The following is a 144,179-nucleotide window of genomic DNA, read 5'->3' on the forward strand; positions in this document are numbered from 1 at the left end:
TGGAGATGGTGCAGTATACAAACCTAAGGTTTAGTTTAGTTTAGTTTAGAACAGAAACTGGAATAGGAGGAGAGCAGAGTGCGAGAGATCAAGCAAGTCATCCAAGATCAAGATATTACTGATCCCCCCCCCCCCTTTTATTCACTTTTCCGTCTCCCAAGGTTTGAAAATTTAAAAGATTTCATCGGCGCCTTCTGTCCTTTCAAGCGGCGTTATGGGACAAGGATCTGAATCATTTAATGATGTCTTCTGACACTTACCAACAATTTAGGTGTGTTTTAACAACATATCTTTTTATTAAATCTTTTGGAAATTAGGTAATCTTGCTTACTGTACTCACGTTGTACACTCTTTTGTGAACCGCATAGAACTTAACGGCTTTGCGGTATAAAAGTGAGTTTTGTGTTATGTTAGAGCTGACCATCTGTTCAGCCTGTAGAATTTGAGCTCCAGGCACTTTCGTGTAGGGTCCTCCATAGTACATAAGTATCTCCTTGCACACTGTGCTTGCTTTCCTTCCAAAAGTGGTGTCTCCCTTTCATATTAATCAACTTCTCGCCACCTGCCTTTCCACAAGGGTCCAGGAAGTGGACAGATTCTTTGTTAGGAGAACAATAAATTGGGTGTCTGCAGAGTGCTGATTAAGTATCTGGTGGTGTCTAGCAAGCTGAGGAAGTCTGACCATGCTATGGGAGATGGCGTCTAAAGCACCGATTGCACTCTGGATTAAGATGGCTATTAAGGTGGAGCTCTTGGGTTGCAGGCCCGTACAACATCCTTGCCAGAGACCTGGGCTTTCCCTCCAGAAGACAGTTACTGTGCAACAATGTTGGTCTTCTCTTCACTCCTTTGTGGGCTACAGATGATAGCTCTTCGACAAAGTTTAGTTTATTATTTTGTTTATTAAAATTTGATATATTGCCCTTCAGGCAAAAATCAGACCATGCAAAGAAAGGAACTCCAATTAATAAAAAAGAAAAGGTTACAAAAAAAAAGCACATTGTCTATTCTCTACAACCAGATCCTGCTCTGCTGCAATGGGTGGAAATTTGGAAAGAAATGTGTTTTAGTAGAGTTTCAAAGTGCAGGAGGTTTTCCCTTTCTCCTGCCCAAATGGATGAGCTTTGGCACATCCCATTGGTGTGGTCTGGTCTAGCTGGGTGATAAGGAAGGTGAAATTTATTCTTACCTCATAGTAATATAGTAACATAGTAGATGACGGCAGATAAAGACCCGAATGGTCCATCCAGTCTGCCCAACCTGATTCAATTTAAATTATTATTATTATTTTTTTTTTTTTCTTCTTAGCTATTTCTGGGCAAGAATCCAAAGCTTTACCCGGTACTGTGCTTGGGTTCCAACTGCCGAAATCTCTGTTAAGACTTACTCCAGCCCATCTACACCCTCCCAGCCATTGAAGCCCTCCCCTGCCCATCCTCCACCAAACGGCCATACACAGACACAGACCGTGCAAGTCTGCCCAGTAACTGGCCTAGTTCAATATTTAATATTATTTTCTGATTCTAAATCTTCTGTGTTCATCCCAAGCTTCTTTGAACTCAGTCACAGTTTTACTCTCCACTACCTCTCTCGGGAGTGCATTCCAGGCATCCACTACCCTCTCCGTAAAGTAGAATTTCCTAACATTGCCCCTGAATCTACCACCCCTCAACCTCAAATTATGTCCTCTGGTTTTACCATTTTCCTTTCTCTGGAAAAGATTTTGTTCTACGTTAATACCCTTCAAGTATTTGAACGTCTGAATCATATCTCCCCTGTCTCTCCTTTCCTCTAGGGTATACATATTCAGGGCTTCCAGTCTCTCCTCATACGTCTTCTGGCGCAAGCCTCCTATCATTTTCGTCGCCCTCCTCTGGACCGCCTCAAGTCTTCTTACGTCTTTCGGCAGATACGGTCTCCAAAACTGAACACAATACTCCAAGTGGGGCCTCACCAAGACCTGTACAGGGGCATCAACACCTTCTTCCTTCTACTGACTACGCCTCTCTTTATACAGCCCAGCATCCTTCTGGCAGCAGCCACTGCCTTGTCACACTGTTTTTTCACCTTTAGATCTTCGGACACTATCACCCCAAGGTCCCTCTCCCCGTCCGTGCATATCAGCTTCTCTCCTCCCAGCATATACAGTTCCTTCCTATTATTAATCCCCAAATGCATTACTCTGCATTTCTTTGCATTGAATTTTAGTTGCCAGGCATTAGACCATTCCTCTAACTTTTGCAGATCCTTTTTCATATTTTCCACTCCCTCTTTGGTGTCTACTCTGTTAGAGGGAGTGGAAAATATGAAAAAGGATATGCAAAAGTTAGAGGAATGGTCTAATGCCTGGCAACTAAAATTCAATTTCCTTTCCTTGAGTCCTGCTAGACCAGTCCAGCTTTCCACCCGAAGACTAAATATCTCTATATTCCACGGTGGCAGGTCCGTTCTATGTTCTCTTAAAATCTCTATATAGTGACCATGAAGAGAATGGAAGTATAATTGACTCTGCTGAGTCTATGGTTTCCTGGTGAGGCTTCAGAGGACCATTCAGGATCTTGGTTGGGTTTAGGCTATTTTAGAATTATACTTAGTAGCCCTGGACCTTGTCTGTTTCCTCTACTTCCATCTGGAGGGTGTGGGATCTAATCCATTGGTGTGGACTAGTCTATTGAGACTCAAGGAAAGGAAATTTAGCAGGAAAGAATAAATTTCACCTTTACCTACTTGTGGCATCGGAGTACTGCAGGGGCCTATTAAATGCCTGTAGGAACTGTGCTGGTGTCATAAGCTCTTGGGATTTGCAAAAGTAGCGGATGACATCCTCCCGCACAAGAAGGTCTGGGATAAGTGCGTGTAGATTCTCTCCAGTGCCTTGCCTCCCTATCTGTGGAGAAGAGAGAGCCATACAGTACATGATTATAGTTCCAGTGTATGCAATCACATGTTAGCCTGCTTCTATGCATAGGGACCCTATAGCTCTTTCTACCATAGTGCTAAGTGGTAGGACCTATACTGCTTATTTCCTTCCATTTTTTTATTGCATTTTTTTCTGTCCTCTAATGTTTTTAGTTTACCATCTTCAATAGATTATATCTAAGGAGAAGATAATATTTATTACTCAATAAAAACTTACTCCTAGAATGTACTGATTTGGTGAATGCTGGATAAAATGGTGCAATAGCCATGCTATAAACAGAAATAAAATGGAAACATTGATAATATCTTTTTAGTAGACTGACAATACATTTTTAAGTTAGCTTTCAAAATTGGAAAGGGAAACTTATTTGTCTAACTTAGATCTTCTTCCTTTACCCTCCTAAGGGCTTCCATCACACTGGATGAGGTCTCTTGGGCCATTCAGCAAAGTCCACGTGACAAGGCCCCTGGCCTGAATGGGTATAGAGGGGAATTTTACAAAATATTGAAGACTGAAATTGTAGTCCCACTAACATCTAAGGCAGACATGGGCAACTCTGGTCCTCGAGGGCCGGAATCCAATAGGGTTTTCAGCATTTCCCCAATGAATATGCATGAGATCTATTTGCATGCATTGCTTTCAATGCAAATTCATTGGGGAAATGCTGAAAACCCGATTGGATTCCAGCCCTCGAGGACCGGAGTTGCCCACCCCTAATCTAGGGTCTAGGACAATTCATCAGCACCTGACTTTATCAATCATAGTTTGCTTCTATAACTGAACTAGTCCATTTTCCTATAGGAAATTAAAAAGAGAATTTAAGGGTTGAGTGTTAGGAAAGTGCATGAAAAGTGTAAATCTGAGTTCATGGGACAAACATTTCAATGAAGCTGACTGAATATTCAGAAATTATTAGCAAATGAGGTAACAAAACAGACCACCTGACCAAGCTTCAACCATGATGATTTCATAAGGCCAACTTGCCTATAGTAAGGTAGCCTCAAAGCATAAGAAATAAAATAAAGCAGAAAATAAAGGAATGTTTAAGATTAAAGGAGGAGGATATAGAATGAAAATGATGATTTTAAGGTGGCCAAACAGATTGAAAAGGTGACGCCGAAAGCTAGAAGGATGCACAGGAAGAGGTATGGCTAGTAGGAAAAAGGAGGTATAAGACTCTGGTGAGGCCTCATTCGGAATATTGTGTACAATTCTGAAGATGCACCTTCAAAAAGATATAAAAATGATGGAGTCGGTCCAGAGGAAGGCTAATAAAATGGTGTGTGGTCTTCGTGATAAGGCGTATGGGGGCAGACTTAAAGATCTCAATATGTAGGAGAGGGGAGATATGGTAGAAATGTTTAAATACCTATGTGAATTAAAAGGAAACTCTGGAATGAGAGGGCATAGGATGAAGTTAAGAGGTGATATAGGCTCAGGAGTAATCTAAGGGAATAGTTTCCCGGTAGAGGTGGTGGAAACCAAGACTGTCTGAATTCAGGAAAGTGTAGGACAGGCACGTGGAATCTCTTAGGGAAAGGAGGAAATAATGGATGCTACAGATGGACAGACTGGATGGGCCATTTGGCCTTTATCTGCCCTCATGTTTCTATGTCAGCAGAAATCTTCCAATTCAAACAAAATATCGGGGAATATATTCTTTAACTTGGCATTCAAAAATAACTATTAATCAGAAAAATGCTTTAGCATAAATAGAATTTAAAAAAAAACATCCAACTTAACACAGTCGAAAGTGTGATCCAAAAGATCGAAAATGTGCTCAGCACCCCCACACACGGTCGCCTTAAGTAGACGACTAATGAGTCCCACAGCAACAAACCTCCAAATGCGCTTCAAATAGTAATGTAATGTCATTTATTTCTTATATACCGCTAAACTCCGTTAGGATTCTAAGCGGTTTACAGAAAAATAGACAATAGGGTGCATTAAAATTATAAGTAAAATAGGTACTTAGAAATTCCCTTACTGTCCCGAAGGCTCACAATTTAACTAAAGTTCCTGGAAAAATGACAATTAGTAGAGTAATGAAGAAATAAAATAGAGAATAGATGAAAAAATAAGAAAATAAACATTCTAGTAAGACTACAATGATCTAAAAAACTTTGAAAGGTTGAAAAAAGAGGGGAGATAAGAATAGATGCAGAGGGAGAACCGTTGAAGCAATAGAATTCTGGGGAAATTTAAATGAAATTTGAATGATAAAATAAAACAAAATAAGTGGTAAAACAATAAGTGAGATTAAAAAATATATCATAAACTAAAAAGAATTGAAAATAAAATCAAAACAGTCAAAACTGAAGTCCAGCTTGAACGGGCTCCCGAGCCGACCGTTGGTCCGATGGCCGGACTGCAGCCCTCCTCCGTCGGCTCTCCCCTGCTGGAATGAGGGAGGAGCGAAGACAGAGTCGAGTGCCTCGCTGGAACGGGCCCCCAAGCCGACCGTTGGTCCGATGGCCGGACTGCAGCCCTCCTCCGTCGGCTCTCCCCTGATGGAATGGGGGAGGAGCGAAGACAGAGTCGAGTGCCCCGCTGGAACGGGCCCCCGAGCCAACCGTTAAACTCTATTTATCCATGCCAATAATCTGGAAAGTTTTCAAGGAGTAAATGAAAAATCACTGGCAGGCTTGTTGCTAATAAGCTATATAAGGATAAATAGAGTTTAAATGGTTATACTGCTTAAATGGAATGTTACTATTTGAAGCGCATTTGGAGGTTTGTTGCTGTGGGATTCATTGGTGTGTGGGGGTGCTGAGCACATTTTAGATCTTTTGGATCACACTTTCGACTGTGTTAAGTTGGATGTTTTTTTTAATTCTATTTATGCTAAAGCATTTTTCTGATTAATAGCAGAAATCGGTGGTCATTATCAATGCTTTGCTATGCTGGCATTTGTCCGTGCGCCTCACCTTCGGCATCTTTGATAAGTAAATTGCCATTTTGAGCATCAGTATGAGACATTCACTGAGGACGGTCTCCAACGGTTGCTCATGTGTCGTGTCCTCCAGATACTTCATTGGAACGTCTATAATTCGGAACGACCACTGCGAGAAGAGTCTGTTGGGGATGTTGTGTGAAATCACAAGAATCTTTACATTCTGTAGTATGGAACTGCATGAGAGAAAGGCCAGCCATTAGAGATGTCGCAGACTCTTATCAGGGTCTCCCCCACTCTCCTAAGCTGCTCCTGGCCTCATCACGATTAATAACCATTCTATGACAGTTATAATAAATTAAGTAGGTCAGAAATCATGACAAATGTTCCAGAATAGGTTAATTTAGTCTCTGAACAACTTCACTTCTCTCTTGAAAAACCGTCCCTTACAGATTATTATATATCTCCCCTTGAACCTCCCACCCCTGACATATCTTTACAATTCTCTCTGGCTGCAACCTGATCCAGAGTCTGTTTCCATGTGGGCAGGGTTGCAAGAAGTGCCTTGTGTCACTGCTGCTGCTAGCACCTTCTAAAGAGAGAGGGGGGATGCTGGACCCCAGGGAGGCAGTGACCGAGGGAGGGGAGCAGGTGAGTGGGTGAAAGAGGGTGCTCACTCAGCATGCAAAATTACAAAACACTCTCTGAGCCAGTGAACTAGGCTTTTGGCACCTGGAACCTCACTTTGTCCAAAGTAGGCACAAACCTTTACCACTGACCTGGGGCTTTCAGTCGGCATCTGGGCAAGATCTTTCAAAACCAAGTACAGGTTGTCACTGGTAGACTGAATATGAGAAATCAGATACAAGTTTAGATAGTAAATACAGAACACAGTTGTCTTTTTGCCTTTCAGGACCTTTGAAAACTGCTTAATCGGTATTGCTGAGGCCAGCCTGATGGGTTTCAGGATGGTGGAGGGCAGGAGTCATGGTCCTAAGTGACACTTTGTGGCCAGAGCGGGATTCCAGAAGGAGCCCAGACCTCTGGCTCAGTACCATCACTGCAATGACCAGTGAAGGCATATTTGGAGATAAGAACATACAAATTGCCATACTGGAACAGATCGAAGGTCCATCAAGCCCAGTATCCTTTTTCTAACAGTGGCCAACCCAGGTCCCAAGAACCTGGCAGAAACCCAGAGCTGAGATTGTGATGTCACAATGCCTCATTCCACCAATGGCTCGATTGTCCTAGACTTGGCGAACATAAGAGCTGTTGTACTGGGACAGACCGACGGTCCATTAACCCCAGTATCTGGTTTCCACAATGGCCAACCCAGGTCCCAAGTACCTAGCTAGATCCCAAGTAGTAAAACAGATTTTACGCTGCTTTTTCCTCAGAATAAGCAGTGGATTTCCCCAATAATAATGGGCTTCTCTTTTAGGAGATTAGCCAAACTTTTTTTAAACCCCACTAAGCTAATTGATTTCACCACAATCTCTGGCAACAAATTCCAGAGTTTAATTACATGTTATGTGAAGAAATATTTCCCCTAGTCCTAGATCATGCATGCTGTTATATTTCTCTATCACCTTCCTTACAACTTAAATGGTTTATAAAGCACCATAAATACCTGAAGAACAGAAATGCTCAATACAGTAACTATTACAGAAATCACTGCCTCATTTTCTGACCTGGACTTGAAGATTTGTATTAATCACAAATTAATCTAATTAAAAATGGCTCACACCCACCTCTAGGACATGAATGATGCAGCTCTGATACAGAAGCAGAAGTCCCGAAATAGAATCTCCTAGGTGGGACTTCGGGAAATTAGAAATCAGCTTTTCGTAGTAAACTTTATCAAGAAAATAAAGATAGTACAGACTTAAATATCATTTCTTTAAACGCATGGGGATGGTTGACAGTAGCTTTCCTGTCTGAATTCTGGGGTTCATATGACAGTGTTCGAGCCTCCAAAGGACACATGCTAGGTCAGGGCTGGATTTAGGTACGACACAAACCAGTGGTATAGCCAGACAGCTCATTTTGGGCAGGCCTGAGCCCAAGGTGAGTGGGCACAAAATTCTTACCTCTTATATTTCCTTGACCAAAGCCAAAATGTAAATACTTGAGCTGGTGGGGATCCCAAAACCTCCTCCTACAGCAGCCGCCAAGTTTTCTCAACTTGGTGGTATCCTGAGCTGATGCCCCTGCAGGACCCCTCCCTCCCCCCTCCCCACACATGCTCAGATTTCACACTTGTGCAAAAACTGCGTGTGCATGGGGGTACCCTAGCTAGCAACAGTGGTGGTTCATGACTACTGCCACTGGCTGGTGAAGTGGGAAAATATTTTGGCTGCTGTTGGAGGAGGTCTTCAGCTGGTGAGGCTTCAATTTGGGGTGGGCTGCTGCGTTTAGGGACTCGCACTTCACTAGCGTGGAAAACAATTCAACCTAATGTTTACTTCCTACTTAATTGAGGGGGGCCTCTTTAATGTTACAGCTTAGGGGCCAAGATAGGCATAAATTCAGCCCTTTAGCAGTTCTGATGTGGACTTCCAACCACAAGTATTGGTACAGTGGTACATGCATTCCTTACAAATTTTTCCCTGTCCCGTTCCTGCAAGCTCTGCCTTAACCGCACAAGCCTCGAACGCTTCTGATTTTAAAGTGTTTGAGGCTTGTGCAGATGAGGCAGAGCTTGCAGGAAGGGGGCAGGGACAGGAAAAAAACTTGCGGGGATGGGGAAAAATGTATTCCTGTGTCATTCTCTAGCACGTACGTATCTTCCGTCAGAGTGTCAGGCTATTACTATTAATGGTGTGCTGCATTTCTTTCCCTTCGCCCTCTCAACATGGTCCAGCATTTCTCCCTTCCCTTCCCCGCAAAGTTTTGCAATTGCCTTTAGTCTTCTCCCTGCAGCCTGTCGCACCCTTTCTGATGCAGCATCCTCTTTTCTGGATGAATGGACAGTACAGAGCAAAAGCCCCCGTACAGGCTGCCTATGAATGCCACTGCTACTGAAAGAGGGAGGAAATTGCGTGGGCTTTGCGGGCTGGGAAGGGAGAGTCAAGGGCTTGTAAGAAATGCACCAGTGCAAATGGAACTTTTGGGGAGCATTATGGGCCCATCTAGAATTTTTGATGGGACAGATCGCTGCCGACGACCCCAGAGGTGGGTCTTTTGTACCATAGCGATGATCTTACGCTCCACGAGCCACCAGAAACCAGATGCATGGGCTCTTATGGATCTGTGTTCCAAGCTGGAGCTAAAGTGATTGATACATTCTCTTGGATCCTTAAGGATACGAGTCTGTAGTGCACTTTTTAATTCCCTCAGCTCTGGATACAAAGGAACTAACCCGAGGGTTAATTTTTGGGGAGTGGTGGAGACAGAATGGGATTATTTTTGGAAAATGGAGGGCTTTTGCTCTGGGCTAGGGTAGGAGATTCACCCCTCGTTATAACTTCTGGCTACACCACTGTAGCAGTAGTGTATGCCCCCTCCCTCATGCATTAATCTTGGGGCCTCTTGTGTAGGATAACAGTCCCTTTCATTTTTGAGGCAACGTTAAACCAACAATTCATTTTACTTGCTAAATTCCACTATAAGATGATTTCCCCTCTCCCTTGAAGTAGGAAAGACCTGTACTCAGACTATAGGAATGAGGTAATAAGGTCCACACTGACCCACCGCTGCAGGCATCAAAGCTAACTCCAACCTATACCAATCTGTCTTGCCAGAGCAGCATACTGCAACTGGCTTCTGCTTGTTTTACAGCAGTTGGTAGAGCAGTGGACTATGCTTTTCTTGGTTCACCTCCTGCTTGAGTTTACCATGCATCTTAAAGATAAACTGTACATTCATTTCATGCACAATGGGTCAGCTCTAGCAAGAGTTTGAAGGCATCACATGTGCACTTCTCAAGTAACCCATTGCCCCCAGGTACATTAGATAGATTGTGAGTCCACTGGGACGAATAGGAAACATGTTTGAAGTACCTGTATGTAAACTGCTTTGAGTGTGGTTGTGAAACTACAAGTCCCAATCCCTTTCTCTGTTCTGCCTAAAAGTTCAGAAACATTCCTCTTGGTTCTAAAAGTGTACATCAAAACAATCCTAGAATGCTCTTGTAAGATCTGAGCTGTTTGCTCAGTTTTCACTTAATATAAGCCCAGCCTCATCATTCAGCTGTAGCCTTGATAAGCTAAAAACTCAACTACAGATTTATAGATTTGTCTATATCTCTCTCTCTAACTTGTTAGACTTCAGGATCAAGGCATGTGGCTGCCAATGAATTTCTAATGTTTAAGAATATTATGCAGGAACCCAAGGGGGGAACATTACAACATGAGAACATTTAACTGATTTTTTTCAATTGCATTTAAAGAGAAATGTTTTGCACATTGAATTAAGTAATTTTTTCTGACACTTTGGTCACCAATAGCACACAGAGAGTTTAACAGAGTGATGCTGAAGTTGTGGATAAGGCTATGCTGAAAAGGTCTGACTATTACATATAAAAAAATTGCAATATACTTTTTATCTTATCATCGCAGAAAGTGCTATTAAGACTTTAGCCCAGCGCTGCTCTGGGCTTATACTGAGTGAATAAGAAACCATCTGACCCAGACTCAGTCAAAGTGTTTCGGTTAACATTGGGGGTGTTCAACTAGCCACAGTGCTAGCTCCTATGTCTACAGTTTCCAGAAAACAGAGGGCGCCATACCTGTCACATCTGTCAAACTTTTCTGCGTTGGTGAAATACTGGCAACATAAAACAATCGGTGCAGAACACATTTCTAACCAGAACAGAAAAAAAAGAAGGAAACATGAACCTCTGGTACAGGTTATCTGTATTCACAGAAAGCCTTATCACAAGTGCACTTTGGTATAAGACTAGCCATCTTGGGTCAGAGCAATGATCCATCTAGACCAGTGGCCAATCCAGTTCACAAGTGCCTGGCAGAATCCCAAAGAGTAGCAACATTCAGGGATCCCTAAGAACCTAAGAATAGCCTTACTGGGTCAGCCCAGTAGCCCGTTCTCACAGTGGCCAATCCAGGTCCCAAGTACCTGGCCAAAACCCAAGGAGTAGCAACATTCCATGCAAGCAGAGGCTTCCCCCTAACAGACTATGGACTTTTCCTCCAGGAACTTGTCTAAACCTTTCTTAAAACCAGTTATGCTATCCGCTCTGCCTCTTACCACATCCTCTGGCAACGTGTGCCAGAGCTTAACTATTCTCTGAGAGAAAAAATATTTCTTCCTCTTGGTTTTAAAAGTATTTCCCTGTAACTTCATCGAGTGTCCCCTAATCTTTGTAATTTTTGCCGGAGTAAAAATTCCATCCACTTGTACCCGTTCTACTCCAGTCAGGATTTTGTAGACTTCAATCCTATCTCCCATCAGCCATCTCTTTTCCAAGCTGAAGAGCCCTAACCGTTTGTCTTTCCTCATACAACAGGAGTTCCATCCCCTTTACCATCTTTGTTGCTCTTCTTTGAACCTTTTCTAGTGACACTATATCTTTGTTGAGATAAGGAGACTGGAATTGAACTCAATACTCCAGATGAGGTTGCACCATGGAGCGATACAGTAGCATTATAACATTCTTAGTCTTGTTAACCATCCCTTTTTTAATAATTCCTAGCATCCTGTTTGCTTTTTTGGCCGCCGCCGCACATTAGCAACATTCCAGAATCTCAAACAGTAAGCGAGATTCTGGAACCCTAAAGAGCGGCAACATCCTATGTGGAATCACCAAAGAGTAGCAACATTCCGTGCTAGCAATCTCAGGGTAAGCAGCGGCTTCCCCCATGTCTATCTCAATAGCAGACTATGGACTTTTCCTGCAGGAACTTGTGCAAATCTTAAATCCAGCGACACTAAATGCTGTTACTGCGTCCTCTTGCAAGGAGTGCTAGAGCTTAAATTATTCTTTGAGTGAAAAAATATTTCCTCCTATTGGTTTCAAGTAATTTCATTGTCCCCCATTTTTTGTATGTACAGTACTTCATATTTATTAAAATTTGATGCAAACGCTTATCTTCTCTCATTCGTCTCTTTTCCAAGCAGAAGAGCCACAAACTCTTTAGCCTTTCCTCATATGAGGGGAGTTCCACCCCCTGTATCATTTGGGGGGCTTTACTAATTCTATTTTTTTTTTTTTTGAGATGGGCTGTTGTGGTTGGTAACATGGAATCTTGTTCCTCTTTGGGATTCTAGCAGATACTTGTGATCTGGTTTGGCCACTGTTGGACGTAAGAGACTGGGATAGATGGACCATTGGTCAGATCAGTATGGCCATTCTTTTGCAAGAAAGCAAGAAGGCAAGCGCTATGTAAGATGCAAGAAAGGCAGATAAGATAGAGATGTTGAAATATCTCGGTGGTGAATCTGTTCTGGTCTGAAGGGGCATAGCAGGGGTGGGCTCGGCACACCCAGTGTGATTTCAGGCCCCTGACCCAGAAGCCTTCCCTCTGATGCGTTGGCATTTTGTGTCAGAGCAAAGGCTTCTGGGTCAGGAACCACTGCAGGACTGGAGGGAGGGGCCGAGAGAGAGAGACATCTGCCCACTTTGGGCTCAGACCCGGCCAATACTGGCTGTCTGGCTACATGACTGGATTGGATGAAGGAAAGGAGCAATGGACAGGGTCCCCTTCCTGGTCCCCGCAGCATCCACCCTTCCCTCTCGCCACCTCTAGCGCCGTCCCTGCATCTCCCTCCCTCCCCCTCTCCCTTCCCTTTGAGCAGCTTGTTCGCGCAGTCGCGTGCGTGTGTGGGCGGAAGTTGCGTCAGAGGAGAAGCTTCTGCCCACGCACGCACGCGCCGGCGGCTTTCAATAAGCTACTCAAAGCTTAAAACGCGCCGCGAAGGGAAGGAGGAGGGAGGGGGCAGCGCGCGTGCCCTCCCTTAACTGCGGGGACAAGGTCGTTCAGCGCTCCACGGGGCGGTGGATGGCCTTGTCCCCCCCCCCCCAGACGTCCGGATTTACACGCTCATGTCCTCCTCTTTGGGTTTTGAAACCCATTGAGCTGGGGCCCTATGCGCATGCGCAGATGCCTTCCCGCCACGGGCCACCCAGCCCCGCCTCTATTTCCCTGGCCTCAGGGGGCTGCGGAGGACATGAAGCCCCGCCCTACGTCCGCGTCGCCTCGGCCCCGCCCCCCGCGCAGGCGCACTGCCGCACCCGGTGCTGTCCTCGCCAGCAGTCCTCGTTCGCCTGCATCATGTTGATGCGGTTGAAGCTGGGCTTCGCCTGCAGCTCCGACGCCTTCGACTCGGGCTTCCCGCCCAGGGTGGTGCCAGGCCCGGCCATGACCGACTCCGTCCCTGGCGGACTCACGACTGCTCTGCAGAGCCGCTGAGCCTGTTCCCATGGCAACCAGCGTCATCATCACTGCCGTGGACGGGGGGGGGGGAGACGTTATCACTGCCGTGAACACAGACATTATCACTGCCCTGAGCATAGACACGGGGGGGGGGGCGGAACATTATCACTGCCGTGAACACAGAGACAGAAAGAGACGTTATCACTGCCGTGAACACAGACACTAGGAGGGACGCTATCACTGCCCTAAACACAGACATTATCACTGCCCTGAGCATAGACACGGGGGGGGGGGGGACATTATCACTGCCGTGAATACAGATAAAAAGAGACGTTATCACTGCTGTGAACACAGACACTAGGAGGGACGTTATCACTGCCGTGAACACAGACATTATCACTGCCCTGAGCATAGACACGGGGGGGGGGGGACATTATCACTGCCGTGAATACAGATAAAAAGAGACGTTATCACTGCTGTGAACACAGACACTAGGAGGGACGTTATCACTGCTGTGAACACAGACATTATCACTGCCCTGAGCATAGACACGGAGGGGGGGGGGGAAACATTATCACTGCCCTGAGCATAGACACGGAGGGAGGGGGGGGGAAACATTATCACTGCCGTGGACGGGGGTGGGGAGACGTTATCACTGCTGTGAACGCAGACATTATCACTGCCCTGAACAGAGACTGGGAGAGACGTTATCACTGCCCTCGAGATTGAGAGAGACATTATCACTGCCCCAGCACAGAGGTAGGGAAGTGGAGAGACATTATCATTGCCCTGAACACTGAGACAAGGGAAGAAATGTTATCACTGTCCTGAACACAGAGCAAAGGAGCCTGGAAGAGACATTATTAGGGTTACTATAAGGCTCCAGAAAAAGGAGAACAGATTGAGGGGACACTCGATGAAGTTACAGGGAAATACTTTTAAAACCAATAAGAGGAAATATTTTTTCCTTCAGGCTTAGATGCACTAATGAGGATCGCTAAGACCATGTGGGTCACTCCAATCAATTTTTGGCTGATTCAAAAAGAGGTATTGATGCACTAAAAAGTTAACATGCAAATGATTCACACGGATGTTCATTGTAATCCCGACTCTGCCGTCCAATTGATCGCTGTGAGAATGACTCTCACCCATGTGCAGAGCCGGCAGGGGAAGCAGCCTCCTGCCACTCAGCTGTTCGGGACAGCAAACCTTGTTTTAATGAGCACTGATGCTGTGCATGTTACACACACACACAATATCTGCTGCATTAAGAAAAAAAATTCTTCCTCCCCCTCCCCAATGACCCCTGACGAATTCGACACTAGGAATCCCTCCCCCCATGCGAGAAAAAAAATGGCAAGGATGGCCACTTCCTCCTGCCATGCCGACCACCCCACTACCGCGGAAACAAAATGGCAGGAGGGATGCCCACTCCTTCCTAACAGCAAAGTCCCTCCCCTGCGCCAGATTCCCCCCCTGAAAAAAAAAAGGCAGGAGGGATGCTTACTCCTTCCTGCCACCAGAGGTCCCCTGAAACCCCCACCCCCATGAACCCCTTCCCTGTACCTTTTCAGAGAAGTTGGAGCTGGAAGGAAGCTCAGTCCTTCCTGGGCTACAAAGGGAGGAATTTAAGGCCCTGATTGACTTGAGCTAATGATATTCTGGCAGCTCCTCTGAATGATGTATTTAACAGATCTCTGGTGATTTCATGAGATGTGGGGAGAGTGTGGTGCAGTGGTTACTACAGCCTCAGCACCCTAAGGTTGTGGGTTCAAACCCTGGGCACCAAATCACTTAAACCCCTCCCCCATTTCCCCAGAGTGTGAGCCCACCAGGACAGATGAGTACCTGAATATACACCACTTAGGTAATAAGTGGTATATAAAACCTAAAAATAAATATTTCTTCATAAAAACAGTAACAGAAAAGAGTTGGGAAACTGTAAGACTTACCTCAGTGGTTGGAAAAGTCCTGGAAAGCCCACCAAAGAAAAGAATAGTGAACTTTCTAGAAACAAGTGATTTTCATTTCTATCCCACTTTTGTCAAGGGTGGGAAACAATCCAACCTGCAATATTTGCATCACAGGAAGATCATGCCAAGCTATTCTAGTTTCTTCAGATGAGCGATCAGAGAACTAGATCATAATTAACCAGACTGGAACAAAAAAGCACTCACTTATTCTTCCACATTGCCATCTTGAAATAGTTGATGGCAAAGATCAAAACTCTAGCTCTTGACTCCTGGATACAAGTCCTTTCTGCCTCAATGCTGGTCCTAGATGTGATGCAGGGTGCATCTGGGTCTCGAGAGAGATATTTTGATGTACCTGGCTTGAGGAACGGTCCAAAATGTGGCAGTTAAGATTTAATGCTATGAAATGCGAGATCTTGCATTTGGGCTGCAAACCCCCAAGGAATGGGACAGTTTTGTGCATGAAATAGGAGCGGGACTCGGGTGTGATACTATTCGATGGTCTAAAGGTGCCGCACTTTTGCTGCCCCCCCCTCTGAACTCCAAACCTTCTGGAAAGGGCAGTGATCAGATGGGAAGACCTATTGAGGGGGTCACAGTGCCAGTGATGAAGATGGTGTGGGTGTGATGAGAAAGTGATTAAGAGAAGGCGGGGAGGGGTAATGAGTGAAAGGGCCATGGGGGAAAGAATGAACGGAGAAAGTGAGTGAAGGAGGAGATTGGAGAAAGTGCAGAGAGGGAGAGGAGTGTAGGTTGGCATGGAATGAGGAGACTGGAGGCATCTGGTGGAGCTTAGGCCTCAGGGAAGCCTTAAGGTAGATTTGGAGAAAAATCCCTGGAAGCCACAGGCAGTGGGAGAGATGGATGAGCCTCTGGGGTCATGGCCTGAACCTTATTTTGAGAGCTTGGGGAAGGGAATTGGCTCATTTAGTCCCTCCATCCAAAAAGAAGTTCTACTATCCCTGGTGAAAATTATCTTCTTTTTTTTTTTTAATGGGATACTGGTCTCGCTGGAACTTTGGTCTGACCCTTGATGGCAGTTTTCATATGTTTATGTCAGAGTGGATCCTGGATCTCACGTTTCCTGCTCCATGAGTTCTCCTTTCTTCTTCTGTCATTCTTTTTCCCCATCCCTCCTTCTTCTGTGCTTTGTCTCTCCTCCTCCCTGAGATCCTTTGTCCGTCTTTTTCTCTCCCCCATCCACCATCTATTTAATTCTCTGTCCTTCTCTCTTCCCAGTCTCCCAGCACTGATCACTAAGACCGAGTTTCTCGAAACAGGTACCCAAGCTCAGTGAATAACACCATTTAAACAAGAGTTTCAAGGGGCCCACCCTTAGGCACACCCAATGACACCATAGGGTGGCTAATGCTGGAAGTGGCATTAGGTGCCATAAAGGGTTTATGGAGATGCAATTCACATGAAAGGCAGGCACTGGAAATGTAGGCTGGAAAACCCTTCGCCAGAAGCACAATTCTCTTAACTAGTGCCGTTGTGTGGTTGATACGCAATCAGCAGCCACAGATAACGCCGGTTAGAGAATCTGGGTCTAAAAGCCTTGTCTGCCACTCCACCAAAAGAACTAAATATGTAAACCAGGTAGACAGGAAATGTCAGAAAGAGCTTTATTTTGACAAAGCAAAACACAGATCGATGCTTCTTAATATGCAAATCAATTCAATGTGCCATACATTTGCTGCAGAATCCTGAGAAATCTGCCACTGGGCCAATCAGAGCCTTAGGCACCTTCCCGGAACATCTGGGGAGGGGCCTGAGGCTCTGATTGGCCCATGGGAGGGTCCTTAAACAACTTGGGCCAATCAGAGCCTCAGGCTCCTCCCCAAGATGCACCGGGGAGGGGAAGGCTCATTTTTGATGATGCAGGACTTCTGGGAGGAGGGTGTCCATGTCCTTCCATGTATCAATTTGGAGGTAAGGGGGAGGGGGGGAGGAGAGGTGTTTTATGGCAGGGGGAGCACTTACCTGCAGGGGAGTGTGGGCATCTCTTCCGCTGCAGAAGGGGGTTGCATGGCCAGCATTTTTTGGCAATAGGAAAGTGTGGACATCTCTCCCGCTGTGGGGGAGGGAGGGGTGTTTGCCTCCGCTGCATGGGAGTGGTGTTGTGATGCAGCGAGAGAATGGGCATCTCTTTCGCTGCATCAAACAAAGGCTTTCTAGCAGTCTCTGACACTGATCGGCACCCTTGGACCAGTTGCTTATTTTTGTCATCAAAAGCCATCGCTGTTTTTAGAAAATGACTCAGCATTTTTAAAGAATCCACCGGAGGGTTTGTTTCAATGTTAAAGAGCCCATTTGCATGTCATTGTTGGAGACTTCTAGAAAGCTCGCTATTGACAGAGATAATCCGCCGCTAAAATGCGTACAGGCTAAACCGTCGGTAAACAGTTTAGCGATGGCGTTAAAGTTTTGAGAATCTGGCCCTCAGTGTCTGTGGAAAGGTGGACAGGAATTCATGCAGCATAAAAATGTAACCCCAGCATAATAAAGAGCTTTATGTGATCAGACCAGTGAGTGTACAACTCTGAACTCCCACTCACTGTCCGATACCTTTACCCATCATATCATTCCTTCAGCTAGAAATTCTTCAACCCTGAGATGTCCTGTCTGTCTGTCCAAATTAGGTTGTTAGCTCTTCTGAGCAGGGACCGTCTATTGAAAAATGTACAGTGTTGCATACACCTTTCGGCACTATAGAAATAATAAATAGCAATGTTTGGGCCCTCCTGGTTTCATCTGCTTTCCTTCAGTTGATGGACATATACTCTTGGCAGGGTTAGCAGACCTTTACCTTCATTAGAGATTCTCTGTCCCTCAAACTTTATAATATACTTGATGCATTGAAACGACAACACTGTAGATCTTGTATACTGCACAGTACAATAAATTTCCTTTTCTGGAATTCTGTAAAGGGATGCGGTCTTTTCCCTTCTACGCAAAGTATCCCCAGAGGAAGATGCCACCACAGATGCACACGACCAGATTCACATCCAGAAGATGCTTTACAAAGGAATTTTCGTGAAGCAAAACTTCAACAGGCTCCTGCTCGACTGGGGCCTCATCATTCTGGCCATCCTGAGAAGTCTCCATCCCACAGAGCCAGTAAATAGTTTTCTTCAGCCTGGATTGAGCAGGAGTTGTGTTACCTGAAATGTATTAGCAGGAGAAAAAATTAAAACGAAAGAAGCTCACAAATCAAACTTCTTTGGCGAGCTTCTATAAAAATGTTTTCTAGCCCTGCCTTTGAAATTATGTTCAAATTAAGTCTGTTTCAGAAATAAGTGATTTACTCTGTGGACAAGGAGAGGAAAGGGGTTCCTGGGCTCTTATGTGCTACATATGTAACTGTTCCCCCTCCCCAAATGTTTAAAGAAACCCTATTTCCTAACCATGGCCAAAGTTCATTTTGCCGTCAGCAGAGGCTGAGGGAAGAAGGAACTGTAGGCATTGCCGGGGCTACCCAGAGCCTTTTCCTCCTCAATTCCTCCATGGCCAGTTAGTGGTTAAACTGCGGTGAGAAGCTCTTCCCACTCTGTCGCTTCTAGTGTTGTATTTCTCTGTGCACCGATGGTACCACAGCTCTGCAGACCCAGAATATTGGAGAGTTATGGTCTGTGGTACCTGCTCATAGCTCGCTCTGGGGTAAAAATGCAAAGGCTTAAGCCACGGAAGTTTGTAATCCATAAGGGGTAGATTATTAACCAACCAGTCCACAGTCTGCTACTGAGACAGACAAGGGGGATGCCACTGCTTGCCCTGGATCCGTAGCATGGATTCCAAAGTCTTGCTACTCTTTGGGGATTCTGCATGGAATGTTGCTCCTATTTAGGGTTCTGGAATCTTGCTACTCTTTGGGGATTCTTTTAATTGGGGTTCCAGAATCTTGCTACTCTTTGGGGATTCTGCATGGAATGTTGCTCCTATTTGGGGTTCCGGAATCTTGCTACTCTTTGGGGGATTCTGCATGAAATGTTGCTCCTATTTAGGGTTCTGGAATCTTGCTACTCTTTGGGGATTCTTCTAATTGGGGTTCCAGAATCTTGTTACTCTTTGGGGATTCTGCATGGAATGTTGCTCCTATTTGGGGTTCCAGAATCTTGCAACTCTTTGGGGATTCTGCATGGAATGTTGCTCTTATTTGGGGTTCCAGAATCTTGCTATCTTTGAGATTCTGCATGGAATCTTGATACTCTTTGGGGGTTCTAGAATCTTATGTTTCTCTTTTGGATTCTGGAATGCTGCTACTCTTTGGGTTTTGGTCAGGTACTAGTGACCTGGATTGGCCACCGTGAGAACGGGCTACTGATGGACCATTGGTCTGACTCAGTAAGGCTACTCTTAGGTTCTTATGTACTTTTGGTCACTTAGAAAAGAAGTGATGCTCTGAAGAGTTTGCAAACTGAGGCCTGAATTCTCTAAACCAGAGGTGTCCAACCTGCAGCCCAGTGAAGTATTTTGTGCGGCCCTGGTCGAGGGCGATGCAGCGTTTTCCTCTGCTGCCCCCGGGTGTTTACCATCTTGCCGGCTCCCTCCTCTGTCTTGCTGCAGTGTTTGCGCAGCCCCAGAAACATTTTTTTTCGGCCAATGCGGCCCAGGGAAGCCAAAAGATTGGACACTCCTGCTTTAAACTGTGCCATAATGTAGGCGTAATGACCGCATTGTTTAAAAGTGATTTTAAAAAAGGGGCCTGGAGGTGCCTGCCATAAAGGACACCCTAATCACGTCTAGAAGGACACTTTAATGGCAGGGTGACCTTAGACGCCATTTGGTGTCTCTGTAGACACGATTCTCGTCAAAGGTAGGCACAACCTTGACATGAGCTGCGATTCTGCGAACAACTTGATTGACATGCAATCAGAGGCATCTCACCAATTTTGGCGCTATGTGCAGAATCTGGCCCTAAGAACTCAAATTGCTGAAACCTTTGTGCATGTCTAGACAGGCCATTTGTGCCCTAATTGAAGGCATCATTTTGAAACAGCTACTTTGAGGCAGCTACGAGTGACACCTTGTGTTGGAAAATCAGGTTGAAAAGCATGTGCAGGTCTTCTAATTTTTTTATACTCCGCCAAGGACGCTGAGGTCACAGAATTGTTGGTTGTTAGACACAACAAAGGGAATATTTAAGAACCAAGAATTCATGTTTTTCTATAGCTGGATCATATATGTGGAATGCATTGACTGGTACCTTACGGTATTGTAAAAATCGAATGCAGTTTAGAAAGCAGCTTAAGAGCCATCTGTTTGTGTAGGCTTTTTAATGCTAATTTCCTACTTTTTAAACTTAATATTCTATCATCCGAATGTCATCTTTTGCAGCTAATTAGACCTGCTTTGCTTTATTGTGAAGTAATGGTAGTGGATGAATGGCTGAGAGTTAATCTATAGGTTCAGATGATATAATGATGTAACTCTTCCTCTCTCTGGTTACTCTGTCCTAAATTTTCTCTTCATTTTGTCTTTTCCTTTCACTGGAGTTCCTTTCTACCCTAACCCTTGTTAACCGTGTCGAGTTTTGCGAATGTAGAGATGATGCGGTATACAAACCCAAGGTTTAGTTTAGTTTAGTTTAATTTTATGATTTTTAAACTAAACTGAAGGGGATAGACTTAGTAGATAAGGACAGGTTGTTCACCCTCTCCAAGGTAAGGAGAACGAGAGGGCACTCTCTAAAGTTGAAAGGGGACAGATTCCGTACAAATGTAAGGAAGTTCTTCTTCACCCAGAGAGTAGTAGAAAACTGGAACGCTCTTACGGAATCTGTCATAGGGGAAAACACCCTCCAGGGATTCAAGACAAAGTAGATAAAAGACAGGTTGTTCACCCTCTCCAAGGTAGAGAGAACGAGAGGGCACTCCCTAAAGTTGAAAGGGGAAAGATTCCATACGAACATAAGACCCAGAGAGTGGTAGAAAACTGGAACGCTCTTCTGGAATCTGTCATAGGGGAAACACCATCCAGGGATTGAAGTCAAAGTTAGACAAGATCCTGCTGAACAAGGACATACGCTGATAGGGCTAGTCTCGGTTAGGGCGCTGGTCTTAGACCAGAGGGCCACCGCGTGAGCGGACTGCTGGGCGTGATGGACCACTGGTCTGACCCAGCAGCGGCAATTCGTATGTTCTTAGTTTTATAGACCCGGGTCATCAACCAAATGGAGCTCGACAGTAAGTGGTAACATAATACTTTAAGAGAACAGAATATCTAAATTAACAAAATGTGTATGTGACTTCTTAAGATTTTTAAACCTGAATTGTGTTTGTGATGCTGTGAGCCGCTTTGGATAAAGGTGGATTAGAAATGTTTTAAATAAAATAATTGAATAACTTCTTATTTCTCAAAGCAAAGTCTCAGGATATTTTCTGCATACGCAGGATTTCAACAAGCCATAATCCCACAGGGTCCTACTTGGTTCAGAAGAAGCATTCATGTCCACTGTAGCAGGCGGCCTCTCAGCTCCTTCGTAGTCAGGGACAGAGGTGGCTGGAGTTGTTGCTTTTTCAGGTGTCTTGATATCCAAATCCCAACGTGTGAACCACGTAAGACGGCTTACCTTGAAGAGGAGTACATAGGAGGTTTGGTTCGCAAGCAGTTGAGGCGCTGTGTCACAAGAGACGGACAGAATTTCCCACCACCTTGAAACAGTCCTTCCCTCTAACAGAACAGAAGCCAAGTTTATAGACTTAGGGCCTCTTCTATCAAATCACGATAGCAGTTTTTAGAACGGGGAGCTGCACTGAATGGCCCGCGCTACCCCCAGCATTGGGAGCAGCGCGGGCCATTCAGTGCGCCTCCCCGCGCTAAAAACTGCTATTGCGGTTTGATAGAAGAGGCCCTAAAAGTTGTTACTCTTTAAAAGAGCTACAATTGAGACGCACAAGAGCACAAAAATAATTGCCCCCACAGGTGAATCAAAAAGAATATCTAAACCAAATGGTCAGAATCAAAAACAGAACCAAATAATTGAAACCTGTAGAATGTAACATTTAACCTCTGTGTATATCTGCTGACTGCGGATGAGACTAAAAAAAATTGTTTTAGAAATTAAAATCATAGTAAAGCATTAAAGAGGGCTTCAATGGCTGGGAGGGTGTAGATGGGCTGGAGTAAGTCTTAACAGAGATTTCGGCAGTAGGAACCCAAGCACAGCACCGGGTAAAGCTTTGGATTCTTGCCCAGAAATAGCTAAGAAGAAACAATTTAAATTGAATCAGGTTGGGCAGACTGGATGGACCATTCGGGTCTTTATCTGCCGTCATCTACTATGTTACTATGAAAATTTTCTGGTTCATAATCTTCTGATATCTGCCAAAGGATGAGAGACTGTGATGTTTGGAAGATCTTACAAAATGTCATGTTTTCAATTAGGTATTGTAAGTAAAATGTAGAAAATGTGTATAGGGTTATGGAAATTGGGTGAATGCTGAATACAGGCAGTCCCCGGGTTAAGAACGAGTTACGCTTTTAAAGCTGTTCTTAAGTCAGAACTTGTAGATTTTAAGATTCTGCTCCCAGCTGACACAAGGGCCAACTGTCCCTACCAGTGTTCCCTCCAAGGTACAGCACACACAACCACACACTGTTCTTAATGTGGCTCAGTGATATCAAATGAAGCCGCGACTGCTATCTTAAGTACGAGTCTGTAACTCGGGGACTGCCACTGTGAATTGTGGATCAAGGGGTTAGAAGTCGGATGTTGTCCTGCTGGGCTCCTGTCAAAGATAATATCCATACAATACTGGAGATGGTGGACGATAAGTTGCACTAAAAGACTGCCACTGCTATAGAACCATGGGAGAAAGAGATGAATATTCAGCTGGAAGGGAGCAGAGACTGAGCTGTCTAACACATGAACAGGGACCTTGGCGGTTGCGCCTCTGACTACCACTACTACGGGGTCTTGAGCATCCAGATGACTGTGTTTGTTGTAGGTTTTGCAGTTTAAATACTCAGATTTATTTCAAAACAATTTTTAGGGTTCATACAGTGTATCTAGATTTTCAGAAAGATTTTGATAAAGTTCTTCACGAGAGGCTCCTGAGAAAATTAAAGTGGCATGGGATATAAAACAGAGGGTAGGGTTAAATGGTCATTTTTCTCAATGGAGGAGAGTAAACAGTGGAGTGCCGCAGGGGTCTGTACTGGGACCGGTGCTATTTAACTTATTTATAAATGATCTGGAAATTGGAACGACGAGTGAGGTGATTAAATTTGCAGATGACACTAAACTGTTCAAAGTTGTTGAAACACATGTGGATTGTGAAAAATTGCAGGTGGACCTTAGGAAACTGGAAGACTGGATGTACAAATAGCAGATGAAATTTAATGTGGACAAATGCAAAGTGATGCACATTGGGAAGAATAACCTGAATCACAGTTACTGGATGCACCTTGGGATCTGGGTGTCTATCATCATAGACAATACAATGAAACCTTCTGCCCAATGTGCGGCGCCCAAAAAAGCAAATAGGATGCTAGGAATTATTTAAAAAGGGAACTCCTGAGTATGAGACAAGAAGTAAAAACGCTGGGGACAACCTTTTGTTAAGTTACCCCTGTAAATGTCTGATCAAGTATGCTGGGACAAAATATGTTTTCTTTACTCCCGACCAGCTTAGAGTCTTTTTAGATACCAAGAATCTAATCCAGAATGTATAAAGCTAGTATAAAGGGTTTTTGATGGTGTATTTGTAACCCGTTAAGCATATTACCTGTATTAATATTTAATTTAAGATCTCCTTATCTTTCTTTGCTTCCTACAAATTTGTGGTCTGAGGAAGAGATAATTGGTTTTTTCTTTAAGGAAATTTCCTTTTTTTATTTTCAGTGTTAAATACCTTATTCTCTGTATTTCTTGAACAAGTAGGCTTGTAAATTTGTTGAAAAGCAATAAATAAATAAGAAGGGATGGTTAACAAAACTAAGAATGTTATATTGCCTCTGTTTCTCTCCATGGTGTGACCTCATCTGGAGTATTGCGTTCAGTTCTGGTCTCCTTATCTCAAGAAAGATATAGCGGCACTAGAAAAGGTTTAAAGAAGAACGACCAAGATGATAAAGTGGATGGAACTCCTCTCGTTTGAGGGAAGAATTAAAATGGTTAGGGCTCTTCAGCTTGGAAAAGAGCTGGCTGAGGGGAGATATGACTGAAGTCTACAAAATCCTGAGTGGAGTAGAATGGGTACAAGTGGATCGATTTTTCACTCCGTCAAAAATTACAAAGACTAGGGGACACTCGATGAAGTTACAGGGAAATACAATATTTTTTCACTCAGAGAATAGTTAAGCCTGAAACATGTTGCCAGAGGATGTGGTAAGAGCGGATAGCGTAGCTGGTTTTAAGAAAGGTTTGGACAAGTTCCTGGAGGAAAAGTCCATAGTCTGTTATTGAGAAAGACATGGGGACAGCCACTGCTTGCCCTGGATCGGTAGCATGGAATGTTGTTACTCCTTGGGTTTTGGCCAGAACTAGGAACCTGGATTGACCACTGTGAGAACAAGCTACTGGGTTGGACCCTTGGTCTGACCTAGTAAGTCTATTCTTATGTTCTTATTTCTGAGTCAAAACAGATATGCTGTGGAGTGTAGAGTGTTCTAGTTTCATCCTTGCTATCAAGTTTTGATTTTTACTAGCTGGTTTTGAATGCAGTTTCTTTCCTGACTTTCTGTGCTTGAGTAAGGATGCAATGACTAGTTCCTGGGGAAGGAGATGGTCCCTGACTCTTTGTGCCTGGATAATGGCGATATGTCTCGTACATTTGCAAAGAAAGGGATCCTGGGGAAATGTCTAGTATACCCATTAAGTCTGACCCCGATTCCTGATGCTGACTGCCTTGGATATGTAGCTGCTCTGCTGAGGTTCACATGCAATGCCATGGTGGATGTACGGTGGGTTAGATGTGACACAATGCATTGGGTCCATTTATCTAGGCTCTTCCCGTCCTGTTCATCACATACTCACCCTTGTCCATGTGATGACTTACCATTTCCTGGGAGGGAGGCTCAGTGAGCAGGCTGACAGTCACCACCACAATGAGTGTGAATAGTGTCAGAATCATTGCAAAGTACAGATAGTGCACATATTTCAGCACTGCTGGTCGGTTGTCTACCTCGTCACACTGAGGGGCCACGTAAACAAAGTCCAGCACCATTCGACACACCCCCACAGCTAGTCCAGTGATCAGGCCCCAGAATGCACCCTGCCAAAAAAAAAGGTCAGCCTTAGTGAGACCCACCAGGAATTATATTTGCACCTATCGGTCGTAGAGGACTTTAGAAGATGTCCCCAGGAGAGCAGCAGAGACAAAAGCAACACACAGAGGTCCCACTTTAAAACAATTTATTTATTTAGTCTAATTTGCAGCCTGTCCTCCTAGAAGAGCCCAGACCGGGTTGCAAGAAGTTTACATACACAGTAGACGGTTTGGCAAAAAGGTTACAACTTCACATACAGCGGATATACAGAAGAACAGATTGAAAAGATGAAGAGCAGTAGTAGAAATTCCTATGGTCATGTTTTGGGTACTGAGCACGGTCGCATGGCCAACAAGGATGTAAATTCACACATAAGCTATTCAGAGCAGCAGATGAAAGGGAAGAATTGTGGCAGAGGGATTTGTGCTGTCATCCAGTTTGGTATAAGAAGTGTTTGAATTGTACATAGTCCATGGGGCCTGAGGGTCCTGGAGACCATCTCTCTCAATCTGGCCACAGAGGAGTGGAAAGTCAGAAATGTCTCTGGCCTAATGATGGCAGGGTGATATTAAGCTCAATTCATATTGCTTCGGTTTAAGAACATAAGAACATAAGCAGTGCCTCCACTGGGTCAGACCAGAGGTCCATCGTGCCCAGCAGTCCGCACACGCGGTGGCCCAACAGGTCCAGGACCTGGACTGTAATCCTCTATCTATAACCCTCTATCCCCTTTTCCAACAGGAAATTGTCCAATCCTTTCTTGAACCCCAGTACCGTACTCTGCCCTATTACGTCCTCTGGAAGCGCATTCCAGGTGCCCACCACACGTTGGGTAAAGAAGAACTTCCTAGCATTCGTTCTGAATCTGTCCCCTTTCAACTTTTCCGAGTGCCCTCTTGTTCTTTTATTATTCAAAAGTTTGAAGAATCTGTCCCTCTCCACTCTCTCTATGCCCTTCATGATCTTGTAAGTCTCTATCATATCCCCTCTAAGTCTCCTCTTCTCCAGGGAAAAGAGACCCAGTTTTTCTAACCTCTCAGCGTATGAAAGGTTTTCTATCCCTTTTATTAGGTTTCTCATTAATAATAATGATCCTTTTTTGTATGCTGCAACAACCAACAAGCTCAGAGTGGTTTACAATTATAATAGGCCAGTATAACATTGGGAATATCTAATCTCAGAAAAACATTACAAAGACAACCTAAGAATAGCCTTACTGCATCAGACCAATGGTCCATCAAGCCCAGTAGCCCGTTCTCATGGTGGCCAATCCAGGTCACTAGTACCTGGCCAAAACCCAAGGAGTAGCAATATTCCAGCAACTCAAAGAGTAGCAAGATTCCGGAACCTCAAATAGGAGCAACATTCCATGCAGAATCCCCAAAGAGTATCAACATTCCATGCTACCGATCCAAGGCAAGCAGTGGCTTCCCCCATGTCTTTCTCAATAACAGACTATGGACTTTTCCTCCAGGAACTTGTCCAAACCTTTCTTATAACCAGCTACGCTATCCGCTCTTACCACAACCTCTGGCAGAGCTTAACTATTCTCTGAGTGAAAAAATATTTCCTTCTAATGGTTTTATCTTCATCAAATGTCCCCTAGTCTTTGTAATTTTTGATGGAGTAAAAAAATCGATCCATTTGTACACCTTCTACACCACTCAGGAGAGTGTAACAACAGTACAGAAACAATGATCCAATAATTCCCTCCAAAATTGCACCGCTTGATCTTTCGCTGTCTCACCAAATAAAAAAAAGATTTTACCTTTTCATTTGTTCGCTTCCAGAAGCAGCCACAGATGAAGACCACGGCCACGGGAGGTTGCAGGTAGGAGCTGATGGACTGGATGTAAATGAAGAGCTGCCCACCCTGGCTGGACTGTACGAGTGGGATCCACAGAATGGACACGACCACTAATACCAGCACGAAAACCCTGCCAGGAAGAGAGAAGGACATGATATGGTGGACAGCCAGGGAATGGAAGATGCAACCCACAACACCACTTCAACCATCCCAGGGTCTCGGTTCAACCCATGGTTCTCACACAATATTTGCGACCATGGGCAGCTCCTGAGCTGTAGCATAGCAGATAGTATACCATATTTTTCGCTCCATAAGATAAACTTTCCCCCACCAAAAAAAAAGTGAGTGGAAAAAGGGGTGCATCCTATGAAACGAATACTCCAATCCCCCCCCCTCGTTACCTTATTTAGATCGCCGCCCACCCCTTGCTCGCCACTGCTGCTGCTGCTGGTTGCTCCTGCCGCCGAAAGTACACCACCGGCTCAAAAGCCTTACCTCTGATGTCAGAATTGACGTCGGGGGTAAGGCTTCTGGGCCAGTAGCCTGCAATCGCTGCACCTGCCTGGCCTTTCCCAGCAATTTCTTCCATTCTGGTGCCACACTGCTGAGCCAGGAGTCCCCCTCCCCCCCCTCGCTGCTGCTTTGTCGACGTGTCCTCACAGCAGCAGCAGCGGAAGGTAATTAAATCCAGTGGGCGGGCAGGCTTGGGGGGGCGAAAGAGGACAGAGGCTGGAAGGCAGTGAGGGGAACACAGGGAGGGAGGAAGGGACAATTGTTGGGCCTGAGGAAGGAAAGAAAGAAATCACCAGACAATGGGGGGGGGAGGAAGAGGACAAAGGCTGGAAGGCATTGAGGACCTGAGTTTGGGGAGAGGGGAAGAGGACAAAGGCTGGAAGGCAGTGAGGGGAACAGGAGGGAGGGAGGAAGGGACAATTGTTGGGCCTGAGGAAGGAAAGAAAGAAAGAAAGAAATCACCAGACAATAAAGGTAGGAAAAATGATTTTATTTTCAATTTAGTGATCAAAATGTGTCCATTCTGAGAATTTATATCTGCTGTCTATATTTAAAACGTTCTGAAAAGAAATAAACTCTACTTTTCAAAAACTTCCTGAAATCGACTTAATACCGCAAGCACCTTCCCATTTTCCTGAAGCAACCTGATCTACTCTTTATCTCCCCTGGAAATTGCTAGATATCATCTTTTGTAATCTGCCTTGAACTGCAAGGTAACGGCGGAATAGAAATCACTAATGTAATGTAAAGCAATATTTGTCTATTTTTCTATAGTTGTTACTGAGGTGACATTGCATATTTTAAAAAGTCATCTGCCTTGACATCTGTGCCCTGTCCCTGCCTATTCTGTGCCAGCCTACCACTAGACCACCAGAGAGGGGATAGGTAGAGAGCCTGGCATGGAGGGGGAACAGGGTGCAGAGCTTGGCAAGGAGTGTGGGGTTGGGTGCAGAGCCTGGCAGGGAGAATTTGGTTCAGAATGGGTTTTTTTCTTGTTTTTCTCATCTAAATCTAGGGTGCGTCTTATGGTCAGGTGCGACTTATGGAGTGAAAAATACGGTATGTAGGATCGCTTGTCTGCTGCATACTCTAGGTTTCTTCAGATCAAGTTACCCGAATTTGATCTTGGTTTCTGAATCAATCAATGGGTCTAACTAATGGGCAGACTGGATGGACCGTTCAGGTCTTTATCAGCTGTCATTTACTACATTACAAATGTCTGCGTTACCTATGGTAGGACACTTTCTGAGCCTCAGGGGCTCACTTTCAAACAATAAAAATGTCCTAAGAGTGGCATAAATTGGCATTTGGAAGTCCTAATCACCAGGACGTCCAAGTGCCGATTTTTGTCTTACGAGGCATACGAGCTGCTGTTCATCTAAAACTCAAGGGGTATATGGTGGAAGCGTGATATGGGCTTAGACTTGGACGTCATTTGGCGATAATCGAACCTTCCCAAGATGTTCTGGACGGAACTTTGATGTCCAGACCTAGACCTGTTTTAAAAGTATCTAAGTGCCCAAAATGTACCCAAAGTGACCAGATGACAACTGGAGGGATTAAGTAATGACTCCCCTCCCAAACCCACAGTGGTCACAAACCCTCTCCCATCCCACAAAAATCTGAATGAAACAGTACATACTTGTCTCTAGAACAGCAGCATCTGGTATAGGAACTCCTAGTAGATCATGACATAGGTGTCTTAAGTAGCCTGGTGGGTGGGCTAGTGAGCCATAGAGAGGAGGGTCCAGGCCTACGACATTTATTGTGGAACGTGTGAGGCTACCCAAATCCTATTATAGTGCCATAGAAGTGCCACCTGCTTCCATAAAGTCTTTTGGGGTGGTAGACAGGTGGGTATAGTAGGTTTTGGGGGAGTGTTGGAGGGGGTTCTGGTGAGATGTATCTCCTGCACCCTTTATGCAAAGTTCACGGCAGTGCTCTGTTGGGATGTCTGAATGGCTAGTCCGTTACAATGCTGGCCCCTCCCTTCCATGTCCAAATGGTCTGGATTTGGACGTTCTTGTAGTCAAAAATGATCAAAAAACTTAGGCATCCTAAGGTTGGCCAAGACATCTAAGTAGGCGAATTTCAGAAAAAAAGATTTGGACATCTAGCTGTTTCGAAAATGGATGTTTCTCCGCTCCTGACTTTGAACATTTTGCGGGAAACGCCCTCTCAGCCTATCCAACCACCATTGAGTAATATCAGATCATTATAATATGTTTCCTGATATTTATGCTGCAGGTAAGCCAGGGGTGACTGTAGACTTGCTCTTAAAGGGCTTTGCTGCCAGGACATCTTTACTCATCTGAACCAGTGAAGCAAGGATAGGAGTCATCTGAAAGAAGTGTCTTTGGAACGCTGCGCATGTTATAAGTTAAGGTGTGCTGTGAAGAAGTCCTCTGGGTATAAGTTCTCACCTGCCCACAATCATGAGCTCCCACTCCAAGGAGCGAGGCCGAAAGTGACGCCACAGATCGATGGTGAAGATGGTGCTTGCACTGTTAAAGATGGAAGTCAGTGAGGACATAAGTGCTGCAATCATTACTGACATCATAAGCCCTCTTAAGCCTGAAAGCAAAGGTAAATGGATGTTTGAAAAGATTAACGCCTCTGAGGCAACAGATAACTCATCCTGGAACTTTCTTCTGTTATAATAGAGTCAACTCACTAGAGCCTTTCTGCGTTCTTGGCATTCGTCTGTCTGTACCATGATTGTTGAGCTTCCTGGACTGGAGGAGTGGCCTAGTGGTAGGGTTGCCAGATTTTACTATAGTAAAATCCGGACCCCCTAGGCTCGGCCCCCAGGTCCACCCAGTTGCACCCATCCCTGCCCTGTTACGCCCCAGTCCCACCCCAGCTTTGTCCCCCCACTGTCTGCTCTCGTCGGGCAGATTTCCTCCTGCCCGACGTGATTTACAGAGGGTTTGTCAAATCGCGGACAAAGTGCCGGGTTTTGAAAAGACGTCCAGACCCCCGTACATGTCCTCCTTTTAAAATCTGGACGTCTGGTGACCCTACCTAGTGGTTAGGACTGCAGCCTCAGCATGCTGAGGTTGTAGGTTCAGATCCTGTGCTGTTCCTTGTGACCCTGGGCAAATCGCTTCATACTCCATTTCCCAGGGATGTTAGTCAGATTGGAGTCCAGCGGGACAGATTGGGAGAAAGTAAAACTGCTTAAGCGGTGTACGAGTAGAAATGCTAAAATAAACAAAGGTTAAGGGGTTACTATCCAACCAGTGGGCATGGGCTGTGTTAACCCTGGCATTGAATATCCAAGTTAGTGTGGCAAATCAGAAGTTAACCAGGCACTGGCCAATATTGATACTGGTGCCCAGTTAACCTGGTGCGTCCTATCTTTATCCACTCACTGAACATCTGCGCTAAGCAGGTCTGTGTTGGCTCCGCCTTCAAACCACCCCCTAACCTAGCTTTGGTTAGGATTACCAGAAGTCTGGATTTCCACGGACATGTCCTTCTGGAGTCGGATGGCTTTTCAAAACCTGGCCAAAAAGCCTCCTCAAATCGCGTCCAGCAGGGAGGAAGTCCGCGCATGTGCGGATGCCAAGCGATGACATCACGTGCGCTGACAAAAGCAGGCAACAGGGGGCGGGAATAGGGTGTGGATGGGCGGGGGTGGGTCTAGGTGTCAAGAGGGGATATTCTGCTTAATAGCATGGCTAGCTCAGTGAAGTTTAACCAGGCAGGAGCCTCCCATGCCTGCTTAAACCCTTTTGAATATCGACTCCTGACTTGTGTGGCTGCTGTTTCTAAGTTACGTCAGTGAAATAAGGGAAATTATCCCTTTGCTCATCTTCAAAACAACTGATTCCAAATCAATTTAAGCTGTTTTTCCCCCCAAATCCAAGAGGTGTAAAATCTACTAAACAGTTCAATGCAGAATTTTTTAGCAAACAGCGAAATCATGGAATCTGCTTTGATTCAGATTATGCTCTTTTTAAAAGAGCCATAAAATCTGTTTTGTTCTGAAACCACACTATCATGTTAATTTACTGGGATTCTCTACTCGTCTCCTACACGTAATTGTTCCTAGCTTTCTTTGTGTAATCCACTGTGAGCAGAAGAGACGAACGCATGTCAGAAATGGATGGGTTTTATCAATCATAAGAACATAAGCAGTGCCTCCGCCGGGTCAGACCATTGGTCCATCCTGCCCGGCAGTCCGCTCCCGCGGCGGCCCAAACAGGTCACGACCTGTCTGAATCACCAGAAGGGGCCCCCTTGGTTTCCCATTGAGTCCTATCTTCCCATCGAAGTCCTAACCCTCCAGTCTTGCACATGCACAACCTGGTTGGGTTTCTATACTTATTTCCTGGTTAGCTTTCTATACCTGTGTTACATCCCAGAACCTCTCTCAGTATCCCACGATCCCTTTATCCCTCAGGAATCCGTCCAATCCCTGTTTGAATCCCTGTACCATACTCTGCCTGATCACTTCCTCCGGTAGCGCATTCCAAGTGTCCACGGCCCTTTGGGTGAAAAAAAACTTCCTTGCATTTGTTTTGAACCTATCTCCCTTCAGTTTCTCCGAATGCCCCCTTGTACTTGTTGTCCCCTTCAGTCTGAAGAATCTGTCCCTATCCACCCTCTCTATGCCCCTCATATATCATATCGCTTAACAGACGATCTCTACTTCAGGAAGTAGGTGAACGCTTGCTGGGAAACATTTTCATGCGCAGGGTCTCATGCATATGGAGTTTTACGCACTTGGAAGGTCATTTTGCTATAAGGTGCCTGATTAAAGCACTTTGTACAGGGCCTCTCTTTTTATAGGCGTTTAAGTGTCTTTATACCGCAACTGACAGGCAGCCTAAAGCAGTGGTCTCAAACTCGCGGCCCGCCAGGTACTATTTGGAGGCCCTTGATATGTTAATTACAAAGTAAAATAAAACAGTTTCTTGATCTTATGTCTCTTTAGCTATAAATGACAATTTTATTATTAAGACTTAGCTAAAAGGAAAGATTTATAAACTATAAAGAATTTTACCTCATGCAAAATTGTCATTTCTTTAATAAGACATTAACTACTTTTTCTGAGGCTCTCCAAGTACCTACAAATCCAAAATGTGGCCTTGCAAAGGCTTTGAGTTGGAGACCACTAGCCTAAAGCATGTACATTCTCTATCCAGGTACTTCTGAGCTCTGCCAAAGCTCCAACCCTGTGTGCTCACACTGACAGTATCCACACGGCCCTGTTTTATAAGAAGCCATCTATGTACATAGGTGGTCACACTCCCATGTAAATGATGAAAATGCCCTAAAGGGGGTGTGCTTTTTACCACTTAGGGTACACCTCGCCCCCTTATAGAAAGGCTTAAGTGTTTGACAGGTATAAATACTGTACTACGGTAGTAACAACATCTTAGACTTGGAGGACAGATTTTGCAGAATAGTAGGCTATAATGCAGAGGTAGGCAACGTCAATCCTCAACGGCCGCAAGTCAGTTGGGGTTTGAAGATTTCCCTCAGGAATATGCGTGAGGTCTATCTGCATGCACTGCCTTCATTGTATGCAAATAGATCTCATGCATATTCATTGGGGAAATATTGAAAACCGGACTGGATTGCAGTCCTCGTTCCTCACCCCTGTAGGTATCTCCCATGTTCAGCTCAGGTATACAGTAGGTTTTTGATTGGCTGGATGCTTTCCTATTTGGTCATACATTGGGATTTTATTGGCTGGATTTGTTCTACTTGGTCAAGCACTGGATTATGATTGGCTGGATGCTTTCCTATTTGGTCATACATTGGGATTTGATTGGCTGGATTTGTTTTACTTGGTCAAACACTGGATTATGATTGGCTGCATTTGTTCTACTTGGTCAAACACTGGATTATGATTGGCTGGATGCTTTCCTATTTGGTCATACATTGGGATTTGATTGACTGGATTTGTTCTACTTGGTCAAACACTGGATTATGATTGGCTGGATGCTTTCCTAAGTGGTCATACATTGGGATTTGATTGGCTGGGTATTTTGCCGCTTGGGTTATTGAATATTTAAATATTGTTTGTTAAGTATGTCTTTTAGTCCGCTCGGATGTAAAATATTGTTAAGTATTGTATTGTCCCCCAAATACTGTAATTTTTTAAAATGTTCATCGCTTAGAAATATGATTAAGCGATTAATCAAAAATTTTATTAAACTTGAAACTTGAATATTATTACCTGTAGGTAGGATCTCGATAACCAGCTTTGGGTAAGCAATATCAGAGCATCCTGAGGGGTTGCCACAGATGCTTCTACAGCTTTCTCGATCAGCACAGGCAACCAGATCTAAAGCAAGTAAGAAATGCAGAAACAGTCCAGTGTCAAAGAGAGGAACGAAAAGAGAAAGCAATAAATTCTTTACGCAAAAGTTCACATAACAAAATAAAGAGCGCTGGAAGTGGATCATTTTCACACAGATGCCTTTTGCCCTTTTTTTCAACTCAACAGAAAGTTAGAAAGAGGTTGAAAATGTCTGTCTGAGGGCAAAATAACAGGACAGGACCTGATTTGACATGGTAAAAACCCAAAGACACATCAAGTTTGAAAATGAACCCAATCAGCCCAGGTTTCTAGAGAAATAAAAGTCCTCCAAAATGTCCCAAAGCAACACAAAAACGCTGATACATCAAACATAGAAGAGGCCTCTCCTGGTCACAAACACACACACAGCCAAGAGAGCTAAATGCACAGGCAGACCTGGAGGGTCCTCTGGAAACGGTTACTGTTACCTGGGAAGAGAACTCGGCTGATCATGCCTGGAAGGACCATGATGAAGAGAGGCAGAACTTTCAAATAGGCAGCCAGCAGTGAGCCTCCCTTAGCATGGGAGAGGTTTTTAGCGGACAAAGACCTCTGAACGATCACCTGTAAAGAAGCAAAAAGAAAACCCCCAGGGATGACTGGACAGAGGGTGTGTTTCATAAAGCTGAGCTTGAAAAATCTAAACACAATGTTTAGAGAGTGAAGCAAGGAGGACACAAGAGTGCAGGAAACTAGGGGAGCTTCTGAGTCTCCGCAGGATAACCGCCCCACACACACACACACACGACCAGCCTTATGGCTCAGAGCTGTGAAAGTGCTGCAATGAGGTCAGCAGGATTCCCCAGATCCTGCCAGTAAAGAAGTAAAGCAGGAAACAGGGAGACCACAGCTGTGAGGCTGGTGGATTTTCCAGACCCTGCTGGTCCAAGATGCAAGGTGAACCCAGGAGAAAAGTAGTGAAGTTGGCAGTGGAAACTTGGCAGCAGAGTGTGTCCTGCTGCATGAAAATCTTCCTGTACATTAATTGCATGGAGATATTTAAATGTCTCTCTTTCCTTTAAAGTATACATAGTAAGGTCTCTAAGGCTGTCCCCATAAGATTTTGGACAAAAGCATCACGGAAATATGGTGGAATGAGGAAAACGTCTGGCACACTGTGCTACCGGGATACAAGCTATACCGCAGAGACAGAGTAGGTCAAAAAGGTGGGGGTATTGCCCTATACATCAAAAAGGGCATTGAGTCTACTGGAGAGAACACGCTGGAAATAAAAAATAAGGTAGAGTCTCTAAGGGCCAAAATTCCAGGAATAAATGGAACGGAAACGAAGATCGGCATCTACTACCAACCCCCAGGGTAGTCTGAAGAAACTGATGGAGAAATGACAGACGAGATTAAATGCAACTTCAAGGGAGGCAACGCAGTTATCATGGGCGACTTCAATTATCTGGGGATAGACTGGAACCTAGGCACCTCCGGCTGCAGTAGGGAGACCAAGTTCCTGGATGCTGTAGGCGATTTCTTCCTGGAACAACTCATCAAGGAAAATAGGAGAGGAAATGCAATTCTGAACTTAATTCTAAATGGACTACGAGGACCGGCGCAAAGCGTAGAAGTAGAAGGGACGCTGATCACAATATGATCTGCTTCAACCTGGACACAGGGGCAAAACATCGATCCAGAACGACGGCCAAGGCACTGAACTTCCGAAAAGGAAATTATGAAGCGATGAGACTCATGGTGGGGAAGAAGATTAAGAAGAGGATAAGCACTCTAAAATCGCTAAAGCAAGCATGGTCTCTTTTTAAGGACACAGTCACCGAAGCACAAAATCTATATATACCACATATCGTCAAGGGATCCAAGAGGAAAAAGAACAAGAAACTGGCGTGGCTCACTGTAGCGGTGAAGGAAATGATCAGAGACAAGAAGACTTTGTTTAAGGAATGGAAAAGGTAAAAACTGGAAAAAGCACAAACAACATCAAAGCAGGTGCCATAAAGCAGTAAGAGGGACCAAAAGAGACTATGAGGAAAAAAATAGCCAAGGAGGCAAAAAACTTCAAGCCATTCTTTCGCTATATTAAGGGGAAACGACCCGCGAAGGAAGTGGTGGGGCTGTTGGATGACTATGGAATAAAGTGAGTGCTAAAGGAGGACAAAGCCATTGCCGATAAACTAAACACATTTTATGCGTCTGTATTAACCGAAGAGGATATACGCAACATACCGGAAGCCGATAGGTTATACGCAGGAAACGAAGATGAGAAACTGACAGGGTTGACGGTCAGTCTATTAGAAGTATGCAGGCAGATTGATAGGCTTAAAATTGATAAATCCCCAGGACCGGATGGCATCCATCTGAGGGTAATCAAGGAACTGAAAGGGGCTATAGCTGAACTGCTACAACTAATAGTCCATCTGTCGATCAAATCAGGAAGGATTCCGGAAGACTGGAAAGTGGCGATTGTTACGCTGATCTTCAAGAAAGGTTTGAGGGGAGAAGCGGGAAACTACAGACCGGTGAGTCTGACCTCAGTACCAGGAAAGATGGTAGAGGCGCTGATAAAAAACCGCATCATTGATCACCTAGATGGACACAATCTGATAAGGACCAGCCAGCACGGCTTCAGCAAAGGAAGATCTTGATTGACGAACTTGCTGCACTTCTTTGAAAGAGTAAACAGGCAGAGAGACAAGGGTGACCCGGACGACATTGTATATCTGGAATTTCAGAAAGTGTTCGACAAGGTCCAGCATGAACAACTACTTTGAAAAATTGCGAGCCATGGAATCGAGGGTGAAATATTTACGTGGATTAAAAACTGGCTGGCGGACAGGAAACAGAGAGTGAGGGTAAATGGACAATACTCGGACTGGAAAAGTGTCACGAGTGGAGTGCTACAGGGTTTGGTGCTTGGATTCGTACTTGTCAACATATTTATAAACGACCTGGAAATTGGTACGATGAGCAAGGTGATTAAATTTGCAGACTATACAAAGTTATTCAGAGTAGTGAAGACATAGAAGGATTGTGAAGACCTGCAATGTGACATAAACACGCTTGAGAAATGAGCCGCGACATGACAAATGAGGTTTAACGTGGATAAGTGTAAGGTGATGTATGTCAGTAAGAAAAATCTTATACATGAATACAGGATATCCGGTGCAGTACTTGGAGAGACACCCCCCCCCCCAGGAAAAAGACTTGGGAGTACTAGTCAACAAGTCAATGAAGCCATCTGCGCAATGCGCTGCAGTGACAAAAAGGGCGAACAGAATGCTGGGAATGATTAAATAGGGGATCTCAAACAGATCAGAGAAGGTTATCATGCCCCTGTAATGGCCATGGTATGCCCCATCTGGAATATTGTGTCCAGCACTGGTCGCCGTACATGAAGAAGGACATGGTACTACTCGAAAAGGTCTAGAGAAGAGCGACTAAAATGGTTCATGGACTGGAGGAGTTGCCGTACAGTGAGAGATTAGAGAAACTGGGCCTCTTCTCCCTTGAAAAGAGGAGACTGAGAGGAGACATGATCAAAACATTCAAGGTACTGAAGGGAATAGACTTAGTAGATAAAGACAGGTTGTTCACCCTCTCCAAGGTAGAGAGAACGAGAGGGCACTCTCTAAAGTTAAAAGGGGATAGATTGTGTACAAACATAAGGAAGTTCTTCTTCACCCAGAGAGTGGTAGAAAACTAGAATGCTCTTCCGCAGGCTGTTATAGGGGAAAACACCCTCCAGGAATTCAAGACAAAGTTGGACAAGTTCCTGCTGAACCAGAACGTATACAGGTAAGGCTAGTTTCATTTAGGGCGCTGGTTTTTGACCTAAGAATCACCGCAGGAGCGGACTACTGGGTGCAATGGACCACTAGTCTGACCCAGTGGAGGCAACTTCTTATGTTCTCTTATGTTCTTCACCCAGAAAGTGGTAGAAAACTGGAATACTCTTCCGGATGCTGTTATAGGGGAAAACACTCTCCAAGGATTCAAGACAAAGTTAGACAGGTTCCTGCTGAACCAGAACGTACGCAGGTAAGGCTAGAGTCAGGGCACTGGTCTTTGACCTAAGGGCCGCCGCGTGAGCGAACTGCTGGTCACGATGGACCACTGGTCTGACCCAGCAGCGGCAATTCTTATGTTATTAACCAACTTTGTAGTAGCCCTCTGGACCAACTCCATCCTATTTTTATCTTTTTTAAGGTGGGGTCTCCAAAATTGCAGACAGTATTCCAAATGGAGCCTCACTACCGGGGGCAAAGGATGAAGTTAAGAGGTGATAGGCTCAGGAGTAATGTAAGAATAGTCTCTCACTGGAGGTGGTGGAGATGAAGACTGTATCTGAATGCAAGATAATGTGGGACAGGCATGTGGGATCTGTTAGGGAAAAGAGAAGATAATGGATGGTGGGGAAGGGCAGACTGGATGGGCCATTTGGCCTTTATCTGCCTTCAGGTTTCTATGACCTCACAATGCAGGTGTAAAGAGCCTTAGCCTATAGGAAGAGGAGATGCAAATGTTAAGAGCCTTAGCCAATAGGGAGAGGAGGAGAGAGTGGATGCTGCAGATGGGCCATTTGGCCTTTATCTGTCATCAGGTTTCTATGACCTCACAATGCAGGTGTAAAGAGCCTTAGCCTATAGGAAGAGGAAATGCAAATGTTAAGAGCCTTAGCCAATAGGGAGAGGAGGAGAGAGTGGATGCTGCGGATGGGCCATTTGGCCTTTATCTGCCATCATGTTTCTATGACCTCACAATGCAGGTGTAAAGAGCCTTAGCCTATAGGAAGAGGAGATGCAAATGTTAAGAGCCTTAGCCAATAGGGAGAGGAGGAGATGGTGGATGCTGTGGATGCTGCCATCATGTTTCTATGTTTCTACTTGGAGGATATAGACATTTTTTATTGAAAAGAACTTGTCAAACAGGAGGAAAAGAGCGTGAGCATCAATGTTTATCTTATGCAATACTAAGGAACTAATTTCTCATGGCAAAAAAAACCTCCTGTGTAATCTAAAAAACAATTCACATATTCACTTAGCAGGCTGAGTGTAGCTATATAAATAAGCAAAGCACTTAACTTAATGTCCCAACTAGAGGACCCATTTTGCGATTTGCAGTGCTAAGAGAAGAAAGATGGATAGTCGGAATTGTGGCAACAATGCGAATCCCCTGAAGAAGCAAATCGCAAAACGGGCCTCCGGTTGGGACATTAAGTTAAGTGCTTTGCTTATTTATATAGCTACACTCAAGAAATCCCTGAAAAAGTCTTAACACTATGAGAACCTTCCTTCCTCCCTCCCATCTTCTTCCTAACCCCCCCTCCCCCCCAAATCAACCTGATCTACTCTTTAGTCGCTCTGAAAATGACCAGAGATCTTCTTTTGTAACTCACCTTCTATAACTCTTTTGTAATCCGCTTTGAACCATAAGGTAATGGCGGAATAGAAATCTCTAATGAAATGAGAAATTAGTCCCTTAGTATTGCATAAGATAAACATTGATGCTCACGCTCTTTTCCTCCTGCTTGACAAGTTCTTTTCAATAAGAACGTGTATATCCTTACCACCATTTTTGATTTAGATTTTCTCTAATTGAGATTACTGGAGGAGCCATAGCTGGTGCCAGAGTGCCAGAAATCTGTACTCCTCCCATCGCTTTGCTTCCTCTCTGCCAGCTCATCCCATGTTTTAAACATGCTTGTGTTATGTTAACACAGCAGAGGCAGAGCTGCAGGGGGCAGGGAGGGAAGCAAAAAGCGGATGCTTGGGAAAGGAAGAGAGGAGAGACATGAGGCAGATACTGGGATGGAGGAGAAAGGGTGAGGCAGATGCTGGGGGGATGGAGGCTGCAGGGGCTGGTCCTGGGGGAGGAAGGGGACAGATGTTGGGAGAGAGGGGATGCACGGGAAGATGGGGGAGGGAGCGAAGAGGAGAGGCAAGGGAAGTGGATGCATTGCTTAGGGGGTCTTTTACTAAGGCATGCTAGCCAAGTTAGCGTGAGTTAAATGCTAATGTGCCCATTATATTCTTTGGACGCATTAGCATTTAGCACGTGCTAAATCGGCTAGCGTGAATAGCTAATACAAGGAAGTAAGAAAAATGGAGCCAGGGACTGGAGAAGCAGAAGTTAAATTAGCAGCAGTGAAGCCAGGATCTGAAAAGGTAAATATCATTGTGTTGTTCTTTCCTTTGCCAAGGCAAACACTCAGATCCGTGCAGCCCTCGGCACCTGCTGGGTTCCAGTAGCAATGCAAGCAGTGAGGCAACGCTAAGTACCTGATCTGTACACCAGTACCAAAGAGAAGGAATGGACATTCCAACCAAGATTCCTGGCCAAGGAAGATCAGATGTCACAGGATCCCGGAAAATGTGGAAGGCGTCTGCTCTGGGTAAACCACAACTGTTGTTTCCAGTATAACTGCTGGGAATGGCACTGAAGTACTTCACCTCCAAAGCATCTAAACCACCAACTTCCACAAAACCTAAGGACATAAACAGGAAGTAGCTATCAGAAGTCAAGAATGAAACAGGAATGGCTGCAATACAGTGGTGCGGTTATAGTATGGACTTGGTGACACGGAGGCAGCATTTGCATTTGAGAGAGATTTTTCTAGTTCACAGTCCCCAATTGGAGGAGCAATGATATCACTGCGCTAATAAATATTGGTAATTTGGAGGGAAATGTGTCTTTTACCCTCTTGCTATTTCAGGTCTTTATCTCTCCATTATACCTCAGATAACTTCCTTCTTCCTGGTTTGACTATAGCAAAATTCTTCTATTATTTGGTAACACTGTGCCTAAGAGAGACCTTGAAGATCTCAAGGTCACCAAACAGGGTGATAAGTGGTGGCTAGAGCTGGAGGGCGACATCTCAACCTCAGAGGAAAGGTGTGAATGCCACTGGAATTTAAACAGAGAAATTCAAATTAAAAAAAGACACACGAGTAGCAGCTCGTTGGTTAGAGCATCATATTGGCAACCAGGGAAGCCCAGTTCAAATGTCACCGCTGTTTTTTGTGATCTTTGCTGAGTCTCTTCACCCTTTACTGCCTCAAATAGAAAATCAGATTATAAGCTCCAGAGACAGGGAAATACCTGTGATTCACCTTGGTGCAAACTAAATATAAATCATATAAAAATACACTTTGCTAACAAAATAGTGCAGAGTTCATGCAATGAGAATTGATCCAAGGGACTTATAGGGAAGAGATTTATAATGACATCCAAATATATTAGAGATAGAAATAATGTATACGTATGACAAGAAGTAAAAACCAGCATGTGCCTGGAAAGAGCGAGATTCAGGTGAAACAAAAAATATTTCTTGAAAGAACGGTTATGAATTTCCTGCACAACAGCTGATTAATGCAAAGCCATATAGGAATTTAGGAAGGGTGAGAGGAGCACAGACGGGAGAAAAGTGGGAAAAGCAGGGGAACAGGTGAGGTCTGCAGCACTGTGACAGGCAGTGTCGGAAGACTGAGTGGGCCTTATACGCATTACAGGTCATTAGAGTAGAGTTACCATATGGCTCCAGAAAAGGAGGATGGATTGAGACATCTGGGTTTTACTTTCACTGAAAGCACTCTTCCTTTTTCTGCAGCCATAGAGTCAGTAGTTGGTGGCTCTTGTTGGGGACCCTGAGCCTCCAGCAACCCTGGTAGGAGACTGGCAGTGAGGGTTGAGTACTTACTGAAACCCATGAGGATCAGGGCGCCAATGATCATAATCACGGTCTGCAGAGCATCTGTGTATATCACCGCTGCAAGCCCCCCTAAAAGAGAGAGAGAGAGAACAGCCCATCACACTGCCCACTCCTCTGGCACACCCTCCCCCACCATCATGACCTCTATTCACTCCCTAACCGTTCTGCCTGTTGCGTGATATCAGTTTGGTAAAGGAATATACCTGTCCCCTCCCTCAATGTGCACATGTGACTAGATGCTACCTGATGCCACAAATCAGGCAGCTTCCATGGAGGCCAGGCCAGGCCTTCAGAGGAGAGTGGAAAATACCCAGTCCTTGAGTTTACTCTCAGCTACAGGGAGCCTCAAAGTAGAAGAAACTTTCCCTCTTCAAGGTACAGCCAGCGAAGCATGTTACATGTGAAAAGCACAAAACATGGTCATTAACTTTGGTGCTAACTAGGCCAGAGGTAATAGAGTTAAGGACACGTCATGTTGCAGTGGCCTCTCAGACATCGATTCTTTGCTTTTAATGACGTTACAGATAAAAGATATATTTAAAATGATTTCAAGTTTTTATTAATGCTTGATAAATCGCTTATTTAATTTCCTAAGCGATGTACAATTCAAATTAAAAAGTGGGCAGTGAATACAATAACATCAATTAAAACTTACTAAGTGAGACACACATGAGTCGTGAGGGGAAGGAGGAGAATGTGAAAAACACAGAAGGGGTAAAATTTAAAATATTGCGCCAAAACATTAAAAATTCTAAATCGGTGGGTCATAGATTAAATGCATCTTTCAAAAGGTAGGTTTTTCAAATTTCCTTTTCGTCTCTTATGTATTGAGGTATAGAATTCCACAGAAGAGGGGCTGTAACCGAGAACATGTCCTGGCTTCTGCTTCCTATTATTTTCAAGGATGGAACTGTTAACAGGTTATTAGAGAATAGCATTGTTTTTGTTTTTTTGATGTTTAAGGCTAATTTGTTAGAGTCTAGTTTATTGAGTCTAGTTTATTATTAACTGCCTGGATTTCATCTGTGTTTCCCGGGTCTATAGGGTGCAGTAACTGGATGTCATCAACATATGCAAAGGCTGTAAATCCAATGGATTGACACAGGTTTAAAAGTGGGGACAAAAAGATGTTGAGTAGGAGAGGCGACAGAATGGAACCTTGTGGAATACCATAGGTTGATGAGAAAGGTTTAGATTGCTCGTTGTTAAAGTTGACTATTGAGGAGCAATTAGAAAAAAAAGAATCGAACCATTTCAGAACTTGATCGTTAATACCGAAAGATTCCAGTCGTTCTAATAGTAAGACATGATCGATAGTGTCGAAAGCCGCAGACAGGTCTAGTGAAAAAAGAACTACTGATTTGTGGTGATCTAAGATATTGATCTAATGGATATTGTTTATCATTCCAATCAGTGAGAGTTCTGTGTTGTGGAATATCCGGAAACCTGTTTGGTTCGGATGAAGTGCGTTTGAAGCTTCAATAAAGTCTGAAAGTTGGTTAAAGACCAATCTTTCGGTTATTTTCGCGAGAAAAGGAATGTTAGCTATGGGACGGTAATTAGAAATTTCTTCCGGGCTGGTTTTGTGGTCTTTCAGTATAGGTGTAATGGTAGCAATTTTCCATGGATGCGGGACATATGCAGTAGTTAAACTTTTTTGAACAAGTGAGTGAATAAATGGACCAAAGCAGGAAAAAAATTTTTGCAGATAAATCGGAGGTATAATTTCTGATCACGTGCCTCTTGGGTTAATTTTCTGAATGGTGAGTTGGATATCTTTTATAGTGGGTATCTTAAATTTAGTACATTTAGGCCCTGATTCTCCAAAAGTGCGTCCCGATTTTAGGCAGCTGTAGGCGTCCTACAGCTGTCTAATCAGCCAATCGGGATGCACGTTTAAAAAAAAAAAAATGCTCCCCAGGCAGGCCTGAAGGTGCCTCCGGGAGCCTAGGGAGACCCGCAAGATGACCTAAGCTCGTCTAAGGGCCTTAGGCGGGCCTTAGGCTGAACCTAGGCGGCCATATTCGTCTCCCTAGTAGAAGAGAAGCTTAAAATGTAGGCCAGCAAAATGCTGGTCTACATTGTAAGTAGACGCGGCCGCTATACTTATCGTGGCAAGGGATCTCTCTGCCGCTAAGTCTGCCTTAGATTAAGTAGGGATGGGCGGACCCGCTATGCCTAAGGCCTGATTGGTCCAGGCTTCTAGAGCCTGGGCCAATCAGGCCTTAGGCTTCGGCGGGATGGGCCGGGAAGGGGCGGGCCCGCCTCATTTCGACGAGGCTTGCCTGCCGGCTGGACGTGCAAGACCCATCTCGCCGTAAGAACAGGTTTGGTGGAGTGGAGGTTTGGGGGTTGTTAGCGCGGGGGGGGTGCGTCTTCGGGAAGGAGGGATTGGGCACCTTCCTGCCAGCGATCGATATTGTCGGGGGGGGGGAGATCGGTAATGTCGGGGGGGGCAGTCAGTAGTGTCGGGGGGGCGGTCGGTAGTGTCGGGGGGGGGGTGCGTCTTCGGGCAGGAGGGTTTGGGCACCCTCCTGCCAGCGATCGGTCAGGGGGCCACGGCCCGCTATACTTATAGCGGCAGAGAGATCCCTTGCCACGATAAGTGTAGCGGGCCGTGTCTAATCTAACCCAATTCTCTAACCCGCGTCTTCGGGGTTTAGTTTAGGCCGATTCTGAATAGGACGCCTCTCCCGGGCGTCCTATACAGAATCAGGGCCTAGGTGTCTTGCGGGCCTCACCTTCAATATAGGCCGCCTGCCTGGGGAGCATTTTTTTTAAAAAACGTGCATCCCGATTGGCTGATTAGACAGCTGTAGGACGCCTACAGCTGCCTAAAATCGGGACGCACTTTTGGAGAATCAGGGCCTTAGAGGTTAAAATAGATTATTTCTGTGCTGATGATTTTAGATCTGTTTTACAGACTTTATTAATTTCAGGGCTGGAGTGGAGAACTGCAACTCATGGTATCGAGGATTACCAAGACGGTCCAGACGGCCTTACAGACGGTCCAGATGTGGCTGCACATCTGTGGTTGGGGTCTTCTCATTCTGAGCACTTCTCTCCTCACCTGGCTGCATTGCATTGGCTTCCAGTAGTTTGTCAAGTTTGTCAAGTTTATTAAAAATTTGTTTGACCGCTTAATCCAATTTCTAAGCGGTTAACATAATAAAATTACACAAAAACAGATTAAACATATTAAAACAGGGAAGACAAATGACTTACACAAACATACGGCAACAAAAGGACAGATGGGGAAGAACTACAATAAATATAGGATAGATAAGTCATAAAGGCTAAAACAGTAGGTTGGGTAAAAAATTGTCGAAAAAGGAAAAAAAAAAAGATAGAAAGAGGCCATTTAACAAAAAGCTTCTCGGAATAGAAATGTTTTTAGTTTTATTTTAAATTGTTTTATATCTAATTCATTACGGAGATATATAGGCATTAAATTCCAAAGTGAAGGGGCAGTGACAGCAAAGTTGTTGGTGCGTAAAGTATTTATTGATTTTAATGATGGTATAACTAAAAGATTTTGAGAAGTGGAACGAAGGGATTTTGTTGTTAGATACGGGATTAAAAGACTGTTAATAAAATCAGGTTGGTTATTCATTTAAGTTGTAAATGTTAAAAATAAAATTTTATAATTAATTCTGTATTCGATTGGCAGCCAATGAGCGTCGACTAAAAGAGGGGTGACGTGATCATATTTCTTTGCCCCGCTAATGATCTTAATAGCGGTATTTTGGATGGGGAAATGGATATGAATGTATAGACCAATGCAATTGTTAAGATCTGTTGCATTTCCCATCTAGTCAAGATTTTTAATTGGCAGAAATGAATACCTGCAGTTTTTCGGTGGCTGGTTTGGTACAATGGAATTTGTTGGTGCAGGAGTTGAAGATGATGGACCCTGACAGTGAAAGATGGGTTGTTTAACAGGTATTTGCAGGTACGTAGCTACTGTATGTCAGAGAATACGGCATCCGTGAAATATAGGGTGAGAAATGTGTGTTGTCTGATGTGTTATTGTAATGGGCTGCGATTATGTATGTGTGGCGGATGGAGAAGGCCACCCATTTTTTTTATAGATAAAGAAATACCTGCAACGGTGTAGATAGCTGTGATAAGAAGCAAACCACTGACAGCGACGTACAGGTTCCACTGCAAAGCTTGCTGGATAAACAGGGCTCCGGCATACATATCCACCTGTGTAGAAAGGATTAGAGTCAGGAGCAGAGAAGAGAACGCGTGTAGTAAAATTTTAAAACCTAGTATCAGTGGGAATTGGAGTTAGTACTGGGGTTGGACTTGGACAGTAGAAAACCAGAGGAACTGGAGCTGGAGTCAAAGATTTGGTGTACCAACTCCACATCCCTGAGCTTAGTATTTGGGGTCCTTCACCCATTGGCACCCACAGATCTGGCTCCTATGAATGCCTCAAAATATGAAAAAGAGAATTGTAATTATGGGCTTATTCATATGCTCACCCCAGAAGAAATGTAGATGGTTAAAGATTCCCCCAGGGTGTCTGCCTCCTTTGCCAGCCCTGGGTGGGAAAGAGTGGCATCTGAAAGCTCCAGGAAATACAATTATGTGTCTTATTTAACCGAAATGAAGGAGTGTCCCTCCAAATGCAAGATGGTTGGATTCCACATGCCTGGGTAGGGGCAGATTCTCTGGTGTTTTGGAGCAATACAGATGTTGTGGCCACATTCCTGAGTAAGAAATTAATGGATCCTAAAACTCATTCAGAGCCGCAGTGAACTCGAGGTTAATTATCTGCAGAGAAAACACATTTCAGACAGAGAAACTGGGAAACAGAACACGTCCAGCTGTTCATGAAGAGGTTTAGAAAGTTACTCATTCAAGATTTAAAGACTGAGTTCAGTGAAAGGAGAAGCCGAAATCTCTGAAAGATGGAGTTTGATGTTCCAGGTTAGTTGCTTCTGTCTGCTTTACCTAACTTAACATCATACTTATAAACCGCATAAGCGTAAGTTCAATGCGGTGAAGAAAAGATGAAAATAACATAACCTAAGGATGATTTCAATGAGTTCGCTAAATACCTGTCCCTCTTTCTGGAGGAGGGCAAAGGGGTACCAGTGTTTTGATGAAAATGTAAAGCTTCCTGGACTTGGTTTCAGTACAGTTTATGATCATTTCACTGACAAAAGCCTGAAATACATTTCACAGCAGCCAATAAACACATAAGCACCCTCTCTAGTCATTTTCAGCAGCACTTTGTATATAACGCCACTGAAAATGTTATAAACTGCCCTGGTACTGTCAATTTAGGCCAACAAAAAGCCAGCCTGAATTGAGGAATTGACTAAACACCCCACGACATCCATTGGCTTTGTTGGTTATTTATCTCTAAGAACTCATATCAGAAATGCAAGTGGTGGATAATTCAGGGAACGTGTTGATGCCATGATGGTTCTCTTTAATTTGTGGTCGTTATCCCAGGATATGGCCATGAGCACATTATTCATTATTCAATTTTTTCTTTAAAATATCCATTGATATATTCATTTTCAAGTGCTGGTATATTTGTTTAAAAAGGCATTTTTTCTTAGTTGAATGTTACTTCAGCTCTCCAGACCACCCAGGTCCCTGAAGAAGAGACCTCACTACTTTTCAAACCCTGCTGAGTCCAATCAAGGTCTGGGGGTGGCCAGTCCATGGAACATGGACCTGCTAGGTCCGAAGAAAAAAACAAAACAAAAAGGTGATAGCTTTTTAGTGGATTGCATCATCTTATTTTGGGGGGGGGGGGGTTGTTTTGTTGTTATCTCTATAAATTATCTTTTCTCTCAGGCTTGGAGAGGCTAATTTGCTGTCGGGAGTGTCTAGCACCACTTACGGATATCTTTGTGAATATGTAGATAAAAAGATACAGCACGGTCAGGAAGACCCCTATTCTCTTTCCTCCAAAGCGTTTCTTCAGGTACTCAGGCATGGTGGTTACCTGTAGGAAAATACAATCCCAGTTTATCAGAGCTCTCGCGTGGTCTGGTTTGATGGTCATTAGACACAAACAAATTTCAAAAAGTTTCAGCACTTTCATTTTTTAAACACTATTTATTAAAGATCTCAAAAACAAAGTAGATCACTTTCCCACATAATCACCCTGTTTTGCAATACATTTTTCCCAGCGTCCTACTAACTTCTTAATATCATCAGAAAAGAATGTTTTTGGTTGAGCACAAAAATATGAAAATGTGGAAACTTTATGAAGATCCCCGATACATCCGAGACCTTAAGTAACATAGTAAATGACGGCAGACCTGAACAGTCCATCCAGTCAGCCCATAAGTTATACCCATTAAAAAATACATAATTAGATTAACTTGTCTCTTTTTTGATATTTCTGGGCCATAGACTGTAAAGTCTGGTATTGACCTAGGTTCCAAATGCTGAAGTTGGCGTCCAAGCTCACTACAACCTATCCAACTATCCCGTTGTTTTCAGAACATCTACTGTAAAGCCTGACCAGTAACATCCTCCTGTTCCATATTAGTGGAGTTCACATTGATGCCCCCCAGCCCATCTTCCACCCAAAAATAAGTGCCCAGTCCCCAAAAGTAAGTGGCAAAACTCTTGGACAAGCATGGTGTGAGGTACTAAGAAAGCAGAAGACAGATTCTGTACCCCGTGATGTACAAACAGGATGTGAACTTTTCATAAAATCCACAGAAAAATTCCTCAGCTTCTGTGCTACCAAAAGTTTAAGCACAAATAGCAACAAAAGTATTTGAAATCCCTTTTAATACCTCAAGTACAGGCACCAACATTTCAAAATGATTGGAGGTCCCAGACCCAAGGCAAATTACCCCTCCCTTGCTCAGTATTTGGGGTCCTTCACCTATTGGCACCCAAAGACCTGGCTCCTATGAGTGCCTCAAGAGTCAAAATATGAAAAAGAGAATTGTGATTATGGGCTTATTCATATGCTCACCCCAGAAGAAATGTATATGGGTAGAAAGAGCCATCCCAAGATCAGAACGCAGAACATCCCCTGTGGAGGAAACCAGAAGGAAGCAGTGAGCAGGCTGTTGAATGAACGTCAAGGCAATCCTCTTCACTGTGTTACGAAAGGGGGCTTCCCTTCATTTAGTATAAGTCATATATCATTACACTTCATCGTTTTAGAATTAGCGTACATGCGAAGGATGTGAGAGATGACTGGGCTAATTCTATCAGGCAAATAGGACCAAGAAGCTAATCAAGAAAGGGAGACCACAAAGAGATCCGTTCGGGATCAGTCACACTTGGCCAGAGTCTTCCTGTCTGTCTCCAGCTGAGATACTTACATTCAACTCATAGGCAGCCACTGCAATCCCTGAGGCTGCACCTGTCCCAGCGAGACCCACAAAATGTCCACTGCCCACATTACTTGCAAACAAGGATGCACCAACCTACAGAGAGAAGAGAACACATGTGAAGGAGAAACATAGTAAATGACGGCAGACAAAGACCTGAATGGTCCATCCAGTCTGCCCATTAGTTATACCAATGAAAAATACTTGTCTCTTCTTTGATATTTCTTGACCATAGAGGGTAAAGTCTGTTTTTGTCCTAGGTTCCAAATGCTGAAGTTGCCGTCCAAGCTCACTCCAGCCTATTCAACCATCCCGTTGTTTGCAGGACATCTACAGTGACAGAATTCAAAAAAGCGAGGGATGAATACAGAGGATCTCTAATTAGAATATGAATGATCAAACTTTCAGAGTTTGAATCCTACAAACGATGAGATGGTTTGGATAGGCTGGAGTGAGTTTCAACAGTAACTCCAGTAGTTGGAACCTAAGGACAGTACCGGGTGGACTTCTAAGGTCTGTGGCCCAGAAATAACAAAGAAAAGACATTTTAATTTAATCATGAAACTGTAATGCATGTGATTACAGGGCAGACTGGATGGACCATTCAGGTCTTTTATCTGCCATCATTTACTAAGTTATTACGCTACACTGTTGACTTGGGAGTGACAGGTGAAAACTGTCATCCTCCGATCTTCTGAAAATATATGCTCAACTCTGCAGCCTTCATACTTCAAAGGAGGCAGAAGGAAAGTGCAGTAGGAAAATAGCATATTTAGATTAAAATTTGAAACCTACACATTGGATAGAGAGTGGTTACTGGAATCCAGTAGATTTCAAGGCCCAAGGCAGCATAGTTTTACTAGAGGTAGATTTTGTCTTGCCAGATTAATCTGATTAATTTGTTTACATTGGTGATCTGAGAGTTGGTTCAAGGGCGAGTGCTCGATATGGTCAAGTTAAATGTCACTAAAATCCTTTGACACTGTTATAAATAAATTGGGTGCTCTTGACTGGGCTGGAAACCGGTTCAGAGGCAGGTGACAAAGTGTAGTGTTGAATGGATTTCTCCAAGGACATTGGCATTACCAATGATGTGCTGGTGCCGGAGGAATCCATTCTTGGTCTGTTTTTTTTTTAACATTTTTGTAAACAATATTGCTGAAGGCTGTCTGGTAAGCTTTGCCTCTTTATGAATGAGAAGGGATCTAGTGAAGTTTGAAGAATAGTTTAAAATTTGGCAACGAAGATTTAATGCAAAAAAACTGCAGGGTCCTACAAAAACTGAGGGAGCGATACAGTATAGGGGATGAAGGATCAGTGTGCGTGAAGGAAGAGAGAGACCTGGGGGTGATCATAACTGATAATGTTAATGAGCCCAAACAGACAGAAAAAGCACCAGCGAAAGCTAGAGGGATGCAGGGATGAGACTTTAGAAGATTGGGTACAATTCTGGAGAGCGCACCTTCAAAAAGATATAAATAGGATGGAATGGGTCCAGAGGAAGGCTCCTAAAATGGTCGGTGGTCTTCATCATAACTCATCTGGGGACAGACTTCAAGATCTCAATCTGTAGACTTTGAAGAAAGGCAGGAGAGGAGGGATTTCATAGAGAAGTTTCAATATTGCTGTGGGATAAATGTACAGGAGGTGGAGCTCTGGAATGAGGGGGGCACAGGATGAAGGTGAATGCGTGGAACGCCATATGGCATTTATCTGCTGTCATTTGCTAGGTTTCTACATGGTATGTAGGTCTCCCCTCTTTACAACATGAGTTACAAAGTCTTGCTGCCATTTAGAGTATCTGAAAGTTGCCTGCTAGCACTAGCTATTAAGTTTTTAAAAGTTTAACCAGGGGTGTTTATTGAAGTTGGTTATCATATTTTGTTTTTACTTCATGTAATTTATGTTATTTAATTGTATACATAATCTTTTAAGCAAAGTTTAAATAAACATAACCTTATTCCTCTATGACTTGTTTACTCAGAGACCTGGTGTTGTGGTTGAGTCTTTAACAATGGTGATACCTACTAGGCAGGCTTGGCACTAGACACGATGGTACAGGCGAGAGGAAGCTATGAAATTAGGGGGTATAGGATGAAGGTGAAAGAGGACAGGCTCAGAAGTAACATAACATTTTATTTGTACACCACAAAACACAGTGAAGTTCCATGCGGTTAACAGGAGTTTGGTAGAAGACCGTACATGTGAGGTGAGGATACAAGTACAAATAACATGGTAAGGTAATACGAGAAGGACTCGAGTAGAAAAACAGCTTTCAAATATCAGAGACCCAAAAGAAGGTGGCGAGAGAAGAGAGGGAGCGCTGTTGGTAGGGGCTGAATGAGTCCATGCATAGAGCTTTTCCATCGTCTTGAGGAGTGTGGGAGACACGCAGGGAGGACACGGTTTAGAAAACTAGTAAAAACAACCGATTTGTAACCTAAATACTCCTATTGCCCTATTGCTTTACTCCAACCGAGTTTTACCACGATCTCTGCCTACATGTATTGATGACTGTCCAGTGAGCCTATTCTCGCTGATTGTTCGCTGACTATTCCAGCCCTTCCTATCCTTATATCCTGCTCTATGTCTTTACATCGTACCTATCTTCGCTGATTGTCCAGCTCCTCTTATTGTAAACCGCCTTGAACTACTACGGCTTTGGCGGTATATAAGAATAAAATTATTATTATTATTACTGATCTACTAGGAATTTGATGAACAAGTAGGGTTTTTTCCCTCACCTGGTTATAAAGTTGCAGCAAGTTTTCCTAAAGGCACTGAGTGGCAGTGGAGGAGAAGGGTACAGCTAAGATCATCTTTTCTGAGGAACGGAGTTCTCTAGGAGGGGCAGCAGAATGAACCATATGCGATGGCGGATAGGGAGCCAGTGAAGTGACTTAAGGAGAGGGGTGACATGAGCGTAGCGAGGTTGGTCGAAGATGAGTCGCGCAGCAGAGTTTTGCACAGATTGCAAGGGGGGGAGGTGACACTGAGGGATACCAGTTAGGAGTAGATTGCAGTAATCTAAGCGTGAGGTCCAGGAAGTGTGCTCAGAGAGGAAGGGGTGAATTTTGGTGATATTGAATCCGACCGTTCCTCTCTGGGCACACTACCAAAACCCTTATCCATGCCCTCATCACCTCATGCTTAGATTACTGCAACTCGCTACTCTCAGGTCTTCCGTTCTGCCATCTTTCTCCTCTTCAAGCTGCCCAGAATTCAGCTGTACGACTCATATTCCGGGAGAGCTGCTATACTCACATTACCCCTCTCCTAAAGTCACTTTGTTGGCTTCCCAGCCATTTCTGATTACAAGTCAAACTCCTTTTACTGACCTACAATTGCATTCACCCGTAAATCATTTTTCCTCTCCCCTCAGAGGACATCTTTCCTTTTGCTCCCCCCATGTCCCATACAGGGGCCTAGGTAAACAAGTATTTTACACCTGTGGGTTCCAAATTAACACACTCTTGTTGTAACAAAATCATCATCACAATATACGTACAGTTTTTTATCACCCTATGTATTGCTTTATTCCAAAGCAAGCATGATAAGCATCAATTTCACCTTGATTTCTAATTTCTATTACGCCCCACGTATTTGCTCAATGCTCTACGAGGGGGGTGGGGGGGCTGAAAAGTTCTCATGGTTCGATCAATGATCAAAGATCTTAATGAGCTACAGGGGAGGTTCAGCATTAATTACCTATTCAGCAAACACGACCCTTAATTATCCCCTCACCCCACATAACACCTCCCCCACCCCTGCTCCTCTCCTCCTTCACCAGACCTTCCCTTTTTTCCTACTCTCTACATCCTTTGTCTAGTTCGATCTAAACTGCAATTCCTGATAAATTGTTGTAAATCTGCTTGTCAATGCAGGTCATTTTCTAATTGATGTAAACCGCCTAGAACTCACTGGGTATGGCAGTATATAAGAATAAAATTATTATTATTATTATTATTATTAATGTGGACATTGGACGCTGATGGATTTTTGAGTGAATGTGAATAGGGAGAGGGATATCCTTAGGGCTCCTTTTACAAAGGCACGCTAGGGCCTTAACACGTGGAATAGCGCACGCTAAACTGCCACGTGCGCTAGCCGTTACTGCCTCCTTTTGAGCAGGTGGTAGATTTTTGGCTAGCGCGCGCTAATCCGGTGCGTGCATTAAAAACGCTAGCGCACCTTTGTAAACGGAGCCCTTAGTGTGAGAGTAAAATGGTGATTTTATTGTTATATATGTATGAGAGTTGAAATAAAGTAAAAAAAAAAAAAGGATTTGTTTTTGTGAAATCGTTCCATTATATTCATTGGAGAAATCCTCAAAACCCGACTGGATTGTGGCCCTCGAGGGCCTGTTGTAGCATCTGCAGAGCACGTTTCATTAGGTTCTTGGTTTTCTTTAGAACTAGGATAAAATCATTCACTAAAGCTCCAAGTGGAAAGTCTTCCCTCTATGGACTGACTCAGCCTTCCCTGCTCTCCCGTATGAGCTGGAAAGCGAGCAACACTTACAGGCCACCAGACCATGTCCTTTCCAGCCAGGAAGTAACCTTTCACTGTGCTCCGCTTCGTCCGAAACATGGACTGTGAAAAGAAAACAAAGCAACCATTTGACTTTTTTTACTGCTCAGGCCTCCAAACCAACTATAAATGTGCCCTCCCTCCTCCTCCTCCTCCTCCTCCTTAGTTCTGTTGTGCAGGGTATGTCCTTGGGGCCCAAAGACAGAAGATAAATGTACAATGAACGAGAACATTCCTGCTTTAGGCATGTCATTGCATTTATTCAAATCCACAAACATATCCGTGTGCAAGAACCTAATGACAGGAAACAAGGTACATAATATCTTCTCTTTTTAATTCTTTATTTATAATTCTTAACAAAAGAGCAAAAACAGCCTCCATAACAAAAAGATATCAATACAACGTGTCTCATTATTACAGGAAACAAAAAAAGGAAAGAAAACGCAGGTTGTAATTAGTCCACCATATATTGAGACGGAGCTGAAATTAAACTGAACTGTGGTCTAAGGAAGGCTGTAAAATTATTCCACTTCTATATTTTTGGATTTATATTAATATTATTCTACTGTATTTCTGTAACAAGAAGTTATTGTTCTTGAAAAAAAATTTATGAAAATATAAATAAATAAAGAAAAAAAAAATTAAACTGAAATTAGCAGAAACAAGTAAATTTTAAGGAAAACTAAAGATGACTTTTTTTTTTTTTTTCCCGAGCTAACATACTATGCCATAACTTAAGAAGTAACTATAAGTTGTGCTTTAGCGGAAATAAATTTGGATAATTGCTGTGGCTTATAAAAAACATATCTGTTTCCATTAAACAGCAAAACACACTTGCAAGGATATCTCAAAACAAAAGTTGCTCCCAGCTGAATAACCTGAGGTGTTTCCTGCTCTTTTGGGTAGGACGAGACACATCTGGATACATTCTTATAACGTTAGACAATAAGGGAACATCTTTATGTCTGAAAAACATATCTGAATCGATGGCAAATTGTACCAATAATGTAGCTGAAACCTGCACCTCTGTATCCACCTTCTCCAGAAAATTTGAATAGTCCAAAATTTCAGCAGATCAATTCTTTGAGCCTTAATTTGTCTAGGTAAATAGTATATTTTGGAGCTAGGTGGATATGAGGTCTCTGGTACCTTCAGAACTTCATTCAAATATCTTTTAAACATGACTAAAGCAGTATTTTGGGGAAATTAATAATTTGAAGATGACATTTCCTAATAGATTTTTTCCACCATTTCTTGTTTAAAGTGCAAACTTGCACTATCTTTAACCCCAGTCAGAGTTTGTGCTTCCAAAATTTATCCTGGGTTCCACGTCATCCCCTTTATTTTCCAAACTCAGTACTTTAGCCTTGAGCTCCACGTTTTCTGAAAGTTACTCAATTTGGTTTCCCAAAGAGGTTTGTAAGCTACATATGGCTTCCCACAATGATTCTATGTTAAGTACCTTAGGTCTCTGCAAAGGGACAATCTCAGTTCTGGACCATGCAATAGAAACTAGAGTACCTTTAGCCGCAGTAGTAATCGTTGAATTTTCCCGAGCTTGCTCCAATCTCCCCATTGACTGCAATGATATGAAAGACAACTCCTCCTACCTCCATTCAGGAACAGCCATTCTGTCCTGTTGGGTCGGCAGAAGAACGTCCCAGGTCGGTCCAGCCGACAACAGCTCCTCCGATACCACAAGAGGAGTCGGCGGGCTCTGCGTGGCTGGGGTTAGAGTGGCTCCCTCAAAAGAGAATTCATGCGCCTCAGCTTCCACACTATCTCCAACCAAGGTTTGATCCTCTGGATGTGTGGTTCGGGAGCTATGTTCAATAAAGAGATCCATAGGCCCGGTCTGACCAACAGCTAATTCCTCCAGGAAGACCCAGAGCTTCGATTTTCTCTTCACCATTTAGGCAGACAGGAAATTTTTTCAAAAAGACTGCAACGCCGTCTCCCTGCAGAGCTCAAGCTGCCATCTTGGGTACACTCCGCCCTGTTGTTCCCATGACACATAACATCTTCCGGTTCTTAGAGGGTGATGTGTCTATCAGGTCACAAGCAGAGCATCTGTCACCAGAGGTAAGTAGAAACCCCCTTTAATAGAGATTGTCTGAGAAAAGCACAGGTCCACCTTCAGAGCTTCCAAAGTGTTTGCAATTCAAATTGTGAAATAGGGAGAGCCCAAGGTGATCATTCACTCGGTCTCTTATTGAGAAAGCTCCATACCCTGATGGTTAACTCTCAGAGTTTTAAAAAATTATTTAAAACATCTCTTTTTATAGAAGTTTTTTGAGTGGTTGAGAAGCAGTGACTGAAGGAATGAAGTGATTAATGGAAATGCTTTCTGTATATTATTTTATTGCATTTTATATAGTTTTTTTGTGTTTTTACCTCAATTATGTTTGTTTGTTTTTGTAATCTGCTAAGGTATAAACAGAATATAAGTTTTTAAAAGAAAGAAAGAAAGAAAGAAAAAATTTGCAAAACAGACAAAAAAATCTAGAACATGAAAGAGAATCTATACCTTTACATAATTCAATCTTCACTAAAATACAAAGTTGTAGAAAAAAATTAAAATTCACACCGTCTATATGTTGGAAACCAGGTCACACCTTAAAATATACTTATGGCTTTCTGGGTTAGAGGACCTTGGAAAATTCCTTATTCTGATAAGTCACCTGAGGAGGTGGAAACCCCCTAGAATTAATTGCACATTGTTTTCAATCAAGCCATTGACACCAAATTTTCTGCCACATCTTCTTGGACTGCTTTTCTTGATTCTTGACAGTATCTCCCTCTCCACATGATCCACAGAAGAATCACTTGGCACTGATATCTCTGTTTTCAATGCCGATCTCATTTTTTCCTCCTTGTGGTTTTCTTGCATCCTGCTTTTGATCAGCTGAATAAGAAGGTCAAATCTCCCGCTTTTGCCCCCACTGGATTGGAATTACTATTATCCTATTCTCTTTTCTTAGGTTTCTGCAGCTGTCATCATGTTTGTTGCAGGTTTGTGGGTCTCACTGTGTCTTGTCAGGTAGAAACCGATGTTTCAGCCATCATGCTGTGGTTTTCTTCAGGGTAGCTGTGAAGTCTGCAGTTTGTCTTGATATAGTAGGTTCTCAAATTTGATTGGTTGGGGCTTGAGGCGAATAATGCAGGAAAGTCCATTGGTTAACAATTTGAATTTTGGTGGGAAAATCAGTTGGTCTCTTTTTTTTCCTCATAGAATGGAAAGGTCTCTGGTGGTTGAAACGTCAATTTCTACCTGACAAGATGCAGCGAGACCTGGAAACCTGCAACAAGCATTATCCTATTCTGTCCGTTGTTATTATTTTTATAAATTCTTTCATGCTTCATTCAATCTATTTTATATCAACTGCTCACAAAAGCTCCTAATTGAGTGGAATGAAGCTTGAAACCACCTCTTCATTCTCCATGGTTCTTTTAGGGTCATAATCAGTGTTTAAGCAGCCTTTGGGGTGGGGCTTGGATGGAGCTGGGGGTAGAGTTTGGCCCCCACCAACCAAGGAAGCATTCCACGACCCTGGTCTTGGGCTTCTTAGCACTGCCTCGCCCTACCACAGCTTCCTCCCCTGAACCTCAAACTGGTGACAGACCCACACACACCCCTGAGCAGAACAAGGAAATCCCCTCCAGATAGACTGGCCAGAGCACTTTTACAAATGGTGTTAAAATTCATAAAGATGTCTTCTTACCCATAATCCCACAGCCAAGACAAACACAAAATAGAGCACAAGGACGACAATGTCCACAGCCTCCAGGGTGTGCTCAGGAAAGGCATCAAGGGCAGGACTGCTGGAAAGAGAAGCACTGCTGATGGTCGTCATACTGTCCATCGCCCGTCCACGTGGAAGCAATCTCCTTAGCTTGGCTGAACTGCCTGTGTATTAGATGCACACCAGGAAACTACAAGTCAGGACACAGTTGAACTAAGCCTTGTGATTGATACTTTGTTACTCATCAGTTAATGCAAAATACATGAATTTTAAGCAGTTTACTACTGGACAATCAATGCATCTCAACCATGAAACTGGGCTGCATTTCCACCTTGTGATCACTCATCACTCTCTCCTCATATATTCTAGTGTCCTGACCTAAGGAAGTAGGTTTGAGCCTCTGAAAGCTACTCAAAAATGTATTTAGCCCTATAAAAGACATCACTTGATTGTCCATATTTTTGTTTTAATTTTATATATCAACACACAGAAATCCCTTTGATCATTTTATCCATCTCTCTGTCCATCCCCTGTAAAATATCTACTGACCATGTTTCCACGACCCTCTAGACAAACTCAGCCAATATCTAGAACAAATATGTTATGAGATGTCTTTCCATGTGGTCAGACTGATCAAATAGGTCCCAAGGACTGAGCTCAGAAACGCTGCCTTATAGTATCCACCATCTCTCTGTGCAAAGAAAGTTTGTGGAACCAATTCCTGGACTTCCAAGAGTTAAAACGATGTGGTTTATTGATATGAATTACAAATACAATAATTGCAGGGTCTGGCCATCTTTATTTCTTAGCAGAGTCCCAACCTCTCATATATTCCTTCCCCATGTAACTCCAATCTCTTATGTAACATTTCCTCTTAATGCATTCTGTAATTCGCTGATTGTCCAGCCTTCGTTTGATTATGGCGGTATAGAAAAATAAAGTGATTATTACCTATATATTTATTTGCAATTCATATCAATAAACTACACCATTTTAACTCTTGGAAGTCCAGGAATCGGTTCCGCATTGTTTGTGGACATCTGTACTTCTGTGGGACCCAGGTCCATTGCTGTGGGAGCTGACCACCCCATAGTGTCGTTTGTTTTTCAGTATAGTATCTATACATCACTTTTTAGAGTATCTCATACTGGATCAATTTCTGTCTCTTATATATCTGTCAATAACTCTCTAAAGTATCTGCTCATTTGTTAACAGTGGGATCTGGATAACCCACTTCTCCCCCTTAACCCTCTTCCCTGCCCACCAAAACCAACTTGTCCCAAACTCATATAACGTCACCACACAGACAGTAATTGGTAGAAACATAGCCGCAGCCTGGTTTATTGGTAATTAACAATTCAACAACCAACCAACATGACAATTATCAAAGTATATCCCCCAACCCAGCCATGTCAGCAAGGATCTTTGGGGTGGCATGTCTCCAGGGTCACCTGATCCCCGAGCATGCCCCCCCCCCCCCCGATGAGCCCAGCAGCCAGTAGCTCAGGATAACACTCCCGAGTCCTACACTTAAACAGCCCTCAAGCCACCTAAACAGAGGGTGGGCAGGAAAGCTGAGTCCTCTGAGGTCCCAGCTTTAAACCCTCCCTCCCGACGTCCCCTGTGGCTGCAGCCCTCCAGGTCCCTATACTTATGAAATTGAAAATGGGCAGAAGCCCGCTTTATGGTGGTATCACAGTGGCTGGTAGTGACATGTTTCTTACTACCAGCCTATGCTCTAATATGATAAGAACCAGCCCTCGTTCCAGCATTCACAAGCGCCAACCCACACTGCAACATTCACAAGCACCTGTCCACCCTGTAACAATCACAGGCATCAACCAACGTAGCAAGAATCGTGAGCATTACATAACAGTCCCAAGCACTCACCCACCCTGCAACAATCACAGGCATCAATGTACTATATACTGCTACTACTGCTTATCATTTCTCTAACACTGCCTCAAAGAGACTGAAGGTACATCAAGCCCAGTATCCTCTATCTAACAGCAGCCGACTCAGGTCACAAGTTCCTGGCAAGATCCCAAAAGATCAGATTTTATGCTGCTTATCCTAGAAATAAGCACAGATTTTTTTCCCAAGTCTGTCTTTTCTTATAGGAAATTATCCAAACCTTTTTAAACCCTGCTAAGCTAAATGCTTTCACCACATTCTCTGGCAATGAATTCCAGATTTTAATTACATGTTGTGCTCCTTAGTTCTAGTATTTTTGGAAAGAGCACACAAGCGATTCACTTCTACCTGTTCCACTCCACTCCATATTTTATATATAAGAACAGCCATAGTGGGTCAGACCAATGGTTCATCTAGCCCAGTATTGTGTTCCCAACAATGGCCAATCCAAGTCGCAAATACCTGGCAGAATACTAAGACGTGTTATGTTTCCAGGTTACTGACCTCAGTGAAGAGCAGTAGCTTCTTTGAGGTCTATCTTTAATAACAGTTTAAGGACTTTTACTCCAGGACCTTGTCTAAACTGTTTTTAAACTCAGCTACACTATCTCCCAGCAATGAGTGCCAGAACTTAACTATTCATCAAATGAAAAAAAGATTTTCTCCTATTGGTTTTAAAAGTATTTCCCTGTAACTTCATCGAGTGTCCCCTAGTCTTTGTAATTTTTGACGGAGTGAAAAATCGATCCACTTGTACCCGTTCTACTTCACTCCGGATTTTGTAGACTTCAATCCTATCTCCCCTCAGCCGTCTCTTGTCCAAGCTGAAGAGCCCTAACTGTTTTAGTCTTTCCTCATACGAGAGAAGTTCCATCCCCTTTACCATCTTGGTTGCTCTTCTTTGTAACTTTTCCAATTCTGCTATACTATATTTTTTTCTCTGTAACAATCACAAACACTGTCAACAAAGCCACGGACTAAACCACCCTGTAACAATTGCAATTAGCCCATCCTGCACTGTTGGAACAAATTTACTATTTATTTATTTCTGCTACTTAGACACTGCAAATCCCCAAATTCTAAGCGTAAAGGCCCGGATTCTGCAAAGACATCCTTTAGAGAATCGGGTTTTAGGCGAGAGTTAGATGTTCTAACAATGTCCTTAATGTTATCATATTTTATTGTTATGACATTATTTATGGTGTTTTTCATTATAATTGTGATACTGGGAGTTGGATAAGAACATAAGCGATGCCTCCGCTGGGTCAGACCCGAGGTCCATCGTGCCCAGCAGTCCGCTCACGCGGTGGCCCAACAGGTCCAGGACCTGTGCAGTAATCCTCCATCTATACCCCTCTATTCTTTGGAAAGCTTTGCCTTTTTTTTTGTATCACTGGCACAATGTAAATCTTTATTATTTCAGGATGTCTTTGGAACTTGAATATAGATTTTTTTTCTTCGTCTGTTTCCTTGCATTCGCTGGCTCATCAGTTGGGATTTGACTTGGTTTTAAGCGAATGTATGTGTATATATATGGTAGTGACGGAGAATGTGTGAGTATCCTCTGGCTTTCTTATTTGATTTCAGAAAGTCATTCCCTTGGCCACTATATCAAAAATGTAATAAACCTGGCTGAAACCCTATGAGACGCTATTTGTCTGTATCCTGGTTCCATAAGATGGAGGAAACAGTATGGTTTGTAATTCCTGCGACCCTAGGGGGCGTCCCCATGGGATCCCCGTGACCCGAAGGGGGAACCCGCGGGATGCCTGTCGTCCCCGTTCCCGTGCAGCTCTCTAGAGCAGACGCTGGATGGAAGTGGACAGAGAGAGAAGGTACTAGATGGAAGGGTTGGAGAAAGAGGGTACATGATGGAAGGAGGGGATAAATAAAAGGAGGGCACATAATGGGGAGAAAATGATTGAGTTAGGGAAACACTGGAGGGGTGAGGGAAAGAGGTGGCAAGCTTTAGGTAGACAGTAAAAAAGGACATTGATGAGTGGTTAGTAAGAACGTAATCTAGACAGATGCAGAAAATAAATTGAAAAGGAAAATGAGGGGAAAAAGGGAAAGGGATTGCGAGGAGAGGTGTGGGAGAGGGTAGGAGAGGAGAGAGATGCCAGACCAATGGGGGTGAAAGGAGAGATGGAAGGGGGAAGCATACCGTTTCTGGAAGGGGCATAGAAGGAAAGAAGATGCCATATAGGGGAAGAGAGATGGCAGATAGTGGATGGAAGGAAGAGAGTTACAAGAAGATGAGGAAAGCAGAAACCACAGAAGACAAAGGTAGAAAAAAATTTTCTATTTATTTACTGCTTTAGGAGACATGTGTCACTGTTTCTTTGGTGCACTGTATGCAGAGTCCAGCTTCTTACTGGTTCAATTTAACCTTTGCTATGTATTTCTATTTGATCCCCCCTTTTACAAAACTGTGGAGCATTTTTTAGCGCCAGCCATGGTGGAAGCAGCAATAATGCCCAGAATTCTATGAGCGTCAGAGCTGTTACCACAGTGGCTAAAATCCACACTAGTTTTGTAAAAGGGGGAGGGGTTAGTTTGTGATGACATATTCCATACTAGGCGAAGGTGTTTTCTGTGTTCTGAGTGTTCAAAAGACATGGTTTTTTGTTAGGATTGACGGTGTAGGATTGATCTGTGCTGGTCTGGCTTGTTTAGTTTTACAATGGGTGTATTGATGTACTGCTCACTGCAATATGTAAGATGCTGCCTTTTCCTAGGTACTCATGTGTGACAAGTGGCTTGTTACTAAAAATCATGTTTTTCAAACAGATGGGGGGGGGGGTCAAAAAATGATGGGCCCCGGGTGTCACATATGCTAGGTACGCCACTGATCTGCACAGACCTAGAGCTAATGTATTCCACAAATTGGGGCCCATCACTTTAAAAATAGATGCCCTATAAATCTTCAGCCTGATTTTTTCTTTTTTAAATGAAAGAGCTTCCAGTTAAAGGCTATCGGAAGTCCGCAGCATCCTGATGGGCTGATACACCTCCAAATTAGCAGCAATTACAGGCAAGATCATATGATTTAAAACTTTAAAAACCAAACAGAGTAACTTAAATGTAATTCTGCAGGATGGGGTCATAGATACCACCATAGCTCAATTTCAAAATATGTTTGCAGAGATCCAGGCAGGTGTTCGGTTTGCCATTTGCCATGTTGGTCATGAAGGACAGGGAATGGGTGTTGGAGAGAGTGTCGTCTAACCCAGGATGACATTTCACACTGAAAAACCACCAATTCGATCCAGCACAGCATGTCTGATGTTCTAAGGAATTCCAAATGTGGATCTGGGCTTTTAAAGGCGTTTCTGCTTATGAATGTTGTGAAATCAACTGCCTGGAATGTATTTTTATCCAAGGAGATTACCATGATAATGAAAATAAAACTGTGTGCAATAGAAAGGTCCACACACACTTTTGATGAATGAAAACTACATATTTACTTCCCTTCCCTGACCAAAGCCAACTTAGCAATGCCCCATCCCTCCCAGGGATAAGCTTACGCAACACAAAGAAGAGAGGGATAAAAAGAAAAGAAAAATGTTGTAAATGAGAGGACCAGAGGACACTTAAAAAGGAGGCAAAATTCCTTCTTTCATAAGTACACATAAAAATATATCAATTCTTAAAGAACAATCATTTTAAAAATATCGTAATAGATAAACCATTTCTTGGAAGAACAACAACAAAAACTTCTTGTCATGAAAGAACTGCGATAGCGTTTTTTAGCACAGGCCAACGGGCAGAGGAACTTTATGAGTGTCAGGACCAGCGCAGAGCATTCAGTGCACTGGCCTGCGCTAAAAACCGCTATTGCGGTTTTGTAAAAGGGGGCGGGGTTAATTCCCTTTCTTCTTTCTGCAGACAGACGAATCCCCTCCACTTGCAGATGCAATAAAGAGACAAATCTATACAGAGTTACGAATTCAGACACAGAAATGACAAATACACAGAAATAAGCAGAGACATTTATGAGGGGGGGCTGAAAAATGATCAGCCCACCCAAGAATGATCTGAAACAATGTCAACACGTAGCATTTTGTTTCTGCAAATTGGTGCTTAATGACATGCTCTTTGCAGCTAAAGTAACAAAAGAACGCTCAGAATTTAGGAAGTTGGTTGGGCTGAGAACTTTTCCGCACCCCCTGGTATGTCATAAAAGTGAGCCAAGTCTAGGACAATCAAGCCATTGTGACATCACTGATGAGGTTGGCTCTTATTGGTGGAATGAGGCATTATGACATCACAATCCCAGCTCTGGAATGTTGCTGAAAAGTTCTCAGCCCAACCAAGAAGAGAATGATGCGGATAAGGGTCAATCAATGATCTGACACAGTGTCAAAACATATGAGAATTTTCATAGCAGTTTGATTCTGCAAATGTTCATTTAACGAAATAAGATAACACTCTTTGCAGCTAAAGTAACAAAAGAACGCTCAGAATTTAGGAAGTTGGTTGTGCTGAGAACTTTCCCACACCCCCTGGTATAGTGCACATGCATTCAGTTGTATGTGTAGACAGAGCCAAAGTTACCAGAGACACCTTCACACCTGTGCACAGACACAGACACACCTCTCCCTCCAGCAGCCCTTCAGTTTGCAGGTTTGGACCCAGCGTACCTTCTCTCTGGTGCCTTCCAGCATGTCACAATGTCTCTAACCTGTCAGCCTGTTTAAATATTTTCAGAAAGTGTGATTACTATCATTTAACTGATTGAAAATTCCTCCAGATGGAGTCAGGTTTTGCTTAATACATAACTTACCGACCGCAGTCGAAAGTAGTGTCAATGCCAGGGCAAACTCCAGGGTGTAGTGAGCAGAGCGGAGGTGAGGGAACGCTGGCAGGACACTCCTTTGCTCAGGAATACACCCTCAGGATGGATTATTTGGAGGAACAAACACCTGTTTAAGAAGCACACCTTCTCCCATCAATAGCTTTTCCTTAATTCTTTCTTTATGACTCACTAATACCAGCAAGTTAGAGACAATAAAAGAGTTCATTGATAATAAGAATTCAAGATAAAAGCATTAAAGTGAGAGCAGCGAAGAATCAGGGGAACCAGGTCCAATTCCCAGGTGGCTCCTTCTGACCCCAGGCAGGTCATGCAATCCGCTCTGGTCCCAGGTACCAAAAATGAGGTTGTGAACCCACTAGGAACAGCGAAAGTACCTGTATGTGAACTGCTTTGTTATGTCGAATGCATAACTCTTACCCTTAAAGGGAAAACCAAAGGGAAAAGCTCAGGATCGGATGATATAGAATGTTTCTAAGGCGAGCTCCCAGCTATCAAGAATCTTTAGCTTGAAATTTGGGTGGTATCAGACAATTTAAGTATCTGCTTTCTCTAGATCAACATCTCACAAACAGCCTGAACCTCAAAGAGTTAAAGAAGAAATGCTTTCTTATCTTAAAGACAGTGTCTAGGGTCAGAGTCTGGAAGCATCTACGGATGTCAAATATTAATAAGGTCAGCCATGGGAGACTTTGAGAGACACTTCTCGAGGAGGCAAAACTCATAGTAAACACTTTCAGACACACCAGAAAGAAAAAAAGCTGCTGGGAACCAGTGACCCCAAAACAAGACCAGGGCAGTTGGGGAGGATAGGGTTGGAGCAGGCTCTCCTCAAATCTTATATTTCTGAAGTATGTTTTCATTGGCTCTATGAAGCAGGGACCCTCTCTCTTATATGTAGCCACACAGCTTTGGAAATGAGAGGCTGTTCTGTAGAAGGAAAGGTGAATTAGAGGGACATGTATTTTTGCATCGATTTGTTTTAGAATTTTAAGCATTCGAACCAGGCACTTGACTGGGCCAAAAGATTGTGCAATGTTTTGGCTTTTAGGGCTGATATTCCTGGCCTTCGCAACACGCTTCCCCTTGATTCGAAATCCAACATGAATTTACTCAAGGGGGTGCTGAAAAGTTCTGAGCCCAACCAATAAGAGAATGACGTGGATATGGTTCAATCAATGATCTGAAACAACAGAGAATTTCTTTTCTGCAAATTGGCACTTAACAAAAAAAAAAAAGATCAGACTTTTCAGCTCCAGAGACAAAGTAATGCTCAGAATTTAGGAAGTTGATTGGCTGGGCTGAGAATTTTTCAGAACCTCGTACCTCTTAATGGTAGCTGATGTTGATAAATTTATTCCTTAACTAAAGAAAAAAGAAATTGAGTATATGCAATAAAAGTGAGCCAAGTTTAGGTCAATCAAGCCAGGGATTCGAGATAAAGTTAGACCAGTTCCTGCTGAACCAGAACGTACACAGGTAGGGCTAGTCTCAGTTAGGGAGCTGGTCTTTGACCTAGGGGCTGCCGATTGAGCGAACTGCTGGGCGCGACGGACCACTGGTCTGACCCAGCAGCAGAAATTCTGATGTTCTTATGACATCACAGTTATCAGCTCTGGCTACCAGATACTGGAACTCTTCCAAACTAAGGTGGGGAGTTATCGATGTGGGCTTTACCACTAACTGAAGTTGCTTTAGCACAGATCCCATGTTATGTGATCATATAAGAACATAAGAAGTTGCCTCCGCTGAGTCAAACCAGAGGTCCATCTCGCCCAGTGGTCCGCTCCCGCGGCGGCCCATCAGGCCCACTGCCTGAACAGCGGTCTCTGACTAATTTTACAAATTACCTCTAATCCTATCCCTATAACCTTACCTCTACTCCTATCTGTACCCCTCAATCCCTTTGTCCTCCAGGTACCTGTCCAGACCTTCTTTGAAGCCCTGTAGCATGCTTCTGCTTATCACATCCTCCGGTAGCGCGTTCCATGTATCCACCACCCTCTGGGTGAAAAAGAACTTCCTGGCATTTGTTCTAAACTTCTCCCCTCTCAATTTCTCCGAGTGCCCCCTTGTACTTGTGGTTCCCCATAGTTTGAAAAATCTGTCCCTGTCCACTTTTTCTATGCCCTTCATGATCTTGAAGGTTTCTATCATGTCTCCTCTAAGTCGTCGCTTTTCCAGCTAATAACACATCTTAATTTCCCTCCTCAATGGCTTTGAAAATTGGGCCCATAAATTTTAAAGTTAAATTTAGCATTCAGTAAAATGTAATAGGTCACACCAAAGTGAAATAATACATGTCAAAAGGAAAGAAAAGATTCTGCCAGTGCATTTTTTCATTGGTCTTCAGAGGCCGGGAGATTGGAAAAACACCCACCTGGAAGCATTGTATATGGGTGACATTTCTAACGAACGGAAACAAGCCTTGTGAATCTGCAAGGAGGTGTTAGAGCAAAGCTGACAAATTAAATAATAGCTAATCATGCCGAGCACTGATGAAATGCTGAACTGCAGACCTGGGGCTGGTAATCAGTAACGCCAGGACTGGAAAATTACCACAGCTTAGGTAGCGTAATATACAGAAGGTGAAATGGTGAAAGAAGAAATCTACTGGCCGCATGGATCCAGTCAGCGGATTCTATACAGGACCCTTGCGTTAGGCGCTGCTGGGTCCTGAAACAGCGCCTACATGAATGAATTAGCCAATAAGTGCCTATCCGATTCTTTAAAAGGCATGTGGGGATGGAGATAGGCTAATGCAGCTGGGAATAAAATGGTTTAGTTACGCAGAAGACAATGCAATACAATCAATCAGTTTCTAGGCCGCATAACCAAATAGTCATAAGGATACAGATATAATCTGAATGAAGAGATAATAATAATAATTTATTTTTATATACTGCCAATGCCATAATAGTTTGAGGCGGTTTACAACAAGAAGTGCTGGACAATCAGGGAATAAAACACAATATAAAATCATCAGGACGTACATTGAACGTGAAAGTAAAACAGTAAATCCTTAATAGTGCTTACAAATCAATTAAATAATTTTGTTTTTACTAACTTTCTAAAACTGAAGTAGGATGAGGAATGCGTAATTATATTACCCAACCATTCATTCAATTTACCTGCCTGGAAAGCAAGAGTTTTATCCAAGAACCTTTTATATCGACAGGCCTTTATTGTAGGCTAAGTGAACCTGTGAATTCTACGAGTAGGCCTGTCTAAAATGAGAGACCAGCTACGTAGGGACCAACCCAAATATTGATTTAAAACAAAGACAAGAGAATTTGAACAGAAATCTTGCCTCCAGGGGCAACCAGTGCAATTTTTGATAATAGGGACTTATATGTTCCCATTTTTTTCAACCCAAAGATCAATCTAACAGCCGAGTTTTGAATAACTCGAAGTCGTTGAAGGGTTTTCTTGAAAGTTCCCAAGTAAATGATGTTACAGTAATCAAGCATGCTTAGAATGGAAGATTGAACCAACAAACGGAATGATACAGCATCATAATATTTTCTGATGGATCTAAGTTTCCATAATATCGAGAAGCATTTTCTAACCAATGCATCCGTATGTTCCTCTAAAGTCAGGGATCGATTCAATGTCACTCCCCAAATTTTTATGGAATAGTCAATTGGAAAGACCCGACCATTCAAAAAAAGCGATAAGTCATTCGGACTTGCCAGAAAGAATTTGGTTTCATCCACAATTCAATTTGCTATAAAATAAAAGACAGGAGTCAGGTTAGTAAAAGGATTAACTATAGTGATATCGTCCGCATAGATATAAAATTTAGTTTTAAACTACAGTAAGTTCCCTAAAGAGGCAATGTAAATGTTAAACAAAGTAGGGGATAAAGGAGAACCCTGCGGAACCTATGAATTTGTTAAAGAGGCAGGAAATCACTATCGTGTAGAGCAGCTTGGAAAGAGAGTTGTCGCTCGTAAAATTTTATATATTTACAGGCATTGACTGGTGGAAAGAAAAACAGTGCATGGGATTTTCTTAAGTGTTTCTGAGATGAAAAAAAACAAACGAATCTGTCAGGTCTTGTGGGGCCTAGTTTGAATGCTCACTTCCACAGGGAGCCGATGTAACTCGCGGTACAAAGAAGTAACATGATCATATTTTCTTTGGTGTTCTGAATAATAGGCAGATTCTCTCTCTCAAGTCACTTACATAGTAGTTGAGGTTCTCAGATTAATGGAACAATGGATGGTTGAATTTCGGCTGAAATTAAATTCAGAGAAAACGAGATTCTTCCTTGCCTCCCCACGTCAAAATAATTTGGAAACATCTTTGACTATAAAGAACCAAACCTTTTCAATTGATCTCGCTGTGAAGATCTTAGGTGTAATCTTGGACCAGAATCTGACGGTGAGGAACCAGATGGACAACCAGAGCATATTTCGATCTTAATTTATTTAGACTTCTGGTACAATCCCTGGTAATGAAAAATTAGAATATTGTACTATTGCTCACTTGGCAGTAACGCAGTAGAATCTGCAGAACGCAGCGGTCAGGCTTCATTTCGGACTGAGCAAGTAGGATCATGTCACTGTTTTCTTCCGCCAATTGCACTGGCTGCCAGTGGAGGCTCGGATAGGTTTACGGTTGGCTGCTTTTGTTACAAAACCCATAAGAACATAAGAAACGCCGTCACTGGAACAGACCAAGGTGGTGCTCCTTGTTGGAGACCCGGATTTCCCGTATCCCTCAATATGATCTGCAAGAAGGTGTGCATCCAACTTGCGTTTGAAACCCAGCACAGTATTTTCTGCCACCACCTCCTCCGGGAGAGCATTCCAAGCGTCCACCACTCTCTGTGTGAAACAGAACTTCCTGACATCTGTCCTGAACCTGCTGCCCTTCAGTTTAGGCTATGACCTCTTGTCCGCGTCACATCAGAAAATGTCAGTAATGCTGCTTCCTGGTCAATTTGGTCAAATCCTTTTAATATTTTAAAAGTCTCTATCAGATCCCCACACAGTCTTCTCTTTTCGAGGGTGAACAGTCCCAGTTTTCCGAGGCGTTCCTTGTAGCTTAAATTCTCCATGCCTTTGACTAGTTTCGTGGCTTGCCTCTGCACCCTCTCCAACAGGGACCTGGATTGGCCACCATTAGAATGGGATACTGGGCTTGATGGACTATTGGTCTGACCCAGTAAGGCTATTCTTATGGGTCCATGCTATTAACCAGTCTGGATCCTCTATCAGCGCTTTTATGACATTTTTTCCTACTTAGTCCTTGATGGACTGGATTCACTCAATGGCACCCTAAGCAACCTTTATACAATAGCGCTTAATGCATTTTTCCAGGCTCAACTTTGAGTACGAGGACTTACGTCTGCTGAAATATGGTGTAAATCCTTCTTCTAACTGCCATCAGTTAGGTGAGAAAATCCAAGCATTCTATAACATGTCATAAGGCTTAAATTCTGGGAACGCTCCAACCCGCCCACACCCCTTTTGAAATTTAGGCGCTCATGGTATAGAATAGGGTGTAGGGTAGATGCATGTGTATCTCCTAATCAGTGCCAATTAATTCTAATAAATGATTTACTGATTAGTCTCTATGCACATCTGGAATCCGTATCGAAATTTGGGCACTCAGCTTTGGGAACCTTTAGAGAATCTGGGGGTATCTAATACATTGACAATATATGTACACATTTTATGATACCAATAAAATAGCCCAAATCCGAGAAAAGTACCAATAGGGGAGCGAGACAAGAAGAGAAAGAGAGGGAGAATTGTACCTTTGGTAGCTTACTTTCTCTCTCTCAATCCTGCTCTCTCCCCCACCTCTCCAAGGTGACTTTCCCATGTCATGGCAAAGCAAGTACCAGGAGGTATGACTGCTGCTCTCTTATGCCTCCTACTGGTAAGAGAGGATGGGAAGATGTAGACTTACTCTGTAATTAAACTCTGGAGTCCAAGGCATTGAAAAAAACACTGAGGATAACTCATGTGTAGTTGAGCATTTAAAGTCCTCAAAGCTTGACTGTCTTGGTAGTGACAAGCGTTAGAGAAAATCAAATAAACGAGAGAATCTACCTTCAATTCATGCTTATCTCTGGGGAGGAGCAAGATGGGATTAATGTTAAGTGCATTCCTTTCTGGGAGGAGGCAAAAAGCAGCTTAACTCAACGCTAAACAATAGTTCTTAATAGCTAAAAACCCTTCAAGGGCTCTAAGCTCATACCTTTACCTCTAGGGAGAGAGCAGTTTTCACATGGCCCATTGAGCTCCCCTGGGAGAACAGTATAGAAAATTGAATAAATAAATAAGAAGGCATGTTTAGGGGCAGAGTGTAGATGTGGTATGAGTTAGGCGCCATTAGGCACCTGCAATGTGTCCATCTCAACCTCAGTCCTTCTACACTAGCATTCTTCAATGCAAGGCTTGAGGGTCAGTGACTCTAAACCATCCTGTGTCCTTCTTTAGTGTCCATCTCAACCTCAGTCCTACACCAGCATTCTTCAATGCAAGGCTTGAGGGTCAGTGGCTGGAATCCATCCCATGTCCTTCTTTAGTGTCCATCTCAACCTCGGTCCTTCTACACCAGCATTCTTCAATGCAAGGCTTAAGGGTCAGTGGCTGGAAACCATCCCATGTCCTTCTTTAGTGTCCATCTCAACCTCAGTCCTTCTACACCAGCATTCTTCAATGCAAGGCTTGAGGGTCAGTGTCTGGAAACCATCCTATGTCCTCCTTTAGTGTCCATCTCAACCTCAGTCCTTCTATACCAGCATTCTTCAATGCAAAGCTTGAGGGTCAGTGGCTGGAAACCATCCTGTGTCCTTCTTTAGTGTCCATCTCAAGCTCGGTTCTTCTGCACCAGCATTCTTCAAAGCAAGGCTTTGAGGGTCAGTGGCTGGAAACCATCCTATGTCCTCCTTTAGTGTCCATCTCAACCTCAGTCCTTCTACACCAGCATTCTTCAATGCAAAGCTTGAGGGTCAGTGGCTGGAATCCATCCCATGTCCTTCTTTAGTGTCCATCTCAACCTCGGTCCTTCTACACCAGCATTCTTCAATGCAAGGCTTGAGGGTTAGTGGCTGGACCCATTCATACTCTGTTATGTGAGCCAAGTATAGGATAATGAATCCATTGTGACATCACTGATGAGGTTGGCTCTTATTGGTGGAATGAAGTATTATGACATCACAGTATCAGCTCTGGATACCATGTAAATTCATAATTTTTTTGTCTATGTTTTATGTACATCAACCTTGTTACCCGTTCTGAGCTCGTTGGGGAGGACGGGATCTAAAACTAACCAAATAAATAAGAAAAAAGTCTTGTGAGATCTGAACCCACAAGACCAACCCCAACTTCTGGTTAAGATGTCCTGAAAGCACAATAGAACTCTGACCTAGCCTCGGTATTTTTTATCTGCTCTGTGATTTTCCACTGCTTCGCCTACCCTTCCGTCCTATCAGTGTGCCTGGATAGAAAAGACTTGCGACATACTTGTCAGGGAAGTCGCAATAAAGGTGTGATCATTTTTCTTTCTTTCCACTGACCTATTTAATCCTGGTTGCAAAAGCATCAGTGGGCAAACAGAGCCAATGTGCCTCGGGCAAAGCCTGCCACCCAGAATCTCTGCTGCTTCCCCTTGGAACAGGATATGAGTTATCCATAGATCTGTGTGCCAGGGAGATTTTAGGCCAGCCCTGCCTTTTTGGTTTCTCTCCGGATAGAGCTTACTGCCTTCTGATGTGTTAAAGGAAGAAAGCTTTGGGATGTCAGTTCAGAAACTAGGGCTTGCGCGAAGTCTTCTCGGGACATCACCCAACCCCAACCTTGCTTAACCAGCTCATGTCTCCTGTCTTTCACCAGAATTGGTTTCTTCCTGGTAATCAGCCAGAAAGACATGAAAACCTGTTCACCTTGTAGATGCAAGAGGTTTGGCTGAAGAAAATCAGAAAACAAAGCCGGAAGAATCAAGTGCTTATGGAGAAGGCCCTTTTACAAGGCTTGCACTGCTTTTTCATGTGTAAATAGTGAGTTTTTACGTGTAAAAAAGTCTCAGTAGTGAGTTTAGAAAGCTACTCTTTGCTTGTCTCTGTCTGCAGCATGCAGTTTTCAAAGGGGCATGTTTTGGGTGAACCAGAGAGACCAGGGTTCAAATCCCACTCACATCCCTTGTGGCCCTTGGCAAGTCACTTAACCCTCAGGGAGCCCTCCACGGACGAGTCTCATTACACAGATCAGCTTGGAGGCAAAAAGCAGTGTTGAGCTAAGATCTGTAAACCCTCATTCTTAGAGGCCCATTTAGATTTAAGAAATGTGTCCGCAGCTCTGTTCAGTTCAGCACTAAGCCGTCATGTTCCTGGAGTCTCACTAGCTTAGGAAATCTGGAAATCTTATGTGTTTATAGTACTTTCTACTGGCTCCTTTACATCTCTACCTTGAACTGGCTCTTGTAGGTGAATTTGTAGAACAACTGGTATAAGATGTATTCTCCACTCATTGCCTCAATGGATCAAACCAGCTCGTGTGTTCCTTAGGGCGCAGGGAGGCTGTGAGGTGAGTGTCAGTTCAAGGTCCACTGAACCCAGTACGCTGTCTCTGGCAGCGGTCTGTCTGGGTCCCAAAAACAGAACCCAGAAAGTAGATCAGTTTCTTCTATCTCATTTCCAGGAAAAAGTGACCACCTTCCCAAATCTACTGAAGCTGACGAGGATAATTGTATTATGCAGAATATAAGGTGGGGGAGGGGGGCCCCTACCCAATATGTATTAGATCCACTTTTAGTTAAAACTTTAAAGACTAATATTATATGAAATCCTTCACACACAGCAAAGTATAAACCTAACGACTTTTCCTCCAGGAACTTATCCAAATCTCTTTTGAGCCCTGCTTATAAACTCATGGGACAGATCTGACACTTGCCAACCCAAGAGCCCATCTCAGTAAAGATTCACGTGCCCTTTCTCTTTCTCATAATGGGAAGAAGCTGTTCCAAAATAGCTTCAGGGTGACCAAATTGCAGCAGCCGGTATCAGCACTCCTCACATGTAGGTGGCCATAGACCTGGCAACCAAAGCGAGCTTTCTATAAGCTGTATGCCTTTGGCCCTCCCACATCCTCTGCCCATGTGAATGCCACCTTGCATTTACTCTACAGAGTAGCGCTCCATGGCACTTAACTGAGAACGGATCTGTGTCGCTCAGGTTGTTAGAACTACCTCAGCAAGTTTTTATGAAATGTTAAAAAATCGATGATGTGAAAAGCCAGAACACAGTAACTCAAATTGTCACAACTAAGCTAACTCACCAGACCCAAGTTCTATAGTATCAAATGCACTTAAAATGGTGTGCACAATTTAAGTGAATAAAAAACAAATTAGCATCCATAGCTGGCTTCTTAATAAGCAATTCTTGATGCTAATTAAAATCAATTCTAGGAGAAAGACATGGGGGAAGCCACTGCTTGCTACTCCTTGGGTTTGGCCACCATGAGAAAGGGCTACTGGGCTGATGGACCATTGGTCTGACCCAGTATGGCTAGTCTTAGGTTCTCACGTTCTTATAAGTTAGGTGCAAGATCTGGATTTCGTTCTGGCGGCAGACAAGAAAACGCTGTCCACTGCCAGCTGAATATCAACAGGAAATGGGAAATATGTTAAGGCAGAGCATAGAACTGTATTCCATCAGGGAGATTTATTTTTAAAACAGTTTTTTGGTTTTTTTTTTTACCTTTCTCATTTTTACATTCTCAGCAGTGTCTGTGCTTTGGCTTTTCAGGTCAGTATAAAACTCCTGGATTATAGAGAATTCTTTGTCTTTGTGCAATCAGAAATATCCCCCCAAACCCTACGAACCGCGATGCTCTGAGTGCTAGAGAGAGATTTACAGTCGCATCAGCCTTGTACAATACCAGAGTCTCTGTCACACATGAGGAAACACCTTGCACCATCTTCTACACCATGTCATCCACTCCAAGTGCAAGGGTTTGTTTAAGTGAGGAGGAATTGAGCCTTTGACGGTCTTCACGTGCTCCTGACATGTACATGAACCAGGCTGGGATGCAGGATGGTCTGCAAAACTTCCAGGTGATGCAATCCCAGAACAAATTCTTGCTTCAGCTTTCTCCGTACAAATGTCATCTGCAGAGTCTGTAACTGATCAGAGATATTCCTGGTTTCAAGCCCTCTTAAACACTGTTATTAAGAAACAAAGCACAAAGAGGGGAGGCAGACATGTTGATCAGCGCTCCTACACAAAGCAGCCTTGTGCTTTGTCCAACTGAATTTTAGGCCCCTTGAAGGGATATAAGCCTGGCAAAAATCCCAAGGCTGCCCGCCATCCTCTCACATATTGACTCTCTGTTCCCTGTCTTTTCCCCTTCCTATCATGGACCAGCATTTCCCTCTCTTTCTCCCCCTCTCTGTCCATAGTCCTCCACACTTGCTGCGGGTTGATAGCAGAGGTAGTGATGAAGATAGGCTGCCTCCAGTTGGCCTTCAGCCTTTCCTGTGCTGCATCCTTCCCTCCTCCGATCCATTCCTGTGAGTGGAATGCAGCAGAAGGAAGGCTCTGGAACTGGCCAGACGCAGCCTGCCTTTATTGCTGCCACTACTGGTGACCCAAAACAGGTTTGTATGATCATGAGGGAAAGGAGGGAGGGGGAGAGACACATGCTGGACCCATGGGAAGTAGGGATGGGGCAGAGGGCAGTGAGGGGAGGGGAAGGAGAGAGAGAGACAGAGACTGGACTGGGGCAGGAGAGGGATAGAGACACTTGACCAATGGAGGGAGGGAGGAGGACAGAGATGTTGAATCATGGGAGAAGGAGAGATGCTGTGGGGTATAGGAGGAAGAGAAGAAAGAGAGAAAAAGCTGGACAAAGGGAGGAGTAATAGACCCTGATCGATTTTCTGAGGGTTGTGTTCGTGAGAAGCTAGCTAAAATAAAGGTAGACAAAGTGATGGGGCCGGATGGTGTACATCCGAGGGTGCTGAAGGAACTTAGGGAAGTTCTGGAAGCTCCACTGACTGACCTTTTCAATGAGTCTCTAGAGTTAGGAGTAGTACCGGAGGACTGGAGAAGGGCACAAAAGTGGAAGTAAGGAAGAAGCAGGGAATTACAGGCTGGTAAGGCTGACTTCTGTGGTAAGTAAATTAATGGAAACACTTAAAAAAGAGAATGGTCAAGGTTCTGGAATCCTGTGGATTACAGGACAGGAGGCAACATGGATTCACTAGAGGTAGGTCTTGTCAGACAAATCTGATCAATTTATTTGACTGGGTGACCATAGTAACATAGTAGATGATGGCAGATAAAGACCCGAATGGTCCATCCAGTCTGCCCAACCCGATTCAACCCAAACCTTCCAATTTTCTTCCTAGCTATCTCTGGGCAAGAATCCAAAGCTTCACCCGATACTGTGCTTGGGTTCCAACTGCCGAAATCTCTGTCAAGATTTACTCCAGCCCATCTACACCCTCCCAGCCATTGAAGCCCTCCCCAGCCCATCCTCCACCAAACAGCCATATACAGACACAGACCGTGCAAGTCTGCCCAGTACTGGCCTTAGTTCAATCTTTAATATTATTTTCTGATTCTAGATCCTCTGTGTTCATCCCACGCTTCTTTGAACTCAGTCACAGTTTTACTCTCCACCACCTCTGTCGGGAGCGCATTCCAGGCATCCACTACCCTCTCCGTAAAGTAGAATTTCCTAACATTGCCCCTGAATCTACCACTCCTCAACCTCAAATTATGTCCTCTGGTTTTACCATTTTCCTTTCTCTGGAAAAGATTATGTTCTACGTTAATACCCTTCAAGTATTTGAACGTCTGAATCATATCTCCTCTGTCTCTCCTTTCCTCTAGGGTATACATATTCAGGGCTTCCAGTCTCTCCTCATACGTCTTCTGGTGCAAGCCTCCTATCATTTTCGTCGCCCTCCTCTGGACCGCCTCATACGGTCTCCAAAACTGAACTCAATACTCCAAGTGGGGCCTTACCAATGACCAGAGAATTGGATAGAGGGAATGCGCTAGATATGGTGGATTTAGATTTTAGAAAAGCCTTTGACAGTGTTCCACACAGATGTTTAATAAATAAACAGAGTGCCCTTGGGGTGGGTCAGGTACTGGTTGAGTGGAAGGCGACAGAGGGTAGTGATCAATGGAGATCGCTCTGAGGAAAGGGATGTTACCAGGGGTGTGCCTCAAGGTTCTGTTCTTGGGCCTGTTCTTTTTAACATTTTTATAAATGATATTGCTGAAGGGTTGTCTGGTAAGATTTGCCTCTTTGCAGATGATACTAAAATCTGCAATAGAATAGACACACCGGATGGTGTGAATAACATGAAGAAAGACCTGGCGAAGCTTGAAGAATGGTCTGAAATTTGGCAGCTAAAATTTAATGCTAAGAAATGCAAGGTCATGCATTTGGATTGCAAAAACCCGAGGGAATGGTACAGTTTAGGGGGTGAAGAACTTATGTGCACGACGGAAGAGCGGGACTTGGGTGTGATTGTATGTGATGATCTTAAGGTGACCAAACAGGTTGAAAAGGTGACGGCGAAAGCTAGAAGGATGCTAGGTTGCATAGGGAGAGGTATGGCTAGTAGGAAAAAGGAGGTATTGATGCTCCTGTATAAGACTCTGGTGAGACCTCATTTGGAATATTGTGTACAATTCTGAAGATACACCTTCAAAAAGATATAAAAAGGATGGAGTCAGTCCAAAGGAAGGCTACTAAAATGGTGCGTGGTCTTCGTCATAAGGCGTATGGGGACAGATTTAAAGATCTCAATCTGTATACTTTGGAAGAAAGGCGGGAGAGGGGCGATATGATAGAGACCTAAATACCTATGTAATGTATACCTATATACCTATGTAATGTAAATGCACATGAGTCAAGTCTCTTTAATTTGAAAGGAAACTCTGCAATGAGAGGGCATAGGATGAAGTTAAGAGGTGAGTGGCTCCAGACTAATCTGAGGAAATACTTTTCTACAGAAAGGGTGGTAGATGCATGAAATAGTCTCCCAGAAGAGGTGGTAGAGACAAAGCCTGTGTCTGAATTCAAAAGGGCCTAGGATAGGCATATGGGATCTCTTGGAGAGAGAAAGAGATAATGGTTACTGCGGATGGGCAGACTAGATGGGTCATTTGGCCTTTATTTGCCATCATGTTTCTATGTAATGTTGGACACAGGGAAAGGGATGGGAACAAAGATGGGAGATGTTGAATGTAAGGGGATAGGAACAGGAATATAGAGGGGAGATGCTGAGGGAATATGGTTGGTGGACACGGAGAGACAAAAAAAATCTCAAATGGACAGGAGACCCTGGAAAGAGAAGTAGGGATAACAGAGAAAAGCAGAACCAGACACTGGAACCAAATTAATGGAAAACTAAAATGCTCAGACATGAAAGATAGGAAAAAAATGTTTTATTTTGAATTTATTAATTGGAATAGGTCAGCTTTGGAATTGTGCATCTCTAATGTCTTGCACTTCAGTTTCTGCCCTCTCTCCATGATAACATAACTGTCTTCTACAACGTGATACAGCTACTTTCCCTCTTGCAACAATGTAAACCTTCCACTACAATGTGATATAACTACTTATGTATGATGCTGCAGGGGCCTCTTATCTTGCAAATTGCCTAGAACCTGTACTGGATAAGTGCGATTAAGAAATCCTGATTAGATTTCTACTTCCTTGGCATTGCTGTACTTGCAGCAACTGACTTCTTGAGATTTCCAGTTCATTTTTTGGGTTTCATATTCCTATTACTACTGTGTGGCCCCCTTCTTTCATATTTGTTGAGGATCTGTCTGTGTCTTCTGTGTATGACACTAAGTAGTAGATTTAAAACAAACCGGCTATTCAACAGGCAGAGGAGATTCAGGGTATTCCTTACACAGGTCGGGAATATAAAGTCTCTGCTAATGCAGATGATATTTTGCTTCATTTGAGGAATCCTGAAGCTACCATTTCACATTTACTTGGTTTGATTGATAGATTTGGGAAATTTTCAAGATATAAGATAAATTGGAGTAAATCAGAGGTTCTTCCACTAAACGTACACTGTTCCAAAGGATTATTTGACACGTTCCCTTTCCTTTGGAAGGAAGGAGGTATAAAATATTTAGGTATTTGGATTCAGAAGACGTTGGAAGAGATGATGCAAGTAAATGAAAAATCCTTATTACTGAAGGTCTCAGAAATGTGTGAGCATTGAAACCCATTACATCTGTCTTGGTGGGGGAGAGTTTAGACCGTAAAAATGATGATTTTGCCTGTGGTTGTTACCAGTTTATTTCCAGGGGTCTTTTTTATAAGAAATGAAATAGTATTCTTACCAAATTTATTTGGCTGGGTAAAAAGGCAAGAATTGCTTTAGTATCTTTACAAAAACTGATTGCGGAGGGTGGGGTAAATTTTCCCAACTTTTATAGGTACCATCAAGCCTATATAATGCGTCAGGGAATGTATTGGGTCCTCCCCGAGCTCATGGAACATCTCCCAGATTGGTTACATCTAGAATGGCATCTTATGTCCCCAATGCCACTATCTCATGTGTTGAGTATCAAATTACCTAGATATGCTAAGGATAATAGTATTCTATTAGACACGTGGAAAACATTGAAATTTATTCATAAATTAACAGATATTCCGTTAATGAAATCTACTTTTCAGTCCCTTTGGCTAAACTCCAAGATTCAAATAGGCGGTGCTGGGATCTCCTGGAAGAATTGGATGCAGGAAGGTATTAGATAATAATAATAATAATTTTATTCTTATATACCGCCAAAGCCATTATAGTTTGAGGTGATTTACAATAAAGAAGAGCTGGACAATCAGCGAATATAGGTACAATTTAAAGTCATCAACATACAGGTGGGCAGGATGCAGGAGGTAAAGAGAAATTGGGGAACAATTTGGTTTGTGTTGGAGAGATAAGGCTTAAGAGGTCTTAGGTTACAAATCGGTTAAACAAGTTTGTTTTTACTAATTTTCTGAAATTTAAATAGGAAAATTAGTAAAAACAAACTTGTTTTATCTGATGTTATATCTAATGGGAAACTGCTTGATTTTTCTCGACTGCAACAATCATTTGGTATTTCAAAGTCTCAAAATTATAGGTGGTTGCAGTTGAATCAGGCCATTCAGAGTGGGTTCCCTGATTGGCAGAATCTCAAAAACCATTATAGCTTCCAGAGAGATCTTCCAGGACATCAGGCCGCCCAATGAAAAATAGTCTTAGAGATATTTGGAGCATGGAGATAAAACAGTATATTTCTGCATCTCGATAGCCACAAATTTGGACTTGGAAGTTAAAATGTACAGTGTCATCGTCTATGAGACAAATTTGGTTTTTCTTGTTACATAAGATTTTTTGGACCCCAGTTCATTTGCAAAAGATAGACAGTTCTAAGTCTAATAGATGCTGCCATTGGATCATCTGTTGTTCTATTGTCCATTGATACTTAATTTTTGGAAGTCCATTTGGGGACAAATTAATCTTGTACTTGAGGCATCAATTTCTTTAACTTATGAAGCCATAATTTGTGGTACTCTATTACATCTTAAACCGTCTTTGGATTGGTATAAAAGCCGGCTTTTCTTAATAATGACAGGAATAGCTATCCAGATGGTTACACGTAACTGGAAGAGTTGCGATAGACTTAATTACACATTTTGGTGGGCAAACTTATGTTCAACTTATAAGTACGAGAGAATGAACGCTGAATGTTTAGGACATAGTAATGCATTCAATAAGGTGTGGAGTCCATTGACTACATATATAGGGTCACATTAGCTGACCTGTCTTACCCTAAATGTCACGTACCCTCCTGGAAATGTCCAGCTTCTTCTTATGTAATCCGCTTTGAACCGCAAGGTATAAGCGGAATAGAAATCACTAATGTAATGTAATGTAATGTACTTTTTCTTATTAGATTACTTCCTTGCAAATCCAGGGTGGGAGGGAGGGAAGGAGGGAGGATAGTAATATTATGTATGGTATATAGTTTATGGAAACTATAGTTATAAGTATATATTTCCAATTATTGCTAGTTAAGGGAAGGGGGAGAAAATGATTTGTTTTGAAATGTTTGTATGTGTAAAAGTGCTTTTTCTGATTTGCTCTTGATAATTCGTTGTAGTGCACTGTTATTATTTAAAAATCAATAAAGAATTTTTAAAAACCCCACAAAAAAACCTGGAGAAAATATTTTTTCACACAACATGTAATTAAATTCTGGAATGTGGTAAAATCAGTTAGCTTAGCGGGGTTTAAAAGAGGTTTGGAGAATTTCCTAAAAGAGAAGTCCATGAGATGGCTTGGGGAAATCCATTGCTGATTCCTAGGATAAGCAGCATAAAATCTGGTTTTCTCCTTGGGATTTGGGACCTGGGTTGGCCACTATTGGAAACAGGATACTGGACTTGATGGACCTTTGGTCTGTCCCAATATGCCAATTCTTATGTGCTTCTGCAGTTTCTGTGTAGAGATGTGTAGGAGTCCTCTTTGTTTGCCATTATGAAGAGATTCACCCAAGGTGGTTACAGGGGTTTTAGGACTCGGTGTAATATTTGAAGTGCTGCCTTTTCACATCTAAAGCTTTTGCTCGGTGAGTCTTGGGAGTTAGTGCTGTTAACAGCAGCAGATCAAGTGTACCTGTAATGAACTTGTTTTTTTCCACAAGTTTGTGTGTAGTGTTTGCAGTGGAGGGATTGTATATTGGCCTTACTGAGGTGACATCAAACCTTTACTATAATTTTAGTTTGTCATAACATCAGACAGGGTTTGAGAACATTTTGCAGGATCGGATGTGTGTCGAGACATTGTCTTTATGTCCAATCAGATGCTGTCTCATCAGGAATCTTTAAATACAGTTGCATCGTTTCCATAGATATGTACATGGTTTAAACTAAACTAAACTAAACCTTAGGTTTGTATACCGTACCATCTCCGCAAGCGCAGAGCTCGGCACGGTTTACAGAGGTTGAGAGGAAAGGAACTACAAGGAAGGGATATAGGAGAGGGACTGAGAAGATAGAGAGGGACAGGGTACTAGAGAACGGGAGGTGGTTAGATTTTTGAAAAGAGCCAAGTTTTCAAGTGTTTGCGGAAGGATTGGAAGGAGCTAGAATTTCTGAGCGGGGATGAGAGGTTGTTCCAGAGTTCTGTGGTTCTAAAAGGGAGGGATGTTCCAAGTTTTCCTGCGCGGGATATACCTTTTATAGATGGGAAAGATAGTTTCAGTTTTTGGGAGGGTCTAGTGGAGAGTGGGTTTGAGGGATTCCAAAAGAGTGGGATAACGGGTGGAAGGACACCATGTAGGATCTTGAAGGCTAAGCAGGCACATTTATAGAGGACTCTGGAGTATACTGGTTTAGTGTTGGTGAGTGTTGAAATGTGAGGTTAAACTATGCAAAGTGTCACTCGTGATGCAGAAATCCTCTTTTTTAGCAGGGACCACCCTTGGCATCTCTGACATTTTCCAGTTCTCTAAATCAGCTGAGCGTGGTGAGAGTTCGCTTCTTCATTCCCACCGCTCTGCTTGACCTCTACTGGCTCTGTCTACCAACAGGGCCGCAGGGCTGTTCAAATCAAAGAGCAAGTACTTCCTGTATCACACAGGAAATAGCATCTGAAACGTTGAACACTCATCTATTTGCTTTCAAGCAATTCAGACTTGGATCACAAATCTTTTAAAGTTGAATACTGCTAAAACAACTATTTTGTGGGTAGGTGGAAAGATTCATCGCCTTCCTTTACTGGAATCTATTTTGTATGGAAAATAGTTTGCTCTGCAGACTAAAAATTAGAAGTCTAAAGGTCTGGTTGGATTCAGCCTTAAGAGGATGTTTTTTAAAATCTGTTCTATCTTTAGTTTTTTGGGAATGGTGTCTCTTACGTCCTATTAGATCCTTTTTCTCAATCATAGAAACATAGAAATAGACGGCAGATAAGGGCCACGGCCCATCTAGTCTGCCCACCCTAATGACCCTCCTCTACCTTTGCCTAGTGAATAGATCCCACGTGTCAATCCCATTTGGCCTTAAAATCAGGCACGCTGCTGGCCTCTGTAAATCGATGATTTAAGAAGTTGGCACACGCATTTGTATTGTCTGGGCGAGATTATTGCAACTCATTATACCTGCGCGTGTCCAAAGTTGCACTGCAGAAGTTACAGCTCACGAGGAACAAACCTTTTTATAGTGTGACTGTCATGAGGCGAAATAACACATTTGAATGGGTTCGTCTGCACTGAAGCAGGGGGAGAGAAGAGAGAAGCAGAGTTTCAATCGACTTCCCCCCTTTTCGGTAGTAAGTCAAAGTGAGTTACATTGGAGCACAGAGGATAAGTCCCTGGCCCTGGAGAACGTACAGTCCAGGCAGTGGAGGGGTAAGTAATACTCCAGCCGCCTTCATGTAGGGCAGTTGGATGGCTCAAATAACAATATGAAGCTTTCAGTCCTCACAAATGGCTGCAAACGTTCACTGGACTTTCATTACTGATTAGACGATTGCCACGGAGGATCCTACCACGTGAGATTTAGCCACGAGTTCTGTACATCAGCACATGCTGTAATCTGGCTAGTTTCACAATTAAATAGAGACTATTGTCATCCTGTAAAACGTGACCCCAAACCCTCGTCACATTGCTTTAAATAATCATGGCGAAGCAAACTGCAGCTCCATTTCATCTTGAAGAACTGTAAATCCGAGAAGGTTGCTGCGCCTTCTTTCTTGGAGAGGGCTTTCCGCGTCTTCCACCAGTCTCTTCAGGAGAGCAAAGTATGGCCCTTGATGCTCTTTGCGGCTTGAGCTTCACTTTGTGTGCTGTTACATGTTCACAGTCTACAATGCAGAAAATCCTTTCCAGTTTGTTCTCCGTGTTCTGGAACATGCGGCGCTGTTTTTTCATCACGTGCTTACTGCTCTTGTCCTCCAAATATTAAGGCTTGTAACACGCCTGGAATGAGTCTCTAAACCAGGAAATCATCCAGTCTTTGGAGAGCAAAGTCAGCTGAAGAAAACCTCCAGGTCCAAGAACCCATGCGTGTTACAGAGCACGGGTGTGACGCAGACCCTGCAGAAAGGAACCTGGGTGCTTTGTTGGTGATAAAGTGAAGAACGAGGAAGTCACTGAGTGAGAGGGAAGGTAACTTTCGGGCTTCGCTGACTGTTGCTGCTGATGTCACCAACAGCCCTCTGTAAGAGATAATATTGCATAGATTAATTGGACCCCCAGCGATGCAGATCAGTGCTAAAGCATAAGCAACCAAAGGCATTTAGCTAATCTGAGGGAAAAGGATGATGCCCAATCCAGCGAAATGGAATCACCTCAGCCAATCATGCAATACTGGTGTGCTGCGTTATAGTTCACAAGTGTGCAGCTTATAACGCCAGAGTGGAGGAGTGGTTTAGTGGTTAAATCCCGTTCCTCCCATTAATGCTGATCTTAGGTCCACTGTTTGACCTTCTCTGACCTCAGGTACAAAGTTAGAGCTTCACTTACTGACATCTTAATAGGCCTCTTTAACTAAGAAGATAAAACTCATTCATGCAGTTTGCTAGATCAGACTGTATGAAGACGTTACAATCCAATCCCTTCAAAGCGCGTATTCTAAGAACATATGAATAGTCTCCAGGTCCCTAGTACCTGGCCAAAACCCAAGGAGTAGCAACATTCCATCCAGAATCTCAAAGAGGAACAAGATTCTCCATGCTACCGATCCAGGGCAAGCAGTGGTTTCCCCCATGATTTCTCTTATTTGTAAGCAACAGGCCCTCATTTGTAGTGATGGTGTCAGGCTTGTAAAGCAGAGCAGATGATCAAGGCTAAGGTGCCGATGTCTTCCCCGACCCTGAAGAAGGCTAAGAAATGCGTCGGCAAAGTTTTAAAAGTTCATTGATTTGACATAGGATTGTGGAGCAAAGTTAAATATCAAAAGTAAAAAGAACGGGATTGATGAAGATGACAGCCAGACAGAATTAGGGTATTCTAGTGGCAATCTGAGGATCCCAATATAGGGCAATGCCCCACTGAGCCCTGGGCTTACAAATAAGAGCTTTCAAGGGATTGGATTGTAGCATCTTCATAACATCTGAGGGATGAAAAGGGAATTGTGACTTGTACTGTAAGCAGGTGGGGTCAGGGACCAACTTCTCTTTGGATAATTAAGCACTTGTCAGTTCCACTCAATTTGTACTATTTTTAATCATTGTAAACCGCATAGAACTTCACGGTCCTGCGGTATAGAAACTGTTATTATTGTTATTTTAATGAACATTTTATATGGATAAGAGTAACCTTTCTAGGGTTGCCAGATTTCCTCTTTTGAAAAAGAGCCATCCCATTTTACCCCAGCTCCGCCCCATTCACCCTCAGCCCCGCCTCAGCCGAACCTCCCGTCTCCTTTCCCGGGGTCTGGAGACCCTCTGCACGTGCACGGACAGCGACGCGGTAACATCACACGCATGCACGCATAAGTATGACATCATCACATCAACATCGCAGCCCCGAGCTTGGGGACTTCCAAAACCCAGAGAAGCTGCCTAGTTTTGGAAATCCTTCCAGGCACCTGGACAATCCTCTAAAAATAGGTTTTCACGGATATCTGGTAACCCAAAACCTTTCTCTTGTGAGGTCTCTTGATGCTGTTATTATAGATAGTAAATGACAGCCAATAAAGACCTAAATGGTCCATCCAGTCTACCCTGTAATTTCATGATTAAATTAAAATGTCTTTTTTCTTTGGTATTTCTGGGCCACAGACCTTAGAAGTCCACCCTGAAGAACATAAGAACATAAGAATTTGCCTCCGCTGGGTCAGACCAAAGGTTCATTGCGCCCAGCAGTCCGCACCCGCGGCGGCCCATCAGGTCCATGACCTGTCAGGTTATCATGATTTAGCCCTATAGCGCCCTTGTTTTTATCTATACTCTTTCCATGCTGATATCTACCCCTATCTGTATCCCTCAATCCTCCTATCCTTCAGGAATCCATCCAATCCCTCTCTGAACTGTCCTTAGGTTCCAGCCTATCCAAACCATCTCCTCTGTGGGAAAGTTTGCTCACTCATAATCTAATTAGCGATCCTCTGTTTTAATCCCACACTTTTTTAAATTCCGTCACAATTTTCCTGTCCACCATCTGAGGAAATCCATATCTCAAGCAAAGGTCAGTCAAGTCATTCGTAAAGCATAAAGAGATCTCACAAGCTATCACTGATGCATTAGGTGAAACCATCTTCTGCTTACAAGAGCATCTCAGTAAGTTATTCATGATGGATCAGTGACTGTGATTGTGACAAACTTACCTCAAATTTGGTCTTAAACTCAGCAAAAATACCAAAAAAGGCTTCTGTAGAGGTGAGGCTCGGATCCTCTCCAAAGAAAGACGAGACCTTACTGAATTCATCCATAGCCTTGTGTTGTAGAGTATCCAGTGTGTGAACAGCCGGAAGCGTCTTTTCTAAGAAACACTGGGCAGGAGGGTCAAGGGTCCAACAACTTGTGGCACACAAGTTTTTCAACACAGCAGGGAAACTTACACCCACCGTCCACGCTCGAGGGAACCTCAGACACAGCAGCAAAAAAATGAACAGGGTTGTAGGGACAAAGGTTGACTGAGAACTGGGGTTATAAGGAGAAAATTGGGGGCATAGACTCCCACTCTAATGGGAGGCATTTGAGTTTCTCTGGGTACCTCTTCTCTTTTTGCTTCATGGGAACCAGGATATCTAATGTGAGGAGGGGGATTCCTGTATTGACTCTTTCAGAACAGGAATTTCAGCAAGAAGGCCCCTGATGGCACAGCAACAGAGAATGACACGGAGACAAATTTTCCCCAATCCTTGGAAACTCATTTTCCCATCCCTGTCCCATCCCTGAAAGCTTTGTTCTCATCTGCACAAGCCTCAAATATTTTAAAATCATTAGTGTTAGAGGCTTGTGCAGTTAAGACAGAGTTTACAAGAATGGGGCAGGGACAGAGACAAAACTCGTGGGGACGGGATGTGGAAATCGAGTTTCTGCAGGACTGGGGACAAATTTGTCCCCGTGTCATTCTTTACACAGCAACAAGAAAGCTGTCCGCACACTACATAGACTCCTCCCACTGCAGAGTAGAGAGCTACTATTCAGATTTTTAGCCTGAGGAAAAAGGAGGAGAGTGTGTTGGAGAGAGGTGAGCAGTTTTGGAGCAGGGGTGTAGCCACAGGGTGGGCCTGGCCCACCCATGATGGGCTCAGGCCCACTCATCCAGCAGCTACAGGTGCTGGCAGCAGTTCCTACACACTGCTGGCAGTTGACCCGGAAGCCTTCCCTCTGACATGTTTGCATTTTGCTTGAGAGGGAAGGCTTCCAGGTCAGCCACCTGCAGCATGTAGGAACCAATGCTGGAGACCTGAAGAGAAATAGAAATGCTGCATGGGCTGAAGGGTAGGAAGGGAGGGAGGGAAAGAGAAATGCTGCATGGGCTGAAGGGTGGGAAGGGAGGGAGGGAAAAAGAAATGCTGCATGGGCTGAAGGGTGGGAAGGGAGGGAGGGAAAGAGAAATGCTGCATGGGCTGAAGGGTGGGAAGGGAGGGAGGGAAAGAGAAATGCTGCATGGGCTGAAGGGTGGGAAGGGAGGGAGGGAAAGAGAAATGCTGCATGGGCTGAAGGGTGGGAAGGGAGGGAGGGAAAGAGAAATGCTGCATGGGCTGAAGGGTGGGAAGGGAGGGAGGGAAAGAGAAATGCTGCATGGGCTGAAGGGTGGGAAGGGAGGGAGGGAAAGAGAAATGCTGCATGGGCTGAAGGGTGGGAAGGGAGGGAGGGAAAGAGAAATGCTGCATGGGCTGAAGGGTGGGAAGGGAGGGAGGGAAAGAGAAATGCTGCATGGGCTGAAGGGTGGGAAGGGAGGGAGGGAAAGAGAAATGCTGCATAGGCTGGGGGATGGGAAGGGAGAGAAAGAAAGATGCCTGTATACTATGGGCTCAGGCCCACCACTGTTTTGGAGTGGGGTGAGCCAGCATTAGGAACCACAAAGGACCTGAGAGAGAAAAAGACACAAAGGAATCCCTCAAGAAACGCGGCTGCAAAGATGTTCCCTGCAGAGAAAAAGAAGGCGACTGTCTTAGGAACCTGGAAAAAGAAAGGCAAAGGCTTTTATTGAAGCACCTAAGGTTCAAACACTACCAGCAGCGCAGTTAAGAGCATTTTGGGCAAATATTTCATCAGTCAACCGTTAGTTGCCTAGGATTTTAAATTTCAGAAATTAACGTTGCTTGTATATGAGATATCCCTCCCCCCCCCCCTTTAAAGGGCTTTGGGGGTTTTGCTGTGTGGCTTTGTAAAAAGGGGTCGGGCAGAGTTATTTTTACTCGTATATACACCTTATATCTTCTTCTCTTCTGATTTATAGCAAACTTATTAGAGTGATTTACCAGCCTGCCTCTCTGCTTAATTTTTGTGTGTGTGAAACTTGGAGCATTTCCATAGAGCTCTGGTGGATCAGTGTCCCAGAACCCTGAATATACAGGCAAAGGGGGAATTCACCCTCCTTTTATCCGCTAGTGTCTTTTGACTTCTCTGCTGTCAGCACAACTAGCCACAGGGCACCACAGGAGGCTAGGCAGAAATGACACCAAATTTTGCTTTCTGGCAAAGGATACGCTCATAACCGGTGAAAACCTGTCTTCTGGTACTGTTGGAGCTGCCTGGCATCCGCCACGGATCTCCTCAACGGTTCTCTGCAGCTCCTGTAGGTCCAGCGTTAGAGTCCTCTGATTAACTGGATAATGAGTCAGAAAGAGCAACTCTGAGGTTTGCGAGACAGATATCACAGGACAGCAAGGGAAACATTATTTCTGCCTGGACACACTTTATCAACAGCTGAGGAGAAGTCAGTTAGCAAAGGGAGAGCTGACATCAATCCAGGTGCGAAAAAGCCTGAGCATGTCTAAAGCAGCCTCTGCCAGTCCCATAACACTGAGGTCATCACCTGACAAACTCTCAAAGGCAAACAAAGTGCACGGGTAAGAGGGTAAACTCCCAGGGATGGAGACTGCCCTACACTTAGCAAATACGTGGATGTGAAAAGGGACACCAGGTCCAAAGTATGTGCAGTATTTTAATTTTTAATCCCACTATAAATGTATTTATAACCCGCATATTCTACAATTCTAGGCAGGTACCAAACCAAAACAGCAGTATTCAAAGCAAATGCAAAGTCTACAGGGACAAGAAGGTGACAACTGTGCAATAGGAAATTTGAAGGAGCTCAAAAGAAACTTGCAAAGCCTCTTTTCCCTGTGCAGTAATGGGATTTTATTCAGGAGGTGCACAGATGTGATCCGACAGCCCTGGAGTCCAGACGCCCTTTTTTCCGCTGCAGGAAATGTATGAAAAGTTTCTCTCTTTCGTCTTCAAGGGCTGTTTTTGCTCTGGGAACTTGTCAGGCCAAGTATCAGGCTTCGGCATTCTTACCTTTGGCAGCAAGAGAAACCGTTGGAAGGTCCTTGGCAAAGCCCAAGAGTTCAGGGACGTGTTGGCTAAGCGATTTGGCCAGAATGTGCAGGAAGGTTGATTTCCCATCAACCGTCTTTGTGCTGTTCAGCTAGAAAATATCACACACAGCTCTTATTTCTACACATTAGATATCAGAGACCATGGAACACAATGAGCGTGGAACATCTGGCTATATCATCTGCATTTCAGACACATAGTAACATAGTAGATGACGGCAGATAAAGACCCGAATGGTCCATCCAGTCTGCCCAACCTGATTCAATTTAAATTTATTTATTTATTTTATTTTATTTTTTCTTCTTAGCTATTTCTGGGCGGGAATCCAAAGCTTTACCCGGTACTATGCTTGGGTTCCATCTGCCTAATTCCGGGGAACACACAATACCAAATAACATGAGTCTTCTATTCACGAATATTAAGAATCCGATAAGGCTGTTATTGCTTGTTATCTGCCTCTGACCACATGGAATACAACAGGGTTTGCAAAACAAGTGATGATGGCTTTATTGCATACAAAGGCAAAATAACCAATAAATAAGGCTGTTCCGTCTCACTCAAAACCACCTACACGGAGGGGAGAAAAAAGCACAGTTCATTCAGTAACTTCAAGCTGCCTTAAATACGATCATAGGCATTAAAAAAAACCTCCCTCGCAGAACCAGCTAGGTTTAAGAATGGAAAAACTGCCAATTCGGTGCACACAAAAGCGGAAAAACTGGGACTTAGCTCCGATCCTCCAGCTTGGTTCCAGATCTCCAATTCTTTAGGATCTGGGTGTCATTGTAGACAATACTATGAAACCTTCTGTCCAATGTGCAGTGGCGGCCAAAAAAGCAAACAGGATGCTTGGAATTATTTTAAAAGGGCTGGTTAACAAGACAAAGAACGCACAAACCGTTCACTCATCCCTCAATCAGAGATGTCAAACGAAAAAAACTGTACGATGTCCTTCTAGCCACTCAAGCACCAAAACTAGACTACCAACTCTCCAATTTACTGATAACGACTACAGACTACAAGTGGTTTAGAAAAGAAATAAAAACCATCCTATTCAAGACATCCTTGAAGACAAACTAACACCGCAAGACTAATCCCTAATCCCAATTCTCTGTAGCAATTCACTCTACTATTCAATTCCTCTGGAAATGGCCAGATAACTTCTTTTGTAATCTGCCTTGACCTGCAAGGTATTGGCGGAATAGAAATCACTAATGTAATGTAATGTATTAATGTCCATGGTGCGACCTCACCTGGAGTATTGCATTCAATTCTGGTCTCCTTATCTCAAAGATATAATGGCACAGAAAAGGTTCAAAGAAGAGTGGGGGAGGCGTCCTATTCAGAATCGGCCTAAACTAAACCCCGATTCTGTAACCGGCGTCCATGGTACAGACGCGGGTTAGAGAAACGGGTTAGATTAGACATGGCCCGCTACACTTATCGCAAGGGATCTCTCTGCAGCTATAAGTATAGCGGGCCGCGGCCCCCTGACCAAGAGGGTGCCCAATCCCTCCTGCCCGAAGACGCACCCCCCCCGGCGCTAACAACCCCCAAACCTCCACTCCACCAAACCTGTTCTTAGATGGGTCTTGCACGTCTTGAGCCGGCAGGCACGCCTCGTCGAAATGAAGCGGGCCCGCCCCTTCCCGGCCCATCCCGCCGAAGCCTAAGGCCTGATTGGCCCAGGCTCTAGAAGCCTGGACCAATCAGGCCTTAGGCATAGCGGGTCCGCCCATTCCCACTAAGTCTAAGGTCTGTTTGGCCAATCAGGCCTTAGATTAAGTGGCGATGGGCGGACCCGCTATGCCTAAGGCCTGATTGGTCCAGGCTTCTAGAGCCTGGGCCAATCAGGCCTTAGGCTTCGGCGGGATGGGCCGGGAAGGGGCGGGCCCGCTTCATTTCGACGAGGCGTGCCTGCCGGCTCAAGACGTGCAAGACCCATCTAAGAACAGGTTTGGTGGAGTGGAGGTTTGGGGGTTGTTAGCGCCGGGGGGGGGGTGCGTCTTCAGGCAGGAGGGATTGGGCACCCTCCTGCCAGCTATCGATATTGTCGGGGGGGGAGATCGGTAATGTCGGGAGGGGGGTCGGTAGTGTCGGGGGGGCGGTCGGTAGTGTCGGGGGGGGGTGCGTCTTCGGGCAGAGGGTTTGGGCACCCTCCTGGTCAGGGGGCCACGGCCCGCTATACTTATAGCGGCAGAGAGATCTCTTGCTGCGATAAGTATAGCGGCCGCGTCTACTTACAATGTAGGCCAGCATTTTGCTGGCCTACATTTTAAGCTTCTCCTCTACTAGGGAGACGCGTATGGCCACCTAGGTTCAGCCTAAGGCCCGCCTAAGGCCCTTAGACGAGCTTAGGCATCTTGCGGGTCTCCCTAGGCTCCCGGAGGCGCCTTCAGGCTTGCCTGGGGAGCATTTTTTTTTTAAAAACGTGCATCCCTATTGGCTGATTAGACAGCTGTAGGACGCTTAAAATCGGGATGCACTTTGGAGAATCAGGGCCTAAATGTCCAGAAGAATGCTTATTAGTATTGTTTTGTATGCACAAGTATCATCTATATAAGTGTGCTTTCTCTTATATTTTGGGGTCGGATGACGACAGCACACTCGGGGGACCCTTGATAAAGCATTACATGCGAAACATGTCGGGCTGTGATCTAAGTTGAACAATACAAGCTAAGTGAAATATAAACAATGCATAAGCACTTTATATTTATTGAAGTACGGTATTTATTCAAATGATAATATAACACAATATAGCATTATAAAACAAGGACGGCCAATGATGAGGCACCACATAAATCTTCTCGCAATGAGATAGTACTTTTGCGGTGGAGTGGTGGGGCTGAGGCTTCCTTTTGAAAGCATATTATCACGCATAGTCCAGGCTATGATCGTATTTAAGGCAGCTTGAAGTTGCTGAATGAACTGTGCTTTTTTCTCCCCTCTGTGTAGGTGGTTTTGAGTGAGATGCCTCTCGGTGACCATGGAACAGCCTCATTTAATCGTTATTTTGCATTTGTATATTTGCTGTTCCCAACCAAAAGATCACTACTGCCATGTTGAACTTCATTGCTGTATATCCTGAACACTTGTGATGATCCCTTATTATTATTATTATTATTTTCTCTTCTTTTTTTCTTTATTTATAATATTTTATTTTGATTATTGTTTCAGTTATAATATGTTTTTATAATTACATTTTTCAAACTTATATGTCTTTCTCTATGTCTCCTAATAGCTATTTGTCCAAGGCTATTCTTTTGATTGTTTTCTCTCCTTTTATCTAAAAGGTATGTATTTATATGCTTTACACGTATATCACTATTACTAATTCACATTAATTAATTCCCCTTCTTTTTTTATACCCCCTTTTTTTTTTTTTTTTTTTCTATTTTTTTCTATTTTACTCTATATCCTATTTAGTTTTTATGGTTTAATATACAACTTTTGTACTTCTTATGGTTAAATAGCGTCACCCATCAGATATATTTAATTATATAAATATAGTGTTTTTCCCTGTATTAAAAAATTGGACCATTATAATATTTAATTAATTATATTATCTTTTTAATATTATTCTTTTTAATATCTTGGTTTTAATATTGTACTTGTACTTATTAGGACCCCTGATGAAGATTATACGAAACACGGACCGTGTTGGGTCCCTTGCCTGGTAAAAGGTTTTTAATCTAATGTTTTACTTGTTATAAATAAAGTCTGCCTGCATCGTGTACAAAGTCTGCAGTTTTTTGCTTTGTTTGCTCTATATTTGCTGTTCTCCATATCTGTTTTATTGCATACTAACCATTAGTGATTAGGAGCCCATGTGCATAACATAATGAGTGCATGTATCACATAGTCATTTTTTCACAGTGTAGCTATGTGAGCTTATTTTATGAACTTTCACTTATAGAATGAATCATAAGATGTGAAACAAGTAGTTATAATATGGCTGCAATTCACAGAGCTGGTGTCAAGGTCTCAGGTCTATATGCCGGAGATACGTCCATAATCTTATAACATTCTATAGTATATGTCAGGTGTGGAAGTACCACCCAATCTCCACCTAGACTTTGCCTTACTTATAAAATATGTGCATATTTATAGAATATTCTAATTACTGGCAAGTGGGGTTGCAGGGAGAAGGAATGACAGAAAATGTGAGGAGGAAGAAGGGGGGCTGAGAAAGTGTAGAGGAGGAAGAGAGGGGAAAGGAGAGATAATGTGAGGAGGAAGAAGAAGGGGGCAAGGAATGGGTGTGGAAGAGAGAATGTGAGGAGGAAGAAGAGGGGCTGAGAAAGCGAGGAGAAAGGGAGGGACAGGGAAAGAGTGTGGGAGAGAGAAAGTGAAGAGGAGGAAGAGAAGAGCAGGGAAGGAGTGAGGGAAGCAAGTGGGGTTGCAGAGAGAGTGACAGAGAACGGTGGGAGGAGGAAGAGGATGGCTTCAAGTGAACGCTTGCTGTCCTCTTACCTCAGTCAGGAAGTTGATCTTGAATCCTGTGGTTTTATGGGTCCTGGGTTGGGGCTGCCCATTGTTCAAATAGTTGCCCATAGCCAGAACCAACTAGAAGGAAAAAAATTCCATCACTAATGTGACAAGGCCGGAGCTTTCAAGTCTCATGTTTACCAGGTCCAAGTGGTTAAGGAGCTCCCAGGAAATGAAGAAGGTGCAGGAGAAAGCAGGAAATTTCTGCATCGCTGCCAGCGTTCCTGCAGTAGGGCACTGGGTAGCCCGTTTTACACACATGAAAAGCAGCCTTTTAATTGCACGACAGTAAACATGTGTGTTAAGTGCACACAGCCGCAAAATGCCACACACATGGATGAACGATGGGCAGAGTATCTGGAAAGCCATGGAAGTTAACGCTTCACCCACAAAGGCTTTAGTACCGAGACCCTGTTGGGAGCTTAGTAGCCAAAACTAGAGCTCAAATGGCCAAATGCAGCCAGGACCCTCTACTTCAATTTGATTGGCATCAACGTTTGATCTGCTACAGGCACATCAAGCAGCACTATGGGGTAAAGACCTTGAACAATTGTTCATGCCTACTACCTATGGGAATTCAGGAAACGCCTAAAAACACATCTGTTCCTGAAATACATAGGAAACCAACCTATACAATCTTAGTCCTCAACAAATGATCTCTAGAAATATCAATCACTAAGTCTGTACTTTGTTTGTTCCATTCAATCTGTAACATTTCTAATCATTGCAAACTGCATAGAACTTCACGGTCCTGCGGTATATAAATTGTTATTATTATTATTATTTATGCAAGACGGGGGGCTGTGATTGGCTGGAGAAAATAGCAGTGAAAGAGAACCAACATATCAGAGCCCCGGAAAGGACAATGTGGGGTTCCACAAGGTTCCCCGCTTTTACCAGTCTAATGCTATTTACTCTGGGAAATTATTTATCACATTTAGGAGTCAATTTTTATATCTATACAGATGATAATTACAGTTTGGATTCCATTATCAAAGGAGCATAATAAAAACATGGCATTAATTCCATGCTGTCTTGCTGAAATAGGGTACTGGGCAGTGGTATATCAACCAGGATAAGACAAAGATGCTTCAATTGGGTTCCTCGGTCTTTCCAGGGACAGCAGAAACAATAACTCTCCAGGGACCGTTATTTACAGGAGAACCGCTTCGGAGAGCTCTGGGTGTCCTACTAGACTCCCAATTAACTATGAAAATCAGGTCAACCCAGTCCTCACAAACACCACATCAATCTGTCCAATATTCAGTGCTATGAAACCAGCTACCTCAGTGCTTAGCGGCTAAAAAGCTGGCTCTATCACGCGATAGCTGCTGATTTTAAATGTTGACTGGCCAAGTGTAACAGCCAAATCAGGCTGCTCAAATAGCTGGTCTGTCGTTGGCCACTATAACGTAGCCGGCCAGTGCTTAATAATAATAATAATTTATTCGTATTATATGATCTGCACGGAAGAAATTCTTGCTAACATTTTGGAATGACCATTTAGCTTCCTGAGTGATTTGTTAAATAAGGCTGATTAAAGCTTTGCCCTGGGTGGAAGCATCAAGGCTGTACCAAGAATGACACTGCCTGAATCCATCCAAGGTTCACAGCTCCGATCCTCCATTCAAACAAATTCCCATCAAAAGAGAGCGAAGGGAGCACAGCTTCTCACCTCCAGGATCTTGGCCAGTTTCCTGCTGTTTCTCAGCTCCGCAGAGGCTTTGTAGATATGCTCATAGTTTATCTTCATCTCCTCCATCTTCTCCTGGAAGGTGGCTTTGAAGTGAAGACTGCGCAAGCGGCTTTTGTACTCCGGAACTGAGAGCATCTAACGGCAAAAGCAAACGAGATGAGGTTCTGAGTCAGCGATACGTCAGGCTAATCTTCTCTTTCTCAGCCCCACCCCTTTGCTCCCTCATGACTCATCGTTTTGTCTTGCATCCTATTCCTTCTCTTGTCTATGCTCTCTTCTTGTCTTTTAATCTATTCTTCCTTTGGAATACAGTGGTCCAATATTTAGCAGATCAACTCTGGAGCTCACCCTTAAATGGATATTCAGCTGCGATATACATAATAATAATAATCTATTCTTATATACCGCCATACCAAAAAAAGTTCTAGGCAGTTCACAGAAAAACTGGACGAGTACATAAAATACAGATGAAATAGAACAGATTGGAAGAAGAGAAACTTAATAATAACGAGTGGAATGCATTTACAATATAATGCGGGTAAAATACATTAAAAAATAAAGGAAAAGCTGATAAAGTACCAGCTTAACAGGCAAAAGAAATGCTTATAATAGGAATAAAATATCAACTGAATCTAAACTAATTAAGAGTTTAAAAAGGAATGCAGTTAAAAAACTAACCTGACCACCAAAGTTGATGCACAAAAATACATGAAATAGAACTAAAAAGACTTGATTAAAACCAGCAGTGCGTTAAGATATCAATAAGTTGTGTCTTTAACAATTTTCTAAAATCAAAATAGGAAGAGACTGATTTTTCCCAGCCATGAATCCAGTTCTAAGCGGTGGCAAATGGTAACCGAATTGCACCTACACAACCCATTGCTGGCAAGTCATTAGCTCAGTTCAGTGGCCCCCAAACAGTGGCCTGAATAGTGTAGTTACTTACCTGTAACGTAGGTTCTCCGTGGACAGCAGGATAGTCAGCCCTCTTCAAATCTCATATGTGCATTAAAATGTCAATCTTGCCCACTTGATCTCTTAAGTGTGTCGGTCAGGTATCTCATTTGTGGAATTTGTCAACCCAAAATAAAGAGACTTTTTAGAATCAATATCCAGTCTGAACAAGCAGACTGAGAAGTATGTGTAAGCTGGACATCTAACTGTGGCCCTTTCCATGGAAAAGGTTGGAGAGCTCACACTGAAGCCGTCTAGCCGACGTCAGCCTCCATTGCTACTGTGACCTTAACATCCATAGACTAGAAAAGGTACCTTAAGTCAGGCGTCAGTTGAACACAACGTTTAAAAAAATAAGCATTTTCAAAGGAAAAACGGCACCTGCATCGTGCCTAAGGAGGTGCTTTATGACGCCAGAAGTGGCGTTAGGTATTGTACAACCCCTGCGTAGGCACGATTTATGTAAAAAGGTAGGCATCAGAAATTTAGGCCTTGAAAACCCTGCCCTACATTTCTGGAGATTGGGGTGTAGTGGTTAGAGCTAAAGCCTCAGCACCCTGAGGTTCTGGGTTCAAACCCACACTGCTCCCTGTGACCCTGGGCAAGTCACTTAATCCCCCCATTGCCCCAGGTACATTAGATAGATTGTGAGACAGGGAAAAATGCTTGAGTACCTGAATAAATTCATGTAAACCGTTCTGAGCTCCCCTGGAAGAAGAGTATAGAAAACTGAATAAATAAAGTGAAAAGTTTCAGCCTCTGATAATCAGAGCTGGGATTGTGACATCATAATGCCTCATTCCACCAATAAGAGCCAACCTCATCAGTGATGTCACAATGGCTTCATTGCCTAGACTTGGCACATTTTTACTACATTTTGATTTCTAGAGTGGCGCAGTGGTTAGAGCTATAGACTCAGCACCCTGAGGTTGTGGGTTCAAATCCCTCGCTGCTCCTTGTGACCCCGGGCAAGTCACTTAATCTCTCCCCCCATTGCCCCAGGTACATTAGACAGATTGTGAGCCCAGCAGGATAGACAGGAAAAATGAAGCCCCTGTATGTAAACCCCTTTGAGTGTGGCTGTAAAGTTAGAAAAGGGTGGTATACAAGTCCCAATCCCCCTCCCTTTCTGAAGCCGCCATTTTATAAATGGCGCCATCACATGATTGATGCGATCAGCGTCCGTTTTAAACCACAGCGCCTTTTACTCTTTTGAAAATACACGTCCAACTTACCTAGTGGCAAGAGCGTGTAGAGAGGGCTGGAGTTTGCCTGGGAATCGTCGGGGCCCTACAGCACTTCGTCAGGTGCACTTTCCAGTTCTGTGGCTGAAGCGCATGCATGTGCGTAGATACCCGGTTACAGAGGTATTGCATATGATAGGCTCCTCCCTCAGAAGCTCCTGGTTATAGAAAATACCCGTAGGGGACAATGCACCAAATATGCATTTCCAAAATTAGAATGCTGCCATAGTGCGCTTCTCTGCACATACATTCCAGAATCTGCTTAAGCGCTCTTTGATGGGGGGGTGCATAATTTACAGATGAGCATCTCTGTGGCTGGAATAAGCAGTTGCACCAAGCCCCACGGGTGCACATTTCGCTCTTATGGAAAGCAGCTGTCTATTGTCCTGTATATAACAGACTCCTAACAGGTCCCTAAATATGAGCGCTCTGTTAGACGGTTCTCTTTTACAAAGCGTTTTAGTGCAGGCTGTTACGGTAACTTCCCCAAAGCCTGTAGGGATTTAAACGGCTTTGGAGCTGTTGCCGTGTTGCAGCCACCAGTGCAAATGTGTAAAAAGCGTGTGTGTGTGTGTGGGGGGGGGGGTTAATGAGATAAACAGCCCCATATTATCAGCATGCAGTAACTTTGAAAACATCTGGATAAGCAAGTTATGCGTTCAGTACAGCTCACTCTGAAAATTGAGCCCAGCATGTCGGGTAACAGATGAGCAGCCCCCCCCCCCCTCAGAAAATGAACGAAGGACATTCATCCTGCATCTCAGGAAAAAAACTACTCATTACCTGCAGCATAAATCGATCGGGCTCCGTCAGCTTGCTGGGACTTTGCTGGTACTGACAATAGCGTCTGGTTTCGTCCTCATCGGGTGTGTAGAGCAGAAGTTGCTTAATGTGGGAAGGCTCCAGGCGGTCGTTTTCCATGCTCAGAAGGATGTGACGCAGCTCCAGGTGGGAGAGCTTCAGGTGAGCCAACAGAATAGCTGCGGAGAGAGAAAAGGTTTCCCAAGGGGTCTCTGGCGCATGAAGCACTGCTACAACGTCAAGAGGCAAAGATGAAACCTATGCTAGCTCTTCAATGTCTTACCGGCTATGTACATGTCCTAGAGCAGACATTGTATGGAGAAGTTCCTCCGAGGATTTGGTCGATCTATCACGCAGCATTATTCTCTAAAGCTAGTGTTACCCCCCTTAGGGCAGAATGCTGAATGTGATACAGATGTGCCAAATGCAGGACAGCGGGACAGATGTTCTGAATGTGAGAGATCAGGTATGTTGAAACATTTTAAGCAGAAGGTTGAGAGATTTCTTGTCACAGGACAACTTCAAAAAGGTCATTGTATTGATGGTTACCCTTTATTTGATTACTGCAACGCTCTCCATTTGGGGTTGCCCAAATATGGATTGCAGGCCCTGCAAATGCCGCTGCACGCATGATTGTACGGGCCTCTACATTTGATCATATCATGCCGATTTTGCGTGATCTACATTGGCTGCTGATCGACCTTAGAATCAAATTTAAGGTCTTATGTACAATTTTTAGGCTGCTGCAGAATAACGGCCCAACAGTGTTGCGCTCTGGTCTACAAGTCTATCAACCATCACACACGTTACGTTCCATGGACGAGATGAGTTTGACGGTGCCATCCTTGACCTTTGCAAGGCTATTTGTAACTTGCAAAACTATGTTTTCCGTGCAGGGCCTGGTTTGATGGAATGCTCTTCCGTTGGAGCTAAAGCAAGCCCCTACGTTGATTCGGTTTAGGAAAGGTCTGAAAACAACCTTATTTGCACGTCGATTTATGAGGTTATATTTATGAGGTTTGTCTGAGATGGGTCATATCGAATACCTTTCTTTGAAAGCTGTAGGAACTGTAGTTTTTATGATGTTTAATAGATGGCTCAAAGCCTGGTGTCATCAAGAAGGCTTCAGGTACATAGGAGGATGGGGAAATACTTGGAAGGACAAGAAGCTATATTGCACTGATGGGCTACATATTACTACAGCAGGAAAAAGGAACCTTGCAGAGAAATTTAGACAATATTTTTCTAGGCATTTAAACTAGAAGGTGGGGGTGGTGTATGTACGAAGGACAATTATAGAGACCACCCCCGGCAAAAGAAAAGATGTGATAGTAGTAAAGACTGCAACATAAGCAATATCAGCAACTCATTTCTTAGTATTGCAACGGAAAGTGAAATGAAACAAAAATCCATACGAAAAAGGAGATTATCGCTGAAAAATAGCTGGAAAGCGATGACCACAAATGCTCGCAGTCTAAGCAACAAAGTTCATGATCTGCAAGTCCTGATGTTAGAGGCAGATCTAGATATTGTCACTATCACAGAGATATGGTTCAGTGAATCACATGGATGGGATGCAAACATACCGGGATATAATCTTTTTAGGAAGGACAGAGATGGTCATAAAGGTGGAGGAGTAGCTCTCTATGTAAAGATCAATATCCAAGCGACTGAAATGCAAGGGACCTGGGGAGAGGAAGAAGCGATATGGATTGCTCTGAAAAGAGAAGATGGAACTTCTATCTACGTGGGTGTAGTCTACAGACCTCCGACTCAATCGCAGCAAATTGATAAGGATCTGATTGTGGATATCCAAAAGTTTGGAAGGAAAGAGGAGGTTCTGCTGTTGGGAGATTTCAACCTGCCGGATACGGACTGGAATGTTCCGTCTGCGGAATCGGAAAGAAGTAGGGAGATTGTGGATGCCTTTCAAGAGGCTCTGCTCAGACAAATGGTGACGGAACCCACAAGGGAAAAAGCGATATTGGATCTGGTCCTCACAAATGGAGAGAGTATCTCTAATGTTCGATGGGTGCTCACCTGGGAAGTAGCGATCATCAAACGGTTTGGTTTGATATATCGGCTAAAGTGGAGAGCGGCCGCACGATACTTAAAGTCCTAGATTTCAAACGTACGGACTTTTATGCAATGGGAAAGTACCTGAAGAAAGAGCTGTTAGGATGGGAGGACATAAGAGAAGTGGAAAGACAGTGGTCTAAGCTGAAAGGAGCGATAAAAATGGCTACGGACCTTTATGTGAAGAAAATCAATAAAAACAAGAGAAAAAGGAAGCTGATATGGTTCTCCAACCTAGTGGCTGAGAAAATAAAGGCGAAAGAGTTGGCGTTCATTAAATATAAAAAAAACCCAAGAAGAGGAGAGCAGAAAGGACTACAGGGTGAAACTGAAAGAAGCCAAGAGAGAGATACGTCTGGCGAAAGCACAGGCAGAAGAACAAATGGCTAAAAATGTAAAAAAGGGAGACAAAAATTTTTTCTGATATATTAGTGAAAGGAGGAAGATGAAAAATGGAATTGCTAGGCTAAAAGATGCTGGGAACCAATATGTGGAAAGTGATGTGGAGAAAGCGAATGTGCTAAACAAATACTTCTGTTCTGTGTTCACAGAAGAAAATCCTGGAGAAGGACCGAGATTGTCTGGCAAAGTTACACGAGAAAATGGAGTAGATTCTGCGCCGTTCACGGAGGAGGGTGTTTATGAGCCACTTGAAAAACTGAAGGTGGACAAAGCGATGGGACCAGACGGGATCCATCCCAGGATACTAAGGGAGCTCAGAGAGGTTCTGGCGAGTCCTATTAAAGACTTGTTCAACAAATCTCTGGAGACGGGAGTGATTCCTGGGGATTGGAGGAGAGCGGATGTGGTCCCTATTCATAAAAGTGGTCACAGGGATGAAGCAGGAAACTACAGGCCGGTGAGCCTCACTTCAGTTGTTGGAAAAATAATGGAAGTGTTGCTGAAAGAAAGGATAGTGTATTTCCTTGAATCTAATGGGTTACAGGATCCGAGGCAACATGGCTTTACAAAAGGTAAATCGTGCCAAACGAACCTGATTGAATTTTTTGATTGGGTGACCAGAGAGCTGGATCAAGGACATATGCTAGATGTAATTTACTTGGATTTCAGCAAAGCCTTTGATACAGTTCCTCATAGGAGGCTGTTGAACAAACTTGAAGGGCTGAAGTTAGGACCCAAAGTGGTGAACTGGGTCAGAAACTGGCTGTCGGACAGACGCCAGAGGGTGGTGGTTAATGGAAGTCGCTCGAAGGAAGGAAAGGTGACTAGTGGAGTCCCTCAGGGTTCGGTGCTGGGGCCAATCCTGTTCAATATGTATGTAAGTGACATTGCTGAAGGGTTAGAAGGAAAAGTGTGCCTTTTTGCAGATGATACCAAGATTTGTAACAGAGTAAACACCGAAGAGGGAGTGGAGAATATGAAAAAGGATCTGCAAAAGTTAGAGGAATGGTCTAATGCCTGGCAACTAAAACTCAATGCAAAGAAATGCAGAGAAATGCATTTGGGGATTAATAATAGGAAGGAACCGTATATGCTGGGAGGAGAGAAGCTGATATGAACGGACGGGGAGAGGGACCTTGGGGTGATAGTGTCCGAAGATCTAAAGGCGAAAAAACAGTGTGACAAGGCAGTGGCTGCTGCCAGAAGGATGCTGGGCTGTATAAAGAGAGGCGTAGTCAGTAGAAGGAAGAAGGTGTTGATGCCCCTGTACAGGTCATTGGTGAGGCCCCACTTGGAGTATTGTGTTCAGTTTTGGAGACCATATCTGGCGAAAGACGTAAGAAGACTTGAGGAGGTCCAGAGGAGGGCGACGAAAATGATAGGAGGCTTGCACCAGAAGACGTATGAGGAGAGACTGGAAGCCCTGAATATGTATACCCTAGAGCAGGTGTGCCCACACTTTTTGGGCTTGCGAGCTACTTTTAAAATGACCAAGTCAAAATGATATACCAACAATAAAATATTTTTAAAAAAACAAAGCACACTGTACGCTGAGAAAATGTTAATTATCATTCCAATTCCGGGTTTTTTTCAAAGAGGTCAAGGCAGATGACTCTATGCACTGTCACCTCAGTAACAACCATACAAAAATAGACAAATATACCCCCCTTCCCTTTTTACTAAACCACAATAGCAGTTTTTAGCGCAGGGAGCTGCGCTGAATGCCCAGCGCTGCTCTTGATGCTCATTGGCTCCCTGCGCTAAAATCCGCTATTGTGGTTTAGTAAAAGGGGGGCCGTAGTGCAAAATATAGACAGCAGATATAAATTCAGACACATTTTGATCACTAAATTTAAAATAAAATCATTTTTCCTACCCTGTTGTCTGGTGATTTCATGAGTCTCTGGTTGCACTTTCTTCTTCTGACTGTGCATCCAATATTTCTTCCCTTCTTTCAGCCTGTATGCTTCCTCTCCTCCAGACCTCATTCCCTCCCTAAACTTTTTCTTGCTCTCTCCCTGCCCTTTCTTTCTCTCTCTCTTCATGCCTCCTTTCCTTCCTACTCAACCCCATGGCCTGGCATCTCTCTCCTTTCCTTCTATCTCTTCCTCCCCTGCTATGCTCTGGCATCTCCTCTCCTTCCTTTCTCTCTGGTCTGGCATCTGTCTTCTTAATTTCCCTTCCCTCCCCCCATGCTCTGGCATCTTTCTTCTCTCCTTCTCTTCTATCTCCCCCTCCCCCCTCCATTATCTGGCATTTTCTCTCCTTCCTTGCCCCTGGTCTGGCATCTGTCTCCTTCCCTTCTCTCTCCTTCCATGGTCTGGTTTCTCTTTTCTTTCCCTTTTCTTGGAAGCCCGTGGCTTTTACTGTGCGTCTGCTGCCGCCTCCGTGTTTGGTAGACAGGCTGGAGGTAAAGGCCGGCATCACCCCACAGTTATAATGTCCGGTTTGGGCCTCTCAGACTTGCCGGCTAGTGGCCAAGCAATATAGATGCATTATAATATTTTTTTGTTTTATTTTTAATCCCTACTTGCCCTACCTTCTGGAGAAGCCCCAGTGAAGGAACGGACACAGCCACTTGCCTTCTCTGGCTCTGGGGATGCTGGAGCGGGAGAGCGAGAGAAAAATATATGGGGAGAATGGCACTCACCCATTTATGTTCGGCGGTGCTTTCCTCGGGGGCGAACACGAACAGAAACGTTCCATGGGGAGGGAAGGTGACGCTCAGAGCATGGCTGCCGTGTCCTGCCCCTTCGGCAGTCCAAATACTTGCCGCTGTGGCTGTGCGGGACGCGTCTGCGGCTGCAGCCAGCTACCAAGAGTGTCGCGCCCCAAGGCCGGAGTTTGCAGGGTGCGTCATTCCTGTTTTGGAGCACGCGTTGTTAGAGGAACTGAACCCAGGCAGGGGGGGCGGGCTCTAACACTGCGCGTGCCGGCTTCCCTTCTGAAACAGGAATGACATAACTGCCTGTTTCGAAGAAGGGAAGCCAGTGCACGCAGTGTTAAAGCCCTGCAGCCTGAGTTCAATTCGCTTGTGGGCAAGAGGGCAGTGAGTGAGTGGAAGGGAGGGAAGCTGTCTTCACCAGGCAATCGGGGAGAGGAAGGCTGATCGGCCGGTAGATTTTGAAGGCAACGCGAGTCTATCACGGAGCCCAGGATGGGCTCTGTGATCGACTCACGTTGCCTTCCTGAGCTACCGGTCGATCGTGATCGACATATTGGGCACCCCTGCCCTAGAGGAAAGGAGAGACAGGGGAGATATGATTCAGACGTTCAAATACTTGAAGGGCATTAACGTAGAACAAAATCTTTTCCAGAGAAAGGGAAATGGTAAAACCAGAGGACATAATTTGAGGTTGAGGGGTGGTAGATTCAAAGGCAATGTTAGGAAATTCTACTTTACGGAGAGGGTAGTGGATGCCTGGAATGCGCTCCCGAGAGAGGTGGTGGAGAGTAAAACTGTGACTGAGTTCAAAGAAGCATGGGATGAACACAGAAGATTTAGAATCAGAAAATAATATTAAAGATTGAACTAGGCCAGTTACTGGGCAGACTTGCATGGTCTGTGTCTGTGTATGGCCGTTTGGTGGAGGATGGGCTGGGGAGGGCTTCAATGGCTGGGAGGGTGTAGATGGGCTGGAGTAAGTCTTAACAGAGATTTCGGCAGTTGGAACCCAAGCACAGTACCGGGCAGAGCTTTGGATTCTTGCCCAGAAATAGCTAAGAAGAAAAAATTAAAAAATTTAAATTGAATCAGGTTGGGCAGACTGGATGGACCATTCGGGTCTTTATCTGCCGTCATCTACTATGTTACTATGTTACTATGTTTAAATTCAAGTGTTACTCTGCGTGTTTTGATTTTTTCTCTCTTTTCTTGGCTTTCGTCAGAGAGGTTCTGTTTGGTGGTAGTTAGGGGGTGGGCCATTAGTGTGGGCAGACTAGATGGGCCGTGGCCCTTTTCTGCCATCATTTTCTATGTTTCTATGTTAATGTATGTTTTGTATTTGATTTGATTTGATTATGTATGTAACTTTGGAAGCCGCTTAGCATTGTTGGATTTGAGGGATATAAATATTTTAAATAAATAAATTTAGTGAATCCAGCCCTTAGTCTTCTGTGCCTTGTTGTTAATTGTTATGTGTCTTCTTTGCTAACTGTTATGTATGTTACCTTGTAACCCTTGGGGAGGGCAGAATATAAACCGAATTAAATAAATAAATAATATAATGGGAGTGGGACCCTCGTCATGGTCAGTGAGGCAATGTGGGGCTGAGAGGTGGCTTGTCTGTCTCCTTCTCTGCCTCTAAGGACTCAATATTCAAAGACGGCTGAGCTGCTGAATTCTGTTCCTAAGTTAGATTCCTAAACTGGTTCCCTGTTTTTAGCCAAACTTAGGAGCATAAATTCATCTTTGAATCTTAGTATTTGTTTTATTGCCAGATCTGAACTTGCATTCCTTTTTTCGCTCCGTGATTGCGAATCCAGAGCTCAAGAGGTCAAGAGAAGCCCAACAGTCACTGCTATTCACTTGGAAAAAAATAACCCTGAAAACATAAGAACATAAGCAGTGCCTCCGCCGGGTCAGACCATAGGTCCATCCTGCCCGGCAGTCCGCTCCCGCGGCGGCCCAAACAGGTCACGACCTGTCTGAATCACCAGAAGGGGCTCCCTTGCCACCTTGGTTTCTCATTGAGTCCTATCTTCCCATCGAAGTCCTAACCCTCCGGTCTTGCACATGCACAACCTGGTTGGGTTTCTATACTTATTACCTGGTTAGCTTTCTATACTTGTGTTACATCCCAGCTCCTCCCTCAGTATCCCACGATCCCTTTATCCCTCAGGAATCCGTCCAATCCCTGTTTGAATCCCTGTACCGTACTCTGCCTGATCACTTCCTCCGGTCGCGCATTCCAAGTGTCCACGACCCTTTGGGTGAAAAAAAACTTCCTTGCATTTGTTTTGAACCTATCTCCCTTCAGTTTCTCCGAATGCCCCCTCGTACTTGTTGTCCCCTTCAGTCTGAAGAATCTGTCTCTATCCACCCTCTCTATGCCCCTCATGATCTTGAAGGTCTCTATCATATCTCCCCTGAGCCTCCTTTATTCCAGAGAGAAGAGCCCCAGCCTATCCAACCTCTCAGCATATGGGCAGTGTTCCAGCCCTCTTACCAGCCCTCTAACCTCATTTATTCTTAATAATGCTCCTCTAAACCTAGTCTCTTCTGTTAAAATCCTTGGGGTAATAATCGACGATAGACTACTTTATCACGAACATATCTCTCTTACAGTCAAAAATTGCTTTTTTCAGTTACGTTTAATCCGATCAATTGCCAAATTTCTGAGCCCAAATTCGATCTCTAATTATAGCAAAACTTGACTATTGCAAAGCACTTCTCCTCAATATTTCCCAAAAAGAAAAAAGGAGACTTCAGTTAATACAAAACACTGCAATCAAATTAATATACAATGCTAGGAAATATGACCATGTCTCACCGTTGTTGATAGACGCCCATTGGCTTCCAATTGGCCATCGGATTATTTTTAAAATAATGTTGCTTATATTTAAAACTCTAGCATTTAACGAACCCCAATTTATATCAAGATTGAAAATACCACACAGTACTCAACGCCCACTTCGTTCATCAAGCCAAAATCTCCTTTCTGTTCCTTCTTTGAAAATTATAGGAATAAGAAGATCGGACATGTTCTCTGTGATGGGTCCTCAATGGTGGAACTCTTTGCCACAATATATTAGAAACGAAAAAGATCTTACATTGTTCAAAAAATCTTTAAAATCTTATCTTTTTAAAGATGCTTTTAATATCTAAACTTTTTAAGAAAGGTTTCAAAACGTGCTATAGTTTAACCACCCCCCTCCCTCTTGTTTTTTTCCCTTTTTCTACCAAGATGAAAATTGTAACTTTTCCACTTTCCCTCCCGACTCATGTGTGTATTTTATGAAAGAATATTGTCAACATGTTAGTTTCTTTGTATTATACTCTATTTTTAATTTTGTTCATCGCTTAGTAATCCTAATAAGCGATTCATCAAATATATTAATAAACTTGACCTTGAAACTTGAAACTCCCACAGCGATTACAAGATCAAGCCACGGAGCTGGTTTTAATACCCTCTGCTTGAGGACGACGGTTTCCCCTTCAATGTCCAACCAGCCGTCCGTGATCCATGGATGCTTGCAAGTAAACCCTGCGGTCACTCTCCCTGTCCCAAGCAATCTCTCTCCTGTCCTCACAAGGGAAACTCTGTGACTTAGAAATCTGCACAGAAAACAAACAACGAGATCGATCTTCAATGTCCTTTATTCTTTACAATGACCCAAAGGGCTGCCTCAGGAGTCTGCATGCTGATGGTAAAACAATCAGCATAAATGTTCAAAGTCTTCAATTGCAAAGACTTCTAGGAAACGTTCTAACATCCAATTCTGAAGTCTGTATGAGCCTGTATGAAACAAAACGGAGTCATTGTTAACAGTGAAGGACATTGAACATCGATCAGTCCCTTTTGCTGTTTGTTCTCTGCTTTCACATCGGTGAAGGTAGCATCTCCTGTTTTCTTAGAAATCTGGGCGACATCTCTGATCACACACTTACATGTGTTGTAGGCCTTTCTGTGTGACAAAATTTCAATCGCATCTTTCTTTTTAAGAGATTCAGGCGACACCGATGGCTCTGGAAAAGAAAAGATTTAACGTCAGATAACGAAAGGTTTTGGGAGGGGGGAAGGGAGTAGACACCGCTATGACCAAATTAGGGGGGAGATGCTCAAAAGCGTGCCATGGAAGTATGACTAGTTGCAGCTCATCCCCGATGCTCAAAAGAGTTCTTGGAGGCTTCTACCAATGATGGTTGTAGCCACCGAGAACCCTATGCAAATGCATTACAAGGAGCTCATTAATATTAAAATGAGCAGAAATACCTAAACAATTGACCCGCTCTCCCTCTCTCTCCCCCCTCCCTATTCCACCAGAATTTACAGCACTGTTATATATATAATCTGTTATCTTCATCTTCAACTTATCGTAATTTTACGTTGCTATTTATTCCCAACAGGTCCTGTCAGACATTACCTACAAAAATGTACGTCTTATATTTTTGCTCAGCAAATTGTATTTCTATACTACTACCTTCTTAAGGTCGCTGCTCTCTATATTTCCTCTGAATATCTGCTTATTGTATTTCGCTGAATGTCCAGCTCTCTTGATTGTAAACCGGCTAGAAGTCGCAAGATTGTGGCGGTATAGAAGAATAAAGTTATTATTATTATTATAATGTACGGAAGGGAACGGCCTGGTCTGCAGCTGTGGTAGGACAAACAACAGACGCACAACAGCCGTGTCCATATCGCATGTGGAACAAAACAAATAAACTGCTCGTGAGCTCTGGCGATCAGGCGCTCTACTGTGCCTACCGCCTCTTGAGCGCAGACGCCAGGCACAGATCCTCCCCCTTTCTCTGGGATACTCAGCACAAAATCACTCCCAACCTGGCATTTTTTACTAGGTTGCCAAAGCTTTGTGCATTCTTCCCTAGGATTCCCTGTCCTGGAAAAAGATCCAGATGTCACTGTTGAGGAAACGTTGAAACCCTCAGCTCAATGTGCGGTGGCGGCTACGAAAGCAAATTATCAGGAAAGAAATGAAAACCAAAGATGAACATGTTATAATGCCCTTATATCACACCTTGAATACTGTGTGCAATTCTGGTTGCTGCACCTCAAAAAAGATATAGGGAATTAGAAGAGGTCCAGAGAAGGGCGATGAAACTTCTCTAAACGGAAAGGATAAAGCGGCCAGAGCTCTTCAGCTTGGAGAAGGGACGGCTCAGGGGTGATACGACAGAGCTCTTTAAAATACTTGCTCGCTCTTTCCAAAAATACTAGGACTAGGGGGCATGCGATGAAGTTACTAAGTCGTAGATTTAAAACAGACCAGAGAAAATATTTCTTCACTCAATGTGTAGTTAACTCTGGAATTCATTGCTGGTGAAAGCAATTAGACTATGAAACCCTTTATAAAGAGGCTAACTACAAAACATAGTCTGTGTGCATTTTGTTTAGAGAGATTTCTCTCACTTTGGTGAAACGTGTCTGTCAGTAAAATGGATCTTTCCTGTGCTTGGGAGGAGGGGAGATGTTTTCCTGAGAATAGAGTAAAAAGTGAGTGATTTCTCTGCTCTAGGGAGGGGGGTCAATGCCACATCTTAAGAACATAAGACTAGCCATCCCGGGTCAGACCAGTATCCCGCCTTCACCGTGGCTGATCCAGGTCACAAGTACCTGGCAGAAACCCAAATAATAGCAACATTCCAGAATCTCAAAGAGTAGCAAGATTCTGGAACCCCAAATAATATTAGCATTCCATGGAGAATCCCCAAAGAATAACACGATTCCGGAACCCCAAATAGGAGCAACATTCCAGAATCTCAAAGAGTAGCAAGATTCTGGAACCCCAAATAATATTAGCATTCCATGGAGAATCCCCAAAGAATAACACGATTCCGGAACCCCAAATAGGAGCAACATTCCAGAATCTCAAAGAGTAGCAAGATTCTGGAACCCCAAATAATATTAGCATTCCATGGAGAATCCCCAAAGAATAACACGATTCCGGAACCCCAAATAGGAGCAACATTCCAGAATCTCAAAGAGTAGCAAGATTCCGGAACCCCAAATAATATTAGCATTCCATGGAGAATCCCCAAAGAATAACACGATTCCGGAACCCCAAATAGGAGCAACATTCCAGAATCTCAAAGAGTAGCAAGATTCCGGAACCCCAAATAATATTAGCATTCCATGGAGAATCCCCAAAGAATAACACGATTCCGGAACCCCAAATAGGAGCAACATTCCAGAATCTCAAAGAGTAGCAAGATTCTGGAACCCCAAATAATATTAGCATTCCATGGAGAATCCCCAAAGAATAACACGATTCCGGAACCCCAAATAGGAGCAACATTCCAGAATCTCAAAGAGTAGCAAGATTCTGGAACCCCAAATAATATTAGCATTCCATGGAGAATCCCCAAAGAATAACACGATTCCGGAACCCCAAATAGGAGCAACATTCCAGAATCTCAAAGAGTAGCAAGATTCTGGAACCCCAAATAATATTAGCATTCCATGGAGAATCCCCAAAGAATAACACGATTCCGGAACCCCAAATAGGAGCAACATTCCAGAATCTCAAAGAGTAGCAAGATTCCGGAACCCCAAATAATATTAGCATTCCATGGAGAATCCCCAAAGAATAACACGATTCCGGAACCCCAAATAGGAGCAACATTCCAGAATCTCAAAGAGTAGCAAGATTCCGGAACCCCAAATAATATTAGCATTCCATGGAGAATCCCCAAAGAATAACACGATTCCGGAACCCCAAATAGGAGCAACATTCCAGAATCTCAAAGAGTAGCAAGATTCTGGAACCCCAAATAATATTAGCATTCCATGGAGAATCCCCAAAGAATAACACGATTCCGGAACCCCAAATAGGAGCAACATTCCAGAATCTCAAAGAGTAGCAAGATTCCGGAACCCCAAATAATATTAGCATTCCATGGAGAATCCCCAAAGAATAACACGATTCCGGAACCCCAAATAGGAGCAACATTCCAGAATCTCAAAGAGTAGCAAGATTCCGGAACCCCAAATAATATTAGCATTCCATGGAAAATCCCCAAAGAATAACACGATTCCGGAACCCCAAATAGGAGCAACATTCCAGAATCTCAAAGAGTAGCAAGATTCCAGAACCCCAAATAATATTAGCATTCCATGGAAAATCCCCAAAGAATAACACGATTCCAGAACCCCAAATAGGAGCAACATTCCAGAATCTCAAAGAGTAGCAAGATTCCGGAACCTCAAATAATATTAGCATTCCATGGAGAATCCCCAAAGAATAACACGATTCCGGAACCCCAAATAGGAGCAACATTCCAGAATCTCAAAGAGTAGCAAGATTCCGGAACCCCAAATAATATTAGCATTCCATGGAGAATCCCCAAAGAATAACACGATTCCGGAACCCCAAATAGGAGCAACATTCCAGAATCTCAAAGAGTAGCAAGATTCCGGAACCCCAAATAATATTAGCATTCCATGGAGAATCCCCAAAGAATAACACGATTCCGGAACCCCAAATAGGAGCAACATTCCAGAATCTCAAAGAGTAGCAAGATTCCGGAACCCCAAATAATATTAGCATTCCATGGAGAATCCCCAAAGAATAACACGATTCCGGAACCCCAAATAGGAGCAACATTCCAGAATCTCAAAGAGTAGCAAGATTCCGGAACCCCAAATAATATTAGCATTCCATGGAGAATCCCCAAAGAATAACACGATTCCGGAACCCCAAATAGGAGCAACATTCCAGAATCTCAAAGAGTAGCAAGATTCCGGAACCCCAAATAATATTAGCATTCCATGGAGAATCCCCAAAGAATAACACGATTCCGAAACCTCAAATAGGAGCAACATTCCATGCGGAATCTGCAAAGAGGAGCAAGATTCCGCGCTACCAACTCCAGGAACAGCAATGGCTTCCCCAGTGTCTGTCTCAATAGCAGACTATGGACTTTCCTCCAGGAACTTGTCCAATCCTTTTTAAGCGCTAGAGCAGTGTGCATGTTAATGTTCACAGAACGTTCAGAGGGCTCTAGCGCAGGAAACAAGTGCACTACCGAGTGCCAAAATGGACTGAAATAAAAATGAATAAGATTACGCAGTCTCCCCTCCTAAGCACTGAAAATAAAGCTGACGTTCATGCAGGAAACTTACCTCCAGGTCAGGGATGACATTAAAGGCTTTGAGGAGAGGATTTTGGAAGCCCGTGTAGCGTCTAAGCGTTGACAGTGAGAAACATTTGTGAATCTGAGCTACAGTGAAACCCCACATTAAGCTTTTCAAAAATTTAAGTGCAAACAATTTTTGAAAAGCTTATATTAAAGACACAGAAAAATGGCGTCAAGGTAAGCTTGCAGTTCCAGTTTTGCTTGGGCTGCACTTACCTCAAGACATTTGTGTGTAGGCACCAGGAAAATTGATCCCCCTTTAGGGTGCCTAAAATTTGAAGTCCATTTGCTTTGAGCATTGCAGAGCTCGGTTTCTGCATCGTTTTTGCGCTGTTGGCTGTAGTGTAAGACTTTTGGGCATTGGGGCCTGGAAGAGTTCTGTCAGGAGTGTAGGTTACAGATAACACAAAAAAAGTGGAAAATCCTAAGAGAGTTAAATCCACAGAAGTGTTTGTTGGAGTTTCATAGGGAAAAGGGGAGGAAAATCTTGCCTACCTCAGGTGGAAGCACCAGGCATCATACATATAAGGGATCAATGGAGCTGGCCCAGGAAGTTCATAGCAAACCCAGGGTGTTGCACATAGCAGGGTTTAAAAAAGATGTAGAGGAAAACAGAACGACAATCCATCAGTAGAGGTATAGAAAAGATGCAACTGAGTTAGGAGAGACCAGGCTGAGCCAACAAACAACAGAGGCTGACCATTATAGAAAACCCAATGAGTTTCAAATAAATGATAAATCAATTAAAACAGATCATAAAAATAAAATGAAAAACATTACAATAATATTAATGACAAAATCATAAAAATGATGAGTAAAAGCATAATCATATAATCTACAACCTAAACAAATTAGACCCACTTTTACTAAGCCATGGTAGAGGTTTCTACCCTGGCCCGGAGCTCTAAATGCTCTGATGCTCAGAACAGTGGAGCATTTAGCGCTCCGAGCTGTGGTAGAATAGAGAATGACACAGGGACAATATTTTCCCCATCCCTGCAGGAACTCAATTTCCCCGTTGCGGTCCCCGTGAGTTTTGTCGCTGTCTCTGCACCATTCCTGTAAGCCAGGGATCTCAAAGTCCCTCCTTGAGGGCCGCAATCCAGTCGGGTTTTCAGGATTTCCCCAATGAATATGCATTGAAAGCAGTGCATGCAAATAGATCTCATGCATATTCATTGGGGAAATCCTGAAAACCCAACTGGATTGCGGCCCTCATGGAGGGACTTTGAGACCCCTGCTGTAAGCCCTATCCTCATCTGTACTTTAAAACGCTTTAAAATCCTAAGTAGCAACATTCTAGAGCTCAGATTGTGATGTCATAACGCCTCATTCCACCAATGCCTAAGCTCCATCCTCATCTGCACAAGCCTCAAACGCTTTAAAATCCTAAGTGTTTGAGGCTTGTGCGGTTAAGGCAGAGATTACAGGAATGGGGACAGGGACAGCGTCAAAAGTCACGGGGATGGGACGGGGAAATTGAGTTCCTGCAGGGATGGGGAAAAATTTGTCCCCGTGCTATTCTCTACGGCAGAAACCTCTACCATGGCTTAGTAAAAGGAGGTTATTGATATAAGAACAGGAAGCATAATGAATATTTGTTTTTTTTGGCCACTAGGTGGCAGATCAGTGTTACAAAATTGATGAAATCCATGCCTGACTAATTAGAGAAAATCTAAATGACTTTTATCATTAACACAGTATACAAGAGTATCAAATAATAAGTGTGCTACATATTATCAATCCATAACACACAACTTGCAAAACACAGGGCCTCTATTCCAAAGCCATTTAGGAGGGAGGATAAACAGAGGTTTGAACAAGTTCCTGAATGGAAAGTCTAGAAATGATCGTTCAAGTCGACTTATTCCTGGGATAAGGAGCATGGGATCTTGGCAGGTACTTGGGACCTGGGCTGATCACTGGGCTTGATGGACCTTCAATCTATGCAATACTTAAGAGCTTACGTGGTGTAGAATCATTAAAATATTGAACTACAAGAGGGACAAGGAGGAAGAGCAGAAAACTTCGTCCCATGTGGTCCACTGAGGCCAAGGAGGTGCTTAGCCCTCAGCTTAAATAAGTAAGTAGGATTTATGGAATGCTATCTTCAAATGAGGGTATTTGGGGAGGGTGTTCCTCAGAAGGGGGATAAGGACATAGAAAGCTGAATCTTGGGTTGAATCCAGTTGAGCATAAGAAGGACATAAGGTGAGTGGTTTCTCCTTAATGATCACAAAATGTGTGGAGAAGCAAAGAGGACGAGTGGATTGACGAGAGGAGCAAGAAGCCACCTCTCCTGGCCTTAAATGCAATAAGTTTTATCTTGATATCGATTCTATAGTTTACTAACAACTAGAGACATAGTCCTGAAATAAAGAGATCACATGACATGATCACTGTTGGAGAATTAACCCCAAATGTCCTCCCAAAGCAGATGATAGAGGCTGAAATGATAACAGGGTCAGAGCCAGGGGTCAACCCAGAAGTGTGGAGAGATAACAGAAGCCAGACATAATAGCACTTGGGATATTTAATAGTGATGGGCATCTCTCTTGTTTTTTCATGACATTGGCAAATGAAAAAGAGAAAAAAAAGAAGTTTGTTTTCAAAAAGGTTTAAATAAATTTATTTTTAGATACTGCCATACCCGGGAGTTCTAGGCGGTTCACAACAATTGGATAAGATACAAACAGTACAAGTTATTTAAAAAGACAGCAATTGAAGGCATCTAGTGGAAGAAATACATAAATTATAAAATGCTTGCAGTATAAAAGAATGCGGAGAATTTTACAAAACTTGGTAAAAATATAACAATTATTAAGACCCTATTGAATAATTCAGTTTTTATCTGTTTTCTGGGAGTGACGCTAGACTGTTACTACCTCACACTAGATATCCACACAGAGTCACTGATCAAAAAAGGCTTCTCGACACTGGAAACTTAGAACCATCAGAAAATTCTTCGACGCAGCATTCTTTCGCCTACTGGTACAATCCTCCATCTTAAGCCTGCTCGACTACTGTAACATCATCTATCTGGGGTCCCTCAAGAAAACCACTGAAAGACTCCGAATCATACAAAATTCAGCAGTACGACTGATTTTTGGCATAAAAAAATGGGATCACATAACCCCTACTATCAAAAACTTCATTGGCTGCCTCTAGAAGCAAGAGTTCTATTCAAATTTGCCTGCCTTTGTTTCAAATCTATTCTCGGTATGGCCCCCCTATACCTGGTCTCCCATTTTAAATTGGATAGCTCCACCAGGCCTTCACGCAGAATTCATATGTTCAGCCACCCTATCATAAAAACCTGCCGATACAAAAGATTCCTTGACAGAACACTGGCCTTCCAAGCAAGTCAACAGAACGGCTGGCTAGGGATCACCATCAAGAACTCCTCATCCTATCTTAACTTCAGAAAACAAGTTAAAACCAACCTGTTTAACCGATTCATAACCAAGAACTCTTAAACCTTCTCCTGAACTCTTATTCACATGTACTCGATATTCCCACATTGGGAATTTATGTAACCAAAGGCATTGTAACTACTTCGATCACTTTGTATTGTAACTACTTCGCTGATTGACCAGCGCCTCTTGTTGCAAACCGCCTCGAACTTTCATGGCTTTGGCAGTATATAAAAATAAAATTATTTTTATTATTTTCTAAAATCCAGGTAAGAAGAGGCTTCTAACACACACCGGGCAAGCCAAATATTTAATTTAGCTGCCTGAAAGGCAAAGATTCTTTCACAAAACCTTTTATACTGGCAAAATTTTACTAGGGATAGACGAACAGATGGAATCTTCAAGAACTCTTGTTTGTATAACTCAGACTAAAATGAGAGTTTAGGTAACCTGGAAGCATACCAAATGTTATTTTATAACAAAAACATGAAAATTTGAACAGAACTCTGGATTCAAATGGCAGCCAATGGAGCTTTTGATAGGAGGGGGTGATATATTCCCATTTCTTAAGGCCATAAATAAGGTGGACAGCCGTGTTCTGGACCACCCTTAATTTTCTTGGGAGCGCCTGCATAAATAATATTGCAATAGTCAAGAATACTCAGGATAGAAGATTGGACTAGTAGACGAAAGGAAGCTTCATCAAAATATTTTTTAATAGTCTGGAGTTTCCAGAGCACTGAAATACTTTTCTTAAACACTAAATCAGAATGCTTTTAAAATGTTTAGACAAGTTCCTGGAGGAAAAGTCCATAGTCTGCTATTGAGAAACACAGGGAGGAAGCCATTGCTTGTCCTGGGATTGGTAGCATGGAATCTTGCTACTCTTTGAGGATTCCACATGAAATGTTGCTACTCTTTGGGATTCCAGAATCTTGCTTGCTTTTTGAGATTCTGGAATGTTGCTATTTGGAGTTCTGGAATCTTGCTTATTCTTTGCTACTGCTACATGTTGCTACTATTTGGGATTTTGCCAGGTACTTGTGAACTGGATTGGACGCCGTAAAGACGGGATACTGGGCTAGATGGACCATTGTTCTGACCCAGTAGGGCTTTTCTCGTGGGGTTTTTTTCAAGAGCCATCAATAGTGCACACTCTTCCAAAAGATTGATCCCATAATATGATTGAAAATAAATCTACAAAATCCTGAGTGGTGTACAAATGGATTGATTTTTTTACTCTATCAAAAAGTACAAAAATCTAGGGGACACGCACTGAAGTTACAGGAAAATAATTTGAAAACCAAAAGGAGGAAATTTTTTTTCACTCAATGAATAGTTAAATTCTGGAACTCATTGATAAAGGATGTGGTAACAACAGTTAGCACAGCTGGGTTTAAGAAAGGTTTGGACAAGTTCCTGGAGGAAAAGTCCACTGTCTGCTTTTGAGACAGACATGGGGAAGCCATCCTTGCCCTGGATCGGTAACATGGAATGTTGCCCAACAGGAGAACAGGAACAACACAAATACCAAGAACTCAAATACAAAGAATCGAGGCACGTACAAAGGTTAAGTATACTCTCACCCCCAACCCTTACTAATAAAAATGATTTTAAAAACCAAAACCAGACATGGAATGTTGCTACTATTTGGTTTGATGCCAGGGAGTTGTGGAAATGGGATTCTGGTCTAGATGGACGATTGCTGTGATTCAGTAGGATTATTCTTATGTTTTTATGGCAAAATGCAAAAACACCGTCCCTCTTCCCACCCAAGAAATTGGACATTTCTGGATATGACACAGGAAATTTCTGCCGATATATAATGATTCAGCAATGAGTCCCGCAGCTGCCAAAGTGGGAAATGGCAAAGCAGATGACAAGGAAGAACAAGAAAGGTGAGCAATTGGTGTTCAGTCTCTTTTTATTGTAATTGACTCTTGTGGTTAAATCGTGAAAGATAAAATCAGAATATTCTGTTGCTCATCTTGAGAAGTACCATCCATGTGAAACCTGCCTATGCGGCTACACTGCTGACTTGGAGAACCAGCGTATGAATAATAATAATAATAATAACAGCTTATATGCCGCAATACCGTGAAGTTCTATGCGGTTTACAAAGATTAAGCAAAGGTACAAATTGATTGGCTTTAAGAGGGGAGGAAGAAAGAGGGTTAATAGGACAGGAAATCCATTTTTGAGGAGAGAGTGATCAATAGAACAAGTTAATCGCTCTAGAGGGGAGAGAGAAGAGAGGATCAGTTGTCTAGATACTTTAGGAACAGGTGTGTTTTCAGACGTTTCCTAAATTCCTCATAAGTAGTGGGCGAAAGCAATTGTTCTAGGTCTTTACCCCATGATGCTGCTTGGTGCAAGAGAAGATGTTCATGGTGTTTTTTCAGTTTACAACCTCTCACTGGGGGGGAAACGAAGTTGGAATGTGAGCTTCTCTTGTGTCTGTTGGCTGAGAAGACGAAAAGGTCAGTTATATATTTAGGGGCAAGTCCGTGTAGTGCTTTGAAGCAGAAGCAGGCAAATTTAAACTTTACGCGCACCTCCATTGGCAGCCAATGCAGCCGCCGGTAGTAGGGTGTCACGTGGTCAAACTTGCTCAGCCCAAAGATCAGTTTGACCACTGCATTTTGCATCAATTGTAAACGCTGCATGTTCTTTTGGGAAATTGCTAAATAGGCGATGTTACAGTAGTCAAGTAGACTCAGTACGAGGGATTGGACTAGGGTTCTGAATGCCGCTGTATCGAAATAAGCTTTAATGGATCTGAGTTTCCAGAGAGTGAAAAATCCCTTTCTGATCAAGGAGTCCACCTGGTCTCTCATGGTTAGGCACTGATCCAAAGTTACACCTAGTATCTTTATGGTAGGTGGATAGGCTGTCCGTGCCGAATATTGTGATTTTATCTTTCACGATTTAACCACAAGACTCCTGAGGCAGGCTCCTCTTGGGCCAAAACACGATCGTGTCGAGTCAATTACAATAAAAAGAGACTGAACACCAAATGGTCACCTTTCTTGTTCTTCCTTGCTATTCACTGGTTCTCCTGTTTGTATTCAAAGCAGATAACAAAACATTATAGATCTTAATGGAAATGCAAACAGTCCACTAGCCAGTCAGGTACACTTCCTGAGACCTCCTTCCCTCTGCTGCTTGGCTGGGTCTGTCTAATAGCTGTGCTGGTGTTACCGCCTCTTTCGATTAGATATGGAAGGGACGGTTGCTGACTGGGATGTTTCCTTTGCCCAAGAGAGTAGAGAATGATAACTGCCATAGATAATCTGGTCATTCACGGTCTGTGGCTGGCAGCCGGAATGTATCCTTAGCAGTGTGGACAGGAAGAAGTGGATTGACTGAATGGGTCAATTCATCTTTTTCTGTCGTCATCTGCTTTATGACCTGCACTTTCACAGACTCTGAAACAGCTTCCAGATAGTGAATTAGAAGTGACCTGGAGGTGTTAGGATCTCTACCCCTGTGCTGGTACCCTGAGCCTTGGAGTCTAGTCCTGGACTTCTTATGGTTTGACATATATTGGACAAATTAGGGAAACCTGGAGCATTCACTTAGTTTCCACTAAAATGAGTTGCCTTCTTGAGATGGTAAAGATGGCCACTCTTAGCCCTAACAGCACTCTGGGTGAGGGGGAGGGCCACTGCATCCCCTGAGACTAACTGTGGGTAAAATGTATACATTTCCTTAATTCCCCACAAGAGTGGACTTGAGTTCCCAGTTCCCAGACTGTAGACAACAACAGGGCACTTACTAGGTATCGTGTGAGTTCCAAAATGTGACTCCAGGTCAAGGTATTTCACCATATCACTCAGCTTCTCATAATCAGAGTCTTCACTGAGCTAGAAAGGAAGAGATTTGCCAGTAACAAATGTAAGGACAATTATTATCAAAGCCATTTACTGGGAAATTAAGTGTCTCCATAGCATTATTACAGTCACACTCACTTAATCGGACTGCAAGTGCAAAACTGTCACACTCATTCAGTACACACAGGGCTCCATATTGTTATCACACTCTACAATTGCTTCAATTGCAACCATTTATAATTTTGTAATTTATTAAGATCATATTTGTGTTGCAATTGTGAAAAGTCAAACAACTTACCATTTGAAATAACATCATCTAAAGTACGTATGCCTGCCTTCATCCAATATTTCCAGATGACTTTAAATCTGCCAATTTTAATCTTGGAGTTTAGCCATATGGTCTGATATGTTGACTTAAGTATTGAAATAGGTGCTAAATCATCAACATATGTTAATGTTTTCCATGTATCAACTATTATTTTGTGATCTTTATATAATTTAGGCATTTTGATACTAAGGACATGACTTAATCTCAAAGGAAACATGAGTTGCCATTCCAAAGTCAACCAATCCGGAAATTCTTTCATGAATTCAGGGAGGATCCAATACATACCTTGATGCATAATATAGGCTTGATGGTACCTATAAAAATTGGGAAAATTTACCCCACTCTCCGCAATTGGCTTTTGCAAAGATGGTCTTCGGGACCATTGAGATCAAGCTTCAAATTACTGCATCTCAATGGCCACGAATTTGGTCTTGGAGAATGAGATGTACAGTGTCTGCATCTGAGACAAACTTGGTTTTTTCTATTACATAGAGTATTCTGGACCCCGGTGCATTTGCAAAAATTAGATAGCTCTAAATCTAATAGATGTTGGCACTGTCATCTTGAAGCTGGAACATTGGATCATTTATTGTTTTTTTGCCCTCTAATATATAATTTTTGGAAATCTATTTGGAGTCAAATTAATAATTTACTTGAGAATCCGGTGGCACTTTCATATGATACGATATTATTTGGAACTTCAATGATGAAAAAAAGTCAAATATCTCATAAAACAATCACGTTTTTACTCATAATGACAGGAGTTGCTATTCAGCAAATTACGAGAAACTGGAAAAATTATGATAGATTAAGTTATAGTTTTTGGTGGAATTCATTGTGCCATATTTTTAAAATGGAGACAATATTAGCTATCCAACAAAGAAGTTATAAAAAGTTTATGGAGGTCTGGGAGCCATTAACAAATTATTGTAAGGAATGATTATAATTGATTAGTTAATAATTTATTTCTCTCCTTTTGTTTATTGAAGTATAAGGGGGGGAAGGGGTAACTGAAACTTGGTTCACGGACTCACATGGATGGGATATGGCTATACCGGGCTACAACTTACTTCGTCAAGTCAGAGAGGGCAAGTTAGGAGGAGGGGTAGCACTATACATTAAAGAGGACATCAAAGCCACCAGGATCACAGATGTCAAGTACACCGGGGAATCCCTCTGGGTAAACCTGGCCAGAGGCAGAGAAAAATGCCTTTTCTTCACCGAAAGAGTGGTTGACCATTGGAACGAATGCCGGTGAAGGTAATCGAAGCCAACAGCGTGCAAGATTTTAAGAGTAAATGGGATGCCCAGTGGGATCCCTAAGAGGGTAGAGTTAAGGAGATGGGTCATTAGGAGCGGGATCACTAGGAGAATAGACTAAGGGGGTGGGTCAGCAGAGTGGGCAGACTTGATGGGCTATGGCCCTTATCTGCCGTCATTTTTCTATGTTTCTATATATTGGAAGAAGGATGGGAGGGTGAAGTTATAGTTCGATTTCACTAATTGTATGATTAATAAGTATTATTACAGTGTATGTGTATATGATTGTATAATGAATCACTTGTTGAAAGTTTAAAAATGAATAAAGAAATATTTAAAAAAACAAATGAGCTTTTAACCAATACGTCAGCGTGACATTCCAATGATTAAGACTGATCCTAAAACATATATTACAGGTGAAAGTAAGTATTTATTCTGATCTGTTGCTCTCTGGTCTATTGTCTAGTAGAAGACACCTTAAACTCTACTGTTCACGTGACTATCAGAGCACAGAATAATACAGTATTGTTATACCTGACCCCAGATGGTTCCTTCTGAATTTTCCACTTGCTCCCACCTCAGACGTTTGACGCTCATGTGGCCGGATTCACTGCTGTGATGAAGTCCATGTAGTACCTGAGGAGGGGCACAGGGTGGGGGAGGAGGAGGAGGAGGGGGAGGTAGAATCACAGGATTGTGATTGGTTTTGGAGAATGGCTGGATATTTCTAAGCACATCAGGGAACTGCAGAGGGGGCGGGGGTGGAGGAGGGGGGCTGAGGGGTGGTGGAGGGATGGTGTCCGATACGGAAGAGTATGTGAGAGAGCTTCCGTCCTCGCTGCTGCTTTCGCTTGAGCTGCTGACATCGTGGGTGACGAAGTTCCCCTGGTCCTCCTGAAAACTCATCTGTTGACAAAGAGAGGAAGGTGAAAAATCCGCACTGACATCACCTTCAATGACCTTAGCAGCTGCCGTCATCAAATACAGACGGCAGCTAATGAGACAGACAATGTTGAAATGAAATCTGATTCTATATCACAGTCCAAAACCTAATCTTTTAAGGCCATCATCAAATAAGAAGGGGTAAAAGTGAATCGAGATTTTACTCTTTCCAAAATTACAAAGACTAGGGGAAATGCTTTTAAAACCAATAGGAGGAAATATGTTTTCACTCAACGAATAACTGAGCTCTGGAACTTGTTGCCAGAGGATGAGGTTTGGACAAGTTCCCTGGATTGTTTCCTTAAAAAATCAGACTCACTGATTCAGTGAGTCCTGAGTCTCCTCCAGGTCTCCTGGGACCTTTCCTCTGCTGCATCACTGATGACATTACTGACGACACAGGAGGCCCAAAAGCTGAAGGGGGGAAGGATGTTGAGCAGGAAGTGCTGCTCAGGAGGATGGGAGGGAGAGATGGAAAACTATGGCACAGGGGCATTCCCTTTTCCCATGCAGAATCTCGCTGCATCAGCATGTCAGCTTCGAATCTCGGCCATGGGGAGAGTTCCAGGTTAGCAGCAGGCAGCATGTGAGAGTCACTGCCGACACCGCAACCCGAAGAAGCAAACCTTGTAGTTCAGGGGAGGAGAGAAAGGATAGTTGATGACACAGGGGGAGGGAAGTGGTGAAAGGAACTTCAGGAAGGAAAGTTGGTGGCACAGTGGAAGGAGAGGGAGACATGCATGGTGAGGGGAAAGGATGAAATTGCACATAATGGAGGGGAGGAAGGGAGAGATGATGCATGGAGGGGGAAAGAGAGATCTGACATAGGGCACAAGGAAGGGAGAGAGAGGTGTTGGACATGGGGGTAGATGAGAGGGAGAGAGAGATACACAGGAGGTGGAAGGGGAGGAGGGAGATGGATCCAGGAGCAGAATGGAGTGATGGAGAGATGCCTGGAAATGGGAGTGAAGGAAGAGAGTGGAGAGTGCAGCAAGGAAGAGATAGGGAGATGTCAGGCTATGAGGGTGGAGGAAGGAAGATGCTGAGAATGGTAGAACCCCGAGGGGGAGGAGAGGGTGGCAAGGAAATGGATGAGAGCATAGGCAGCGGAAGGCTTTTTGGTTGGGAGGAGGGGAGCAAAAGCTCTGTCCTAGACCCCGCCCCAGATCTGCCCAAGCTCCTCCCCAGACGTCACCCCCATAATAATAGTACTAATTGTAAACACCATTTCTTCCATTCATTTTTCATACACACACACAATAATCTTATTAATAATACACAAAGGTAACCACAAAATGAAATTACAAACAATGCACTTGTTTTCCCCTCCCCACCAATGCAACAGCATTTCTTCCTCTCTCCTTCACCCCCATGAGCAACGTCTTCCTCTCTCTCACTGTCCACCATCTCTGCCTCATTCCCTCCCTTGCTGCAAAGGGAGTGGGGAACGAGAGAGGGATCCAGGGTGCCTCTCTCCCACCCCCTCTACTGCCACATCCAATATTTCTCCCTCTCTTATCCCCCAGAATGTTTGCAGCATCTTTCACCCCTGCCCACCAGCCCCATGTCTAACATTTCTGCTTCTATCACCCCTCTCCAGCTCCATTCCACATCTCTCCTTTCATTCCCTCCACCACCATGTCCAGCATTTCTCCCTCATGCATCCATTTCCATCTGTCCCACTGTTTCCTCCCCACCATCATATCCAATATTTCTCCCTCTTATCTCTCTCTACCTCACTCCTCTCCCATCACCATGTCCAATAATTCTCCTATTTCTTCCTTTCCCCATGTACACCATCTCTTTCCCTCTTACTCACACCCATGCTTAACAATTCTCCCTTTCTATTCCCTCCCCCAGCTCAGCATCTTTCCTCCATCCTTCCATCCTATGTCCCAAGTTCATGCCCCCTCCCGAGAGTGTGTACCTGTGTTCTGGCTGGCTCTAAAACATCCAAGTAGGTCTCCTCCTCCTTCTTTCCAGTTGCACTTTTTTTTTTTCATAAAGCCACAGGCAGCAGCAGCAGCAGAGTATGGCCAGAGGTCCTGGTGTGCTTCCAAGTGTGGCATCTCTCACGAATCACAGTCCCTAGTCCATATTGCCTCTGCCTTTTCCTAGCCATGTCTTCTAAGAACATAAGAACATAAGAAGTTGCCTCCACTGGGTCAGACCAGAGGTCCATCCCGCCCAGCGGTCCGCTCCCGCGGCGGCCCATCAGGTCTGTGACCTGTGAAGTGTTTCCTAACCACTTCTATAACCTACCTCAAGTTCTATCTATACCCCTCTATCCCCTTATCCTCCAGGAACCTATCTAAACCTACCTTGAACCCCTGTACAGAGTTCTGGTTTATCACCTCCTCCGGAAGCTTGTTCCATGTGTCCACCACCCTCTGTGTAAAAAAGAACTTCCTAGCATTTGTTCTAAACCTGTCCCCTTTCAACTTCTCCGAATGACCCCTAGTGCTTGTGGCTCCCCACAGTTTGAAGAATCTGTCCTTGTTCACTTTCTCTATGCCCTTTAGGATTTTGAAGGTTTCTATCATGTCCCCTCTAAGTCTCCTCTTCTCCAGGGAGAACAGCCCCAGCATTTTTAACCTGTCAGCGTATGAAAAATTTTCCATACCATTTATTAGTTTAGTCGCCCTCCTCTGCACTCCCTCGAGTATCGCCATGTCCTTCTTGAGGTACGGTGACCAGTATTGAACACAGTACTCCAGGTGCGGGCGCACCATTGCGCGATACAGCGGCATGATGACTTCCTTCGTCCTGGTTGTAATACCTTTTTTGATGATGCCCAGCATTCTGTTTGCTTTCTTTGAGGCTGTCGCACATTGCGCCGATGGTTTCAGTGATGTGTCGACCATCACCCCCAGGTCCCTTTCAAGGTTACTCACCCCTAGCAGTGTTCCCCCCATTTTGTAGCTGAACATCGGGTTCTTTTTCCCTACATGCATGACTTTGCATTTCTCTACATTAAAACTCATTTGCCACTTTTTTGCCCATTCTTCCAGTCTCGTTAGGTCCCTTTGCAGGGCTTCACAGTCTTCCGTGTTTCTAACCCTGCTGCAGAGTTTGGTGTCATCAGCAAATTTGATAACCTCACATTTTGACCCCGTCTCCAGATCGTTAATAAATATATTGAACAATAGAGGTCCCAGCACCGACCCCTGTGGAACTCCGCTCGTGACCCATTGCCAGTCTAAGTATTTGCCCATTACTCCAACCCTCTGTTTTCTGCCTGCCAACCAGTGTTTGATCCATCGGTGGATATCCCCTTGTACCCCATGGTTCCACAGCTTTTTAAGTAGCCGCTCGTGGGGTACCTTGTCGAAGGCTTTTTGGAAGTCAAGGTAAATAATGTCTATGGATTCCCCCTTATCCATCTGACTGTTTATTCCCTCAAAGAAGTACAGCAAATTTGTGAGGCACGACCTTCCCTTGCAGAAGCCATGCTGGCTCGCCTTCAGTTGTCCATTGTTTTCTATGTGTTCGCAGATTGTGTCCTTTACCATTGCTTCCATCATCTTTCCCAGAACCTCTCTTCCTTCTTTGCTTTCCCTGAGTTGTCCATCTCTCCCTCCCCCTTCTCCCCCTCTCCCTATCTTTCCCCCTCCATATCCATTTCTCCCTTCTGCCTTCCTTCATGTCCATCTCTCCTTCTCTTACTTCCTCTGTCCATATCGCTCCCTTCCCCCAGTCCCATATGCTCCTCCCTTTTACACCTAGCTATCGGCCAGCATGCCTGCTGGTCATCACTCTGTTACACATCCCTGCCGGCATCTACTCCTCTCCCCTCCTCCCTCCCACCTGCTCACCCGCCCGCCACGTTTAACTTCATAGAAAAGCACTGTGATGCACTGCCGCAGGCCTCGGCGTATTCTCTCCACTGCGGCAATAGGAAGTTGTCAGAGAGGGCAGGCCGCAGTGGAAAGAAGATGCCGAAGCCAGCAGCAGTGCGGCGCAGCACTTTTCTAAGAAGTTAAGCGCGGCAGGCAGGTGAGCAGGCGAGAGGTAGGGGGGAAGATAAGTGGATGCCGGCAGGGACGCGTTAGAGAGGCACGCTGGCCAGTAGCAAGCTCCAAGCCTTCCAAAAAGTGTGTGGGGGGTGTTTCCCCTCCCACTGACTCACCTACAGGAGGGGCAATTGGGGGGAGGCCATGGCCCCTGTGCCCTCCCCCCATCCCCCTGTTCTGACGCCTATGGATGAGAGGATAGATATAACAGAGGATAGAAATATGGTAATGGAGGAACATTGAAGATGAAAGGGAATGGAGTGATGAGGAAAGAATGAGATGGGGAATAGGAGAGACGATGGAAATTTGATAGGTATTTGAAAAGTAGAAAAGAGAAGGGTAAGAAAGAGGTATAAAGAACTAAAAAGGAATGATCATTATGTCTGAGGCAAGTGTAGTGAGGGAATAGACAGGAGAGAGTAGAAAAGACAAATGGAGAGCAGTCGAGAGGAAAGCAGAAAAAAAGAAACTAGAACTAACATGATGGAAAAATAAAACATCCAGACAACAAAGGTAGAAGAAAATATTTTATTTTAACTGTTTAAATGGAATATGGATAATAATTAGCAAAAATATTCTTTACATTTTGATAAATAAACTTGCAGAATTTGTTAATTTTGTGTGCAGAAATTTGAATATTTTTGCACAGAATTCTGTAAGGATTAAACATAGAGGTAGAAAGGGATGAGGGAGAAATCTTGCATATGGTGGAGGGGAGGGAGACATGCATGGAGAAGAGAGAGAGAGAGAGAGAGAAATGTTAGACATAGGGTGGAGGGCAAGGAGAGAGAAAGAACTGGGGGGGAGGAAGGGAGAGATGCTGCAAGGAGGGGAATAGAGAGGTTTGACCCAGGGCACAAGGCATGAAAGAGAGAGATGGTAGACAATGGGAAAGAAACAGAAATGTTGGATATGGCAGTGGAAGGGAAGGTACAGAGATGAAAGATGAATGATGAGCAAGGAGAAAGAAGAAAGAAGAAAACATCAAATGGGCAGGAGACCCTGGTGAGAGAGTTAACAGAAGACAAACAGAAACCAGAGCCTGGGACCAACATGATCAGATAACAAATTTATTTTCTATTTTGTGATTACAATAGGTCAGATTTGAAATGTGTCTCCTGCCAGAGCTGGTGTTAGCGAGCGTAAGCTAGGACCTAACAGAGAGAGGAAAAGTCCTTTTAGTTCTGATTACACCACAGCACCGGCATGGGGTTGGAGAGGGCAAAGGGGGTGGGGTGGGGGTGGGTGCAGAGGCTACAAAAATAAACCCACCAGTCCGTTAAAAAAAAAAAAAAAAAAAAATCACCCAATTGGGCAGGAAAAGTGAATCGAATCGAAAATTTTCCCCCTGATTCAGGTAGCACTAGTGGAAACAGGGCTAGATGACCCGCTGGTCTGACCCGGTATAGCTATTCATATGTTCTTATATTCTTAATGGCATTATAATAGCTGATATGTAGTGTTAAGCTAACTTCATCTAATAACTTCGCCCTGAGTTAAGAAAGAGGAGACAGTGACACCTAGCACAGACGGGAGCAGTCAGCGGTAAAGCACAAAGCCTGGCAGGCGGTTGCAGCAGGAATAAAGAGGGTTCAGAAGGGAGAACTCTGTCAAAACTTGGGGCCAATGAGAGAAGAGGCAGTGAAAAGGCAAAGGAGTTTTGTTTCCACCGGCTCCTTTGCTTACAGACCAGACGCTTGTCTGAGAACTTTGGCGTGTGAAGACGAAATCAGGGATCCTGTATGGATGGTGGAATGCAACAGCTGTTAGGTCAAGGGGACAATGGACCAAATTTCAGCAGTATCATGACCATCCCTGCACCCTGGCATCACTCACCTCTTCATAGTCATTCTCCGGCGTGAGAAACTCATCTCCAACTGCAGTTCTGGGTCCCATCCATTCGGTCAGGGAACCCGGGAACCTGTTAGTGTCCTGGCTCCGTGGGGACCTGGAAAAAGTGAAGAACTTCCTTTGCCAGGAGAGGGGGCTGCTGTCCACATAGTCCACATGTGCTGGGGAAGGCAGCAGGCAGTTGTCCGCATGAGCGTAAGGGTTCACCTTCTTGCTGCCAAACTGCAGGCTATATGGGTGATAGGAGCATGGTGGAGGCGTGGCTGGCAGCTCAAAAGTCCTCCCCACTGTGAAAGGAAAAAGCTTTATTTGTGCCTTGAGCTGAATTCTGAGCAATCTGCTGCACACGCCATTGCTCTGGTTTCTGGACATCGGTTGAGTTGCTTTGCAACTCTCCTCTTTAGCCTTTTCTCCTTCCCTCCCCCCACCCCCAAGATCTCTCTACCCACTCTTCTATTTTTATTCATGTCCTAAGGGTCTGCTCCCCTTTTTCATTCACCAAGGCCTGACTTTCCCACTCACAAACTGAGAACCTAATCTCCAAGGCCTCATTCTCTCCTTCAAGGCATCTTTTTCTTTCTCTTCTGCCCCCCCCCCCAAGTCCCTGGATATCTTATCTCTTACTCAGTCTCCAGTCCCAATGCCTCCTCACCACCACCTCCACCCCCAAGACACACTCTCCTCTCCTGAGGCCTCTTTCTTCTTTCTCCATAGGAACATAAGAATTACGATACTAGGTCAAACCAAAAGTGCATCTAGCCCAGGATTCTGCCCTCAAAAGTGGCCAAACCAAGTCATAATTTATCTTGTAAGATCTCCCAAAGAAGCTAATTCCATGCGACTCATCCCCCAGGATAAGCAGTGGCTTCCCCCATGGCTATCTTAATGATAGTTTACGAACTTTTCTTCCAGGAATTTGGACAAGCCTTTTATAAACCCAGCTATGTATCACAACAAGTTCCGGAAATTACCAATCTAATCTAATCCTTAGGTTTGTATACCGCATCATCTCCACGTTCGTAGAGCTCGACCCAGTTTACAGTAGGAGAAATAGGAAGGAACTACAACAGAGGGTTAGAGGTAGAAGTGTGAAGAAAATTTAGAGGACTTGGGATGCCAAGATATAAGAGTTTCCTTGATTCCTAAGTTGGAGGGAGACTTACATTTTTTGAGAAAAGCCAGGTTTTCAGATGTTTGCGGAAAACTTGGAGAGAGCTCAAGTTCCGAAGAGGGGAGGTAAGGTTGTTCCAGAGCTCAGTGATTTTGAAGTGGAGGGAGGTCCCTAGCTTTCCTGTGTGGGAAATGCCTTTTAGCGAGGGGAAGGATAGTTTTAATTAATATGCGCTGAGTGAAAAAATATCTTCTCCTATTTGTTGCAAATGTGGGTTCTATGCAACTTCATACAATAAATAGAAGGAAACCGAAGTATACACCACACAATCGACGAAAGAAAAGCACCAAGGGCCTTCAGGTTCGAGGCAACTAAATGCCATTATATTGGTGGACCCGCCACAGGCTGTGTTTCAGCAAAGCCACCTGTGTCAGGGATCAACCAAATAAGTCCACTCACTATTATTGCAGTAACTGACAGTGGGGAATGTGTGGCACAGTGGTTAGAGCTACAAACTCAGCACCCTGAGGTTGTGGGTTCAAATCCCACACTGCTCCTTGTGACCCTGGGCAAGTCACTTAATCCCCTATTGCCCCCAGGTACATTAGATAGAGTGTGAGTCCACCAGGACAGATGGAGAAAAATGCCTGAGGACCTGAATGTAAGCCACTTAGGCTATAAGTGGTATATGACACTAAAATAAACAGTGTTTGGTGAAATAAATGATTCTTGAGGAGTGTTTTGCAGTGCTGCAGCTACTCTACAAGATGCCCACTTGCTACTGGCCATTGGGCTCCTTCCACTAGAGGTCACTTGCTTAGCTGTGTTTGAATCCGTTGATAATGTTACATAGGCCTATGATGGCAATTTTATAGGCATAATCTATTTTTTGAGGCCTATTGTTCCTTCAGTGCTAGGAATATCAATATTCCCAAAGGAGAAGGGTAAATAGTGGGGTGCCCCAGGGGTCTGCTTTGTAACATATTTATCAATGATCTAGAGATGGGAATAACTAGTGAGATAATTAACCACCCCACCCACCCCTTTCATGAAGCTGCGTTAAGCTTTATTATCGCCGGCCAGTGCTCACAGTATTCCAAAGAGCGTCAGAGCAAACACCGCCGCAGCCGGTGATAAAAAAGCCTAACTTGTTGATTGTAAGAAGACCTTGGGAGACTGGGCGATAAAATGACAAATGACGTTTAATATGAGCAAGTGCAAAGTGATAGATGTGGGAAAGAGGAACCTGAACTATAGCTACATGATGCTGGGTTCCACGTTAGGAGTCCCTGCCCAGGAAAAGGATCTAGGCGTCGTCGTTGAGGATACGTTGAAACCCTCAGCTCAATGTACCACGGCGCTAAAAAAAGGAATGGAAAAGAACACTGAGAATGTTATAATGCCTCTGTATTGCTTCATGGTGCTACCGTATCGCGAATGCTATGTGTAATTCTGGTCACCGCATCTCATAATAGATATCGCGGAATTAGAAAAAGTTCAGAGAAGGGCGACAAAAATGATAAACCTCCCTATGAGAAAAGGCTAAAGTGCTAGGACTCTTCCTTTTGAAGAAGAGACAGATCAGAGGAGATATGATAGAAGTGTATAAAATATTGCACAGCGCTGTGTGCGTCGGCTAACGCTATGTAGTAGTGGTAGCAGTAAATTGCTTGTTTACTCAATTCAAAAATATTAGGACTAGGGGACACACAACGAAGCTACTGAGAGATAGATTGAAAACAAATTATAGAACAATATGCCTTCACGCAATGTGTAATTAAATTCTGAAATTTGTTGCTAGAGAATGTTGTGAAAGCAGTTAGCTTAGCAGGGTTTAAAAAAAGGTTGGATAATTTCCTAAAAGAAAAGTCCATAAGCCATTATTAAGATGACCTGGGGGAAAATCCACTGCTTATTTCTAGGATAAGCAGCAAAAAGTCTGTTTTAGACTTTTGGGATCTTGCCAAGTACTTGTGACCTGGATTGGCCACTATTAGAAATAGGATACTGGGCTTGATGGATCTTCGGTTTGTCCCAGTATGGCTTGTGAACATGTAGGACTTTTCCTGTTTATGCATCCAGTTTTTCAAGGAATTCCAAAGCACTTCTGTAATACCCTTTGGTTGCCTTTTTCTCTCAGGACTTTATGCTGGATTCTTGCTCCTTCTTTGACTCCTGGATATTCAACCTCCATGGTGACACAAGGTTGCCTTAGCACAGCTGTCCAGGTATGTTCTTATGTTCTTATGTCAAAAGGGTTCATAGACAACCCCGCGAAAGACCAAGGCGCGCGCCGACAACTGAGCGCAAGACGGAGGTGCGCGCCAAAGAAAATTACAGTTTTTAGGGGCTCCGACGGGGAGTTTTGTTGGGGAGCCCCCCCAGTTTACTTAATAGAGATCGCGCCGGCGTTATGGGGGGTTTGGGGGGTTGTAACCCTCCACATTTTACTGTAAACTTAACTTTTTCCCTAAAAGTTTTCAGTAAAATGTGGGGGGTTACAACCCCCCACACCCCCCACAACGCCCCCACAACGCAGCGCAATCTCTATTAAGTAAACGCCCCCCCCGTCGGAGCCCTAAAAACAGTAATTTTCTGCGGCGTGCGCCTCCGCACTGCGCTCAATTGTCTGCACGCGCCTTTGTCCCGGCGCGCTTTTGACCTGACACCGGTCAAAAGTCATCCTGATGTCATCTGCACCTCCAGTGCTATCTGAGAGAAGTTAAGCCCCATTCAGAGCCCGTGGTGCAACCCCCAGTGCTATCGCTAAGAACATTTGCATTTGTTTATTTTGGTTAGACCAAAAATTCTGTGCTGGACAGGTCTAGACGGTCAACAGAGTAGGAAAAGAAATTTGTAGATAGGTAAGTGCGTATCAGTAAAATCCGGACCCCTTCCCCACCCCTCCCGCTGCCTGTGGATGCGATGTGATGACGTCCCCCCACGCGGATGCCCCCTCCCAACACGATTTCTTTTCAAAACCCGGACAAAGAGGGGGAGCTGTTCGGGGAAATCCGGAGGTCTGGTAACCCTAGGTAAGTGGAGTGTCACTCATTCAGCATGTCAAAGAAGTCCTGAGATTTGGAAGACAGTCTGTTCCTCTGATGTACCTTAATAGTCAGTGTAGACCCAGGTTCAATCCCCACTCTAGTTCCCTGTGGATCCAGGCAAGTCACTCAACCAGGTCCAAAACATAGCCTGAGCCCACTAGGGACAGAATAAACGTAAACCACAAGAAGATGCCTAAAGACCCAGGGCAGAAGGCATCAACTCCATTTTGTACTCACGGAACTGGGCCTGTTCTTTACCTGTGGTTCTTGCTGGATCAGAACCTGAGACAGCTGGTGGTCTGGCTATTCCACTGCTATTTCTGTTCTTCTTGAAGCTGCTCACAAAACGGTTTTCTAGCTCAGTATAGACAGCCGACATCTGCATTTTGAAAAGAAAGTTAGTGCACTGAACTTAGAAAAGTTCTCTTTGGTACCTTAAACCCCTTCCCTCTTTTCTGAGTACATCAGGATAGCTCAAGAGAGCCCATGAACATAAAAACATGTCTTTCACCACCATCTGGACACTGCCACCGGTCACTGCTGTCTCTGGATACTGAGCACCAGCTACAATGTGGACAGAGGGATTCGGTGGCATAGTAAGGAGGGGGGATCGGCACCGGAACCCTTCCTCCTCCCTGCTACCCCGCTCCTTCCCGACTCCCCCTTCCCTCTGTAATTCTCCTGGTGCGAGCAACATCATGAAGTGTCTGCCTGCATCGGTGTTGGCTGTCTCTGACATCACTTCCCTGTCCCACACCCAGGAAGTGACATCAGAGGGACAGCAGACACGACGCAGGCAGCGAGTTTGTGATGCTGCTTAAGCTGGGAAAATGAAAGCGATACGGGGAAGGGAAGAGGAGTGCACTCACAAGGCAGGGGGGTCGGAGAAGATGGGGCCACTGGAGGGATTGAATATCCCAAGATCAGCGCTGACATGGCAACAATCTTTTAAAATAAACCAAGAGATCTATTAAAAACTAGACAGGACAAATACAGCTCTATAACCTCCCTCCCCCCCCTCCTACAATATTCATCCACCAGCAGCACCACTCAAGCCAAATATTTCCCACATCTAGCACTGAATAGCTCCATTTTTCCAATGCCAGTTAGCGTGTGGCCGGTTACGGCACAGCTAGGTCTGCTTCTTAGGTTGCCTTATTTTCCCACTAAGCCGGCCACATAACTTTCCAACATCGACCCATCATTACTGGCATTTGGGGGGACAACAACTGGGCATCTTTAGCTACCAAGACTCAAGTTAACCGATTTGCAGTTGTTCCCAATCAGTTAACTCACCATGAATACTGGCTGGTTTATTTTTAAATCAGCAACTCAGGGGCCTCTAAACATGCTTTATCCAATGTTTTTCTAACTACCATAGTGGATTTGTAGCAAGCACCAGTTGCTAGATTCTTCTCTAATGCCAAGTTCAAGGACCTCTTCTATTTCTTTCCCCACAGATTGTCGCCAGGCCTCTGAAATTTGGAAGAATGCTGTCGGGCTACCATGCCAGGATCTATGATGATGTCACGGCACGCAACATGCGTTCAGCCTGGGACGTTGGAGACCAGATCCCTACTCTGGCAAACCAGTCACTTCAAATCCCCTTTCCGGGCTGCTAAGAGCTGCTTCCCAAAGGGAACCTGAAGGGTTTCAAACTGGCTGTGGTCCATGGAGATGACTTTGGACTGGAAGTTCCATCACAAAGTCATGGGAATCCATTTCTTCAACAGATTCCCTTGGAGAATTTTAGTCTTCTTTCATTTATCAGGCTAGGGAACTTTCTCATTTGCTTTTTCAAGGATTTTGTAGAACTTCTGTCATTGTCATAGTAAAGATCACAGCCTCATCTATGGATTGCAGGAATGGGGCAGGGGCAGAAAAAGAACTCGCAGGGACGGGACAGGAAAACGAGTTCCCGCGGGGACGGTGAAAAATTTGTCCCCGTGTCATTCTCTAGTCTACATCACTTGGGATTTCTCCAATCAGAGTTTTGCTGCCTCCCAGGTTCTGTCCTGGATTGGTTTCTTCCTCCCTTGTCTCTCCAACAGCATCCAGAATTCCTCTGGATCTACTTCAGTAGTTTAAATGGGAAACACCCTTTTGGGCTCTGGGACGTAGCAATGTAGGGTGTCCCGATTCTTCCTATCCTCAACATCTGCTTGAGGGTTCTATTGAAGTGGTCAACCAGGCCATTGGTCTGGGGAGACTATACCAAGGCCTGTAGTATCTTCACTTTTAACAGGCCAAATACTTGTTTTGTGATGCACATCATAGAAGGTGTCATCTGATCCTCATTCGTGAAAAGACTTCCCACGGGGTTTTTGCTACTGTGGCTTCCAGAATGCGGGTTGCATAATCCAGGATCATCAGAAGGTGCTTTTTGCCTTGTGTGGTTTGCTCCAGTTGCCCCATGAAATCTGTGGCCACTCTTTTGAATGGGGTTTCGATGGCCCAAGTTTATAGAATTAGGGGATAACTTTTAAGCTCCTATATTTAGGTGAATTTTCAACAGAAACTTAGGGCAAATGTAGCCACTTAAGAGCCTAAATTTAGAAGCTCAGACGTTTTGAATATGGAGCTCCCCCCCCATGTTTAGAAATTAGAAGCAGCAGATTACCCATAATATTCAAATATATTCATCTACTGAAGTAACATATCTGAGGTTTACATCAAAATCATTCTCCTCTGAAAGACGTTTTCCACAAGAGCGAGCACAAAGATTCATGTCTGCAAATCAGCAGGAGGAAAGCAGACAAGGAAGCTACAAACCATTTGGGGGTTTGGGGTTTCTGAAAGCGATGTCCCATCTCCCGCTTGCCTCTCTCCAGGGATCACTTGGGTCACGGCCTCTCCTGCTGGTACAAGGGCAGACATCAGTTTATCACAATGGGATATACAGTAACATCAGAGAGCAAAGACTCCTAAGTATTCTCTATATGTCCCGTTTGATTTATGATTTATTCATTGAAAATGCTTCTCACCCGCACTTTCTGCGGTTCAAGGCAGGGTGCAATTAGGATTACCAGAGACCCGGATCTCTCCGGACGGTTTTTCAAAACCTGGCACTTTGTCTGGGTCTTGAAAAGCTTCCTGTCAAAATTGTGTCGGGAAGGGGCATGCGCAGATGCCTACGCGTGCATGCGTGTGACATTATTGCATTGTGTCTGCGCATGCGTGGATGCCGTCTGGGGGCGGGACTGGACGGGCCTAGGCGGGCCTGGGGGCGTGGCCTTGGGTCTGGATTTTCCTTTGGGAAAATCTGGTAACCTTAGGTACAATGTATAGACATATGATTTAGGGAAAAGCAACGGCAGCTGCACTTAGGAAGTTGTCGTAATCCGGTGCAGGACACAGTCGACTAAATCCAGGGCTCAGGGCTGGATCAATATTCAGCTGCTCAAACTCAAGGGCGGGAAATTTCATGGCGACTTCAGAAAGGGGAAGGGATAAAACGCGGACTTCACGGACCTGACGGACCTCGCGAATCTAAACCCATACGGCCTTAAAAATCTGAGGTCCGTGTCGGTCCGTGTCCGTGGCGTTTGTAATTGCTGTTGCTGACAAACCTTGATGAGATTTTTGCACTGACGGATCCGTCTCAGCATAGGGAGGGAAAAGTGTTAGGATCCGTCAGCGCTAAAAATCTCTTCCAGGTCTGTCAGCAACAGCAATTACAAACGCCACGGACACGGACCGACATGGACCTCAGATTTTTAAGGCCGTACGGGTTTAGATCCGCGAGGTCCGTCAGGTCCGTGAGGTCTGCGTTTTACCCCTTCCCTTCAGAAAGTATTTCTTCACGGAGAGAGTGGTGGATCATTGGAAGAAGCTTCCAGTGCAGGTGATCGAGGCAAGCAGCGTGCCAGAGTTTAAGAACAAATGGGATGCCCATGTCGGATCCCTACGAAGGTTGAGTTAAGGAATTGGGTTATTAGGGCATAGACTAAGGGGGTGGGCAGACTTGATGGGCTATAGCCCTTTTCTGCCGTCATCTTTCTATGTTTCTAAGGATGATTTTTAGAAATATGTCCTGATTTCCAAAGCCCTAAATGGAAAACGTTGCGAGCTAAATCCAAAATGAAAATACCTTTCTTGACCTCCTCAGTCTCTCTGGCTTGGATGCTTCCATAACACCCCGTCAATGCTTCCGTCACTGAGTTTTGAAGCCAGTCCTCTGCCTCCGGATCTGCTGCATTACGAAGAAACCACAGATGGGACGGTGTCTCTCTTTCTCCCACTCGTCTAACTTCAAACTTTGCTCCTTTCCACAGAGCAACAGACTTCTACTAGGTTTGTGGAGAGCCACGATGGAGCAGCTGTAAGTCTGCCTAATTTTCGCTGGGTTTTACTAGGCCGCAGTAGAGGTTTCTACTGTGGTCTGAAGCGTTGGAGCAGCATCAGGGCATGTAGCACTCTGGGCCACAGCGGAAACATCTAGCACAACTTAGCAGAAGGAGCCCTTTACACGCTTGAGCCACAAACGACAGAGGTCTGATGAGCGAGAGTTAAACGTCCTTTCCTGCCACTGCTGACCCTCTCAGTCCGATTCAGTGGAGAATGTCATGGGGACAAATTTGTCTCCGTCCCCACAGGAACTCAATTCCCCACTGTCCCTTGTCCTGCCTCACTCCTGCAAGCTCTGCCTTAACCGCGCAAGCCTCAAGCGCTTATGATTTTAAAATGTTTGCGGCTTGGGCAGATGAAGACAGAGCTTGCAGGAATGGGGCAGGGACGGGAAAAGTTTCAAGTTTATTAAGATTTTGATTTACACGCAATATCAAATATTTTCAATGCGTATTACAAAAATTAAAATTTGGGGAAATAAATTATTTAAACAATAGACATAAAGACATATCCACAGACAATAAAAATACATAAGGATTACTAGGATAAAATTACATTTGTTTAAAAAAAAACAAAAAAACAACATTTTTAGGGAAGAACAACATCAGGAAAGGTATGGATAGGGGAAGAAAAGGGAAAAAAATAACTTGCAGGGATGGGACTGGAAAATGAGTTCCTGCGGGGACAGGAAAAAATTTGTCCCCGTGTCATTCTCCTGGATGGCTAAATGGCAGTTAGCCACCTAAGCATTAATATTGAATGTGAGATGGCCACTGAATGTTAGCAGCTGGCCAACTGTGTTGCATGACTTAGCCAGCTTTCTGCAAAATTCAGACTGCTAAGCAGCTTAAAAAGCTGGTGTATCTTTGGCCGCTATAAACTTAGCCAACCAGCCCTGAAAATCAACATGGCCGGCTACGTTTTAGCGGCCAACAATAGACCAGTCACTGGAAACGGCCCAGCATTGAATACCAGGCTGAGCGCCGACTGCAGGAGTCAGCCTAGCTAACCCCCATGGGCTGAATATCAGCCTCTATTGATTCAATGGTGAGTCCTTGAGGAGTTCGGAATAGTTCTAATTAATACCACCCCAAAGAATGCCTCTGCTACAGAGCAGAAGGTGCAGGATTCTTTGGGAACAGTGATGAAAAAAGCGGGGGCATGGGGGTGGACCTCCCCGGGTGCTGTCTTCTTCCACTACTGGGAAGCCAGTGGCCATCTACTGCCTTCCTCTAAGAATTGTCCCAGCTCCTACATTTTGCAAATCCTTAATCACGCCAGTACAGATGCGCTTTCTCAGGGGCTGCACGGGCAGCTGTCTTCAGGTCTCACCTGCAAGCTCCTTGTACCCCAGGAAACGAGCAATTTTCTGCTGGCAGTGCTCCTGTTCGTCATACGTCAGGAGCTGATAAACAAACTGCCAAATGACCTGCTTGGCTGGCGTATCCAGCACTGGGAGTATATCCACAATCAGTGTGTCGATGTTTCTGGAAACACAGTTACCAAGCAGAGTTCAACGAGCTCCATCACCTTCACATATTCCAAAAGCATAAGAGCATAAACCCCCTGGTTCAAGAGAGCTACACACTTAATTAGCACGTGCAAATCATGAAAAAAAAGGTCTGTTGCCCCCATAATTTAATAATGAGCTGATAACTGGCACCAATTATTAGAGAATAGTTAAGCTCCGGAACGTATTGACAGAGGTTGTAGTAAGAGCTGATAGCATAGCTGGTTTTAAGAAAGGATTGGACAAGTTCCTGGAGGAAAAGTCCATAGTTTGTTATTGAGAAAGACATTGCTTGCCCTGGATCGGTAGCATGGAATGTTGCAACTCTGGGAAATCGGGAATCTTACTACTCTATCCACATGGAATGTTGCTCCTATTTGGGGTTCCGGAATCTTGCTAATCTTTGAGATTCTGGAATTTTGCTATTCTTTGGGTTTTGGCCAGGTACTAGGGACCTGGATTGGCCACCGTGAGAATGGGCTGCTGGGCTTGATGGACTATTCTTACTGGGTCTTATGTAATGCATGTAACGACTCTTAGTCGGTATTCTATAATTTGTGTGCTCAGATTCAAGAGCCTGCAACTTAGGGGGTGTTAACCTGGAAGGGGTCTGGATAGGTTGGGCATGTCAGACAGTTATAGAAAAGCTGCATCTATACACCTAGCTGCCTAAAGTCCGGCATGAGTGTTTACACCAGCCATTAAGCTAACACATGTCATAATGCTGTATATTCAGTGTATCACAGACTTTAGCCTATTCCCAGCTGCTGTGCTGGCTTGTGATGTCATCAGTCTGCACCGTGCCTGAAAGACTTTTGCTTGCTTTGCATCTTTAAACAGAGCCTTGGCTGCGACCCTGACACTTTCTATCAAGTGACACATCTGGCTCAACCTTGATTAAGGCCATTTTGCTCAGACTGCTCAGAGCCTCTATGGGGATATCCAGATGACATCAAATCATACTTGTAGTTTGCAATAGCTATAACAATCAGGCACAGACCAATCACATAGCAAGATATTATCATGATTTGAGACAGAAACATGATGGTATATGAAGGCCAAATGGCCCATCTGCAGTAACCATTGTCTCGTCCTCTCTCTATGAGATCCCAAGTGCCTATCCCAGCCTTTCTTAAATTCAGACACAGTCTCTGTCTCCACCACCTCTACAGAGAGACTGTTCTACACATCTACCACCCTTTCTGTAAAAAAATGCTAAGCAGCCACTACCATACATTAATTCCCTTAATGCACATTAAGGCCCAAGGTCCTCACGCTGCTTGATGAACTCCCCCCCTAAACAATCTAGATGAGTTGTCAGCCTTGCACCTTCCCAAATTATCTTTCATGACCCCCTTGGGGATTTGATAGTTAAAAGTAACAATCATGATCACCCCAGCACACACCCCCTTCACAGAACAATTCTGCAAAAATGCACAGTTGGACATGACACTTAAATATTAAATTTTGTTCTGCATATATTAGCATAATGAGGCCAATTTGCAAAGCCTTTTATCTGAAGGTGTAATTATTCTCCTAGCTGGGGGTTGTTACACATCACCCCCTCCCTGCAGGTGAAGGATCATGGAGTTTCTCTGACTGTTACAACCTATTATTTTGCTTTGGCTACAGTTACTCTTTTTGCATCCTTCCAGAAACTCCATCCTAGGCAGTTGCCTAGTCCTTGTAATGGTTCATTCAGTCTTGAGAGCACAGCAAAGAGTCACTCTGCTTTTTCATCACCCTCCCCCTACCTTTGTCATGCAAGGAACAGGAGAGGAGGAAGTGAGCTTAGAGTGGACAAAACAAAGACACAGCCTTTACATAAGCCACTCCCCCAGATTCTATAAACCACACCCAAATTTGGTTGCCCCAAATTACTCATGATCCTGAAATCTGCATAAAATACATTAGTTAGTGAGCCATTAATCAGTAATTGGCAGTTAACAATTAACTATGGTAGTTGATTGTCTCTAATTTTGACATACACATACATGCAATTCTATAAAGATCTCACATGTGGCCCAAAAGGGGGCATGAACATGGGAGGGGAATGGGGGGGGGGGGCGCAGGGGTGATCCAGGGAGTGGGCCGCCATCAGGGCAGTACTACCAGTCCTGCATTCAGGGGCCCGGAGCTGACAGAGGGCCCGAGGCAGGGGCGCCAGTAGCTCGCCAAGGCAAAGTGAGTCGATCACCCAGGACTCACTTTGTCTTGGAGATCTAATCTATCGAGCCGATAAGTCTTCTTCTCCCCGACGTCAATTCTGCAGTCGGAGAGGAAGTTCGGGCCAGCCAATCGCTGCCTGGCTGGGCGGAACTTCCTCTCCGATTGCAGAATTGACGTCAGGGAGAGCATGCGTCGGCGTCGGCTTTGGGGCCTGTTATCCATTGGTGGGTCCTGTTCCCCGATGGCAGCGGCAGTGGCAGTGGCTTGGGGAACGGCAGGGAGAAAGAAAGAAAGGGGGCAGGCAGGGAAACAGAAGGAAAGAAGAGAAACAGAAAAAAGAAAGAAAGGTCAGGGAGAGAGGAAGAAAAAGTTGGGGGAGGGAATGAGGTGTGGAGGAGAGAAAGCATACAGGCTGATAGAAGGGAAGAAAGATTGGATGCACAGTCAGAAGAAGAAAGTGCAACCAGAAATCACCAGACAAGGTAGGAAAAATGATTTTATTTTAAATTTAGCAAAGTGGAGGCAGTATTACCACAGTTTTCAAAGGAATTTGCCCAAATAACTTAATAGTTAACTGGGTAAATTCCCAGAGATGAAAACTTCCCTTCACTTACTATGCACAGTTCTGAATTTATATCTGCTGTCTATATTTTACAATATGGTCACCTTTTACTAAACCGCAATAGTGGTTTTTAGCGCAGGGAGCCTATGAGCGTCAAGAGCAGCGCTGGGCATTCAGCGCAGCTCCCTGCGCTAAAAACTGCTATTGTGGTTTAATAAAAAGGATGGAGGGTATATTTGTCTATTTTTGTATGCTATAAAAACCAAATACAGAGAGAGACTGAGAGCTACGTGTGTGTCTTTCTTCGATTCCAGCCAGAATATCAGCTTTGTGTTCAGCCAAACAGGCCCAGGTTTCGCACTGAATAAAGTATTTTATAATTTTTCACTATTCTGTTTACTTAATATTTCATAATAAAGTAATTATAAAATACTTTCTTTGTGTTTATTTGATTCCTATTCAAGAGAATTACTTTATATATAGTCAATATAGGCACAGAGTTAAATTTTTTAACATTTTCTAATGGTGGTGTGCCTCGTGATTTTTTTCATGAAACAAGTGTGCCTTTGCCCAAAAAAGGTTGAAAAGCACTGCTCTAGGGAGTACTCAGCCCAGTGTGCCCTTTATGGAACAGTATTGAGCACAAATTTTTACCAGTGCCTCCTTCACAGTGCCAATTACTGATTCCGGGATTCCAAGAATTCTCCAGTTCTCTAGAGACATTGGGAAATATCTGGATGCTGCCTCTCCCCTTCTCATCCCTGAAGGCTGCCTGGGAAGGGGAAGAAACAATTGCAGTCAGGGTTTAGCTTCCAGAACATTCACATGCCTCCAGGCACCTGGAGATTTCTTGGAAATTCTGGAGTTTCCTAAAATCTGGAGCGTTCCTATATGGTGATTATGTAGGGGTCATATCCAGTGTCTTGCATCAATGAGCCATTACATTAGAGGACTGTCTCAAACCTGGTATCAGTGAGCTGTTACATACCGGTGCTGGAAGAACTCCTCCAGTGCTTTGCAGGTGATGTACCGCTCAGCTGGAGTCAGCAAATGTTCCAGCTGCTGGTTAAAAGTCCTTCCTTGGATTTTGATACTTGATGGAAGGATTTCTGCCACCCACTGCAGAGAGGTGAGAGCTGAGGACTGCTGTAGGAAGTCCATAGAGTTGGGGTCTAAATACATAAAAGGGAAATCAGGGCACAAATGAAAAAAAAAAAAGAATGCAGGAAACATCTAGAAGTGACTCAGGAGACTGAGGGATGTGCCCCTGGTGACTTCACAAGACAAGAAGTGTTTCATACCAAGACAGACACTGGTTTCTCCTTCTTCTACAATCAGGGTTGGCATAGCACCGCTGCCTTGCAGCATGGAGACGACCTTCTCATGAGAGCAGTTTCTAGGATGGAAAAAGAGGAAAGGGAGACACGATAAGAGGAAAGAGTAGGTCCATGACGTCTACTTAAGCTTATGCTAATGAACTAAGAAGCATTTCATGCACTTGTACAATCAAGCAGATCTTTACTAGAGTGTATGGTTCATAGATATATGACAGCAGATAAAGGTCAAATGGCCTATCCAGTCTGCCCTTCTGCAGCATCCACCATCTCCTCCTCTCCCTATTGGCTAAGGCTCTTAACATTTGCATTTCCTCTTTCTATAGGCTAAGGCTCTTTACACCTGCATTGTGAGGTCATAGAGCTTTATGGTTATAGAAACCTGATGGCAGATAAAGGCCAAATGGCCCATCCGCAGCATCCACTCTCTCCTCCTCTCCCTATTGGCTAAGGCTCTTAACATTTGCATCTCCTCTTCCTATAGGCTAAGGCTCTTTACACCTGCATTGTGAGGTCATAGAAACCTGAAGGCAGATAAAGGCCAAATGGCCCATCCGCAGCATCCACTCTCTCCTCCTCTCCCTATTGGCTAAGGCTCTTAACATTTGCATCTCCTCTTCCTATAGGCTAAGGCTCTTTACACTTGCATTGTGAAGTCATAGAGCTTTATGATTATTGAAACATAGAAACATGATGGCAGATAAAGGCCAAATGGCTCATCCAGTCCGACCCTCTGCAGCATCCACTATCTCTTCCTTTCCCTAAGAGATCCCACATCTGTCCCTTGCTTACTTGAATTCTGAGGAGTAGTGGCTTGTGGCCAGCAGGGGGTGATGTTTATGGGACGGTAATGGAATGGATGTCAGAACATGATAAGTGCAGTATTTTTGTGGAGTTTTTCTACAAAAGCGCCTGTTTTTCGTATGATTCTGGGTAATTCTAGTTAGATACAAGCATATGTGTCAGTTAGGGCCACACCCAATGGACGCGTACGAAAAAAGGGTGAATAAAAATCTAAATATGAAGCCAAGGCCAGAAAAACACACTACAGATTAAAATAAGGGAAAGAATGGTGTTCTTTTTGTGTACTTTGCTGTTGAGCCAGATCAGAAAGGAAACTAGAGGAATCCATTTTTGGGTTCTCTGTCTTTATCTATATCTGTTCAGTTTTGGAATCCATTTTGTGTCCCAATCTTTGTTCCCAGCAGCGTGGTGTTAATTAATACCAGCTGTGCTTTCGACTGGTAAAGAAAGATAACGTGTCCCAAACTAAGATACAGGAATTAAATATAGTTTTGAATGAATTAATATATGGAAGGCTTGGCCAAGCAAAGTATAAATGAACAAATATGACTGGAGTGGATGTGTGTGTTGAACAAAGGAATGGGTTTTGAAAAACATATTTATATATCTTTGCAACCTAAAGAAATCCTAAAGCAACATCTGGAAGTAATTAAGTCAGAGACTCCTGCTGTAACATAGGAGGAGAGGGGGAGGCCGGCCCCTCCTCCTCCTCCTTTGGGCTAAAGCTATGTAATTTGAACCTGTCAGCTTTTTTCTTCTAAGGCTGAGAACTTTTCAGCATCTTTTTATCTCTTAATATACTTTTGTGAAAATTATGATTTATATTCAGAAACGACTATAAGAAAACAAATGTACTTTTCTAAAACTGTCTAACTTTGAAACGTGGAGGAATTTTTCTTTGTCTAACTTTTAAGACCACCTCCTTTGTGGATTGTTATTGGTTGAGATACTGATGATGTCACAAAAAGCCAAAAGTATATAATAGAATGACCTAAGATATTAAGATGAGTTCGTTATGAGAAGGCCAGCATTTGGCAACTATAACGATCTCCCATTGGCGCAACTGTTAAGCAATTATGCTTGTTTCTTTTGATCTCATAATGGAAAAATAGAAACAATAATTCAATAAATCTTGGTTATAATTTTTGAAACATTGCGCTGGTGTCATTTTGCATGTTTATTATTTTTCAAACCATGAGCTTTCACAGAGGCGTCAATGTCCCTTGCTCAATTCAGACTACAGAGTGACGAAAGGATAAAGATTCGGCCCCTTCTCCTCAACATCCCCACAATCTTAGTTTTCTTCCCCGCATCTCTCTGCTCACACCAGAAAGATGATTTTATACAAATAAGCTTATAGTGGGGAAGGGGGTTCTAACTTGGTTTATTTTGATTGAAAGAACATCAATAAAAGTACAACCTGTGAGGCATGCTGAGGTCTACATCGCACACAGATAATCTCCCAAAATAACTCCTTGGTTTATACAAGAAGTGGGTTGTTTATTTCAAAGTAAGAAGTCAAGAAGGCAGATCCTGCAGCTCTTAGGTTGGGTGACATCCTCACAGCCACCCATTTCTGTTTAGGTTTCAAAAGCAGAAGTCACTGGTCAGACTGGATTGATCTACCAGAGAAAAGGTTTAGGGGGGGAGGGCATGATTGGAAAAGGTTTACCACAGGGATGGGGCCTTAGTCCAGTTCTTTTTTAAGGGATATTGCAGAAGGCTTATCGGGGACGGTTTGCTTCTGTGTGGATGATTCCTTAATCTGCAGTAGACAGAGAGCCTGGATGGATAATATGATTTGGGATCTGGCCGTCAGAAATGAGCTTGAATAGTAAGTATATCACTAATGCGCATTTTGATACTGAAGAGTAGGCGTTTATCCTTGGCTGGGAGTCGAGCTTCAATATGTGAGCCGTTTGTATTTAAAATTCAGCTGGATTTGTTCCAGATTCACATTCTTTTCAAGCAAAATGAAATCCTTGTATTTTACCCTGATTCAGCAACGGACGGAGCCCTCACAAACCTCTTCACACGAAGATGAACCAGGAGCTTCTTCACTTAACAGAAGACAACTGCTATCATTTCTTTTATTTCTCTCTTTATTAAAGCATTTAATAAAGACTCAGCATGCTTACTACATCTCTCCTTATCAAACCCCCCTAGCTCCCCGTATCCCTTCCCCTCCCCCCAGAAATGCTACAATTTTCCCTTTGCAATTAAAAGTCTTGGATAAGTCTAATTTTCTACTGAACTTATGATTTTGAAAGATGATTTGGTCTAGGTGGTTGCTGGTCTAGGTCCTGGCAACTCAGCTTCAATGCCAAAAAATGCAAAGTTATGCACCTGGGCAGCCAAAATCCATGCAAGACTTACACCCTAAATGGCGAGATCCTAACAAGAACTGAAGCAGAACGTGACCTAGGGGTGATCGTCAGTGAGGACATGAAGGCTGCCAATCAAGTGGAGCAAGCTTCATCCAAAGCAAGACAAGTCATAGGTTGCATACGCAGAGGCTTCGTCAGCCGAAAGCCGGAAGTCATTATGCCATTGTATAGATCCATGGTGAGGCCCCACCTGGAATACTGTGTGCAATTCTGGAGACCGCATTATCGCAAGGATGTGCTGAGACTGGAGTCGGTTCAGAAAATGGCCACTCGGATGGTCTCAGGACTCAAGGATCTCCCATACGAGGAA

General features: G+C 43.8%; 3 protein-coding genes across 13 annotated transcripts in view; all 3 read right to left on the reverse strand.

Annotated features, from left to right (window-relative positions):
- Nucleotides 1-2,719: 2,719 nt before the first annotated feature.
- Nucleotides 2,720-13,137, reverse strand: LOC117369366 (testis-expressed protein 47-like). The gene is made up of 6 exons (XM_033963839.1): nt 13,009-13,137; nt 10,546-10,618; nt 7,568-7,671; nt 6,593-6,657; nt 5,848-6,049; nt 2,720-2,887 (listed from the first exon to the last, which is right to left on the reverse strand). Exons 1-6 carry the CDS (start codon nt 13,135-13,137, stop codon nt 2,720-2,722), a joined length of 741 nt encoding a protein of 246 aa, XP_033819730.1.
- A 3,645-nt stretch (nt 13,138-16,782) lies between these two features.
- Nucleotides 16,783-64,534, reverse strand: SLC5A11 (solute carrier family 5 member 11). Of its 6 annotated transcripts, none has more exons than XM_033914911.1 (17): nt 64,392-64,534; nt 63,942-64,080; nt 57,221-57,405; nt 53,490-53,561; nt 48,960-49,064; nt 48,605-48,664; nt 47,510-47,614; nt 45,747-45,852; nt 41,632-41,712; nt 40,214-40,419; nt 34,400-34,535; nt 33,849-33,956; nt 30,079-30,229; nt 27,104-27,272; nt 25,125-25,340; nt 21,550-21,694; nt 16,783-18,287 (listed from the first exon to the last, which is right to left on the reverse strand). In XM_033914911.1, exons 3-17 carry the CDS (start codon nt 57,359-57,361, stop codon nt 18,073-18,075), a joined length of 2,016 nt encoding a protein of 671 aa, XP_033770802.1. In that variant the 5' UTR covers nt 57,362-57,405; nt 63,942-64,080; nt 64,392-64,534; the 3' UTR covers nt 16,783-18,072. The 6 variants fall into 6 exon arrangements, with proteins under 6 accessions (XP_033770802.1, XP_033770803.1, XP_033770801.1 ...); XM_033914912.1 differs by lacking the exon at nt 64,392-64,534 and adding an exon at nt 63,799-63,847 and having other exon boundaries at nt 63,942-64,283; XM_033914910.1 differs by lacking the exon at nt 64,392-64,534 and having other exon boundaries at nt 63,942-64,283.
- A 16,701-nt stretch (nt 64,535-81,235) lies between these two features.
- GRID2IP (Grid2 interacting protein) overlaps nt 81,236-144,179 on the reverse strand; it is a 72,777-nt gene continuing 9,833 nt past the window's right edge. For 3 of the 6 annotated variants that reach the window (XM_033962722.1, XM_033962727.1, XM_033962728.1), the window contains 17 exons: nt 140,646-140,740; nt 140,333-140,516; nt 136,436-136,590; nt 134,847-134,948; nt 133,529-133,614; nt 131,015-131,135; nt 126,581-126,882; nt 120,324-120,695; nt 118,147-118,234; nt 106,750-106,827; nt 97,644-97,840; nt 94,642-94,797; nt 92,952-93,044; nt 88,440-88,569; nt 87,626-87,744; nt 85,289-85,453; nt 81,236-83,177 (listed from right to left, as the gene is read on the reverse strand). In XM_033962722.1, coding sequence (XP_033818613.1) covers nt 83,109-83,177; nt 85,289-85,453; nt 87,626-87,744; nt 88,440-88,569; nt 92,952-93,044; nt 94,642-94,797; nt 97,644-97,840; nt 106,750-106,827; nt 118,147-118,234; nt 120,324-120,695; nt 126,581-126,882; nt 131,015-131,135; nt 133,529-133,614; nt 134,847-134,948; nt 136,436-136,590; nt 140,333-140,516; nt 140,646-140,740 — 2,512 coding nt within the window. In that variant the 3' untranslated portion in view covers nt 81,236-83,108. The remainder of the gene's footprint in view (nt 83,178-85,288; nt 85,454-87,625; nt 87,745-88,439; nt 88,570-92,951; nt 93,045-94,641; nt 94,798-97,643; nt 97,841-106,749; nt 106,828-118,146; nt 118,235-120,323; nt 120,696-126,580; nt 126,883-131,014; nt 131,136-133,528; nt 133,615-134,846; nt 134,949-136,435; nt 136,591-140,332; nt 140,517-140,645; nt 140,741-144,179) is intronic. The other 3 variants (XM_033962724.1, XM_033962723.1, XM_033962725.1) reach the window with 3 other exon arrangements.

Source organism: Geotrypetes seraphini, chromosome 11 (assembly GCF_902459505.1).
Source record: "Geotrypetes seraphini chromosome 11, aGeoSer1.1, whole genome shotgun sequence".
Classification (NCBI taxonomy): Eukaryota; Metazoa; Chordata; class Amphibia; order Gymnophiona; family Dermophiidae; genus Geotrypetes; species Geotrypetes seraphini.

Coding starts and splice junctions, on each gene's coding strand:
- LOC117369366 (XM_033963839.1), bottom strand. CDS start 13,137: ATGGCCGGGCCTGGCACCACCCTGGGCGGGAAGCCCGAGTCGAAGGCG. Junction 10,619..13,008: donor GCTGGCGAGGACAGCACCGG/GTGCGGCAGTGC, acceptor TGTTCTGGTTAG/AAATGTGTTCTGCACCGATT. Junction 7,672..10,545: donor AAGTTTGACAGATGTGACAG/GTATGGCGCCCT, acceptor TTCTTGATAAAG/TTTACTACGAAAAGCTGATT.
- SLC5A11 (XM_033914911.1), bottom strand. CDS start 57,361: ATGGACAGTATGACGACCATCAGCAGTGCTTCTCTTTCCAGCAGTCCT. Junction 34,536..40,213: donor GGTACTGGTGTACAGATCAG/GTACTTAGCGTT, acceptor GCTTCTTTACAG/GTGATCGTTCAGAGGTCTTT. Junction 33,957..34,399: donor CAGCCGAGTTCTCTTCCCAG/GTAACAGTAACC, acceptor TACTTGCTTTAG/ATCTGGTTGCCTGTGCTGAT.